At 44.4% G+C, this 144179-nt stretch overlaps 1 protein-coding gene and 1 pseudogene across 2 annotated transcripts; both read right to left on the reverse strand.

The window, feature by feature from the left end:
- Positions 1-7618: 7618 nt before the first annotated feature.
- On the reverse strand, positions 7619-119027 carry Lyn (LYN proto-oncogene, Src family tyrosine kinase). 2 transcript variants are annotated; one of them, XM_032907812.1, is made up of 13 exons: positions 118747-119027; positions 57184-57257; positions 53558-53603; positions 52736-52841; positions 50647-50745; positions 50438-50541; positions 49183-49332; positions 47388-47540; positions 39990-40172; positions 38081-38157; positions 12868-13021; positions 10797-10928; positions 7619-8963 (listed from the first exon to the last, which is right to left on the reverse strand). In XM_032907812.1, exons 2-13 carry the CDS (start codon positions 57250-57252, stop codon positions 8761-8763), a joined length of 1476 nt encoding a protein of 491 aa, XP_032763703.1. In that variant the 5' UTR covers positions 57253-57257; positions 118747-119027; the 3' UTR covers positions 7619-8760. The 2 variants fall into 2 exon arrangements, with proteins under 2 accessions (XP_032763703.1, XP_032763702.1); XM_032907811.1 differs by having other exon boundaries at positions 8315-8963; positions 57121-57257.
- A 24243-nt stretch (positions 119028-143270) lies between these two features.
- Positions 143271-143774, reverse strand: LOC116905734 (annotated as a pseudogene).
- Positions 143775-144179: the final 405 nt, after the last annotated feature.

Here is a 144179-nt window from a genome sequence, read left to right on the forward strand (position 1 = left end):
GAGAGCGAGTCAATGAGATTCTAGTGTCTTTATTCTCATGGTTGACAATAAATTCATTCCTGTTTTTGCTTCCCAAATTCTGGTTTCCTTAAGAGAAAGAAATGGCTTCAAATAACAGCTTCAGCAGCAGCATAAGACAATTTGGACTGCGGGTGTGGTTCAGGGGCCAAGAATTGATACAGCACATCCAAGGCCTGGGTTCAATCTAACACTGCATAAACAAACAACAAAACCAGGAAACTTCAAGGACTATAAGAACAAACATCAGGGAGAGTTTGTCTCTAGGAAGCAGCAATAGCAACAAAAAGAATCCCATCTCCTAACTATTCTATGTTAAACATAGCTTGACCTTGGCATGCCTACACGTCCCTTAGAATCAAAAAATGGAAACCATCTTTTCTTGACAGAATTGTAGCCAGATGTGTGTATGTGCCCACAAATGTAGCTAAGAGCTTGAGTGCAGAATGTATTTTTCTATCATGAGATTCAAGATGTGTTTGGTTGTCCTCTGCCAGGAAACAGTTCTCCTGATGCTGACCCACTGCTGGAGTAGCTGTGGGGTCCAGCAGGGCCTAGCTTGGCGAGACATGTGCTTAGGGTGCCTGAGGAGTCTCTGGAGTTATGCTGCTATGCTGCCCCCTCCCTTATTTTTTTATAATTTCATTTTATTTTGCATGTGTGAGTGCTTTGCCTGTACATGCATCCCTGGTGCCCAGGGAGGCCTGTAGAGGGCATCAGATCTCTAGGAACTGGAGGTACAGTTGTCACTTATGTGAGCACTGAACAAAGGTCCTCTAGCGCTCTTAATGACTGACTTTAGGGTTTTACTGCTGTGAACAGACACTATGACCAAGACAATACTTTTTTTTTTTTTTTAAGATTTATTTATTCCATGTATGGGAGTATACTTCGCTGTGTTCAGACACACCAGAAGAGGGCATCAGATCCCCATTACAGATGGTTGTGAGCCACCATGTAGTTGCTAAGAATTGAACTCAGGACCTCTGGAAGAGCAGTCAGTGCTCTTAACCGCTGAGCCATCTCTCCAGCCCGATCAAGGCAATTCTTATAAGGACAACATTTAATTGGGGCTGGCTTACAGATTCAGAGGTTCAGTCCAGTATCATCAAGGGGGAAACATGGCGGCAGCATCCGGCAGGCATGGTGCAGGAGGAGCTGCGAGTTCTACATCTTCACCTGAAGGCTGCTAGCAGAATACTGACTTCCAGACAGCTAGGATGAGGGTCTTAAAGACCACACCCACAGTGACACACCTACTGAAACAGGGTCACACCTTCTACTAGTGCCACTCCCTGAGCCATCTGTCCTTGTCCCTCATTTTGATGCTTTTTGCTTATGTCGGTTGGTCCGACACTGTCTGTAGGCTCACAAGCAGCAGCTAGTGCAGCCTCTGCATGTGCATTCACTGTTTCCTGCTTACTAAGGCCTCCCACCACACTCGGTCTGTGTGGTTTTGTATATGTGTGTGGGGAGGCATCCTTTTTACCTTCTTTTCTGGTACTTTACAGAGACGACTGGGACTGAGGGGGCTAATTCAGGTGGGGCCGTAGGGTACTAAGGACTAGTCCTAGGGTCTCATGCATGCCTGACAAGTGTGCTTAGCCTTGCACGATGATTTGGATGACAGCCTTTTCTACTTACTATGACCAACTTTTTCCTACTTACTATGTCTTGTTCCCGCTTTTGCGTGTTCTCCCCTCTGCACTTACCCGTGTCCAAATTCCCTCTTGTTACATGGACCTCAGTCTTACTGATTTAGAGTACACGTCTACAACATCATTTATCCTATTTCTGTAAAAACTCTAGATCCAACTACAGTCGCACTGAGGTATTGGGAGTAAAGATTTCGCCATATAAATTTGGAGCTGAAGTTCAGCCCATAATATTCTTGGGAAATAGAGACTATGAGCCAGCATTGGTTTTATTAAAAGGAAAAGAAGCCACATTGACAGTGTAGAGCTCAGTTAGGAACAGACTCTGCCCTTCTAAAGCAGGGGCATAGTCTAAAATTGGGTTGTTTGGCTGCCCTCCCAGTGTTGGACATAGCACATAGAGATGGCCTGATTAAGTTGTACACAGTTTTATTGGCCTCTCTTGGCCTTTGAACCTTTCTAAGCCTGAATTTATTCACAGCCTATCTGTGGTGGTTTTAATGAAAATGGCCCCCATAGCCTCATAGGGAGTGTTGGTGTTTAAAAGGCTTAAGGTGCCAAGCCAGACAAAGGCCTTAGGAGGAAGCCTGTCTGCCCACAACTTGATAATCGCATCTGGCCTCTTAATGGTGAGAAATCTATTTCTTTGAAGTCACCCAACTGAAATAACAGCCTTCGCTAAGGCCGCTTGGCAACCATCCTTAGTGGGAGGCCTGTATCTAATTCACATTCTTTACACCTGAAGCGTTCAGAAAGCTGAGACAGGCTTCGATTCCGAGGCGACCAGAGTCCACTTCGAAAGCTTGATGGTGTATGGCACATTTGGTATTCTCTGAGAGCACCTGTGGAGAAGGCCTAGGAAGGAGGTGCCTGCTGGAGCACCGTGGCTGGCCTTCTGGTGAGCCAGCTGACAGGTCAGTGAGGATTTCAGAGGCTTTGTCTCCGTCACAATGACTTCATCTGCTCTGCCATCATCTTCAGGTTTGAGTCCACAGCTTCTGTGATGTTAGCATTGCTGCCTGCCTGCCTGCCGCACAAACAGAGCTGCCTCTGTCTTCCCTACAGTTTCTAATCAGGATACACCCTCCTTCCCTCCCAAGTGCCTTCCTGGGTGCTGGGGTGTGAATCAGGGCAGTCTTATTCCTATTCCAGAAACTTTGGTTCTTCTTTGGAGTGTGCAAACACTGTCTCACTCTGCCTGTTTGTACCGTACCCTCTCCCCTCAACCTACTGCTGTCTTTGACTCTGTGCTTCAGCATGCATTTTAATTCTCTGTTCCCAAAGCTTTGACCTCTGGGGTCTTTGTGACCTTAGAGGAAGGTCTTTCCAGGGGCCAGTGCTTCAAAAAGAACCCCACACCTCCCCTCAACTCCAGCCCATCTTTAATGTACAGACCAACTTTCCCGGAGTTTATGCCATTTTCTACCTGTCCTACCCACCCAGGGCTGAGTACTAGACAGCCAGGAATCGTCCCCATCAGTCAGAATTGACTGCAAAGATTCAAAGTAGCCAGTGCACAGCCTTTCCCTGCTGCCTGGACTTCCTACAGATGCTCAGATTTGCTCTGCCTGACAATGTTGTTGCAGTGCATGCTGTAGACATGGGAGGCTCCTCAGTCAGGTGGTGCTGCCGCCACGTGGTCTCTGTAAGGCCCACTCCTAACCTGGACTTCTCTGAACCATGGTCTGACCCAGGTTTCTTGGCTTCTAAGGTTTGAGACTTGCAGCAAGTCTCAAAGAGGTACACCATCGCTGCCACTCTAGGGCCTTGTCTGAGTTGGGAGACCCAGTGAGCCACTGTAAGGAGCCTGCCAGGAAGTTAAGAAAGGCAGGGTCTGTCTTTGATGTGTCCCATCCCTCGCTGTGCCTCTTCCCTTGCTGCTTGTTGTCTTGTCCCTGAAGCTCCTCTTCCTTACATTGTATGCCCACGCTGTCCCTTTTCTGGTTCTATCTTGTCCTTGCCGTGCTTTTTCACCACTAAGCAGGCAATATTAAGGCTAAATGTTTCTGTCCCCAATATATCCACTGTGGTTTCCTCCGCAGGGAAGTGTTTGTTGAGACAGTGCAGAATGAATAGCAGGGAGGAAGCTGGCCCAAGGCCATCAGAGTAGGAGAGCTGGCCCTGCCCTCACCTGCTGCAACACTTTGGAGAGCGGGTTCTACACCTTGACTGGGCAGCACAGTGGAGTTGGCCCTGGACATGGGGGTTACGCGTGAGCCAGCCTGAGAGTGTGAGCACAGAGAGCTGGTTCTGCCTCTTGTCTGCTGTATGGTAGTGCAGGAGAGATGCTCTCCTCCCCTTCCTCATCACTCAACACCTATGGAAAGCAGGAGAACTGGCCATATGCCTTGCCAGCTGCAACACTTGAGAGAACAAGCCTGTATCTCACCTGTACAGCAGGGTAGAGCTGGCCCTGGTTGTTGGGGAGGGGGAAGTGAGGAGGGTAGGCTTGAGGGCAGGAGAGCAGGAGAGTCAATGGGGTGATAAGTTCAGATTTCTCTAAGGCCCAGATCCAGAGCTTTGAATTGGCCACTCCAACATCTACCCCATTGAAGAACTGCTGGAATACATGAAGGGACCAGTCCTATAGATCCAAAACTATAGGATCTCCATGACACAGAGCAACAATAGGATATCCAAGAGAAGTCCCAGTGAGGTTCCAGTATTGATAAGAGGAGCAGAAGCCAGAGGCCCCACCCCAGACTAAGGAGTCATTGCAATGAACACGTGTAAGCAAAGAAGTGTGAACAAAAGAGTGTACTGTGGGACACACTATGGCAGACTACAGCTTCCACAATAAGATACTTTTCTCTGTTTTAGGGGAGGCTACAAGGGTGGAGGGCAGGTATGAGTGGAGGGAGAGACGAGTGGGATGGAGGTGCACGATGTGAAATTAACAAAGAACAAATGGAAAGTTAGAGATGAATGCCATGGGGACTGCCACTGTCATTTCCACACTCAGGGAAGGGCAGTGATGCTGTGGCCATCCTAGTAACATGCCTATCTGAAGCACCTAACAGACCCCCGAGAGCACAGGACACAGGCTCACTGGAGTTCCTGAGTGGTTAAAGGCCCCCCAGGCCTGATGACGCCTGCCTGATTACTGGAATGACATCTCTGGAACCAAGAAAAGTTGGAAGAAGACAACACAGAGCTGTCAACGTGCAAGCATGGCCCTTGTTCCCTCACACATCACACATACTCTCGTGTGCAAACACACGCACGTCACACGCGCACACACACATACATACATATGCACACATGCATCACACGTCAAACACATTTATACATGCACATGTATATGTACACACACACACACACACACACAGACACACACACACACACACACACAACCAAAGCACAGGGAACTAAATTGGAAAACTTTCTATATAGTGGTCTAGAGCTTGCTGAAGAAAAAAAAGTGTTATTAGTTTTAATATAGTCTCCCTCATACAATGGACCAAAAATATTATCAAAACATTTAATTTTAAAGGCTATAATCCCTACAAAGTGTGTTTTAAAAGTATATTGGTTAGCCTAATTCTTACATGACATCTTATTAACTTTGAGGCTGGGTCTTGGTGTATGACTGTGGTGGTTTGAAAACAATGGCCCCAAAGGGAATGTCATTATTAGGAAGTGTGGCCATGTTGGAGGAGGTGTGGCCTTGTTGGAAGAAGAGTGTCACCAGGAGTGTGCTTTGAAGTTTTAGAAGCTTGTCCTAGGCCTGGTGGCTCGCTCTTCCTTCCTGCTGCCTGAGATGTAGAATTCTCAGCTACCGTGCAAGCACATCTGCCCGCCATGCTTCCACTGTGATAGTAATCGACTAAACTCTGAACTGTAAAAGCCAGCCCCAATTAAATACTTCCCTTTCTACGAGTTGCCATGGCCATAGTTGTCTCTTCACAGGAATAAGACCCTAATTAAGAGAGTAGCCAAGACTAGCCTCAAAACATGGCTTGTATGACATATTATATACACAAAAAATTACTTAAGGAAACGTCTCATATCTATGTGGACTTTATTGGATCCTTTTGAAATGTAAATCCATGGCAATCAGACCATCCAACTGAATCAGGGCTCATCTGCTTCCAAAATTCTTCAGGATTTGAGTTTATAAGGTAGATGCTCTTAGTGGCCTTGAGGTTGAAATTAAGTGCTCTCATTTTATCTCACAAGGAAACAAGGAAAACAAACAAACAAACAAGCCCCAGTTTAGTCCTTCAGTGTTGAATGCACTGGATCGCTCAGTCATGAAATTTGATCTTTCAAGAATTTCAGGGCTGTTGTGTGAAATGGAGAAAATTTTGATAAAGTGCCAAAGTTAAAAAAAAAAAAAAAAAAAGCCTGGGGTAAATGGCAGGTGTGCTTAGAGTCAACATTTCCCTTAGCAGAAATAGCAAGACTTGCCAGCTCCTAATCTAAAAGGTTTAAGCAGGAAAATGTGGAGTTGCCCTCCCACTGGGAGGAGGAAAAGAAGGAAGAGAGCCTCCAGGAGGTGGGGTTTAGCTGCTCGCGTTGCTGGTGGTAAAACCCGGAGAGCTGGAGCCAGCAGTAGGAAGAGCATTTCATTCCATTCAACATCTTAGCCCTGTGGCTCGGCTAATTAAAAAGGGGGCAAGGATGGAAATGAGTTTAGAACTCTCTCTCTCTCTCTCTCTCTCTCTCTCTCTCTCTCTCTCTCTCTCTTCTTTTTCTGTGTGTGTGTGTGTGTGTGTGTGTGTGTGAGAGGGGGGGAGGGTTGGGGAGGGGGGGAGGAGGGAGAGAGATATGTGTGTATGATGTGTAGGTGATTTGTGTGTATGTGTGTATGATGTGTAGGTGATTTGTGTGTATGCGTAGATGATGTGTAGGTGATGTGTGTATGATGTGTAGGTGATGTGTATATATGTGTGTGTGAGATATGTGTGTGTATGATATGTGTGTGATGTATTATCACACACACACACACACACACACACACACACACACACACACATCACACACATCCTGTGTGTGTGTATTTGAGTGGTCAGAGACTTGGGTTCTGGTCTTTTCACCTTTATCCTTTTGGGGTCTCTTGCTTGTTGCTACATATGCCTGGCTAACTGGACCTCAAGCTTCTGGGGACTGTCCTGTGTCTGACTCCCACTCCCAGTAGGAACACTGAAACTGCACAAAGTACCTTTTGTTTTACACAAGTTCTGGGGGTGCGAATGAAGATCCTTAGACTTAGCAAGCATTTTACCCACTGAGCCGTCTCCCCCCTCGCCCCCCAGCAAACCTGTTATCTCCTGATGAAGCAAGCATGAGGAAGAAAGGATCAAATACTCGACAGGAGGGAAATGGAAATGGAAAAAAGAAGCTGGATCGGGAGAACTAAGAGAATATGAAAATGCATCCTGAGCCATGTTTTAGCGATTTCTTTAACTTTAAGGATTCTTCACTCTTCCTTCCCATGAAGTAGACAATGCTGGCGAGTCTGAAATGAGTGTGTGGAGAGTGCGGGGTGGGAAGGGCCTCAGAAAACCGCTATTGTAAATCACGTAACCAAAGACGCATGCCGTGTTTGTAAACAGGGTACTTGGGAATGAAGGGCTTTGGAATACTTTGAAAGGATACTATTTTAAAAAATCAGGGGAAACACACATTAAAGTTGGACAAACACGAGACGTTCAATCCCTTCCCCTGGGCACCCAGAGCTTCAAATAAACACACAGATTACAACAGTAAAGGTGCCTGCAAAGCCTGTTCCAAACAGACCCTTGGGCACCCAGGCATCAACTCCTCAGCCCTCCAACCGGAAACACCCCAGCCTCCAACCGGAAACACCCCAGCGGTGGAGGCGCAGACTCCACAAGCTCCGGCAATGTGACTGCACAGAATGACTCCCTGCCCTTTCCCCACCAACCGGCTCTTACTTATGCACGGACAGGAGTTGGAATCTGATACACGAGACAAAGACCTCAAGATGTTATTGGGTGTATTAAAATAAAATCAAAAATAGAAATATTAGGTATGTACACAGTAACACAAGTGAAAGGGACAGACACAGCAGTTTCTAATGGGAGTTTACAGGGGAAAACCCAGGTAACGAAACTGCTCTGGTCGCCAGAGGCCTCTCCATGATTGCCTGCTTCCTACCTTCACATGTAAATAGTCTCCCACATGTCTCACACAATCTAGAAAAGATTACTGAGTCACAAAAATAGCCCCCAACATGGCATTTTAACTTCCTTAGAGTACGACTATACTATATGATTTATAAAATGTTCAAGTCATTTGAGGCAATGAGAGAAATGCTTTGTATTTTTGGAAGGTCTCATAAAGTCCTGACAGACTAGAGAGTCGCTTATGTTTCTCCCAAAGGACACCATCAGGAAAGCCTTGAGAGAAACCTGTGACTGAAATACCTGGACCATTACAAACATTCCTCTACAGGGCAGAACTTGAGGTTTTTCTGTCCAAAGGGCTCCAGTTCAGCAAAGGTCCTTCTGCGTGCCCACCCACGCACCGCGCTCCTGCAGGGGGAGTGAGTGCTGCCTTCCGTCCAGTGATCTTACCGCAAAGGAAAATGTTTAATCGTCTCATTTTCTGGGGGGTGGGGTGGGAGGTGAGGAGGAATCAAATTTCCCAAGCCAAAAAAAAAAAAAAACAAACAAACAAACAAAAAAAAACCATTCGAATTTAGAGAAGACGTTTTAAAGCTCGTGGCCTTCGCCTGTAAAATTCAACAGGCTGGATTAGTAGTTTTTAAGAAAGTAAGCCAAAGCACTGAGAAGGTAAGGGAGCATCTGCTGTGCACGGGGTTTACTTTCGCTAAGTGAGTTTAGTTCTTGTTGCATCTGGGAATTTGTTGCAAGTCTCCGAACCTGAATCACTCGGCCCATGTAGAGCCAGTGTGCTTATTGGAGAGAGCGGGTGTTTGTGTTCTGACCGTGGTCCCACTGAGCAGTGGCCACCCATGTATAAAACAGCATCCTCTGTCCAGGATGTTCTTCCTGAGTTAATGCATCCTGTCCACAGGAACCAGGAACACAGAGGGTCCTGGTATTCTCCGCCATGGCTGCTTTTCCTACGAGCTCCAGTGGGCTGGTCTCCATGCCCACTACGGCTGCTGCTGATACTGCCCTTCTGTGGCAGTGTAGAAGTCATCCAGTACACTCTGTAAGTAGTCAAAGGTTGGCCTCTCCTCTGCTGATTCCTTCCAGCACATTTTCATGATGTCATAGAGCTCGTCTGGACAGTTCTCCATGCGTGGCATTCGGTACCCCTGTGACAGTGCGGTCATCACATCTGCGTTGGTTCTCCCTAAGGCCCAAACAAACAAAAGTGATCATGTTGAGTTTAGAAGCCTGGCTCAATGGCACAACACTGCAGGGGTGGGGTACGTTCTCCTCAAATCACAGATTGAAGTCTTAACTGCCAGAGTGGGGCTGTGATTGGAGGTCAGGTCTGTAAAGAGATGGTTAAGTTAAAATGAACCCTGTAGCTGGGTCCTGATCCAATGTGAGTGGGATCGTTCCAAGAAGAGGTGATCGCATTGCAGACACACGGAAGACCGTGAGAATGCCAACTGGATCAGAGAGCCATCTACTACCCATCGAGAGAGACCTCAGATGAAATCCACTTTACCAACTCTGGATCTCTTGGATTTTTTTTTTTTTTTTGAGCATCCACAATAGTGTGGAACTCCTGCTGTTTTAAACCACAGTGTTTTATGTGCCTCTTTCTCAGCAAATTAGGACAAAAGGAACTCGGAGCATCTCAATGCGTATGTTCTAGAACGGGTATGCATGTCAAGAAGGCATCGATTTGCAAAAGCAAAACTAGGCATGCGTCATAGGCACCGTGGCCTGAGTTAGATTCTCAGAGCCTACATTAAAAGCCAAGGAAGCTGGCACACAATTGTAATACGAACTCAGGGGGGCAGTGGGGGTTGGGAGGCGGTGGAGGTAAGACTAGCAGATCTCCGGGGCTTACTAGCCAGTCAGTCTAGCCTACTTGGCAAGTTCCAGGCTGAGGGAACTATCTCAAACTCAATTGACGGCCCTGAAGAATGACACCCAATGCTGTCCTCTGGCCTCTACAAGCACGTGTATGTATACATGTGTATTGGCACTCATACACACGCGTGCGCCAGCATGCTTCTAAATAACTCCTTCACGTTAACATGCACATACTGTCTGAATGTGGCCAAAGAATGACCCACAGTGAAAATACCTTGGGGAACTGTGAGAGAGGCTCCAGGGAAAACGGAAAAGGGCCTTTTACTTCAAGAGCACTTTGTTCCTTGGCTTGTTCTTGGATATGGCTTCGTGCCTACTGTGTTAAACATTTACACTCAATTTATAAGACATGATTATGCTTGCTGGATGCAGAACATAGTTATAGCACCAAGTCTGGTCAGTGTACACTGAATCTGGATGCCGCTTTCTGCCTTGCTTCCCCAGATATACTATAATCTATAGTATGCACCAGACGATGGTGTTTAGATTGGTCTGTCCTAAGAAAGTTCTGGGAAAGGGCTACTCTGTTAATATATAGTATGTGCCTATTGACGCTTGTTTGCACGTTTTTCTGACCTCACACAACCTTCCTTGGATCGTTGCCTTTTTTTTTTTTTTGTTATATTTGTATATAAAAGTACACTGAAACTGAAGTAAGGTTTCTGAAGCATCCAACTGTAGTCTGCTCTATTTCTTCAGGTCCTCAGATCCCATAACTGGCAGAAAGATCTGCACAGGTAGGCTGACAAGTCAACAACATGCACACAAACCAATGTTAGACCCGACTGACTTTTCAAGTTAACCATACCAGCCCAATATTTAACCTCAGTTCTCACCACTAGCAGAAGGCACTGAAGACCCTCGTTCCTTGTACATGTTCTGCCCCATCTGGAGCCCCGCTTTGGCAGAGGGGGGCACACTCGTGTCTAACCTGCCTCACCGAAACACCCAGAGCAGTGCCGAGTGCACAGGGTGAAGAGTGAGGTAGAGACAAAGGAGCATCTAAGCATCTGTCAGCAAGATTTGCATAAAAGGTAACGACCCCAAGCTGTCAGGAGCACAGGTAGACGAGACTGTTGTCTTTGGGGTGCTTGGTTCTTCCCTCGCACTGGAGGGGGGTGTGGGGAAGTGATACCTGGGTAGGGAATCTTCCCGTAGGTGACGATCTCGTACAGGAGAATTCCGAAGGACCACACATCAGACTTGATAGTGAAGCAGCCGAAGTTGATGGCCTCTGGAGCTGTCCACTTGATAGGGAACTTGGCACCTGAAGAGGAAGACATGGGCTCTTACCACAGGTTTAAGCTAACGGGTTAGAGGTGATTTTCTTCTTTGACTTTTTTTTTTTTTTTAGAAATTCAAGTAATTTTCTTGGAATAGAAAAGATACATGCACAATCAAACATGGCGTCAAATGTCATTCGAATACAGTCACCTCCCTTGCACTTCCCTTTAGGGTCCGCCTTTCCTTAGAAGCAGTTTCTTCTGGAACCTCCAGGGGGCACTGTAACCAGCTCAACTTTAAACGGGAAAGGGTGCGGTGTACTATTTTCTTACACTGTTGGCCTTTCAAAAGGGTTGTTGAAATTTTATCTAGAGTTTAGTATGCTGGCATGCACCTGTATTCTCAGGTGAGATAGGGGAATCTCTTGAATCAAGGAGTTTAGCTTTAAACTCCTGGACATCAACACAGGACCCCATCTCAGAAAACGAAACCAAACATACAGTATCAAAACGTCACACCAAGCCTTCTCTACAACACAGTTCAGGCTTTTCTTTAGTAAGTCCATTCTAAGTTTGAGTGGCCATATTTATTATTTCATTTAAATGTACCTACTTAATTTTTAGTGCCGGAATGAATGCTAAGTACACATTTGACTACTGAACTAGATCCACAACCAGAATTATATTTAATTTCCTTCGAGGAAAGCAAGACTTGGCACAGTTTGTAGCTCCAGTATTGTGGAACTGCTAGGGGTTTATACTCATTGCTTGAAAACATTATCTTTACTATGTCTTTGCAGGCGTTTTCTTTTGCAGTGCCTTACTAAAACTAGTAGTCCCTATAAAAACACCACAGACAGTTGTGTACACCTGTTGTGTGCTGGGCCATATCACTGACTCCTGGATTGTTTCTAGACAGCCTGAAGCAGTGGTGCATGATGGGAGGACAGAGATGCAGAGACTCGGAGCATCTCCATGTTACCACTTTCTATTTGGTATCATCCTAACATGTTCTTTATGGTCTTTGTCCTTTCTGGTATTTTTCAAAGACTTGTTGGTGTCAACAAACCAGTGTAATCAATTCTCTCTCATGTACTCAGAAGCTGGATTCCCTGGCTTGGATCCTGGCTCAGACCCTTACAGAGGATCTCTAGAGTTGCAGAACCTCCGAGGCCCATCATCAGTGGTCTGCAGCATAGAATAAATGTTACAAACATCTCTGCAGTCCAGGGAAGCACATGTACTTTATTATTGAGAGGGAAAAAATCTGCCTTACAGGATAAACAAAGAATCTTAATTTTGACAAATTTAGTGTTGACTAAGTGAAATACAAAGCTGGATGTGTGGTGCACATACTTGTAATCCCAGCACTTGGGAGGCTGAGGCAGCAAGATTTAGAGTTTGAGGCCAGCCTGGGTTACACAGCAAGACTGTGCTACAACTCAGTGGTTGAGCTCTTGCCTTGCAAAGATGAGACCCTCGTCCATTAATCCCCACTGCCAAAAAGTAAAACACCCCCTTATCTCAAAAACCAGCAAAGAAGAAGACAGATGCTACTGTTCATGAATCTTGTTACAGTATTGAGTGGCCTTATCCAAGACAGATCTTACACAGCAAACTACCATTGGGGCACATCTTCAATATTGTACCAAATAAAGCCTTTTTTCCCCCCTTCAAAATGATGACTCTTTTTTTGTAGATGCTTTATTAAAAAGCAAACAAAAATGAAATTAGACAAAGAAATAATGAAATATTTCTTGTTATGTCGCTTTTTGAGTTGTTTGTATATTAACTACCTGTCAGATACATAGCAAGGAGATTTCCTCATTATACAGCAATGCCCTGTCTTGAAGGTAGAAACAAGGTCGGTGGGAACCGAGAGAACACAGGACAGAATTGGGGGTGGAAAGTGGGAGGGCATCATCATGGGGGGCAATAGCACACTCCTGCAGCAAGATGGCCTCTGTAACCCAGCACACGTACCTTCCCTCGCTGTGTATTCATTATCTTCGATTACTCTCGCGAGGCCAAAGTCTGCAATCTTGCACATGAGAGACTCAGAGACCAGCACGTTGGCAGCTCGCAGATCGCGGTGGATGTAGTTCTTCCGCTCGATGTACGCCATGCCTTCTGCAATCTGCAAACAGAAGGGGCTCATGTTCATATTCTAGAGAGGCTGTCATGGTTGGCCATCAAGAAAAAAAACTAGTTTTTCAAAATTTTAAGATAGTGCTAGGGCTGGAGAGATGGCTCAGCGGTTAAGAGCACTGAATGCTCTTCCAGAGGTCCTGAGTTCAAATCCCAGCAACCACATGGTGGCTCACAACCATCTCTAATGAGATCTGATGCCCTCTTCTGGTGTGTCTGAAGATAGCTACAGTGTACTTACAAATAAATAAATAAATCTTAAAAAAAAAAGAAGTTTTAAAAAAAAAAAGATAGTGCTAAAGTCACCCTTAGAATTCTTTCTAAAATCTGTCCCTAGCATCTCCAACAATGGTAACTTTTTTAAAAAAAAGTTTTTATTTTATTTTTATATATCTCTTTGTGTGTGTGTGTGTCTGTGTGTGTGTGTGTGTATGTGTGTGTGTGTGTATGTGTGTGTGTGTGTGTGTGTTTTGTGTCTCAGTGAAAACATTGCATGCATGTACTCTTGGAGGCCAGAAGGGGGCATCGGATCCCCTGGAGCTGGAGTTGCAGGCAGTTGAGATAATTCAACATGAGAGAGGGGAACTGAATCTGGGCCCTCTCTAAAAGCAGTTCATGGCCTTAACTGCTCAGCTATCACCTCAGCCCCATTGTAACATTTTGTTTTTTAAATAACAATAGATTTCAACATTTTTAACAGTGTGTAGGCTTTTTTTTTTTTTAAGACCTGTAAAACTTGCCCATGCTGATATACAGAGGTCAAATGTTAGATTCTTAAGTGAGGTCCCCTAAATTTATATATTGATACCCTGACCCTCAATATGATCCTTATGTGTTGGTAGTTGTAAAATAATTAGGTCAGGGGGCAGTGCAGACTTGGTGCCCTTACACAAGAGGCCACAGAGAGCTCCCTGGTCATTTCCACCTTGGGTGGCCATGGCTATTAAGAGGCTGTAAGGAGAATGGGCCTGTACCAGATACTGAATGTGCTGGTGTTTCCTTCTGGATGTCCCTAGAACTCTAAGAAATAAATGCCTGTTGTTGGAAACATCCAGTCCATGGTATTTTGTGGTAGAAACCAGAACTAAGACAACAGAAGAGAAGAAAGTGATTTGATGATACAAGGCACCAGCAACAGGACGTGAGGGACGCACTTGTTAGTAAGACCCTTTCTGTCAGGATCTTGCTAAGGAAGAGATGTGGGGCCAGCTCTCCAGAGCCTCTGAGCATAGTCCCTCAGGATGAACAGAATATACTCTGACAACAGAGCAAAAATATGAGGCAGAATGAAGGATTCATATAGACAACAGCCCAGAGAGGAGAAGGTACTACTTAGTGCTGGTAGAAAATGTGGCAGAGCTCAAAAATCAGTTAAAGGATTGTGCCACCAAATTACACAGTCAAGGATAAGGAAGGAAGAAAGTGTGTGTGTGTGTGTGTGTGTGTGTGTTTGTGTGTACGTGTGCGCATACGCTCATGCTAGTGTGTATTTATGTGTGCATGTATGTGTGCATGCATGTGTGCTTGCATGTGTTTATGTGTGTTTGTTTGAGTGCATGTTTGTGGTGTGTGTGTATTTCTGTGTACTTGTCTGTGTGTTTGTGTGTATGTGTTTAAGAGAAGCCTCCTCAATTAGGATGATTTCTCAATAGAGTGAATTGTCCCCCAGAGGCTGTAAATTGCATCTGGGAAGGCGGACTCCTCCATCACCAGCAGCAGCAGCCTCCTTACCTCATGCTTTGAAGCCCATACAAGCCCCTTCAAGCTCTACTGCTGAGCAAAGGAGCAGCTGGCTAGCACTTCCTTTCCTTCCAGGCCTCATCCTGGGTCCTCTTCCAGAGTCCTCCTAGTCCCATCCTGAACCTCTCTTCACCTGTCCTGCAGCGTTGGTCTGCACAAACACTACTCACAGCTAAGGGTTACAGTTTTACCATTGTTTTCTGTTGGGGGGGGGAGGCTTACTGTTGCCACAGCAACCAGATAATCAACGCCTCTAAGGCAAAGGCTGCACTGTATATCTTTTCTATTCTCATTTGAGTGCAACTTTGCTGCTGTCACTAATCTCCTCCAGAAAAACGAGCCAGGGTTTTGATTTTTGTTTTTAAGATTTATTTATTTATTTTGTACACTGTAGCTGTCTTCAGACACACCAGAAGAGGGCATCAGATCTCATTACAGATGGTTGTGAGCCACCATGTGGTTGCTGGGAATTGAACTCAGGACCTCTGGAAGTGCAGTCAATGCTCTTAACCATCTCTCCAGCCCCCGAACTAGGTAGGGTTTTTACTAGCACCAGGAAGCTATGTTGCTAGCACACAGGATTTCGCAGGTGTCATTCTTCTGGTCACAACAATTTGAGAATACGCAAAGTGCCCCAGATCTACTTTAAAGTCTAGTCAACGAAGAACTTCACTCCCTATGGGCACCAAGGCACACTGTCCAAATACTTTAATAATGCTACCAGGAGGTGGTAGCATTCTACAGGACCTGGCTTTGCTTTATCTTCCTGATTCTTCACCATGACCCCTCCTGCAGCCTCTTGGCAACCACCCTCAAACCTCACTCCCCTGTTATGTGGCCCATTCATCCTGCAGGTCTGGGCTGAGAGGCCATTTTTTTCCCCTGAGCCTTTGTAGCACAGCACTTTCTCCGAGGAGTGCATCTCCACGGCTCGTCACTCTGTCCATGTGCCCATCTCATGAGGCCACTTCCCTGGGCACAGGTGAGCTGCATATGCTGCCTGCATTCAGCTCTCAACTTGCTACAAAGGAAGCACGATGACATGGGGGGCTGACCTTGTAAAACATTGCACACATCTGACGATCAGTAAGCACATACAGCAGAAACCAGAGCGTGGTGGGGGAAAATATGAGGCTGGTCGAGATAGCAATAGCTGGGTGGCCTCTGCTTTCCCTACTCTCAACGGCCCTAGGCGCTCAGAAGATGCTCGCCCTTATCTGGAAATATTCAAAATAGCTTCAACAGGAAGCCCACCGAAGGCGGTGTGTGTGTGGGGTGGGGTGGGGTGGGGGTGTGAATGCCCTGGCAAGGGCATACTGGCATACGTGACTTCCTCTAGAAGACTCTGCACCAGACCAGTGGGGCATGACATAGAGGGCAGAGGGTGATGTAACACAAGGGACTGAGGCAAACATTGGGGCAGGACTCAGGCCTCAGTTTCTCATAGTTTGTTGGCATGCCAACCTCAACCAAACTTACTAAAGGCAAGGCAAGAGTGCAGAGCATGCTGGGACTAAGCAGAAGAATGGGCCAAGAAGCTGTTACACAACTGGATGGAATGTTTGGGTTAAGGAGACAGAGATGTGCCTTGCTGAAATGAGCCAGCGAGGTTCTAGAACCCCAAAGGGATACAAACATTGCATGGTCATTACTGATGCTCTCTGAGCCTCTTTCCAGTCCTCCTTAGTAACAGAGCCTTCTTGAAATGCTAGGCCACGCTTACCTAGATAACAGTCTGGTAAATATATAGACCCTAGGTCAGGAGTGCAAAGAGCTGAAGCTGGCTAAAATCCTGACTCAGGGCTCAGCTCCCTCTCCTGCTTGGCCATGGATTTCCAGGGTCATCTCATTCTAAGATCATTCCAAGAACTTGCTAGGAGGGCTCCAGGCACATCTACTCAAGCTGGGCACCTGCTGAGAGTGTTTGGAGGTGATTCTCTGAAGCAGTCACAGTCTTGAACAAGCCTTGTGTACTTGGGCTCTCTATTCCAGTTACAGTGCTTTTCCGGACAGTGATATTGGTGTTGAGATGAGATCCTAAACTAGCTTGAGCTGAGCTCAATAAATAGCAGACACCCCAGCAAAGCGAAAGGCTCCCAAGTATTACCACCCTAGTCTGTAAAATTCATTCCCTCTCTTCAGCCCCCATCTCTACAGTGTTCTTTATTTGGCTTTTAAAAACCAACCAACCAACCAACCAACCAACCAACCAACCAACCAACCAACATTTAGAATCAAAAGGGTTTTACTGTAGCCAGAGCAAATCTGGCTATATTTGATAGCAGCGGGAAGAAACCAGAGCCAGCTCCTGCTGGTCCAGATTAGGAGGATGCTTTGTTCATAGGATATCCTCTTCCTCTTTCAGCAGTACAGAAAGAACTGTCAGCTAGATACATCGAACCTGTCCCCAGGGATCCCAAGAGAGAGCTCAAGCCTCTCACTTCCTATATCTCAACACCACATAAAAGTCACTGGTATGGCAGCTACTGGAGATACCGTGTCTAGTGAGAAAGGACCCTTTTGACCAGGAAATGGTTTTGTTGTGTTGTGTTCAGGTAGTAGATGATGATGACGACGACGACGATGACGATGATGGTGGTGGTGGTGTGGTGGTGATGATGATGGTGGTGGAGGTAGTGGTGGTAGTGGTGGTATGGTGGTGGTGGTGGTGGTGGTGGTGGAGGTGGTGTGGTGGTGATGGTGATGGTGGTGGTAGGTGGTGGTAGTGGTGCTATGGTGGTGGTGGTGGTGGTGGTGGTGGTGGTGTGGTGGTGATAATGATGGTGGTGGCGGTGTGGTGGTGATGATTATGATGATGACTATTAGAGAGAGATAATAATCACCACTCGTTCAGCATTTACTGTGTTTTACAGCCTTTATGCTTAATTCATGTTTGACCCTAATGACAGCCGCTAGGCAGGTTTTACTCCCACAGAACACATGCAAGTGACGCTTAGGAAAGCTAAAGTCCCCATAAAACACACGAGTGACGGAAGCCATGGAGGTATATGGCAACCATACTTCGTGACCACACTCTGTCCAGCATGGTGCCTGCCACTTGAAAATGTTTCTGATCGAAGCAAATGCTATAAAACACACCCTTGCTGAGTGTGCCGCTCTCCTGGGAGGAGGGGCCGAGCTACCGGGTGAGGCAGAGAACTATGAACCACAGGGTGGACACCAGCTTAGCAACCTAGCCATAGGAAGTAATAGTGACGATGCCTGGGGTGAAGGACTGTCTTGTCTTGTCAGTCGATAAACAGACTTGCAGTGTCAGGAAATGAGTCCTGAGGTGCAGCCACTCTAATGGGACTTGGGGAAGAACAGAGGCTTCAGGGACGCTCTTACTCACTCACCAGTCAGCCGACTTACCTCAGCTTCTGATTATCTTCAATGACCAATCAGCTGAACATCCTGCCCTCCTACAAGCCCAGAGCCATAGGTCTGGCCAAGCACACATGTCAGAGATGGGGAGTATCAGCCTCTAACAGAAGTTATTCCAGGAGCCACAGCATGCAGAAAACACACACTGCTTCTTGTAAGGGTAGGCTCAGGTTTTTTTGGGGGGTGGGGTGAGGGGGTGTAGAGTGAGCTGAATCAGGGCTGGACCTTAGACCATGGTCAGAATCCCAGAGGTCATTATGGACTGCTAGCCTGTCATCATGCCTTAGTTTATGAATATAGCTACACGGTTATGTTGCTTAGCAACAGGGATCCATTCTTAAAAATCTATCATTAAGCGATTTTTCTATTGTTCAAGCATTGTGTGCTATACTTACATGACCTAAGGGGTGACATTGTCACTAGGTGCTATAATCTAGGACTACAGTTGTCTATGCAGCCAATGGCTGGCACAGCATTGGAATTGGGTAACCATGGGTGATTTTTCACACAAAGTGGTTCTTATAGCACAACGGTCTTACATGTACACACACACACACACACACACACACACACACACACACACACACACACACGGTGTACTGGGTGTCGATTGACTCTAAACTCCAGGGTCTTATTACTTTGCAAATAATTTTCTCCCAGGATACAAATTAGAAATGTTAAATCAGACTAAAGATATTAGAAGAATCTTGCTTGGGCATGCTAACATAAAGGTCCCATCCACTAACAACGCTTACATAGAAAGCCCGTCTTCCTATCCCGCACACAAGGGGTGCACAGTGCGATCTGTCCCATCGGGCCCCAGGATCGCTCTGAGGAAGGCAACGCTGGTCCCTCTCTGCTAATGACCTTGAACTTCACATCCCCATTGCACACTTAGCGCCATGCTGGGGTCTTACAGCACAGTTACATCTGTCTGAAGAACATCCAGGGCCCACAGTGATATGCAACGAGCCCTCTTTATGAGGGACTTAACTCTAGCTGGACATAACAATTATGTCTGCAAACCCAGGCAGAACTCAGATAATTCTCCTTGCGGGTGACTGACTTTCTAGTGAGAACTGCTCCCAAGTCAGTCATCTGCCTCCCTGTGTGGAATTGGTCAATCCTAGCACCCCACAGAGTGGTTTCTTTGGGCTAGCTCCCACCACAACAGTGCTTGGAATCCAGGTGGCTCCTCACTGTGCCCTTCGTCAGCTGCCACCACCACACTTCCTGATGTTTTGGACAGATAATGGAGGGTCTCACAGGTGACTTGACTCCAGTATTTATGCCCACTAATTACTGCAGCTTTTGCGAACATCAGCGGGTAGCAGGTGAAGAAGGTTTGTTTCTGTTTTTAATAAGAAACACCCGCACCAGAGTCAGAGTCTCAGGGAGAAAGGAACTCAGGAAAACTGAATGTGATCTCTCAAGCAAAGCTAAACTCCATCCCAGGAAGTTCCAGCCTGAATGAGAAGCCGGAACTGAAACGCAGCCTGCCTTAGAATGGCAGTGGGAATAGTCAGTCATCCAGACAAGCAGGAGAGACTCTAAAGAAGGAGCCACCGAAGGGTAGGAAGAAGGGACCCACTGTTCTGCTGCCTCGTCTGATCTGTGGAGCAAGCTCCTATTCCACTCGCCTCCTGTGGCTGAGCAAAGGGTCCAGATAGTTAAAGCACCAAGAGCCCATGGAGTAAGGATGACTCTAGTAAAGTGGAAGGGGAAAATGAGCGGCAACTGATACACATCACAATCTCTAAACTGTCTCTCCCGATGGGGAGAAGGTGTAGCGATAAGAACAGAAAACAGAGTTTGCAAACCAAGCAAACAAGGACCCGCATTTCTCTGTGTTCCCAGCAGGGCGGCATTTGTCCATTGGCTCTTCATTTCCATAGAAACGAGAGTTAGTAATGGCCACTGATTCTGCACACCGGGTCCCTGCACTGTAATCTATTATGTGGGTAGAGGAAGAATGGATCAAAAAGCCCACTCATTGCTGTTGAATCTCTTGAAACTCTTAGTTTTATTCAGTCATAATATCTACATTTCCCTGAGAAAACCCAGCTAGACAGAACGATCCATGCTTTGATATTGATGGTGCTGGTGATGACAACGGCTGTCACCCAATAGCTTCTCCTCACCCTGACACTGCTACACTTTTATAACAGTCAAAGCTAGGCCACACGACAGGTGCCACTCATCACAAAGGAGAGGAACGGGAGTCCAGAGAAGGCCTGTTCCAAGGAAGACCAAGATTCGAAGCCATGTTTAGTAGGCTCCTCCTTGTGCACGCTGGCTTCTGCCTTTAAAATGAGAGCACTCACCAAATAAAGAAGAGAAAGAGGAAGAAGACGATGAGATAATTGAAAAGCCAGCCAAGGCAAAACTGGAAGTCTGTTGGCCTGCCCTCACAGCTGAGGACGAGGGAGGGGAGCGGAACACGCCCATGCAAAGCCACATCTGTGGCTGGTCAGAATGTAAGCAGCCAACAACAGGCAAGGATTCCTCAGGGACGCAGTTTTCCAAAGGTGGCTCCACCAAGCGACCGACTGCAATTAAATTAGTATGTTCCCATGAAAGGATTCACTTTCTTTAGGAGGTAGAGGGGAATTGTCAGTTAGTTTTCTTGGACTTTCTCTTGCACAATAACCCACACGTGACTACTTCACTCCTCTGAGAATTGTGTGAACTCACTAGAAAAGAGGAAGGTGGGCTAGTGAGGGGCTAGGGACCAGAGTGGAGGCCGGGCAAAACAGCAGGGTGGGCTGTTATTGAATATAGAATTACTACATGGCCCAGAAATTTTTTTCTGAAAGAAAGAAAGGAAGGAAGGAAGGAAGGAAGGAAGGAAGAAAGAAAGAAAGAAAGAAAGAAAGAAAGAAAGAAAGAGAGAAAGAAAGAAAGAAAAGATCTTTGACTCCCAGAACCCACATAGAAAAGCCGGATATGGTAGCATGTGCTTTGAATTCTAGTGCTGGATAGGCAGAGATAGCATGATCCCCTGATATCCTAGTCAGTGAGAGACTCTGCCCCAAAGGAGGTAAACTGCTCCTAAGGAGTGATACATGAGGTTGAGCTTTGGCCCTTCAGACACACATGTACCTATACTTGCACATGTGCATTTGTACTCACATGGACACACACACACACACACACGCACATGCACACACATTATATACACATAGAAGAAACTATTGTAGGGGCTTGAGCAATACTTGTACATCTGTTGTGGTAATTTCTTACCCCAATAAGCCCATATGAAAAACACACAACCGTTATTATATTTGTAAGTCGTATGCTTAGATCTATCACTATACTAATCTGTTTCTCAGCTATGAGACCCCTTGTTATTTGCAGCTTTTCCAGGACATGTGGTTCTGCTCCATCCTCCTTCCACTTCCTCATCCTCTGTCTCTCTCTCTTCCCCGTCTCTGAGACCTCCAGTCCCATCTTTCCCATCCATTGTCCAGTCACCGATCGGCTCTAGCCTTTATTCGACCAGTCAGAATGGGGTGAAGGTTTAGTGAGATCACCTGAGTATGTGATCTACTTCTCATCAGGGGCAAGCCCCTCTCGAGGAAGCAGGATTGATATTAAAGTACAAACAGTGCCTGGACAACCACAACATCCATCTATGCTCAGAGAAGCATTATTCACAACAGTAACCCAAATATCCGCCGATGGGTGAATACTATGGAACATTATACAGTCAGCAAAAGGAAGGGAATCTGATACACATTACAACATACATGAACCTTGTAGATATTAATCTAAATAAAACAAGTTAGGAGCTTTAAATGGTCAAATTCAGAGCTACAGAAAGCAGAAAGCTGGTTAGCAGGTTGGTCATTAAAGGAATATGGGGAGTTAGAAATGGGTGTCAAAGGATAGACTTGGTGACTCACAGTGTGGAAGTGCTTAATACCAGACATAAGTAGAGAGTGACAGGCCATGTGGATGTCCTGAATGGCAGGGAATGGCAGGGTGGGATGTAGAAGAAATTGTCTTCTCTTCCCGTTAATTCAGTCTAATCTCAAAACTGCAAACAGATGGCCCAGGGGATAAAAGCTCTTGCTACAGGACTGATAAACCTGAGCTTAATGGGAAAAGGGAGTCGGGGATAATTGTTACTATAACATTTTCAGATTTATTTATTTTGCACGATGACTGCTTTGCCTGCGTGTATGAGTCTATGTACCGCTTCCAGGACTATTGCAAAGAGAAACCAGGGGATGAGCTCAGTACTCCTGGAACTGGAATTATGGATAGCTGAGCCACCATGCAGATTCAGGGACCCAAAACCATGCAGATTCAGGGACCCAAACCTGCGTCCTCTGCAAAAGCAACAAGTGCTCTTAACCACCGAGCCACTTTTCCAGCCTGAATAATTATTATTGTGATTGTACTGCCATCCCTGAACCCTTTGTGTGCGTGCATGTGCTGCTGACATGCCCTGACACGCTAAGCATCCGCTGTGCCACTTAAACCCTCAGCCAGCCCTGAACTGCATGGATAGGAAAATGACTAACATTACAAAGTGCTTACAGCAGTGAAATAAATTATAAACACTAGAGTTGGTCTTGGAGAGGCCAGATATGAGGCCATGTGGGAGGAGGCCAGGAGGGCATAGCCTGATCTCAGGTACACTGGCTATGCAGGTTGACTACCATGGATTCATGGAGATGACTTCTCGCTTTGACATGCACAGGATAGGGCAGGAAGTGGCTGACGTGCTAGACATCTTTTCACTGCCACAGCAGTGGTAGAAGTGCCCTACCTGGTGGTCTCTACAGAGACCACGGAGAAAGGAGAAAGAAGCGGTTTTCTACTGACCCCAGTGAGGGAGGAGAGGGAACAAGAGAACTGCCACTGGCCACTGTGTACTACTTCAGAGTCAAGACTGAACCTGCTGTGGAATCTGCACTGTGACCAACAGGGACTCCTGATGCCTCCAAGCCCCTAATGCTTCCCTCAGCTCGAGGCTGAAACTGCTCAGTGGGAGTGAGCTGTGACTTTGACAAGAACTAAGACAGCCTCCCTCTGATGCTGCTGTCTGGTCCGTGTGCACAGCTGTGCTCTGGGCTGCTGCTGACCAGTGAAGACCTGGGTGAGACCTAAGTGCGGTCTGTAGGGGAATGCAAAAGAAACAGTCAGGAACAGATGACATTGTGATAGGTACACACATATTTATAGATTTTTAGTAAAACATGGGGCAAAAAAGCACTGTGCCTTCTCTAGGTGCCCCCAGCCTCAGCATACTGCTGTTATTACCATTACTGTTGTTGCTGCTGGACTGAAACCAACTGAGCTATAGTAGCTTTGCCTTAGTGTATCAAAGGACTGAAAGGTCAAGGTCCTTCTGAGGTGGGAGCCTTCCTTGAGAGAACTGCATTTATTCGTCCACCCACCCGTCCATGTATCCCCTGACACAGAGGTCCCTGCCTACAGGCCCCGCCCTGTTCTCAAGGCAGGGGTCTCCCAGAAAGAGTGCTGGTCTATCACGGTTACTTTCTGATAAGGGAGACAGAAGGCAAGGACTCGTGAAGACACCAAGCCAGGAACTAAGGAAATGGATTGTTTCCTCTCTACATTTCACTTGGTTAGACTGTGCCCTGCAAGCAACCACTAATGCACTCACCCTGGGATGAGCTTCAAGGAAGTCTGTAACGCCATCTAATAAACTCCAGAAACATCATCTCTATTTGTATTTCATCCCCTTTGAAGTAAGTTTTCAAAATAGTCTGTGTTTACGGATGGAGCCTAACGGTTTCCCTCTGCCACTCCAGCTTTTCCTTATGAAGCAGGAGGGGGTAGAGGCTGGAGTAACACTGAAAGGAATGTGTCTGCTCACTGGTCAGAATTTGCCTGAACCCGAGGGATTGGGCAGCTGACTCCTTGGCTTCCTTGACTTAATGAGTATGACAAAAGGCCAGTTCCTCCAGCTGATGTGCCTCAGAGAGGAAGAAGCATGGGCTTCTGGCAAGATGGCCTGTGAAAGCATCACCCAGCAACTTCCCATCAGTACTTCCTAGGCTCGTCTAAACCCAAAGGACACCCAAGGCCTGTCCTTGGTTACAGATAACCAGACCAGGAATACATAGGTTTAAACAAGCACGTAAGAGGAGACTCAGGATACGTTATGAAGTGGGACTCTGCAACACAGTTGTCTAAACACGGAGCAGACATGTATGTAGAGAGCTAACACCTGGAACATCATCTAATACAAAGTGCAGATCAATGGCCTCTATCAGGCCTCAGTCTGTCCTGAGTGATGCATAAAGTTCTGGAGGTCTCCAAGCAAGGTATGACTCAACTCTTCTCATCCCACAGTTCTCTGGCCAGTTTCCAGTGGTCTCACCAGCAGGGAAACCAGAAGCAAAGAGCAGCAGGCAGTTACCCTATAAGTCACCAGGGGGTGGCAGAGGTAGCCACGTGAGTCACCTGTGTAGGACTGCATTTAGTAAAGGACTGAGGAGAGTGTCAAGGTTGGCAACTCCAAGGACCATGTCGCCTTCGAATGGGAATGGTTCTGGAGCAGGAAGAAAAGGCAACTCGGCTGGGCATGGCTAGTGTGAAGTGATTAGCAGACATCTGTGTGGAGAAACCAAGAGAGCAGTGGACTGGAGGGAGCCATTAGAGCTGGAGACAGGAGCTACAGTGCTCTCAGAGCTGGACAGTTTTACTAGATCTACAGTGCCCCCAAATGGCTATCCTTCAGAATACAAAAGTTGACCCTGTAAATCAGTGGTTCTCAACCTGTGCCTCATGACTTCCAGGGTGTGCATGGAATGACCCTTTCACAGGGGTCATCTAAGACCACTGGGAAACACACACATTTATAGTACATTTCATAACAGCAAAATTACAGTTATGAAGTAGCAATTTTATGGTTGGGGGTGGCCACAACATGAAGAACTGTATTAAAGGGTTGCAGCAGCATTAGGAAGGCTGAGAACCACTGATGTAAAGGAAATATTTGCAGATTTAATAAATTAAAGATCCTGAGATGAAATGCCATTCTAGGCTCAGGGCGCACCCGGTGTCTAATGTCTGGTTGCTGTTTAAGTAAACAACCAAGGGACGCTTTTCTTCTGCAGAGGAGTCTTGGCAAAGACACGAGGTTGGGGTAGGCACGACTCACAGAACCCTGCCTCAAACCAGGGAGTGCCAAGAGCCACCAGAACCTAGAAGAGCTGAGGGAAGAACCAGGGATCCTAAGGAAACATTGTATTCCTGAGGCAGCTGCTCAACTTTAAATCGTAGGAATTTAACCTGCGCTTACACCAGAGTCAAACGTCTAGAAACAGCTGGAGAGGCGAGGGCTCAATGTGTAACACAGGGTAACATTGTACTGCAGTGTAGCAAGTCAGGCCGGCTGAGGCTGCTTGAGGGCCCTCTCCGGGAAAAGTCCAGCCAGGTAGTCCACTGAGAGCCCCAAGGGGGTCGATAGTTTGCAGATGAAAGAGACACACTAGTGCCCAGGAGCTGAAAAGGCATGGGCTTGGATCATGTAGCAAGATCCACAGATGAGTAGTCTTGATCCAGAAATGCAACAAGCCAGCAATCATAATAGCATATAACTGAAAATTAAGGGTCTAAGAGATGAAGATCTGGCCTGGCATGAGGCCAGGAAAGATTTTACCCGGAAGGTGTGATGGAGGGGAGAGAGAGAGAGAGAGAGAGAGAGAGAGAGAGAGAGAGAGAGAGAGAGAGAGGGAGGGAGGGAGAGAGAGAGAGAGAGAGAGAGAGAGAGAGAGAGAGAGAGAGAGAGAGACAGAGAGAGAGAGAGAGAGAGAGGGAGAGAGAGAAAAGAGGGAATACGATGAGGGAGGAAGTGTGGGCAACAATGACGTGTGAGGGAGCAACACTAAAATGAAATGAGAACAATAGAGACAGAGCAGGATTAAAAGTCCAATGAGCATCTCTCTCTCTTACCACCCAGGGACTCCGTGAGGAGTAAAAGACGGAGTCCTGGAGGGCAGGAAGTAAGAAACAGCCTGAGTTTGAAAATGAGGATTGCTGGGAACAATGGGAGATGTGCTTAGAGCCAGTGTTCTGTGTCAGGGTGGGGGAAGCATCCAGGAACCCCAGGATGACTGCAGCAAGCAGTCTGAGGATGAGGGCTTCAAGGGAGTTAAGGCTCTGGGGATGAAGCAAAGGGTCTACAATCAGCAGGAGGATCACACTGTGTAGGAATGCGCTGAGAAAGAGTGAGGTAAGAAACACATTTGTACCATGTATCTTAAAGGAACAAGGAGTTGGTATGACCCAGGAAATGGTGGAAACTTTTCTACCAGCTTTAAGTCATAATTTTGTAGAGGAGTGTTCCTTCACCATGTGAATTCCAGAATCAAGGTGCAGTGCTGAGGAAAGGCCCAGACTTAGGCCAAGAGAGGAAAACACCTGTTCCACTGTGCACCCCCTGCCCCCATGCTTCAGTTTCAACCAGTTCGTTTATAGTTTTTCATTCTTCCTGGAGCTCTTTATGCCACAAGGAACGTGAAACAAAGCCACTCTTTGTTTTCTCTGACAACCCAGATACTCACATTCTATTTCCTTCTTCTCTTGCTTTTGTTTGACCGATTAGGCAAGTTTTGTGTAGGGGACTAAACACGCGGAAGACGAGGAACGTGAAAACGCTTTGTTCACACCTGAGCCTCAGACGACCTTCAAGGTGACACACATTCTTCCGGTTGCCAGTTCAGAGCTATGTGAAGTAAGACAGGTGTGCTCCAGTTCAAGGGTCAATAAAATGACTTATGGAGTTTTTACCCAGCGCCCACTCTCTCCAAGGTTCTGCTGTTCACGGATGATACGAACACAAACAAGACCTCACTGAAATAGTAATTGTACATGCTATGGAAGAAATGTCTAGCGGTGTCTACTGAGAACCATGGAGCAGGCAGGAGGGGAAGTGGCTCAGGTGGGAGGTCAAATGTTGGCAGCAAGAGTGTGGCGGGAATGAGGCAAAGGACAGTAGCTCCCAGGAAGGAAAATTTGGGAAAGACGCTGAGCCCAGAAAGCATTTGTGAGCTGCAGAGCTGAGGAAGGAGGGTGCTGTGGTCCACTGGAGTTGGTTGGAACCCATGGAGGGGAGTTGCATGAAAGCCATCCAGGTGGTGAGATACAGTGTGCAGACTTAGAAAGATGGGTAACAGAGGGTGACAGAAGGTACTGCCAGGGGTCATGGAGAAGGCAACAGAGGAGCTGGGAACAGAGTGTTTTTGGTTTTACAACAGTGTGAATGGACTTAATGCTGCTGACAGCAGGGAATATGGTTAGACTGGTGCATTTGACAATATGTATTTTTTAACCACAATTGTGTATTTGTGTCTGATGTTGGGGGCGGGGCAGGGCATGGGCAAGCGCCACAGAACACATTTAGAGGTCAAAGGGAAACCTCAGGTGTCCTTACCTTCCACCCCATTTTTACATGGAGCTGGGGGCTTTGAACTCATTCTCCCTGCTTGTGTGGCAAGTGCTTAACATACCAAACCATCTTCGAGCCCCTCTTTAACTGCCATAGAATAAGAGAGGAGAGAGGAGAGAGGAAGTGGGAGAGAGGGGGCAGAGGGAAAAGAGAAACCCAGCAGCTGACCTGCCTACTTAGTGAAACTTGGAAAGAAGGAAGCCGGGGAGAGCGGAGCAAAGAAGAGCTGACAGCCAACTCTCTGTCTGAGATTTATGGGTCCTGGCCAAGTTTTAGGTCAGCTTAACCCAAGCCAGAGTCATTTGGAAAGAGAGAACCTGAATGAAGAAGTGTTCCCATCAGATTGGCCTGTGGGCAAGACACTGTCCGTGGTGAGGACCCAGTTCCCTGTGGGCAGTGCCAGCACTGGTTAGGTAGTTCTGGGGTATAAGAAAGCAGACTGGGCGAGCCAGGAAGAGCAAGCCAATAAATAGCACCCCTCCATGGGCTCTGCATCAGCTCCTGTCTCCAGGTTCCTGGAAGTAGGAGCCCCAGGATTGAAGGGGTCATGGAGAGCAGCGAGGCTTAGCACTATGTGGCAGGGTTAGAGTCCCTGATGAGAGCCCAGGAGAGGCTGTTGGTGTAGGTGCAACCCACTTACAGTGAAGACCCAATATTTTGGAGATGCTGGTACCATGGGACAACCAGCAATGACATCAGCAGCTGTGCAGTGGACCTGGCTTCAGTTTACAAGACAAGCTGTGTGCACTGCCTAAGTCCTGTAGCGTCCAGGAGAGTATGGATTGTTACCAGATATCAAACGCTGAACGTCTTATATCATTGAGTTCTGTTTTAATTTGACTTGATTGTAACTATGCAGATGGTCCTGGGGTGTGTAAGAAAGCAGGGTGAGTCATGGGGAGTAAGCCAGAAAGCAATGTTCCTCCACACCTCTGTTTCCGTGTCTGCCTTGAGTTCCTGTTCTGATTTTCCTCAGTGATGGAGACTAGACGTATATTTGCAAGCATACGATAAAATAAACCCCTTCCTTCCCAGGTTGCTTTTGTTTGTGACGTTTCATCATAGCAGTACAAACCCGAACTAAGCCAATGTGTGTGGGATGTTTAAGGTTTAATGACCTTGCTGCTTAATTTTTATAAAACACACACAATTATATTTATTTGTAGGTATAAAGCGGTAGTTCGTTATATGTCTACCCATCAACATACCTATCACCTCAAATGCTTGAAGACAAAGGCCATAGATTCTCAAATGTGCAAACTGACAATGGCCTCAGGGATGCAGAGAGGAGCATGGCAGTTGCGGAGGCTGGAAAGTGTAGAGGTGGGGAGAGATGGAAATAGGCAGGTTGCTGTGATGTGTCTAGGTTTCCTGAGCAGGCATTCAGGTGCCGTGGGGCAGATTGCTGCCTTAGACATGGCAGTAAAACCCAGAAAGAATGTTCCAGAGGGAAATGCAGAACTCAGGAATGCCCCACACCTCCCATGCACTGCCTACACCTCAAGGAAACCCAAGAGAATGTGTTCCAGAAACAACATGACCTTAGGATAAACATTTAAGTCAAATGGTCATTAACTGGGGTGAAGGCCACTTTCAGTGACTCCACTTTCCTGTACTTTACAAAACCCTGGGGTCCAAGAGGCTACTGCACGAACGTCTTGAAGCACATGATGCTCTGGGGCAGAGAGAGAAAGCTCTTCTCCACAAAAAGCCAGTATGTTTTCTTGTTCTTTCGTTTATTGTAAAGGCCGATAACTAAAATGTAATCTCGTTTCCATTTTTGTCTTCCTAAGACTTAATATGAGCCTACTTAAAGTACGATGCGGAGAATGGCCTGGGGAGGGCTGTGGGGGAGTAGGGGAAGGAAGGGAGACCAGGAAGAGCAGTCAGGCAGAGAATAGGAGGAGAAAGGAAGTCTAGGAATAGGGGAGAGAAACAGCCAAGAGGGACTTTCCCCAAAACCAGTACACTGAGAAAGGCCTTGCAAAATTCTCTGAAGGCTCTTTTGCCCCAAAATGCAATGTAAGTTTCTTTGTTCTCAGTAAAACCCCCCTCCATGGGTAGCTGGCTCTGTGGCCTTACTTACTCCACAAAGGATGTGATGCACTTTATGCCAACTCTTTTGGTTCTGTCCCTGTACATCCCTCTTAGGATCGTCCTCTACCTCCTCACTTGTTCTTTTGAAACCCTAATAGTGTCTATAGCCCAACTTCCCAGAGCTCATCAGTTCCACCCATCTTCAAGTCCCAGACCCCACAGCAAAGCATCTGAAACCCAGGACGCCTGTAGCCTGTGCGCACAGCATTCCAAACCTTATTCCTACTCCAGAGCGGTGGTGCCACTCCTGCCGCTGCTCGGTGTAGACAGCTGAGCATGCTCGGCACCTACTATTGACCCCGCCCCCAGTCTCTAGTTCTTCCTGTATAACACAGTTTTCTAGCACCATAATGAAACACTGGAGGCAAGGTAATTCTAAGGCAATGAAGGCCTATTTAGATCATAGATGGCCAGCTCTGGCAAGGGCTCCTCCTATTTCTTAGATAAGAACTGTCTCCTAATAAAACTCAAGTTTAGCTGACAGTGCCACTGAGAGGTAGATGGACCCTGAGGACCCATTTGTGAATTAATTATTTCTCTTACAGCACTAGGGATGGAACCCAGTACCGTGTGTAGTGGGCAAACGCCCAGCCCTGGATCCACAACGGCCATGGACGCCATTATTGGTGAGGAAAACTTAGCAGGTGGGGGCCTGGCGAGATGTCTCTGGGGGATATCTTTGAAGGGCACACTTGGGACCTTTCCTCGTTCTCTCTCTCTCTCTCTCTGCTTCCTGGCAAGCTCTGACAGGCACTCTTACCAGCATGGTGATTTCCCTCACCCCAGGGTCACAGCAATGAAACAAGCTGACCATGTACCAAAACATCTGGAATTATGAGCCAAAATAAACCAAAATAACCCTTTCCCCCTTTTCCCTTTCTAAGAACTTCTTTCTGATACTCCTCATGGTGGCTAATAGAAACCAGAGGGCAGGAGGGGCAGTCTCGTGTTTTCCTAGGAGTCTGCTTCTTTTTTTTCCCCTTCATTTTTTTTATTGGATATTTTCTTTATCTACATTTCAAATGTTATCCCCCTTCCCCATTTCCCTTCCAGAAATCCCCTATCCCCTCCCCCTCCCCCTGCCTCCATGAGGGGGCTTCCCCCACCCACCCATCCACTCCCTCCCGCCTCCGGCCCAGGCATTCCCCTACACTGGGGCATCGAGCCTTCACAGGACCAAAGGCCTCTCCTCCCACTGATGCCCGACAAGGCATGGCTGGAGCCATGGGTCCCTCCATGGCTCTTTGGTTGGTAGTTTAGTCCCTGGGAGCTCTGGGGTGTCTGGTTGGTTGGTATTGTTGTTCTTCCTATGGGGTTGCAACCCCTGTCTGCTTCGTCAGTCCTTTCTCTAATTCCTCTACCCGCCCCCCCCACCCCCCTTCTCAGTTCAATGGTTTAGGAGCCCATTTCTTAAAGTGCTCACATCCACACTCCCTATACATGGGCTCTTGACAGCCATAGTCAAGTTAGACCCACGCTGCAGACCCTCCTTTCTAGTCATTCCTGTATCCAACATGGCAAGGCCAGAGTTGACAGCACATTCCTGCTGCAGAGTGGTCGGTTCCTGACACTCCCAGAGCCGTCATGCCAAGCAGCCTGCCAGGCCGTCGTGCCTCAGAAGCCTGTGTGCCATGGTATCGCCAGAAATCCACCTGGCTAGAGTTTTCCATGGATGTCATAGTGACTCCAAGAACCATGTATTCATCCAAGCGCCAAAACATTAACTAAGAGAGCAAAACCACTGCAGCCCAGGCAGGACCTCTGACTGAGCACATTCTCTTGTGTTGTTCAAATGCAGCTTTAACCCATGGAGCTATCTAAAAGACAGTTCACTGTGACTGACAGACATATGCAGGGTCCTCAGCACTTATGTCCTGCTCACTGGCTTCTCTCATTCCACCACAAGCTTCACTTGCAACTCTTGTAGTTTCTTTTCTAGGCAGTAACCGCCCGTAGTCAAAGCTCACTTCCACAGTCTGAGCCTTTCCCAAGCTGATGGAGTGATCCTGTCCTCACAGCCAGCTCTCCTTCCCCACTGGGTTCCAGCTTCCCCATCTACAGTGCTCTGAGAGCAACATAAGGTGCTTACTTTGGCCACATTTCTGGTGCCGAACCCTGTCTTCATCCACCATGCATCTGCCTCCCACAATAAGCCATGTTCTTCTGGGAGACTGAGTATGCCTTGCTCATCCCATTCCTAGCAAGGAGCCAGGCTGTGCTCCCTGCTCACTGGGTGAAAGAGAGGAGACAGCCACATGGTGAAGGTAAAAGGAGCACAGAGAAATCCCAAGGAGAGCTGTCCTTCCTCTGCTTTGAATGTAACTGGTGAGGACCCTCACTGGTCCTAATCCACTCACTCCATTACGTCTGGCCCTGTGGGATGCCATGACATGTTCCCAAAGAGAAAGCTGACTTGTGACTCCAGGATAACACAAACTAGCAACTATCACCCTGGACAAAAGAGTATCAAGATTCAAGGCCAATCTGACTCATGGGTTCTTTCTGGGGCTAGCATGGATTTCCAACCAGGTTCAAACAATACAGGCAGCTATGCCATCACACACCCGGAATCCCAGAGGTGGCAATTGGAAGCAGGGGATCGAAAGTTTGAGGCCAGCTTAGGCTAAAGAGCGAGGCTCTTTCTCAAAAAGAAATAAAGAAATAAAACAATCAAACCCTGAAAACAAAACAACAAAACCAAAAAAAAAAAAAAAAAAGCTCCTCTGGGCTCATTTGTGTTTGTGACCACAGTCCCTCTGCCTAATATGCTAACCTCACAACCCACCATACACACACAAATAGAGTTCCTGTTTTGCGTTATTTTTAACTGACAATTAAGTGGGTTTTTTTTTCTTTCTATTTCTCCCCCTAGAAGAAAACTGCCTATTATCCAGTTTTGCAATTCCTACATCGGCTCCCGTTTCACTGGTCCATTTTTATAAGTTTTCATGCCCCAAGGGTTAAGTCACATGCTTAGAAATGAGTTTTGAATGAAACTCATTATTCAAAACGGATAAAGAGAAATGGGGTCAAGTTACAGTAAGACATACGGAATGAATTCTAGAGTTCTGAAGTGTAAAAGGGTGGCAACAGTTACCAGTGACTAATTGTGGATGTCAAAACGGGTAGGGCAGTGACTTTTGAATGTTCACGAGATGGCTCTGCAGGTGATGGCGCTTTGCTGCCAACTCTGATGAGTTGAGTTGTATGCAGGGACCCCACGTGATGGAAGGAGAGATCACACGCCTGTAGATTAACCTTTGAACTTTACAGGTATGCGTGTGCACGGGTGTGTGCACACAATAAAAATGTGTTAATTTTGTTAAAAGTCACACTGAACTGGGACAGTAGCACATGCCTGTAATCCCAATGCTTTCAAGGTGGAGGCAGAATGATGGTGAGTTGAGGGCAGCCTGGGCTACATAGCAAGGTTCTGTCTCAAAAGCAACCGACAAAAGTAATCACACTGTGCATTACAAATGTGCACAGTTACTTTCTTAGCAATTAAAATCTTTTTAGTTTTGAAAAGAGACCACTGCCATGCCTCAATCTGGCTACCAAAATAATATAACGTATTTATGCCCCTTTGTTTAGAACATTAAGGTCATTAATTCTATCAGAGTGGCAACTCATGTAGTCTCAGTAGAGAAGGAGTTTCTGTGTCATGCATTATGAGAGCTGAGACCATGAAACACCTAACCCGATGCTGTGTACACAACTGCAGCAATACATCTCCCGTTTCACAGCGCGAGGCAACCGCCAGTTGTGTAAGTTTGCATGCATTGGGAAGTCATGGTTTCTAGGCACGGATGCACTCTGAGGCATCTTTGTCCTGGTCCCCATGGCCTCTTTCTCTACACAATATTTCTTCGGGAATTAGTGAATGCCCACTTCATTGCTGGTCTATCCCATTCTTGTACCATCAGGTGGACAGGCAAGTGCAAGGGCCGAAACAGAGGTGCACATGAGAGGCTCCAGGAAAGAGGAACGACTAAGAAAGTGGGAATCATCGTGGTTTCCAGGCAGATGGACAAGCCAAGCCAGTTTCTAGAACCTTCCACTTGCTTTCAAGCTGGTTTCTACATGTCAGTGCCTCTTTCTCTGTTGAAATAAACTGAAGATGGTGGCCTTGGCAATAAGGCTACAGATCCTAGTTTTGAAGAGTTGATGTATAACCTGGGGGTACAATGCTTGCCTTGCAGGCAACTGCCTAGAGATCAATCCTTAGTGCTGAGTTTATGTTTTAAATCTGAAACAAGGCTTTAAACATGAAGTAGATCCGTATTACAATGGTTCTCAAACTTCCTAATGCTGGGACCATTCAATACCATTTCTCATGTTGCGGTGACCCTCAACCATCAAATTATCTTCATTGTTACTTCATAACTGTGATTTTGCTATTGTTGGGAATCATAATGTAAACATCTGTGTTTTCCAATGTTCTTAGGTGACCCCCAAAGAGGTAACGGCTCACAGGTCAAAAGCAGCAGCTTTGTGAGGATGTTATGGGAGCAATGGTGGTGAAGGAATGAGGCTGCACAAGAGTCAGGAGCTGAGAAATGAGAGTCTGACTTCTCTTCAGTTCCTCCCAAAGACAGAGTAAAGAGATAACATTAATCTCATATTGCATCTGGTGGCATTGTCAAATACTCTAGGAGCTTCCTAAGGACATTTCTATGCTGTCCCTTCCAGCCGATTTATCACAGATTAGTCTCCTAGCTACTGAAAGAGGTTGAGAAACTCTTGAATTGAGGTTTGCTCTTTTCCTCAGCTTACTGATTTCAATGTTAGACTGTGACTTCAAATTTAATACCAATGGCAAGAGACATCTCGAGGGCAATCACTACATCATGCAATGACTTAGGAGTGGCGGTGCGTATGTGTGACCCTAGCATGAGGTAAGTAGAGGCAAGAGGATCAGGAGTTCAAGGCCACACTCAGAAGAAAGAAAGGCATACATTGACAATAAAGACGAGTGGAAAGAAGAAAGGAGTTAAAGAAATCATTAACTTATCAGCAAGGCAAGGCAAGGGAGGCAAAACACCCGCCATGACAGGCCAGATACGAAATCATCACGGGATGAGTGCTGACCACCAGTGCCAATACAATACAGGTGAACGTGCTGATAGATGGTCTGTAGTCAAGAAACCCTGGGCTAAGTCCTAGCAATTCCACCCGCAAATCGAAGTCAATTCATGCATTTGTAAAACACACTAAGTAGGCCAGTCAATGCATCAGAGTTGTTGGGCTCTCATTGGGTAAGGGAGATTGCTTCATTAGCTAGAAGAAGCTAAAGCAGATGTTAATTGTTGCTATGATTCCGTGATCATAACAGATGGGCTTTTACAGCTTTGCTCAGAGATAACTGTGTTTCTCTGAGTGCAAACTGTGTTTGCTTCTCAGAGGTGCTGATGCCAAGTAGCAAAACAAAAAAAAAAAAATGTTTTGCTTCCCTAGGCCAGAAAGACAAGGGATTTTATCCGATCACTGTACAGTCCTTCAAATTTTGTATGTTATTTTCTCCTCAGTTTTACAAGCTTGTGATTCCACATCTGGTTCTGTCCCAGGATCTTCCCAACTAATTTCCGCCTCTTTTGCCTTTTTTTCCCCTTCATGTATCTCCTGGGATTTTGGTGAAGGTAATATGCTCAGAAATGTCAAATGTCTCCTAAGGCATCACTTTCCCCTCTAAGCAAAGAAAAGCATGAAATGGCGTTTAAGTGCAAGGAGAAAAGCTGTGAGGAAATTTGTTCCAGTCAAAATTCCTTCACCGCTACCCGGTGACCAGGAGCTACATGGGCTGGAGGGGTGTTGCTGAAGAGCGAGGATCACACGGGTGCCCCATAAGCCTTTTCAGAGCTTTCCTGAGACAGGAAGTGATGAAATCAGCTCTCACATGAACTGGGAAGTGGCCATGTGCATCATGGGTTTTCTGACTCAACTGGACACCCGGGGAAGGTGGGAAAGAGAAAGTAGAGAAGTAGGTCATGGGGAAGTCCCAAGTCTTCCCCTCATGCTTTTCCTTGTCCTTCTGATTGTGAGCAGACGCATCTCTAGTCCCGATAACCAATCTCTGCTGTTGACGGTAATGGTACCCATGGCGAACATTTAATTTTTTCCACTCTTGACCGTATATGACAATGCTAACAGGACAGAATGACCATCAACGTATTATACACCTGACTCACTGATTAAATTAGGACTCAAATACCGAGTGGATTCATCCAATTTCTACCCTAAGAGAAATAAGCTGGGGAAAAGATATGGGATGCAGGGATGAATTATCTAAGTATTCGGCCACCAACTATCTATCTAGGTTAATCTCATTAATACCCACTGTTCCTGTGCGATTCTCCACAGAAAACGGACAAAGTTAACTAGAGGCAGGTGAAAAATTAAGAGAGGGCTTGAGAAGTATGGAGACTTAAAAAAACACACACATGAAAGACAAGAGAACCCGTTGCGTAATACCTCCATAAATGGAACCCAGGGCATCAGGGTGGCAAGAGGAACACTGTAGAAGTCATTGTGTAAGACTGTTACCAGGGGTGAGCCCAGCACCCCAGTCACAGGAGGAAGAGTCACAAGCAAGTGGAACAAATGACGAAGGAGCGTAAACAGGTGCTTTCGCCAGCTGCACCCCAAGGGAACGAGCATGGCAGAGTCTGGATGGGGCTTGTGTTTTGAACAGATAGGAACACAGAAGGAACGAGATCTTAGGTATGAAGAAAACAAACTGCCTGGGTGTGTAGCTGAGTAACGGACAGGGTTCACACGCATAGGTCCTGGGTTCAACCTATGAAAAAATGAAGGGAGAGAAGGAAGAAAAAGAGAGAAGGAGGGAGGGAGGGAGGGAGAAAGGGAGAGGAATAAGGAGGAAGAGAAGGAAAGGAGGGAAGGAAGAAGTGAGTGTGTTTGTTCTAAGCCTGCATGCTTAGCTATCCCTGGCTGCGGTGTAACACTCTCAGTAATAACGGTTTTCGCATTCACCTCGATGACTCGGCAGTTTACCCAGGGCCACCTCCCTGGAAAGACGCTCTGGGACATGGAAGTGACAGTTCATCTGGCACAAGCTGGAAAGGACAGTGGCGGTGTCTTGATTGTGTCTAGCCTCTCCAGTCACCAACGGGGTTTAGGCTAGTGGAGTCCTGTAAATGGGTCCGGTATCCAGATGCACTGCCACAGTTAGAGTAGGCTCTGTGGACATTATGTCTGCAAGCTACAAAGGCTCAGAAAGCAACCGTTCCCTAGTCTTATTCATACGTCAATGAAAGCTACCCTTCATATGGTAGCCTCAGACACCCAGACTTAGACCTCAGAATTTCAGCTACAAGATAACGTCTTATCAAATAAGATGTACAAAACCAAATATAGATACCCATTTGTAAAAAGACAAAGACAGCCATTAGATACAGCATATACCCTGCTGTGTGTAAAGTCTGACCCAAACTATGGGCACAATCTGACCCAGGCCACATGTGCCATATTACCTTATCCCTGCCCCATGGGACAAACCTTTACAGTGGTCCTCTAATCTCCAGCCTAGTAGGAAACCCCACTAAAGCAGAGGGCCTCTTTATCTGTGTTCAGTGCAATAGACATTTATCAGACTTCTGCTTTCTCCACTTCCTGTTCTGCTAGCTTTGTGGGACCCACAGCTGCACCTAGCCATGCTGCCTTTCCTGCAGGGCAGTTGTCTTCATACCATCGTCCTAAATGGATGGGGCCCTGCACTGGCACCTGAGAGCCAGGGCCTGTATAGGAGTCAAGGATGACAAAGAAGGCAGGGCTCTGGTTCCTTTCCCTTCCTCCCCGAAATGTATATTTCCTTACTGCACCGGGCATAGTTCAGATTCCAGGGAATTTGCCTTGGCTTATAAACACACTTCAGGAAGTATGTGACTCCAAAAAAAAAAAAAAAATAGTTAACTCTCGAGTTAGTATTGGAGACATTACAAGCGAGTGTATCTCAGACCCTTAGTGAGACACACAATAGGGGTTAAGAGGAAGAGTAGGCAGAATTCCAGGACTCCAGAGAATCAGCGTACTAGAGTCACACTTGATTAAACACATGCATGATTTAAAAGCTGATGTGCTTACACAGTATGGAATTGGCTTTTCAAAAGGCTCAGCGCCATTCCTATGAATGATGGGAAAGTGATCCAGAATAAATAAAGAGGTTGACCTGCTTCATAGAACGTGATATACCAGCAGGCCTGAAGGCTGATGGACAGACATATAGACGTACAGGCATACAGACATACGACAGTCCCACGCACGCACGCACGCACGCACGCACGCACGCACGCACGCACGCAAAGGGAGTTCCTTCTCACAGGAAGAGACGTTGCATCTGCAAGAGTACATGCGCATTCACTGGGCTTCCTAATACTTCACCTGAGCTGAAAAGTCAATGAGCTTCGGGAGCAGAACCTTGCCGCCTTCGTCACTCTTGAGGAAATCCAGCAAGCTACCTGCAGGCAGAGGAATGACGGGTCAACGCCATGCAAGCACACGAGGCAAAAGCCAAAAATTCCATCAAGGGGCTTGTGGTGGAGCTCAGGGGTAGAGTGCTTATCCAGCATGCTTGAGACCCTAGGATTCATCTCTAGTACTGAGAAAGAAAACTGCCATTAGGGAGAAGCTCCCATAAAATGATGGGCTTTGTAGCTCAGAATGCTTATAAAACCTTTTCCTGAGATTGCGCAAGCCCAATCCCTTTCAGTCTGTTACGGTTGACTGGCTACGCTCAGGGCAGATGGGAAGATGGTGGCATTTTTTCTCTATAGCTATGTGAAATCATGTTTCAGAGAACTGGCCAGTGTAGTAACATCCTGCCTAATCACTGGTCAGCTTGTCTGGGACAGAAAGACAGGAAGCACATCTCACGGAAGGCCTTTCCCTTCGAGGCATCAGGTTAGGCTGGCTCTGACTTGTTTCAGAAAAAGTACAGACCTCCGAAGAAGCCTGAGGCTCTGGGAGAGCTGTTGCACTGGAAACAAGTCAGTTCCCTAATTTTGGTGCTGACAGCAGCCCCCACCTACTTCCTCTGGTTTCATATCTATGAGACCTCTTTCTCCCATAGAATCACAAGCACCAATCTTACAGGCAGCCTTGGTCTACTTCTTATCGTCAAGCCTCTGCAAAGTGGGCCCTATAGCGCTAAAGGAGTTCTTGTCAAAATGTAAGCAAGGGGATTTAAGTTGTACAATGTGGGGTTTGGTGGGTGGTAAGCGCTTAGTGTCGCAGAATAGCACTTAGTTCTTGGACACAGAAGCCACTGGCCAAAGTGGTACATGTTAAGTACTCAGCGAACACTAGTGTTTCAAGGAAATGCCACATGTACAAATGACAAAGCACCTGGTCCTGAGTATGGTGTATCTCAGTTATAGCAACCAAGCCATGGGGTTCTTTCTATGTTGTTAACAATATCTCTGAGGCTGGGGACACAGCTCAAGGAGAACGTACTTAGCCAGCCTTGGGAAAAGTGAAACACAAACAGGACAGCACATGTCCCCTTATGGGGAATGCTTTGAGTCAATGATGTTCTGAACGGCACTTGTTAATAGATATTAAGTTAAAATGTGCAACATCTATGCTTCTAACCTGCTGGCTAATAGAACTTCCTGTTAGCTCAGTGCTAGAGTACTTGTCTACCATGAGTGAGGACCCAGGTATGATCTCCAGCACTGAAAACAGTTACTGACATATTGACTATCACAGCACGCTCTAGTCAGACTTGCAGGAACAATTATTAATTTAGGATTATTACTCACATTGCTTTCTTCCCTACACTCATTTTTCCAAAGACTTAAAAAAAATGTGAGGGCTTAGAAGTATCTCTCTACCAGACTGAAGGTGAAGGAAAAAAAATCATGATTGATAGCCATTTCCAAAGAGCTAACCAGGAAAGATGGCTACTTAGGACCTTTTCTTCAGGGATTCCACAACATGGGGATTTAACTTCCATGGGTTAAAAAACATTAACTAAATTTAGGCGCTACCTAAGCTTTCCACCTCAACCACATCCTCAGACCCTATGTTAGCAATTTAAAGTAACATTCAGAAATTTCAATCACGCTGAAGAAGAAAAATAAGCTGTTTTAGAATTATGACTACTCAGGCTTCCAGCATGGAAGAAAACTGCCATGCCCAAGCTGTGATTATGTAATGTCCTCTTTCTCTTACTTTCTGACTTCCCAGTACCGAGTAGGCTTTACACTAAAGCTGAGGGTTCTCTGATCACTGTAACATTCTGCTATGGGACCTGCCTCCTTTAGGGGTCTGGACTGGGGATGCCACTCACCCTTGGCCATGTACTCGGTAATGATGTAGATGGGCTCCTCCTTGGTGACCACGGCATACAGCCGCACAAGCTTGTCATGCTGCAAGGTCTTCATGAGGTTGGCCTCTTCCAGGAATGCTTGAGCAGACATGGTGCCAGGCTTGAGGGTCTTTACAGCCACCTTTGTGCTGTTGTTATAGTAACCTGGGCAGAGGAACGAGAGCAGAGCATGCTGGTCAAATGGAGAACCCAAATGCTATGCTTCCCAAATGTGGCACTAGGAAGCTTATTTACAGACAGGATGCTTAAGATCAAACATACTGTGGTGTTAAATACCAAGGGCACAGTGACTGGAGGGTATGTGGGAATTCTTTGTACTCCTTTACGGAATGCTTAAAATGTATTGCAAAATCTAAAAGGTTTTATACAACAATAGTTGTGAAAACTCTATATGCAATTTACCATGAGGAATAATATTTCCCTCTAGTTAATAAAATGTTATTCAAGGCAAAATAAACAAGAAAATTAAAACTTTATAATGAGAGAGAGAGAGAGAGAGAGAGAGAGAGAGAGAGAGAGAGAGAGAGAGAGAAAACGAACATGCAAGGGACAGTGTAAAAGAAAATACATCAAAATGCATTAAGCATTGGTTATTATTAATAGAACAATGCAGACAATTTTATAAAGTGGCTAAGTAGGTGGTTTTGTTTTGTTTGGACACTATGTAGCCTTGGTTGGCTTGACTCTGGTGTTCCTCCTGCCCCCATCTTTTGGTTTCTGTGGCTTGAGTGTGTGTCTCCATGCCTGGGTTATATCAGCTATGCGGTCAGGAAGACCTCCTGTAGACCTGTAAAAGCTGCTTATATACACACTTGAAAGTATAACACCCCAGGGTCAAAGAAATATTTTCCAAGGTTTTCAGAGGCCTGGGCTCTGGCGAGTGCCCACGCTGAAGGCAGGTATCACACCTGGCTACCTCTCCTGGCACTCTTTGGGCAAGAAACCTGGATTTCTTCAGTGGTCTTTCCCACACCTTCAGGAACGCTGGCTCGTGGAAACCCTTGAGAAATGCCAACTCTTTAATGTAGCTTTTAAAGGTCTCACTATTTTGGAAACTGCTTCAATGAAGTGCCTGTATTTTTTTTAGGAAGCCCTTTTTCTTTTCCAGTAATTTGGCGAAGCAGAAAAAAAAATAATAATCAAAATTCCCCTTTCTCCGTCTGTTTCCATAGGTCTCTTGAAAGTGTGGGAAAAATAAAGTTGAGGAGGGATGTTCGGCTGGTAGCACCCTAAAGATCTGCTGGGGTGTCACCTGCTGTGACAGACCTTTGCAGGTACCTTCAGACAATGGCTTGGGAGTGGACAGGCCCCTTCGCAGGCTAGTGAGTCAGCTGTGGCAGGCAGCAGGCTCACACGACAGTGGCTCTGGGTGACAGCATTTGGGGTGGCTTCTACTTGTTTCTTATCTTTTCTGTTTTTATTAAAATCAACAATGATTATGCCTATTTTTCACAGAAAGAAGTATTATTGTTATTTTTAAAGTATTTTCAAAATAAGCAGACCAAGAAAGCGTTGATTTCTAGGAGTGCCTGTAGCCAGTGGTTTTCTTCTGGCCGTTGAGAACCAGTTCTCTGGGTGGGGGTGTAGCTCAGTGGTAAGTGCCTGATGCCCTCACATGAGGACCTGTGTTCCACCCCAAGCCTTGGAAAGAAAGGAGGAGGAGAGGAAGAGGGGGAGAGAGGAGGCAGAGGCTGATCTCTATCAAAATAATTCCTTTTTTAAATATAATACTCTGTGATGCTTTATAGTGTAGTAAGATTGACAAGTGTAAGTAAGACCACAGAGGAGAAATGCGAAGAACGTGTTAGAAATAAGCTTTAAGCAAACCGAAAACAGCGATAGAAAGGGAAGCAGAAGCTACCTCTTAAACATCAGAGAGTGCTGAATAAATTACATTCACTTGTCTTTCAAAGGTGAACATGGTGTCTCTTTATTTGCCTTGAGAGAGCAATTGTAAAATGGATCCCATCCATTAGTCTTTTAAATCATATTGGAAGTGTGCAGAGGTAATGAACACCTGTTGTTCGTGCACAGGATCCAAGTTTGATTCCCAGCACCCACATAAAGCTCACAAGTAACAATCCACTCAAGTTCCAGGGGGATCCAGTGCCCTCTCGGGATCTCTGGAAGCATAAAGTCTGCATACAGTACTACACATACACACATGGAGGTCAGACATTCACACTTGAAATGAAGTGAATAGACCTATAAAAAATAAATTACATTCAATCACAAATTCCATTATGACATTTTTACTTTATAGACAAGCCCTCAGTTCTACGAGCATACTGGTAGAAAAACATAAGAAAATGCACTCTTGGAATAGGGAGGGAGTCAGGGGTGATTACTCTGCAAGCAGGAAGCCCGGAGTTTGGATGCCCAGCGCCCATTTAAAAGCTAGGCATAGCCCTGTGACTTCAGTGCTGATGGGGCAGAGATAGGATTCCTCGAGCTCACTGGCCAGTGAGTCTGACTAGGTTAAGGAGCAGTAATTTCCCTGGCTCAATAAATGAGGTGAAGAGCAAATGAGGAAGATACTCAGTATCAACATCTGACAACCCCCCCCCCCCGCACACACAGAGACGGAGGGGCAGAGCACGAGATTTTCCATGACTTATTCAGCTGACAAGGGACTAGTATCTCGAATCTGTAATTCCTACAAATCAGTTTTAAGTAGCTTTTATATGCTTTCCAGAGGCAGAGGTAAACGCTCGGATGCACATTCTCAAAAGGAGAGATTACAGTGACTCGGATGAACCAAAGGAATTTGATTGTATTAGTAATCAGAGAAATGCAGAAGAAGCTCTCCAAACCAGCCCGGCTGACGGAAATCAAAAAGTGTGTTGATGACTGTAGGTAAATGCTGGGGTTCGAGGGCTGCTATGGCTGCTCCCTCAGTCCCTGCCTTTGCTATTTTTTTTTGAGCACCCCTGAATGTTAATGACAAAGCGTTGTGATGAAATCCCAAAGGGCCTACAAAAGTTGACGACAGCAACCTTCTGAGTCACCACACAGGCGGTGTTGCTCTGGAGCCATGCCGTAGGCACAGGTCCACTGTTCGGGAGAAGGCATATTGTGTATTGCTATGAACAGGTGAAACAGAGACCTGTTGACAGTATTAATAGGGCAATGATTCATACATGGTCTTTCTTATATAATCCATAGAGATTGGTTTATCTATACAGTCCATAGGTGATTGATCTACGATCCTGGAGCACATAAAAATCCAAGGATATCTTTCACATAAAATGACACAGTACTTGTATCCAACTTGTGCACATTTTCATGGATACTTTAATCACCTCTAGGTAACTTAAGATACTTAGTGAACGCAAATGCTACGACATAGTCGTTAGACTATATTGCTTAGCTATAAAGAAAGAAATGAACAGAAAACCCTGTATCATAAGTGTAACCCTCTCCCCAAATATTTTCCACCTAACACAGGTTGACTCCAGAGACATAGAGGCCTGACTGTACTTTATGACCCAGCAAATCCATTACTCCTAGAAAAAATATTCATGCACCACCAAAACCACAATCAAAGCAATATTCACAGTAGCCACAACTTAGGAGTAACTCTGATTTTACCAGTGAATGTTGAAAAAAAAGAAGAAAATTCTTTATCTGTTGCACACACACACACACACACACACACACACACACACACACTATAGCAACAAATATGCACTAACTGTTATGACATCCCAAAACATGGATGAATTCATTAAAAATGTCTAATAAAAGAGAAGAAATTCAAGAATATATTCAACGTGACCCATTAATATTAAGCCCAGACAAAGCTGGAGTAGTCTGTTTGATACATGCTGTACCATACATAAAAGTAGTCAAACTATATACAAAAGACCTTACACTAAACTATATATAGAAAGACTTGGCCTGCACGCATAAGCGCCACTTCCAGAATCCTTGGGTTTAAGTCAGGAAATTATGACAAAGGTCAGAGTAGCAGCTGTTCCTGGGGGTAGGTGAGGCTGTGATAGAGAAGGGACAAGAGGGACTCTAGGGTCTGACAAGTTGTTTTTTTTTTTCTGTGAACTTTGTAAATACTTGTTACTATTCGTGCTGTAGCTTTTCTGTGGACTTGCTACATCCCCTAGAATCAAAGTTAAAGAAACAAAGTCACTCCCACTCATCCACCCGAGAACAATGGAGCCTGGAAACGTTTACATCCTTTGAAATGATGAAAAATATGCTTTCCAGAGGCAGAGCAAAAGTTGCCAGGAAACAGCGCAGCTGCTAAAGACATTGAAAATGCTGATAAGGAATTTGGATTCAGCCGTGACTTAACAGCTGTGTCCGTAGCTTCAGAACACCAGCAGACCCACCAAAGGGCCAGTCATTTGAGGGTTCCAATAGCCTAGTCAAAGGCATTTGTGATGTTGTTCTAGATTTATTTATTTTTAAAAAAGCAGGATAATAAAGGACTGCTGTGGAGTGACATTTTGTCACAATGAAAAGAAACAACTTGAGAAATTTTCAGTTCTAGGCATTCTTGGCTTACTAAAAGGTTATATATCTCACCACAGGATGGAGAGTTACCTTTAAGAAAAGCATATAATTGATGTGGGAAGTTGGCTGATTATTAGTTTTAACTAAATTGCCTCTAAATAAGAATATATCGGATTGAGAGATGATTCAGAGGGTAAGAGCACTGGCTGTTCTCCTAGAGGCAAAGGGTCGATTCTCAGCTCCCACGTGGCAGTTCACAACTGTCTGTAACTCCAGGGGACAGAAGCCCTTTCCTGGCATGTTCACAGTGAGCGTACATACACACAGGTAAGCACTCAAAAACAAGAAGTAAAAACAAATCAATCTAAAAAGAGGGGGGTGGGGGACAGCCAGGCAGTGGTGGTGAGTGCCTTTAATCCCAGCGCTTTCGAGGCAAAGGCAGGCAGAGTTCGGAGTTCAAGGCCAGTCTGGCCTGCAGAGTAAGTTCCAGGACCTACATAGTGAGATCCTGTCTCAGAGAAACAACCAAGGAAAGACTGAATCAAACGAAAATCAAAAATGTTCATTCCTTAAAATAAAGCCTTCCAGAGAGCAAGCTTTAAGAAGTCACATCCTCCCCGTCCTCCCTGTCCAATCAGATCTCTGGGAATATTAACAATACACAGAGGAAGCAAGGCACCCACAGCAGACGCTAGCATTGCACAAATGAGAGGAAACAGCTTGACGCAGAGACAACTTTCGCTTTCATCCCAAAGGCCTTCTTCCTGCAAAGGGCAGGTCACATCTGAGGACCTCTTCCCTGTGTTTCAGTCCTTATATTGTGAGAGGCAGTCTGTGAATAACACATTGTGATTAACGGATATTATAATTTACTCAACTTACAACGATGATATAATTTTAACTGGCTGGATTTTGTTTTGTATGTGAAAAAGTAGTTCCCGTGTTCCTTGAGGATTAAAAACTAAGTCTCGGGACTGGAGAGATGGCTCAGTAGTTAAGAGCACTTGTTGCTCTCCCAGAGGATGCGGGTTCTATACTCAGCCCTGACATCGTAGTTCACCACCATCCATAACTCCTGCTGGGGTGGGGAATCCAATGCCCTCTTCTGACTTTCCTAGGTACCAGACATTCAAATGTTTCCCAGACATACATGTAAGGAAACATCCATACACCTAAACAATAATAAAAAAAATCTTTAAAAAACAAAGCAAAGCAACGAAACCTGGGCGGTGTTACAGTCTCTCTGTGAGAGGACGCTCGGATGGGTGGATGGAGGTGAACACACACGGGAGTGAGGCACGGGCACCACTGACTCTGGCACGCAGCACCCACAGTCACTCACTGTCCTTTTGGCTTTACTCCCAGTGCTACCTGCTAAAGTTCAGCAGGGTGACATCTTCCAGGCGCTAAGGAGATGCCTAACCAACAGTCAAACTCAGATTCGGCCATGGTTTCTGTTTCTTGTTCTTCCTTCCTGCCCTTTCCTCTCATTCCCTCCCTTCCTTGAAAAGATAACTTATAAACAACTGGGTGAACGATGGCTCCTGGCACCCAGGAGACCTAGGCAGGGGGATTGATATGAGTTCAAGCTCAGTAGTGAGATCTGGATAAGACAGGGGGATATGGAGCAAGACTGTCTCACAGATGAATGAATGAATGAACGAATGAATGAATAAGTGAAACTATTGATGCCACTGTTTTAGTAGTAATATTTTGCTAGAATTTTGAGACACATTACTGTGGGGGACTGGTTAAATGGTGCCTGGAAGCTCACTATATTGTTTATTTCACATCATGCCTGTGTTGTTGAAACAGAACTCACATGTCAGGCTCTTTGTCCATTTCAGGCACACAGCTCGTCATAGTCGTGAGTAGCTTTGCCTGTTCTGGGCTCTTCACATTCTATGGGCACACGGAACGATGCCCCCATGACCAGCTCTTTCCAAGGGGTTGTCCACGGTACGTGTGCACCAGCTCCTTCTACTCTGTGACTATAACAATGTTTGCTTGTACATTACATTTTTGGTAGAGACTCAGGTTGCTTATACTTTTGTTTCTGAGACAGTTTTTGCCATGCAGCCCAGGCTGGCTCCAAACTTAAAATTCTCCTGCTTTATTCTCATAAACGTTGAGGTTCTAGACCACTTCCCTGCTATTATGATATTATGAGCAATGCTGTCACAACTGTTCCTATTCAGGCTTTTATGGCACATATTCATTCACCCTTCCCCCCCTCAGTTGAACTTGTTTCTTAATGTTACCGCTATTTTGCTTTGACTTGGCATTTCTTTCTCTTTAAAATGTTATTTTATGTGTCTGAGTGTTTGTGTATATCAATACACAAGCACATGACTGGTACCCAAGGAGAGCAGAAAAAGCGCATCAGATGCCCTGGAAACTGCAGTCACTGACATCAGAGAGTTGCCCTGTGATGCCAGGAATCGATCCAGGTCTCCTAGAAGAGCAACCAGTTTCACCTCTGAGCCGTCTCTCCAGCTCCTTCTGTGCTTCTTCACACAATCGTGCGGGTGCCAATTATCTCAAACATTATTTAAAGAAACAAAAAAAAAAGGTCCTAAGCCTGAGTGTAGCTGTCACTGAGTTGAGACTTCAAGTGTTTGCCCGGAGTGCGAGAATGAAAATGGCTGCAAGAGGAGAGAGGATTTGGGCAAGCATCCATGTTCCTAACTTGGAAAAGATGAAAGGAGCCATTGAGTCCCACATCTGTCTGCATTGAGCGAGCATCTAAGCAGACAGAATTTGGCCCCAGACAGACAGGAAAGCAAGAAATGAGGCTTCGGAGTGGCCCCGAGCTTGGCTCAGTGGCTGGCAGAGGCTAGAACCCTTCATCGTCCCCTCCAGAGTGGGACGCTGTTCAACACTCACCCATCCAGACTTCTCCGAACTGCCCAGCGCCGAGCTTTTTCACCAGCTTGATGGACTCCCGGGGGATCTCCCACGCATCTTTGTCCCATGGCTTCTGTGGTTTGGGACTGATGCATGCCTTCTCCAGTCTTCTGCATAGACCGTCAGACTGCTCTGAGGTGAGAGGAAGAACAAAGGTTAAGGGATGTGTGCTGGGCTGCAGAGACGCCTCAGTGAGTGAGAAAGCTTGCTGTCAATCAAGTCCTACCAACCTAGGCTCAATCCTGGATTCCCCAACATACACGCACAGCAAGTGTAAAAGGAAGAAGGGGAAGGAGAAAGAAAGAGAAAGAGAAACAGTAATCTAAGCAATAGAGTTTGTAGCCATGGCAGATGGGTGCCAGGGTCCCCTTAAATTCAAATAACCAAGTCCCTTATATAAAATAATACATATCTATCTATCTATCTATCTATCTATCTATCTATCTATCTATCTATCTATCTATCTATCTATCCATCCATCCATCCATCCATCCATCTATCTATCTATCTATCTACCTATCTATCTATATCTTATTTAAATTATTCTTGTATTACTTATATTACCAAATACAATGTGACCATGTTGTAACCCGCATTGTTTAGGGAAATGACGAGAAAATCATGGGTACACATTCAGTACAGATACATTTAAAGATTCTTGGCTGGCCGAATCTCTGATGCAGAACCAATATGGTACGGTCTTTTTGTTTTAGAAGTGTCTATGTAGGAAATCTTGAATACGCTGTTATTTTTATAAATCCAACCTGACACCATCTAAAATGCAAATGGGGATACCTTTTGCCTAATCGCAACTTTAAAAATGATCGGAAGACAATTTGAAACATTTTGTTTCATTCGTTAACACCGCCAGCACAAGTAAACCCTTAGTGAGTTTTGTCATAGAGCCTCTTAAAGCAGGCAGGAGGAACCCACTACAGCGGCTCCCACATCTGATGTCAGCCAAAATGAGTGGACTTAGTAAGGTCACAGAGGTGAGTTTCACAAGGCAGACACTGGTACCGGACATGAGGCATTGACTTTCTACTTTTAAATATGCCATAGTTCCCGAAATGCAAAACTTTACTGTCAGAGGGTTTGCATGATGGCTAGGCAGGTTTTCTGTGTAAGCGACTTGAGTCCAATCCCTAGAACCTATGATGGAAGGATGGGCACACAGTCCTTTTACATACATGCATTACGCTCAGAGACATGAATCTGTATAGCTTGTACTTTGAATATTTACACACGTTAAGAGTATGCCTTGTGTAAAAATAATATATACTTTTCTCCACAGGAAGGGAAACGCACTAAACGTTAAGTAACTGACAATAAGCAAGAAGGCCCCACTACCACTGCAGCAACCTCTCTGTGAATGTGGTGACAGCCCCCACTTACTTGCCCAATGTTCTCTATTTACCACGGTGTGAAAGCGCGTCTATACAGTCAGCCTGCGTTCATCTCCAGCCAATAGCGCATGGAGGTTATGAGGGTGAAAGACTCTGTCCAACTGTAGGGATGCGTAAGGAGCTGAGTACATTCACCGAGTAAGCCGGGGTGATAAGAAGACAAGGCGAGTGAAACGTACTTTCAACTTACGCCAGCTCACAACAGATGCGTGAGAACACATGACCACTGGAAGTCAAGGGGTGTCTACGTTAAGGAAAAACTGCTCGTAGAGTACTACCCACTGCATCAACGGAAAGAAAAACTATAAACTTTATATTAGTCGTTATAAAGACGATCTAACGTCTCCTGGCCTTCGGCTTTCACTTACTTTGGTAATGCTTAATCATGTCACTGATACAGGGGAAAGTGATCCTCGGAGAGATGTAATAACCACCATTGTCCAGGCTTCTGATTTTGTAGTGCTTAATGACGTCGCCATGCATAGGGTCGTAATCTCTGACGGAAAGAGAGAAGCTTCCTGTGGGGAAAAGTTAAGCGAAGGCATGCTTACATGTTACTAATAAAGGCCACGTTATACCGTACTGTGGTACACACTTTATAACGAAACTACAAATATAAACACATCACAGGAAAGTCCTACAGCCGGGTGCAGGGATGATTTTCATCTAAACACTTGGGGGCAGAGGCAGGAGAATCTTGGCCAGTTCCAGGCTAGCGAAGGCCTCAAAAGGGAAAATTAAAGGTACTTTAAAATTTGGACTCGATCAATGACAATAGCATTTTATTTGCTAGACAAGCAGCCAGTATATTACTTTCCTTCTTCACCGTGGTTTTCCAAAGTCATTTGACTGAATAGAAAAATCGTTTTGACACTTAGGACTCACTTACATAATAACACAACAAAACAGTAAGTACGACTTGGCCATAATTATGACTGTTTTCTGTTTATTAATGTTTATCATTTGAGTTTGTCATTTGCTATCAAAATGCAAAACTTTACTGTCAGGGGTTTGCACGATGGCTAGGCAGGTAAAAAGAGCTTTCTGTGTAAGCGACTTGAATCCAATCCCTTGAACCTAGGATGGAAGGAGAGCACTGATTCTCAAGGATGCCTTCCAACCTCCACGTATGCACTTTGCCAGACAGGCACATGGACATGTACACATACATGTGCACACACAAAAATAACAACGATGACAACAACAACAACAACTTCAAAATTAAACCATCTAAGTGTGGTGGCACAAGCTCTTAATCCCAGCACGTAAGAGGCAAAGGCGGGGGACCTCTGAATTTGAGGGCAGTCTGCCTAGTCTACCTAGTGACTGGTCTACCTATTAAGCTACAGGTAAGCCAAGGGCTACAAAGGAGACTCTGTCTCAAAACTGAAGAAAAGCCAAATCCAAACCCAACCCAAACCAAAGTAATCCCTTCATTCCCAGAACCTACTGAATTCTTTATTTTATTCATTCCAGAATCATTTTTTTCAAATGATTTCCTGTGTCTATGGCTGTAGCTTGATGGCAGAATGCTTACCCAGCATGCACGATGCCCTGTGAGCTACATCTAAGGAGACTGCTCAAATCCCTAAGAAGTCTCTATGGTCTCTACCACGTACTCACCCTTTAAAGTTTCGCTTTCTCTGATCAGGAAAGCCCCGGCACTGTTCCCTGGTGCCAGAAGCTGTCGTTCTGCATCTTTCCTTGTTATGTCCTTGAAGAACCACCTGTGAAGACATATTCACATTTCATAGGTGTTTGGGCAGGGATACAAATGTAAGCAAACCAGCGCCGTGTTCGGAAACACCAGCTGGCTGTGCGAGAGGACTCACTCTTCGGTTTCTAAGGTGTTGACCTTGGCCACGTAGTTGCTGGGGATGAAGCCTTCTCTCTTTGATGAAAGGGACTTAGCTTTCCACCACTCCCCGTGCCTGGAATAGAAATCAAAATCAATGATCGCAATGGCAATGGTCCTACGGCATTTCTTTTGCAGAGTGAAGGCAAGAGGGAGCATTCCTGGAATCCCTGAACCCAAGGGAAAAGTGCATTCCTTTTCATAGAAAAATATATTTAGTGATAGAAAAAAAAAATAAAAGCATCCTTACAACTTCAATGTGGCCTGCAATGCAGCATAGAAAAGAACTGGCAAAATGGCCAACCTTATAGACGCCAAACACTTCTCACTTACCCGGGTGCCTAAGAAATGTCTGAAAGGATCCTTATAGCAATGGGTGTGGAAGGAATAGAGACTTAAAATTCATGTGCTATAAACTTGTCTGTACAAACATCCACTTTATCCAGAGATAGGCACCATGAATAAAGAAAAATAAAAAAGTAAATAAATAAACAGACCAAGAGTAATTAAGAGGAAGTAAGCCTCCTCACGTGGTACTGCACAATGCTAACCCAAAGTGCGGCAGGAAGGAGAAGCAGGAAGTGCCATGCCCAGAAGGAGCAAGTGAACCAGATGGGTGGGGGTATGTGATTGGACCTTGAAAGCCTCCATGTTACTCTTCAAATGCCTGCACACAGATCAGACTCTTGTCTGTGAGAAAAGAGGGTCATAACCAACTCTGAGCTGTACCTGGGAACTGTTTATCCACACCACAGGCAGCCTGCGTACGCTACCCCTTCAAACGGAGCAAACTGTAGATTTAAAATATTTAGGTTGGATTTTTTTTTTTTTTTTTTTACATGTAGGGGTATCGAACCTAGGACCTTGCATATGCTAGGCAAGCTCTCTCCCGCTGAGCAACCTTCTCGGGACCTAAAACTTTTATATCTATGGTTCTTATCATTGTCCATTCAAGTGCAGCATAAGGTTATTTCTACAACAATCACAACCACATTGTGTTAGACAGGAGAAGTTGTCCAGAGATGGTTTGAGGTACGGAAGGCGGTTATTTAGCATAGACTGGGCTCCTGGGCCAGGTGGTGCGATTTCTAAGGATGGGGTGCCACGGCCACACTGGAAAGTCCGGCTCAGCTTCCTCACTGATTCCCTGCAGCTGCTTATGTGTTTCATTTCCTTGACCCCTGTGTGTTGACTCACACGCGTGACCCTGGTCAGGCCCCAGGGCAGTGAGGAGGGAGAACAAGGAAGTCTGAGCACTTTAGGTCTAACTTCCTTTCTGTACTGAATTTGCATAAGGCAGCACCCTGACCCTGACCTGCCACAGAGGGAGAGGGAGGATAGCCCCTCACAGAAGATAAAGCACTAAGTGCCTATCCAGGGCATCATCGTGAACTTGCATTTCAACGTGGCCCTTTCTTGTGATAGTTCTGAGACCGTGAAGAGTCACTTAGTCTATTCCTGGGAACCTTAACCTTCAAAATGGAGATGACCGTATCTAAGTCACGGGATTATGGTGGGCATTGTGTGTGTGTGTGATATGTATGCATGTTCATGAATGTGTACTTGCGTTTGCAGGTATGCATTACATATGTACATATGTGTTCATGTCAGAAGATGCCTCATAGGCATTCTTCAGATGCTATAGGTAGATATAGATAGGTATAGGTATTAAAAATAGGTATAGGTATGTATAGAGATAGGAATAGGTATAGATTAGGTAGAGGTATAGTTTTTTTTCACAGGCCCGGAACTTGCCAGACAGATTAGACTGGCTGGCCAGAGAGCCTTCAGGGATCTGCCTGTACCACCTCCCTGACGCTGTGCCACCACAAGCAAGTGCTGAACTAACTCAGGATATGACTGAGCTCTCTCCCAAACTCTACAATGGCCGTCTTAAGTAGCATGTCACAGAGCCAAACTTCTTAGGTAGCATTTTGGCAAATAAAGAAACAGTAACTGTCCCTGTTGGGAGAAGCGATGGAAGGGCTCACCCTACATTCATCAGGGAAGTTCCTTTTGCTCTGTTCCTTCTGGCGCTGAAGCAACTGGGGGCCTGGCATACTTACTCTTCCAGAACTTTCATCTTTTCTCCTTTCTTGAAAGACAAGTCGTCTGGGTGGATGCCATCATAGGGATACAAGGCCACCACGATGTCCCCTTGCTCCTCTGGATCTAAGAACAAAAGATACAAGCAGAGCCCTTCAAAACCTAGCAACATAAACACAAAGGAAGAGGGGAAGCGATGGAGAGAGGGCCGTGGAGTGAAGCTCCGTGCTTCCCACCGGTAAATGGCATGCGGTACATCCTGTGCACACCAAGACCCGCAGGAACCCACTATACCTTTAAAACCATGTTTAGGAAAAAATGTACGCGTGATCGTGGCAACACTGCCATGGTCCCCAAAGGCAGAAGCTACCCTAGTGAGCACTAGTGGAACGCACAAAGTGTGACACATACACAGAATGGAACATCCACATACACGGAGCAGTCGGCCTTAAAAAGCGTTGAAGGTCTCACACACAATGGAGTGTAGTTGAGCCTTGACGACCTATGCTAAGTCAAACGAGCCAGGCAGGAAATGACAAAGACTATATTTCCAGTTGCATGTGCTACATAGAATCAAGTCCATAGGGACAGAGAGTGCAATGGTGGCTGCCCAGAGCAGAAGGGAGTGGAGAACAATGGCTGAGTGCTTAATGACAGTGTTCCACTCGGAATAATGAAAACCTTCTGTGACGGACACTGGTGACACTTGCACAGCAATGCGTACTTCCTGTTCTGAGCTCGACATAAAAAAAAAAACCCACTGAAGCTGTGATAGATTTGAGTTACATATATTTTCCCATAACGACAAACAAAACATGAATCAGGTTGAAAAGAAAACATACCTTTTGCTTGAAATCTCTGTCCTGGTAAAAGTTGAGATTCAGGAACCTACGGAAGAGTATTTGTTAGAGGAAAAAAAGTCATGATAGTTTTTTTTTTTTCATCTCACATGCATACCATTTTCCTAACAGTGACAAGTGAGGTTTAGATTTGCAGCCACTAAACGAGAAAGAAGAGCCAAACAGAAAAATCCTATAGGGAGACGCCAGGGCTCCTAGTTAGACTCTCACGCTTGATGACGTCTTTGGCAGGGTCCTACCTACAAGTCAGTTTCGGGGCTTTTCCTGGACATATAACCCTTGGTTTGTGTCAGCAGACCGAGTGGATAGGGCTTCCTGAGATGGGGACTAGATGACAACCCACCAGGATTGTTTCTCATGCTTTTACCAGGACCCTAATATTTGGGGTGGCAGTTTGCCCAGTGTGATGTCTGCTTCTAGACTCACAACCCTCTATACAGTGGTGGGGAGGAGCATTCCATAAGCTCACTGGTTGGGTATGGCCTTGGTAAAATGTGCCTCTTAATGCCTAGAAAGAACTAAATGTTGGAGGCACAGCAGTTATGGAAGCTACACAGTAAGTAGGGCCAGTACAACCAAACACAGAAGTGACAGGACCCTGCTGACTTAGAGACATCGTCAGTTGCTCATCTCCATGTTTCCTGAACTTACTTAAACATTTGATCAGACCTGTCACTAACAGACAAACACAAGCCCAACTGAGTCAGGTTTTCTTGTCTGGTTCTCTGTCCAGCGTCCAGGGGTATCCCTCAGTTATGGCAGCAGCAGGGTGTTTCACACCAGGTACCTTCTATTCCGATGCCTTTCCACAAAGAGCACTGCTAGGGGTTATGTAAGGCCTGGTGACCTCCTCTAAGGACATCCTGCCTGGGCCCTGATTTTAAACATCTCATCCCTCTGCTTCTCCTCGAGTAGTCATTTCATAAAAGGTGACTGACCAAAGTGGTTTATACTAAAATATAAATTTCTCCTGAAAGTGAGCCCATAAAATCTCAATCAAATTCACTGAGCAAAAGGACTGGAGAAGCGGGCAATCATTGGTCCGTACTGACATTCAAGACTTAAAGCAGTTGTATATTGCTGTTTTAGTCATGTAAGTTGCATAATTAAGAACTGCATTCTGTTTTATATGATTTAGAGAAAACAATTAGGTGAGAGATTAAATAATTTTGAAAGCAGCAAGCTGATCTGCAAATACCAGAGAGGTTAGTTTACAATACAGCAGAGCACATTTTTATATGGCTGGCCAGGCTGGTCCTGAGATGTGTGCACCGCAGGACTCCAGCCCATCTTAAGGCACTTCCGTAAGACACATACACGTGACGCCCCGTGCTATCACTCTAGCTCTTTCTTGAGCAGTTCCACTTCACCTCCTTGCAGAGCCCTTTGGGATCCAGTGGGAGCATGTGTTTTTCACATGTGGCAAAGACCGAGAGTCTTGTTTATGGTCATAGGATGAAGCCAAGCTAAGAAGTCCATGGGGAACATCTATGACCACAGAAGACCTGAACTAATTTTTTTATGGTGAGCAACTGAAAGATTTTAAACATGTTCACTGTTGCTTTTCAATCTACGTGTAATCTTTTTTACATTGAATGTTTGAGGTTTTTTTTTTTTTAACTAGCCTCCTTTGCTTTCCTAAATAAATAACACCTGGACAAACAAACAAAAACAAACAAACAAAAATCCCAAAATGGACAAATGAAAAACCAAACCAAACCAAAAAAACAACAGATCCAAGCAAACGAAGAAAAAACAAAACAAAGAAATCTTCAGGTTTTAAAGCACATAAAAAGCTATAAAATTTGCTACAAGAAACATAACTTTTAATGAGAAATTTGAAGTGCACAAGAAAACTACCTTTTGCCTTTTCTTTACTCTAACATTTCTATTAATCACGTTTGTCTAAGGATATAACTCTATATCCATATTTATAAAGTGATTTTAAATTTTATATTGATATGTATTCATCATCACCAAATTACTAGTACTCTTAACAATCTTCTACATTTGGGTGGATATGCTTTCTAACCTTTTTTTTTTTTAAATGTATTTATTTTTATAAGGATAGGCATTGCGCCTGCACAGATATCTGTGCACCATGTGTGTGCATGGCAGAGTCCAGAAGAGTGTCAAATGCCCTGGAAGTGGAGCTACAGAAGGCTGTGGGCACTAGGAATTGAACTCAGGCCCTCTGCAAGAGCAGCCAGTGCTCAGAATCACAGTGGTCCTCCAGCCCCTCTATATGCAACTTTACCCGATATATTGATAATATATCTATTCAGAAACACCGTATAAAATAACTTAACAGTTCAATGCAGTCAACATTTACCACTGCTTCTTTTTAACTAACTCTGACCTAGCAGTCTAAATGATGATAGCTGATTCTGACAGCACTAGACAATGACAATATAGTTCTAAAACATCAGGCCACTTAACAGCATAGGTCAGGGGCTGGAGAGATGGCTCAGAGGTTAAGAGCACTGACTGCTTCTCCAGAGGTCCTGAGTTCAATTCCCAGCAACCACATGGTGGCTCACAACCATCTGTAATGGGATCTGATGCCCTCTTAATAAATAAATAATTCTTAAAAAAAAAAAAAAGAGCATAGGTCAGACTGGAGAAACTCGGCAATTTCTTCTGTTTTGTTTTTTCAGACAGGGTCTTACTCTGTAACCCTGGCTGTCCTGGAACTTTCGATGTAAACCAGGCTGGCCTCGATCTCCCATGGATCTACCTGCCTCTGCTGCTGACTTGTGATTGCAGGTACCACCATGTCTGTCCAAACAGATAACAAAGGCATTTGGGCTAAATGGGAATAACTTGTTTTCAGCTTACATGCCAAGACAGTCCATGACACCTGGGTGACAGGTTGGCATACAGACACCCAACGAGAAAATGCTTTCCAGGTTATGAGCTCCAAAGTAGAGCGGATTAAAAGTTATAACTATCTGAAGTTCTGAGTTCCCCTGTGTTCCTAAAACTTGGCAGCACTTCTCCAAGTCCAGCAAGTGGCACATCGCAAAAAGTTTCTAATGGGGACACCCGTGTAAAGTGTCAAGGCAGACTCTGATAAGCTTTTCTTAACCTTTTACTCCTCTATAACAAATCGTAACGATCTTAGTCTCTTTACAATGTTAAATCAGTTGAAGAAAAGACAACAAGGAATTAAATGTAATACCCCAAAGACACATTAGCTATCACATGTTTTAGATTCTGGTTTAAATCCAGTAAATCCTTTGTTCCTAGAACCTCTATCCTGAGGCACACATGCCCGGGTACATGCTGAGGTCTTTTCATCAAGAGCATTAAAGATGGTTTTCTCCATACTTGAAAATGAAACCAAAGATCTATTTATCACCTAATAAGTATCCAGACTATCCCTAAAATCTCTACACACTTTTCAAAGGATTAAGTTACAAGGAATATAAAATTATCCGGGGTCCATGTAATCAATGTGATTTTTTTTTTTTGCATGCAAAGATTGAGATTTAGATTGTGCAGCCATGCTCTGATCCTGCTGTCCCTGAGACTAGTCTACTTACTGGCCTTTGCTGTTTATTGGACGTTGGATCTCTCACATAAATAGTTCGGTCAGTATTACGTACTGGTTGAGTCTTCATATCTACTCCATCGTCATTCAGATTGTCTTTCCTTTTTGATTTAATACATCCCATATTTCCTGTTGGAATAGAAAAGCAATGGCGTTGTTTTTTAAACAATCCAGAGTCGGATGAAAGTCACTCAAATCTCTGTATTAAAGAAGAGCAAAAAGAATATATTCATTCATTGTGACACACGGATTAGCATCCTCGAAGGCCGATGCTGCTTGGAAATAGGGTGTCTTGGTTGTTCATTTGTTCCTTGCTTCATTTATTCAAAACTACTTCCTGAGCGTCGCCTTTATATCAACCCAACATAGTTCCTTCTGTAGAGTTGCTCAGGTCTTTGTGGCAAAGAAGGATGAACGGCATTAGAGTACAGTGTGGTTTATCTATGACACAGGACACTTGAGTCCCAATAAAGGAAAGGACTTGTAATTCAGGCAAGAAGAGAAAGAGCTGCTCCGGGAAGCTTCCTGAAGTGAGGCGAAACAGATTTAAATCTGGCGGCGAATTGGCAAAGGGGCTCTGGGAAGGGTCTTCAGATGAAGCCATAGTGACTACTGGTCCACTATTGGCTAATCTGGTCCCAAGAACTAGTGGAAGAAGAGGTAGCCCTTTAGTGAAGGAGCATGCAGTCAGAGGGGGAGAGAAAGGACCACAGTGAATATGACAGTATCAGTTTAGTTTGTGTTCCCTGAAGACAAGAGACACATCCCCTCTGCAGTGTGCAAGGGAGAGACAAAGGACTTGAGGCTTCACAGGCTGGTGTGACTGACAGCTGTCAATCTACTGGGTGGGGCTTGGGAACCTACAAAGATGGCGGTGCCTTTGTCAAGACTGGAAATAAAAGAGAGACAGGTCTGAGGGTAAAAATGCTTGAAGGATCATTCAGATGATCCAGTTACGTAGGCTTCCTGTTAAGATATCCGAGCCTGCAAACCAGGATAGACGGTCGTACTTATAATACAGTGCCATCGCCCACAAGCCATGACTACAGATAGAACTGAGGGGTGAGTTATCCCCCCAACCTGAGTCCTGATGCCCCCAGAGGAGTTACAAGACTGCTATAGGAAACAGAAAAGAGAAGTGCTGTGGGTCCCAAACAGCCACAGAATGAGTGAAGGGTACGGGGATGGGGACAAGGGGGCAGGGGCTTCACAGAAATCTCAGGAACTTGGCTGCCAACTGGACAGGCAGCAGGAGTGGAGACAGACGTAGCCCTCCGGTGGACACTGCCCTGCCCCCTACAGGCTTTGGCTAGCTCTGGGACTTGAGCTTGTTCGTCTCTTCAGCAGTCTGGGGTGAGAAGTCTCTGAAGCGCAGCCCCTCCTCTTCTCAAACTAGCAAAGTCGTAAGCGGTAATTCCCAGAACAAAGGGGAAGTGAGCACTTTGCTTCAAAACAGACTTTTCTTCTTCTTTTCATAGCCTACGTTTCTGAAATGGAGATGCCTTTTTTTTTTTTTTTTTTTGAGTTGCTCTGTAAATACATGTAAGTTCATTCCCCTTATCTGTGCTTCACCCCACCCGTTTCCAAAACTGCTGTCCAACTGGCCATCCCTTAAGATGGTGTTCTCCACATGGTGACAGGAAAGCCCCGGATCCCTGAGCACACAGAAGCTGGCTATGCACACTGAGGAGACAGGGCTCCTCAGATCCCAACAGGATCCCCACCCCTCCCACCCCTCCTACTCCTCCCACCCCTACTGCTAAGTTCACCATACTGCCCTCCTCTCCTCTCCTCTCCTCTCCTCTCCTCTCCTCTCCTCTCCTCTCCTCTCCTCTCCTCTCCCTCCTCTCCTCCTTTTCCTCTCCCCTCCCCTTCCCTCCTCTCTTCTCCCTCCTCTCCTCTCTTTTCCTCTCCCTCCCTTCCCCCTCCTCTCCCCCCCCTCCCCTTCACCTCCTTTTCACTTTCCCTCCTCCTCTCTCTCTCTCTCTCTCTCTCTCTCTCTCTCTCTCTCTCTCCATCTCTCCATCTCTCCCTCTCTCTCTGACAGGGTCTCACTTTGTATCCCAGTGCTGGTCCGGAACTCACTATCCTCCAGGCTAGCCTGAAGCTCACAGTAGCCTGCCATTCTGGCTCCTGAAAGCTGGAATTACAGGTGAGCAGCCAGGCCAGGCTCAAGCCTCCACCAAAGAGAAGGCTTAGGCGGACCCCTGCTTTGTGCTAACAGACCGACCGTGTGGGTCTTTGCTGAGAAGAAGCATCCGGGGGAAGGAAGGGGACAGGGTGAAACCCCTCTTAGGCTCTGCTTTCATGGGAGACAGCATGTGTGGTAAAAGACTCTACACAGCCCTTTCCAAAACTGCAGTTTGGAAGCAGGGATGGTGGCTCAGCTGTAATCTCGAAGCTCAAAAGGCCAAGGTAGGAAGATAGAGTTCAAGGCCAGTCTGAGCCACACTGTGTGAGCCTGTCTCATAAAAATTAATTCACTATTAATTTTGTTTTAAAAAGGAAGTGTCTCTAGAGTAGAAGTAATACAACAGTTTGTAGAAAATATGGGAGTGGAGGAAAACAGATAAAGTTAGACAAGTCTAAAAATGTGGCCTGCTTTAAAATGACTGGCCTAGAACTTCTCTAGGGAAAAGAAGGCAGAACTGTCCCATACTGAAAGAGATTAGGGGGTGGGACACAGCTTAGCATACCCATGAGGGCCAGGGTTCCATCCCTGGCACTGTAGAGAGACTAGAATGGCACGGGAACTCCATGTGGACCTTGACTGAATCCGGGGAGAGGACCGAGGGGATGCAGTGCACATAGCCAGGAAAGTCTAGGGGAAGTGTGTCGGTCCCAGCACAGTCTTAGGAATTGTCTCAGTTCTGTAGACTCAGGAAAGGTACCTTGGAAACGTAGGATGTGAGTGAGGGGTATAGGAGTAAAGGCTACAAAGTCTTTGCAATTCCAGATCCTTCTACCACAGTGAGAGGGAGCTGGAGGAGAGAGGTGGTGTGTAGATGCATGAAAACTTGTGACTCAACAAAAGGGACAGCGTGACTTTCTATCTCTTTCTGTAGATTTGAAATTTTCAAAAAGGTAAATTTGGCTGGTGATATTATAAACAGATATATAAAATTCATTGAGTATTTTTTGCCAGATGGTGCTAGCGCACGCCTGTAATCCCAGGAGGCAGAAACAGGTGGATCTCTTAGTTCGAGACCACCCTGGCCTACAGAGGGAGTTCTAGTAGAGCCATGGTTACACACAAAAAAAACCCCATCTCAAAACAAAACAAAACAAACAAACAAACAAAAAAAACACAACGAAAAAGGAAACAAGATACAGAACAAAGTCTACTGATTTTTCAAATGTTAAAAATAGTAAGTGGCTTGTGGGTGTCTGTGCACATGAATAGATGCTACTAGGAATGCTCTCTGGCAGATGTCATCCCTGTAGCATGCTAAACAGTCTTGCTACAGAGCAGTCTTCATTTCAGCAGGGAGCCACAGAAACTATCTGGACTGACACAGGGATGTGGAGAACTCTTTCTGAGAGATAAATTTATGGGAAACATCAAAGTCGGGCTGGCAACTAGCAGGGGAGCTCTCTTCTTCAGGTGTTTTGACCTGAGGAAGACCTGGAGCAGAGGTGATGACTCTGTCAGTGGAGGACAAACATAAAGTAGCAAGTGAATGGGTGCAGGGTGTCAACCTGGACCAGAGCATCAGATTGTTATTTGCTTGTATTTTGTGATTTCCCCCCACTCACCGTCACCACAATTAACCCAGAAACAAATGCTCGCTTTGCATGGTGGACAGGAAGTGAAAAGAAAGATCAAAGAGAGTAGCACACCACAGGGCCTGGGCTGAGCTCTCAAGCACAGAGTTCAGGTCTGGGCTCCTGCACACAAACCCAACCAGGTCCTGCAGCAGCTCCTTGTGCTGTAGGAAAGAATTAGAAAACCCCAGAATGCAATCGATTCCTGCGGAAACCCGAAGGCATTGCTACACTACTCCCAAGGATCTGACCGGTCTGAGCTGCTTTGCACCTTTGACGTAGTTTAGGGAATGTATAATGTGCTAGAGTTTCTTGTTTACTCCTTGAAGAAACTCATAAGTCTCAGGCCTTATGATTCTCCCTCTACAGAGGTGAGAACTGGCGCTGGGGAGTGGTGCAGCGGGGTTTGCCCTCTGCATGACCTCAGGCTGGCCTCAGGCTAGGCACCAGAGCCAATGTCACAGCCCTTGAGTTGCCATTTCCTCACAACGTAAATGCTTGAAATAGGCATTTTACTAAGTTACACTCCACTATCTTAGTGTAAGTTAGTTACACTAAAATAGATCAGTCTCATAGGCTGCCTCTTAAGGTGTTCAACATTAGAATCAATGAGATTAAATACAATGAAATCAGACAGTCAGGTCCGGGAACAGAGGTAAACACAATGTGCTTCTGCCACGGGTGACTTATCTAGCTCAGCTGAGCTGCATGCTAACTTCAGGAACAATGTGACTCACCAGGAAAGAGAAAAGGGACAAGCCTTATTCAGGAACACTGTGGGTCCCTAGTAAGAATTTTAATTTTGTACTCAATGGACTTAATTAAATAGAGTAGATGATGCTGTGTGTATTACTTCTTGATATTCTCTCTCTCTCTCTCTCTCTCTCTCTCTCTCTCTCTCTTTCTTTCTTTCTTTCATACTATTTACTATATAATCCAGGCTGGCCTTGAACTTCAATCCTCCTGCCTAAGGTAAGGTTCCCCAGTGCTGGGATTTCAGTCATGTACCCAAGTCTACCTCAAATCATTTCTAACAGTAAATAAAGGCACATTTAGTATGCAGATACTTTATTTAAAATCTATTTTAGGGGGGGTTGGAGTATTAACTAAAACTGAGAACGGATAAGAACACTTATGAAAAATCACTACTTTGCATGCCAATTTAAAAAAATACAATAGTTACACAAAGAAGGCAGGAAGGTAAAGGTGCTTGCCCCAAGTCTGACAGCCAAGGTTTCATTCCTGGTACCTACATGGTGAGAGAAGCATGCAGTCACGGGCCATTTTTAAAATGTAATAAAAATAGTATGTTTTTTAAAAGGATTTTGAATGCAGATATTCACTATGGATAGATAGTACTTCTCCAGGAAACATTACTTACTAAATCAAAATTCTACTAAGTGCCAAGCACAAGATACGTCCCTACGAGTTATTGGTCAAGAAGGTCCCAGGAAGCCCCCCAGACAACACAGGCTATAGGCATTGCTCTTGGTTGCCTGCCATAGCTATATGTAAAATCCCATTGAGACATTACCTACTTTGGGTGCAAGACATAGAGAAAGCTCGAACTGACCTGGAAACTTTCTTTATCCTGGCTAGCTCTCATGGTACCAGACATTGTTATGAAGGTCTTTGAGGGAGAAGAAACATCACTGCATTATCCAGCGGCGAACCCTAAATGCTACAATTCCAATTTATCAGGTGTGGCCACTTGTGCAAAGTGGAATGTAGGTTGTGAGGTACTGAACATCCTTCTGATTGGACTTGAGGCCTGCTCCTCAAGAGGGAATTTATATCTAGTGCTATAAACAGGGTCAAAAGCCCACATCTTGGGGGTTCATAGGCCCAAGTCAGGGAATGTACTCCTATTGTTTTGCTAACTGGACAAGTCTTCAAGCTGACTTCAAAATATTTATGCTTGGTGCTATTTTCAATCTTGGCCAGGGAAGTTTCTTTTTGCAGTGTGTCTCAGACAATGTTGAGGCTGGTGACCAATCAAAGCGTTGAGACTGAATGACCATTGCATGACTGACGCCCTAAACGGGGTGTCTATATCATCCCCTCCACAGCTCAGAAAACAGCATGGAGGTAGGTCAGAACCCAAGGAGGCCAAGGATGGAGAAGATCCTGTGAAGTGCTGTGTGGACATGACATGGCCTTCTCCTCACAGACTCCTAGCAGCTTTGGTTACCTGCATAAGATAGAGTTGAGTCAACAAGACCCATCAATATTTCATAAAGCCAAGTAGACTCAGTGGATTGGAAAAAAAAAAAAGGAGAGGGCATGAAGGTGGGAGGAAGAACTGCTGGGGCGGGGAAGGGGGGAAGTCTATGGACAGGAAGAGGAAGGAATTTGGGGGTGGATAGAATCAAGGTACATTGTGTGAAACTGTCAATATATAAAAGATATTATTAAGATAATAAAACTTAAGTACGCGTTTTAAAAATCCTTATCATTCAAGGTTTGACCTGACAAAAAGACAAGTCCGGATTCCCTGTAAAAGCTCAACTCTGTGGTCTAGAGCTGCAAATGGATAGGCAGCCCTTCGCGCACACAGGAACACAACACCAAAGAGTTGGTAGGTTGATGATGTCTCTTGCTAGAAGATTCTTTCATAAGAACAAATATTCATCTGCATAGGTAGTCATCAATCTAAAAACTTAGAACAGTAAAGGAATAATTGTTTTAAACCAAAGACAATATTCTAGACCAACTGCTGTGGTTTGCCCTGGAGTTATCTGTATTGATGCTAATTCCACTGCCCCAAGGACAGCTGCCTAGTCACTACTCAGGACTCAGGTGACTTCACCAGAACCTTCTCCCCATTGAATTTGTAAAGTACAGGGGAGGGCAGGTACAGGATAGAAGGAGGCCTGTCATTGGAGAAGAAGGAAGGATGGGCGGGAGAGAAATTTGAAGGAAGAGGAGGAGAGAACTGGAGAGGAGAGAGAGAGAGAGAGAGAGAGAGAGAGAGAGAGAGAGAGAGAGAGAGAGAGAGAGGAGAGAGAGGAGAGAGAGTAGTTGGTAGACAACATGGCAGGTGAGGTTAAGACTCCACTCTGTGTATTTACAGGTTGTTATTAATGTTCTTAAGGGATGGATGTATACAGGGCTCTCTGTATGTTTAGGTGGGCAACTATATCTTATCAATTGGGTCAAAGGTTCTTGTGTTGTGTGTTCTTTCATGTAGCGATTTAAGTGTAAGGGAGTGTGGGGCGGCTGGTCTTGGGGAACTGCGGTGCCAGATCTAGAGCGGGATAACAGACAGCATTTTTTATTTTTTATATTTTTACAACAACAACCACCAGACTGTAGCTCATGGTTATCAGCCTGCATCCTTAGGCTCTATCTGTAATAATGCCTAAGGATTGCTGTCTATAGAATAAGAAAGCCACCATGCATCCGGACACCTCAGGCTCTGCTTCTGGGATCTCCAGCAATCCCAGAGGACCCCAGGATGTTCACAGTAACTTTATTTATATTCTAAACAGAAACCAACAGACACCACTAGGGAAATTCATTAAATTAGGGCAAAGTGACAAGTTTTTCATTGTTTGCATCAGCAGAACTTAGACCCCAAAAAGGAACTTGGATGTCAGTTCCTCTTTAAGGAATCTGTTAGTCTTTGCATGTTATCTCATGTTCATAAACATAGCACTTGAGATTGCTAGAGCAGAAGGGGTGCTATGAGTTTGAGGCCAGCCTGAGATACAGAATGAAACCCTGTCAGAAGGAGAGGGAGGGAGGGGGGGAGAGAGGGGGGGGGGAGAGAGGGGGGAGGGAGAGAGGAGAGAGGAGAGGAGACAGAGAGAGGAGACAGAGACAGAGATACACACACACAGAGGGGGGAGGACAGACAGAGGACAGAGACAGATACACGCACACACACACATACACACACACAGAGAAAGAGAGAGAGAGAGAGGAAATCTGAATATTCTAGATCTTTCTAGTTCTATTATTGTATTCTTCTATTGTATTCCTGTCTATTCCACTCTATAGTCATGAATATTATAACCAAATACGAGTCTACGAAGGATCCATGCAATCACACATCTTAAAATTTAAAGACAAAACCAGCAGGATTTGACCCTTTATGACCTAAATATTATGCCGCTATAAACTAATAGAAAATAAGCTGTGTTGCTAGCTGCAGTAGCACAGAACCGAAAGCCTAGCACTAGGCAGGAGGGTCAAGAGCTTGAGACAGTTCTCACCTAAAAAACCCTGATGTCTGACTTCGTCTTACATAACCTTGCACTGTAGCAAGCACTTGCCTTAAGGCAAACACAGAGGAAACAGGGCTCTAAGGTGTGGAAAAGAAAGGGATGGTCACTCCAGCCCCAGGAAGGCCCATTCCGGGTCATCCAAGGTCTCAGAACTTGCTTCATCTGGCTTCGAAACTGCACTTGATTACACCCACCACAGCCTCCTTGCCTGCCTGTGGACAGGCCTCATGTCTGAGAGATTCCTGAGTTAGGAGCAGAGACAGGAAAAGAAAACAGAAGCCCAAGAAAAGATCTGAACCTTTAAAAGGTTTTTTTGTTTTTTTGTTTGTTTGCTTTTTTAATTGGATATCTTATTTATTTACATTTCAAATGTTATTCCCTTTCCCAGGGTTTCTCCTCCCCAAAGCCCCATCCCATCCCTCCTCCACCTCCTTTTATAAGGGTGCGTCCCCACCTCCACCCACCCACTCCCGCCTCATTGCCCTGGTATTCCCCTACAATGGGACATCGAGCTGTCACACCACCAAGGGTCTCAAGTCAGGTTTAAGTTTGGTTCAAGCGTCACTGACGGGACTCGATCACTACAACAATGCCCCATCCTCACTCTCCTTCCATTACTTCCCTTTCTACTTTACTTTCAGAAATGAAACTTAAGAGGAAAAAAAAGGCACATGCAACAACCAGTTTAGGAAGAGAGGGCCCCACCAGAACACGCCCTCCGACAGTGTGTTTGGAAACCCCATGCAAAACAGAGCCGTAAAGCATCTTGCTAGACCCTCTTTACATAACTCAGTAATCATTCCAAAAGTCTCTGATCTTTCCATCCATATCCCAGAAAACCAGGGCCACCATAGTGGCTGAGCCGGGAACCTTACCTGTGGTCTCGATGGGTGATTTGGGGCTGTGAAGTAACTGTCGGTCGGTACTGCTCTGCTGACGGGGATGCTACATGGATACTGAGAACATTTGTGTTTCCTGAGAACCGTCCACAGAAGCAGAAAGAGGAGCCCTTGGACAGTCTCAAAACCCCTTTCTTAGCTGCCTTCCAGCTTGACAGGAAGGCAGCTAAGAAAGGGATTCTTAGCTTGACAGGAAGTGAAGAGAGAAAGAGGAGGCTCCTCCTTCAGACCTAGAGTCCATCCAGATAGCTGACTGGACTTCTGTTTGTCCAATCGCAACATCAGACCCTCCCCAGGGCTTAAGTGCCATAGGTGATGGAAGAGTAGGAACCAAGATGGGCTGGGTGGGGGCGGAGGGGTCGGGGTGAGCCATAGTGTTGGTAAGGGGACTGAGGTGAGAAGAGAGGCAGTTGGAACTTTAAAAAAGTGAGAAGGGAAGGAGTAGAAGAAAGAGCGGCTGGTTGGGATACAACCTGGATTCGCATAGCCCACAGCCCTATTACACGGTGTCCTTCGGTTCTTCTAAGACAAGGTTTCACTGTTTAGTCCAGGCTGGCCTCAAATTTTCAATTCTTCTCCCTTAACCCACCCCCCCGCCCCCTCGTCCCCCATCTCGCTCTCTTTCTAGCTCTCACTCTCTCACTCTGTCTCTGCTGAGTGCCTCTTTCTCCCTCGCTCTGTCTTTTTGTCTCTGTCTCTGTGTCTATTTTTTTTTTTTTTTGCTTGCTTCTTTTTTTAAGACAAGGTCTCACTATGTAGCCGTGACTGTCCTGGAACTCACTTTGTAGACCGGGCTGGTTTTGAACTCACAGAGATCTGCCTGCCTCTACCTCCCAGTGCTGGGGTTATAGGCATGTGCCACCACACCAGGCTTTCCTTAATTTCTCAGCACTGGAATCACAGGATTACGCCACACACTGCTTCTGTTAGTGGTTAGTTGGGAAAGGGGTCATGAGAGAGGAATTTGTTTTAAGAATCTCTGATATGTACTGGGGTGTACATCTTACATATAGAAGAGGGGTAACGCAGTTTGAAGTAGTTGCTGTTTCTTTCCTCGTGTCAAGACAAAGGATGTCAAGACAAAAGTCTATTTTTATTTTTCCTCACTGAGTCCGTGGAAGTATTTCAGGGGAATCCAGAGGTCTTCGGTATGTATATGATTTTCCCCAAATCAGCAGTTCTCAGCAAACTCTCAACAGCCTTCCGTGCCCAAGACCAACTCAGTAAGAATCTGAGTGAGACTTCTTCCCCAGACAGTGTGAGAACCACCCTACCCCAGTGTCAGATTGGCAAGCAGTGCGAAGAAGCCTGAAGGACTAGGCTGCTGTCCTAAAGAGACGCAATCAACTGAAAACAGCCGAGTTCCACCGAAAGAGACTCCTGACAAATTGAGAAGCTTACCCAACTGACTGCTACTCAGAGGGCCGAGGAAAGAACATACTCACAAAATGTAGGTTTTTCCTGGTGCTGAACTGCAGTGTATAAATTCCTGTAGAGAGCTACACAGAAAACCCAATGGCTCCAGAATTAGGCAGTGGTGATGTGATGGTGTGCACTGTGAAAAGTATATGAAAACATACTGAACAGGAGACTTTAGTGCGTGTGTGTGTGTGTGTGTGTGTGTGTGTGTGTGTGTGTGTGTGTGTGTGTAGGTCACGTGGATATGAGCGCAGTGCCTTCAGAGGCCAGCAGAGGGGGTCAGATACAATAAAGCTGAGTTATAGGGAGTCAGAAGCAACCCACCATGGATGCTGGGAGCCTCTCTTAACTGCTGTGTCATTTTGTCAGCCTCAAGAATTTGATACTTTAAAATGGTGTGCTTCTTTGGTTAGAACTTTCAGAAGGAGAACTTGACTTTAAAAATGCCCCCTCCTAAGGGATATAGAAAAATGACTCAGCAGTTAATTGTACTTGGTGCTCAGGGAGAGGGTTCTGGTTTAATTCCTAATGCCCACGTCAGACAGCACACAACCTCCTGTAACTGAAGCTCCAGGAATCCACCCTGGCTTCTGGCACCTAAGGGCACCTGTACACATGTATAAAAATCAAACCATATAACAAAAACCGAAAATAAGAAATCAAATATATTTTAAATGTCCCTACCTTAAAATGAGACATTGGTTCAGGGAAGCTTACTTCTAGCTTAATTAGTCTCAGTAGTCCCAGGGGTTTCAAGCTTCAAGTATGCCAAGAACACTGTAACCCTAGCTTCATCTTCAATCCTCCTTTTTTTGGGGAGCGGGAGCAGAAGAGGGGCTGCAAGTGTCACGGCCAACAGGGAAACAATCCACGTGAGGTAAGAATGAAATCTGGGTTCATCTCAACTTAGCTGCTGCCCGGCCAAAACTTCTGGAGTCTGACTCTTAGAGGTTTTTTTTAAACACCTTTAAACGCAGCAAAACTTTAGAAAAAGAAGTTTCCATCTGACAATTATCCCAACAAGGTACCACTCTGTAGCAGAGAGCACCTGTGACCTTTTCCGTGAGGGTGGCTTGGATTGATTGAGAAATTGCTCCAGAGTCTGGGCGTGGGGAGGAAGGGTTTGTATAGTCTAAGAATGGATTCAATTGACCAGGAAACAAAGCTCAGGATTCTGAGGGATTCAGTGAGGGCTGGCCTTACAGAATAGCAAAGATCAGCCGGTATTAACGAATCCATTCCCAGCCTTCTGGATGGATATCACGTGACAGCTTCTTTCATTGAATGAAACTGCCTGCGTGTTTAATAACTCTGGTTTCTCTGGTGCTGTGTGTGAGCACGAGAACCCTATGTCCTTTGACACCCTTTACTTTGTATTTTGAGATAGTGTCTCACTGAATTGTCCTGGGTGGCCTTGAACTCTGGAATGAAAGCTGACTGTGAACTTACAGTCCTCCTGAGTAGCTGGTGTTGGGTGAGAATTCCAGGAAATAAGCTGCTTCTGCCGAGATTGATCGACTGATTAGAGCCGCAGTGCGGTCTGGAGGCTGGAATGCTGCAGATCCAGAACTTGTCTTATCTCCCTCCAGCTTTAGCGCCTGGACCAGTCATTCCTTCACCACCTTTGTATCAGAACTAAGGACCTTTGGGTAATAGGTAAAAACCTTTCATAATTTATTCACTTAGCAGACTACTCATCAACTCCCAAAGCTATGGCCGTCATCAGACAGTGTCTCAGACCTATTGGAAATCTTCCTACATCTTGCTCTAACCCCCCCTCTGATGTACACAGAGAGGTGCAATGAGGTACAATTTCATGAAATTGCTTCCACATTAAAATTTGAATTTGGGTTAACCTGAATCTGTGTTTCTGGGCCATGGTCACCCAAATTTGGCTCTAGAATAATCTTTTATCTTTAGAGTGAGAATTACGGGTGTGTGTGTGTGTGTGTGTGTGTGTGTGTGTGAGAGAGAGAGAGAGAGAGAGAGAGAGAGAGAGAGAGACAGACAGAGACAGAGACAGAGACAGAGACAGAGACAGAGACAGAGAGAGAAAGAGACAGAGAGTATAAGCCTGTATCATTAGAGCTGGCATACTGGGGGAGAAGGAAGGTTGTGACCTTCAGGACTCTGCTCTCCAAATGCTGGAATTACATTTTAGCTGGGCACTGCCATTTTCAGGTTTCTTCCCTCTTTATTTCTGTTTCTTTTTAATCCCAAAATAATGCAACTGACAGAGGTTCTACATGTTTGATGCCTTCGTTAAAATTTAGGTTTTTTTTAGACCCAAGTCAGATCTTTGATCCAGTCTACTGAATTTGAAATCGTGTCTTTATTCTGTGTCCCAGCACTCACCCAGAGCCATAGATCCAGAACTGCCTACTTCGCTATGCCGTGGACAGATTACAGGAGCATGTGAAGCTCGCTGATGCTGAAATGACAGCACACGAATGCCTCAACTTCTTTGCCTATCAGAACCTTTAATGCATCTCTGGGATTCACTGGAGTTGCTAAAGGCGTTCAAGAATGAACGTTCTGGGGTTGGGGATTTGGCTCAGTGGTAGAGCGCTTGCCTAGGAAGCGCAAGGTCCTGGGTTCGGTCCCCAGCCCCAGAAAAAAAAAAAAAGGAAAAAAAAAGTACTTTAAAAAAAAAAAAGAATGAACGTTCTGAAGAAAAAGCTATACATTCTGGAGGCCAGAGGGGACACCAGACAATCATCACAGGAGTGAGCAAAGAAATGAAAGGGTAGTGAGTAAGACTTCTAAATCCAGCTTAAGTCACTTAAAGGAATCCACTTTCTCCAGCCTCTCGTTTCTTCAGCTTAAAGTGAATTTTGGGCAGGGCAGGAGGCAGCCATGGTCAGATTAGCCAACGTAGCAAAGTCTTCTATAGTGTGGGCCTCTCTTAGCCAGACATTAACACTTAATAACAAATAAATTATTTCTAAGAAAATTACTTAGAGGGGTGCATTACACAATGTTCAGTGTAAAAGAACATTTATTATGGGGTCTATTTCCAGTATCACACAGAAATTACTTACCAGACAACTGGCCACTGATTATAGAAATGCCAACCAGTTCTCACACTTCATTTCAATAAAACTCAGTTCTCCTAGGACTTTGGTTTATAAGATGACCCGTCAATGCCTGCTACTTTCAACTGTAAGTTTTAGGCACTTTCATATTAGATGCAAGAGAGTTGTTGTTATTTTAATAGCTTGAGAATGTTATTTTTATCAATTTTAACTGGTTTTCAAAAGCTCTTGTCTATTTTTTTTAAATTCGATATGTATATGAGTGTGTGTGTCTGTGTGTAGGTGTGTACATGTGTGTTTGTATGTGCCTACAGAAGCCAGAGGGAATGGATATTCCTGGGACTTGAGTTAAAAGCAGTTTGTGAGCCCACCCAACATGGCTGCTGTGAATTGAACTCAGGTCCTCTGCAGAAGTGAGTCATGCTCTAACTGCTGAGCCATGTCCTCTTGAATATTTCTATGATGTTTATTATGGGATGTCTCTTGGGTGGAGGTTAATGCAGGGCCCACTATGTAGCCCAGGCACTGCTTCCCAAGTGTGGGGTTGTAGGTGTGCACCACCACATCTGGCTCAGAGCTCCCATGTTTTTTAGAAGTTGAGGATTACTAAACCTTGTTAGTCCTTTATTAATGATTCTTAGCAGCAACTGTAGTTTAAGTATTTGCGTGAGATCTGCATATTTTGATAAATTGCTGGCTTGTTTCTTGCTGTATCCAGTCTCACATCGTGGGACCTGTGATCACTTGCTCTCAGGGTGATAAGGCTCTCACTTTAGGGCTGTATGCTTACTGTATCTCATATACCGCTGTAGGCTTTTACTTCTCCTTCCTCTTCCTCCTCTCACCCTCACTTCCTTCCACATCTCAGGACAGAGCTAACCTTTCACACCAGTGACTACTTACTCTCCCCTCCCCCACCCCAAGACAGCGTTTCTTTGGCTGTCTTGGAACTTGCTCTGTAGATCAGGCTGGCCTTGATCTCAGAAATCTGCCTGCTTCTGCCTCCCGAGTGCTGGGATTAAAGGCATCTCCTCCTACGGACCCAAGTTTCAGCATGTTGTGTGTGTTGGGAATTTTTAGTTCACTTCCTTCTTTGGTCCAGTTTCCTTCTAACATTCCGAAATATAAATTCAAATTTTATTTGAGATTTTATTTTTTCACTGCTAAAATATGTATTCATGTGGACATGCCCATTTGAAGTTTTGGCAAAGTAACTGTAAAATTCACAGTTAGGCTGTGGACTGCTCAACACAAAGAGCACATTTATATCACATTCCTTCCCCAGTGCTCAGCACCCTCTATGGAAGATGAGATGGAAAGGTTCTAAGAGCCAGAGGACAGGAAGCACCAGAACCACACTGTCTTCTGGACATGACAGGACCACACACTCATGGGTGCATAGCCACTATGGGTGTCCGCTCAAGTCCCACACAAGATCAAGCCAGCCAGCCTCACTATACGGAGAGGGGAAGGTTCACAAGCTACCACCTTAACTGAAGAGCTATTGGCAGATGATGGCTTCTGGGGTCAGGAAGGATCTTTTATTAAGGGTGTGGCTCCTGGGTCAACCGAACTTTGTGGGTATATATGGGTAGCACGAACTGAACTCATTGGATTATTCAAAAGAAAAAAACGAAGGTCAGGAAGTTGGGGAGGATATAGAAAAGGAGTTAGGGGAAAGAGCAGACTGTGACCAAGATACACTGGAGACATGTGTGAAATGCTCAAAGAATGAATAAAAATCTTTTATGAAGAAGGAGGAAGAGGAGGAGGAGAAGGAGAAGGAGGAGAAGCAGCAGCAGCAGGGGTGGCAGCAGCGTGGATCCAATACTATGGTCCAGCAAGTACATGTGCTTATTGAAAAGCTTAATGATCTGATTTTGATTACTGAAACCTGTATAATAAGTTTTGAGTTTTGTCTTTCCAAATTCTATATGAACATAAAGTATGTGTATATAAACAATATATACACAGCATCTATGTTATATAATATATTTATTATATATACCACTTACAAGTTACATAACGATCTATATCTCATATTCCATATAGATCACTATATATTTTATGTATAACCTACTAAATGGAAATATATTAAATCTTTAATCAAATAATTTGAATGAGACTGCCCAAAGCTATTATGGATTTTCTGGCCTGCAGCTCTGGTAGTCTATAGGACAGAATAACTTGGGATAGATGAGTACAGCTGGAGCTGTAGGCCTTGCTGAGAACTTAAAAGGAAAGGAAATTCAGTTGTGACGATTTGTTACTAGTTTTCTAGAAAAATCTCTGGCCATGCCGGCAATGAGCCCAAGTGTGCTCTGGAAGCCTGAGGGGCTCCAGTGGGGAATTTCGGAGGGACCAGAGCAAAAATAAGTTGTCAAGCAAAAGCCTCCTGCCTGGAATGAGCTGAGGAGAGAGAAAAACCTGGTGTAGCTGCACAGAAGCAGGTAGAGGATGGCATATGACAGAGCCCAGCTACCAACAGACCTCTCCCAGGTCTGAGTGATGGTCCCAGGTCAGCATACAGGAAGCAGCCCCTCCCACTTGCCTTTCCCACTTGCAGAACTCTCCCCCTGGCAATCTCACTGAGGAAGACAACAGTGGATGACTGAAACCGAGGATTTTTTTTTTTAAATTTTGTTTCTTTTAACAAAAAGGAACAATATGAAGAAAGGATGAGCTCATGAAAACATATATGCACAGGGAAATGAGCCAACTGAAGGTCTTACGGGGGAAATTAAAGGCAGGACCAGAATCACACAACAAACCAAGATGTACCAGTAAGCATCAGCTTTCTTTCTGGACTCGGACTTTATGACCAACAGTCCAGCCATCTATGTTTAGAAACATACACAACGGTTGACTCTGTCTCACGTAAGTAGTTAAACCCCAACACAAAATGGATGTAACAGATGAGAGCATGAAATAGGGAAACTGAAAGATGACTTGGTGTTACTTTGGATGTGCCCGTGTTTGCACAGTTGTTAGGTGTGGACAGCAAATCCATACAACTCCTACTCATCTAGAGGCCAACCCAACGAGGAAGGCAGTGCTTCTCAGCCTCTGTAATCCGAACAGTTCAGGCAGGACAATAGCTGAAGAGGAGGCAGTCCTGTACAGTGTAGGATCTTCTGTAGCAAGCCTGGCTCTCACTCACTGAAGTTCTCCATCCCCCACCACCACCACCATGCCACGACCGCTTGTGATAACCACAAATGTCTCTTCGATGAAACCTGCCTGACTGAATGCTGCCCTCTTACTGATTGACAGAAACCCTCAAGTATTAACATTTATGTTATAGACTGCACAGAACAAATATGTTCTCTTGTTCTTCAGTGAACGATGAGTTTAATATAGAAGAAGCATGATGAGAGGACCCGTCTAAACAGATGTCTGACACTCTGACAGAGAGCTCATCTTCAAGATCAGTAGGCCTAATGAAGGCTGAAACAGATTTTGAAATGTTCAGTAACAATGCTGCCAGCCTGCTTGTGGTCTTAGATATAAAGAGCCTCAGGGGCTAATGATAGAACGGTATGAGTGACCCAATGGGCCTATGAATGACTCAGTGTATCTATTTCCCCTCACAGCACAGCCAAAGGTCCCCACAGCCAAACCAAGATTAGGAACTCAGATTTCATTTTCACTAAAAGAAACTAAAAACTCATTTAAAATGACATAGTACACAGAAATGGAATCACACACACGTAACCAGCCAGTCTCTGGCAGAGGAATAAAGGTGGTTCGGCGGTAAACAGAGGGTATCTTGTCAACAATCAGTATAGAGCAACAGAACATCAAAATGGGGTTGACGAGGATAATGACCCAGACCCAAGCCTTACTCCAGTCTCAATCACAGATCTAAAGTAAAATGCAAAACTAGAAGATAATACAGAAAAAAAAAATACAGGAGGACATGGGCTGGTGCTGAATTTTAAGATCCAATAGAAAAATGGTTGAAGTTTATTAAAATTAAAATCTTCTGCTCTGCAAAAGTCAGCGTTAAAGAAAGCGAAGGATGGAGAAGCAGGGCGGTGCATATCTTTAAGCCTAGCACTCGGAAGGCAGCTCCAGCTGGATCCCTGGGACTTCCAGGCCAGTCTGGTTTACCTAGAGCTCCAGGGCAACTGGGTAAGATCCTATCTCAAAAAAAAGAAACATCAAAGAAACAAGGAAAAGAAAGCTGAGCCACAACAGGAAAAAAAAAACTTTTTAAAAGTTCTTTAGTAAAAGGCTGGCAATCAAATTATAAAAGGAACTCTTAAAAAATCAATACTGAGAAAACAAGTAACCCATTATTAAAAATATATTAAATATATTAAAAATGTATGAAAGTCTTTAGCAAACACCTTACCTAAAAACAACAGCAACAACAACAACAACAAAACCCAAAAAAACCCCAAAAGTGTACAGGGGCCAGGGGCCAGCAAGGCGCTTTAGTGAGCAAAAAAGCACATGTGTCCAGGCCTGAAGACTTGAACTTGGTCCTTTGATACTATATGGTGGAAGGGAGAAAACCGATTTCCACAAGTTGTTCTCTAAGTTTCAGGAGTTCCCCTTGGTAATAAAAAGGGGCTGGGGGTTGGGGATTTAGCTCAGTGGTAGAGCGCTTGCCCTAGCAAATAAGGCCCTGGGTTGGTCCCAGCTCGAAAAAAAAAGAAAGAGAAAAAAAAAAAAAAAAAAAAAAAAAAAAAAAAAAAAAAAAAAAAAAAAAAAAAGGGGCTGGAAAGGTGGCTCAGTGGTTAAGAGCACTGACTCTTCTTCCAGAGGTCCCGAGTTCAAATCCCAGCAACCACATGGTGGCTCACAACCATCTGTAATGGGATCTGATGCCCTCTTCAAAAAGTGAGACTAAAAAATAAAGAGGCATACAGGTGGCCATGAAAAGATACCCCACATTATGTAATGAGGAACTGTAAATTAAAACAATAATGAGACATCCATGAATGTATGAAACTGGCTAGCTCGTAAAATACCAACACCACCCGTTGTCCGGGCGGATGAGGAGCAGCAGGATTGTCTCACTGCTGAGAACAACATAGAGAACAACCCACGGTTTTAAGGGTTTTCTTACTGTGTGGTCCAACAATCCCACTCCTTGATAGTATGCTAGAACGCTGAAGAATCTGGGCAGGGATGTTAATAGTACCTTTATTTATAATCGACAACAACGTAGAAGCAACCAAGATATCCACGGAGGTGCTGTTACTGCTTATTACTAAGGGAAATAAACCCATGAGAGATGGCTCCCCAGTGTGCACTCCAACCACATGACAGTTGGGAAAAGGCAGAGAACAGAGACTGAAAAACAGGGTCAGTGTTTGTCAAGGGGCTGAGAGGAGGAAGGGATGAGCAGTCAAATGGGGTGTTTTACTGGTTCTATTTCATGAAGTTTATGGTGGAAACATTTTATTATGTATTTTTCAAAATCCATAGAATATATAACAGGAACAGTGAGAACGAACATATAACATGAAAAGTGCCAACGTCTTCAATCCCAGCACTCGGGAGGCAGAGGCAGGTGGAGCTTTGTGAATTGGAGGCTTGCTTGGTCTACAGAGTGAGTTCTAGAACAGCCAGGGCTTTTACACAGAGAAATCCTTCTTGGGGAATGGGGAGAACAAAAAGCAAAAAACTAAACCCAACCAACCAAACAAACAAAAGTGACAACTGTGGACCTGCAGTAACAATGTATTGGACGGAACTGTCATCTACTCTAACCAACCCCGCAGGAATGCTAGATGCTCTTACGGGAATTTGGTGAGTGGGAGGAGGATTGGTGAGAGCTGTACAGTGTCTCTGTGCTTTCTGCTCAGTTTTCTACAATTCTAAAACTGGCCCTTACTCCATTAATGCCTTTAATGTGTTGTGACAGAATAGGTCACAATCTGAAAACTTTTAAATCAAGTTTTAAAGAAAGGAATTTTACAAAGACTGTTAGCTAAAAGCATTTCGACAAGGAAAGTTCTATAGCACAGCATGTGCCCCTCAACACCCAATAGCCTTGCAATTACCAAGGTCACAGGGCTACTTGGCCTGCTCTGAAACCCCTGGGCTGAATGTAAGGGGAGGGGAGGGAGAGGAAGAAAGGTGGGGGAACGAAGTAGACTTTCACTGATTCTTCTTGAGACAATTCTCAAGCATCTGCACTTTTAGCTTGAGATAAGAGTGGGGAGCACTATTAATGCTTAATGATAGTCATTATTCCTAATATGCCCATAGTTGTTTATATGAAATAAAACATGCAATTAGATGGGGCTTATAAAAACAATAAAGCAAAGTGCATTTGATAATGTAGCCTTGAGATTGTTCAGATAATTTATCAACTCATGTAGTGAACAGGACTTTACCAGCAGTTTGTAACCTGGAAGAGAAACTACTTTTTTATATATATTTTAAAATTTGGAGACAAGGTTTCTCTGTGTGGCCCTGGCTGTCCTGGAACTCACTTTGTACACCAGGATGTCTTTGAACTCAGATCTGCCTGCCTCTGCCATCCAAGTATAGGAATTAAAGGCCTGTGCCACCACTGCCTGGTTTATTGTTCTGGAACTTTTAAATCTCTTTCTGTTTTTGTCTTTGTTTCTGTCGTGTGTGTGTGTGTGTGTGTGTGTGTGTGTGTGTGTGTGTGTGTGTGTGTGTGTGTCTGTTGACCTTAGGTCTGTTGGAGTCTCATGTTCCTTTTTTTCGGGACCACAAGCTGGCTGGCATGAACTTCTGGCCATTCTCCTGTCTCTGCTCCACTCTTGATGCAGGAATGCCGGGACTCAATTTCTCAATCTAGCCTGGACACGTTATTCACTGAGTCATCTCCTTGATATATAAATTGGGTATTTCCTTTGACAGATCTAAGAACTACTTTCTAATTAATTTTATCAGGGCTGGATGCGCTCAGTGGTGTTCCAAATGCTCAAGGTCCTGGGTTCAATTTCTAAGAGTAAAATAATAATAATTAATAATAATAATTGATAGTACGCAAAGCATAAAAATTGTTCTTATTTGTGGGGTACTATATATTTTGATACATGTTTAAGAATGCTAAAAGAACTATAATTAACTAAAAATATTTAATTAAATTTTGTTCAAAAGTGTTTTAATATAATATATATTATGTTTCCATAAAAAAGTTACAAGGCATGTTAAGAGCCAAGGAAATTGAAACAAAAATCTTAACCCTTACTCTCCCATGATAGGTCAGTTTTTATTTTTCTTTATTTTTTCATTATCACGGTATCCACATGAGCTACAGTCTTTTACACTTAAAAAGACATGGTTATGTCAGGTGTGGTGACACATGCCTTTACTCCAAGCACTCGGGAGGAATAAGCAGGTGGACCTCTGTGAGTTCAAGACCAGCCTAGTCTACACAGAGTCCAAGACACCAGAGCTACACAGAGAAACCCTGTCTCAAAAAAACAAAAACCAAAAAAAAAAAAAAAACAAAACAAAAAAAAAAAAAAAAAAAAAAAAACCAAAAAACCCTGAAACCAAAACTGGTTTTAGAGGTTCTAAATAAAATACAAATTTATCTAATTCACCTGCACCCAAGGTGGCCCCTGAGCTTGTCCTGAAACAGGAACTAGTCCCATACCTGTAGGTGACCTGATGTCTAGTCCTCCCTCCCTCAGATGGGAACAGGGTGGTCTCAGCTCAAAGGCCACTGAATGGTGCTGGGTCCAAAAATATTGAAAGCAGGGAAGGACACAGGAAGGCTTTCTTTCTTGAGGCACATTCGTGAGTATGTGGTAAAGTATGGAGGTTAACCCTAGGCCATGAACCTCTCCCAAGATTCTCAAAGCTTAGCAAGGCCCTTTACTGCTCAGCTAAGCGATGCAGTGCAGGACACCACAGTGTTCTGAAGAGACTTTAACAGACCCTGGGAGTTTTAAATGGAAAAGAAGCAAAGGCCTGGGCAGGTTCAGAGCTGTTCCTCTTAAAAATGAGGCCAAAAAGAGCCACAAGAAGAGATGGTACAAAAGGGTGGCTCTTGGTGCCACCTCAGGGCACCAAGTGACATCACAGAATGCTGTAGGGAACTTGAAGCTTTCAGGGGAAATGCCGCGAAGGCTTGGTTCCAGCACTGGCTCAGCTGTGTGAGCTTCCCTCACCCACCTCTTAGCTATGGGTGACCAAGCTGGCTGTGTCTGATGCGACTCAAAAGCAGCAAGTGTCAACTGCAAAAACATGGAACAGAAACAGGACAGTGACATCGAGTAGCATTCCAGAGGCCTGAGAAGTTTCATGGCAAGGTACACGGGACCCGTTCGTGAGTGACTGTGACTCTGAAAATATAACAGAAATAGGATGTTTCCTTCCAATGTATGACAACGTTTCAAACAGCACTGTGTCCTTATATCCAAAACTTACTCTGCTTTTGGACTTCACTACTCAGAGTTTCTTTCATTCTACGACTACTAGAAAAAAGAAAATTGAAGGCAGAGGACCATGAACCAAGAGTGGCAGAGAAGCTGCCGGGGAGCTTCTCTAAGTACCGGGGAGAGAGAGCAGTTAGCCTGTGTGAACAGAGGCTGTATACCTCGTGTATGGTGTCAGGAACACGGCATGTGTGTGTGACCACCAGCCAGCACTGAGGGCAGGGGCTGGCACTGAGCAATCCTGCCTTCACTTTCCGCATTGTCTACAGTCCAGACAGAGACGCTCCTGGCTTTCCCAGGGACTAATACTTTAGGGAACACTGTCAATCAGTTTTAGACCATGTTTTCTTATAAAATGTTTCTTGCTCAGTGGGATGCACATGCCTGTGGTCCCAGTACCTGGGGTAGAGGCAGGAGGATCAGTTCAGTGTCATCTTCTGCTACTTAAATTTAAGGTCAGCTTATCTCATAAGTAATTAATAAGAGAGAGAGAGAGAGAGAGAGAGAGAGAGAGAGAGAGAGAGAGAGAGAGAGAGAGAGAGAAAGGAAGGCAGACAGACATTTTAAAAACAGTAAGATAAAATTAAAAGGAAAAATTTAATGTTTAAAGAACACAAAAACACAAGCAAACGTCATGTAATATTACCATAAAAACTCCAAGACTAAGATAAATTACAATGCTTTGTACCTCTGTAGCATGTTGAAAATTTGAAAGATTCTTTTTCTGTTTTTCTTTCTTTTTTTGGACAGGGATTCTCTGTGTCACATTAGCCTTGTTGGAACTCACTCTGTAGACCAGGCCGGCCTCTGCGTTCCACGTGCTGGAATTAAAGGCCTGTGACACTTACTTCTGGTAAGAAATCCTTTGACATTATTTACTTTACCTACGTACTTCGACAGCATATCAAAATTCTATTGATTCTCATTGTTTATTAAATTCCTCACTCTTCTGGCCACTCAGCATGGGAAGCCCCAACCATGCAGGGTTGCATTTTTCTAGTCAAATCTAACCTCATGAGGTCCTGTCAATTCTGTGATAGACTGACACTTGGGTTCTGAGCTCTGGGAAGGCATGCATGAGAAAATGGTATATTTTGATTTTCTTCCCTACATTATTTTTTCCCCAGCAGATTTCCTTGATATTAATGATTATAGGATCTATTTAGAGGTGAGGTTGCCCACCAGCTGGTCCCTGTGGCATTGGTCTTCCCTCTGCCCTTGTACTGTGGTTATGACTAGGAACATTAGTTTACATTTAAAATTCTTCAGAGACTTCCTCCCAACTCTCACCTTTCTGGTTTAGTACAAAGGACACACAGAGAAACAAGCTTTAGAAATGTGATGTCCTCTTCCGAGTGCTCTCCCAACTCATAGCTCTCTTTGTTCTTCTGTGACACTAGCCCAAGAATTTACCTATTTTATCCTCAGTTTATCCGTCATGTAAATGTAGGCCCATGACAGCCAGGCTTTCTGTCAGTAGTGTGCATTGCTGACTTGTCAAAGATGGGCATTCTAGACATTCTATAGACATTGTACAATAAAGGTATTTGATAGGATAAATGTGTAATAAGCATTCAATATCGTCCTCACTGTCACCTCTCATTAGATCTAAGAGCACTGTCTTTCTTTGCCTGCAGTACGCGCTCACATGCTCACGGTCTGGCAGTACCTCTCTCCAGCCTACATCTGCGTGGCTCCAGCAGAAAACTTCTGTCAGGGACACAGGTTTCAACTGATGAACGTGGCAGCCATCTTGTCTCCCCATATCTATTTGAGCAAGTCCTTCCCATGTGGGCAAATCTGACCAGCCTGCCAGACCAAATGCAAAGTCTGACCAGCTGGCCTTCCACAACTCATGTACTCCTCTGCCTCTTATCTCCTCTCTCCTCAGTTATGAGTCCTGCCATTAATAACTCACAATGAGACTTTCCGTGTGCATTGAGTCCTCTGCATTGGAAGCAGGTACAACTCTTTCCTCAACTCCACTGCACACACCCTGGGGGGCAGATACAACGTCACCTCTGTCACCTCTGTCACCTGTGTGATATCATCATACTTAAGTGAAGAGAGGCATCTTGACCTCTTACACAAACAAAATCACTAATTTCTAGGCTACTGGGCAAACAATTGCCGGTACCTTAAACAGAGAAAGGAGGACAATGGCTACCTGGTCAACAAGGCAGTGGCCAAGCACCATTTGTTGAATCAAAGAGGACTTAGAAATTCTATAAACTATGTTTTGTGGTTTATAACAAGCCTATAAGTAGAACCCATTCCTTTTGGCCATAATTTTTTTTTATTTATAATAAATGATCAATAAATGTTAGTTCCCAACATTATTTTACTTTCAGACACAACTACACCACAAACTGAGCCAAATCCCACCCTCTTCATTAGGAATTGGGAGTCACTCAAAGGATTTGGGCTAAAAGACTCTCACTTTAAAACAACCATCTCCCTGACATAAAGCAGAAAAAGACAACAGTATGGGGGAAACTGGGTCCAACCTGGACCTTCCATTTATTAGTAGACACATAAGCACTAGAAAGGTTTCTTAATATGTGTTTACTTCATCTGTGAGTTTAGATAATTCCACTCTTCCAAAGGTTACTGTGAGAACTAAATAGAATACCAGATGTTAAATGCTTCTCACAAGTAGGTAAACAATGGGTTGTGTCTCAGCTTCCTTCCTGGTCCCTTAAAGCCAGAGCAGAGTGACTTAATCACACTTGAAGGAAGAGAGGCTCCTGTGACTTTTTTTTTTTTAACAAACAAAATCATTAATTGAAACGTGCTAAGGGCTTTGGGAAGCGGTTGGGGGTGGGGCAGGAAAGAAGATGGAGGGGGCGGCATGGGAAAGGGTGTGTGTGTGTGAAAGTCTCACAGTGAAATCTATGATCTTGTACACTCCCCATATACTGGGGCTGGAGAGACGGCTTGGTGGTTAAGAAACTGGCTGCTTTCCCGAAGGACCAGGGTTCAATTCCCAGCAACCATATGGTAGTTCACAACCATCTGTAACCCAGTTCCAGGTATCTGATGCCCTCTCGTGGCGTCCGAGGGCACACATGCCGTACCCATACATGCATGCAGGGAAAACATGTGCACACATCAAGTAATAAAATGATTTTCAAGAACAGCATAAATATGCTTTAATGTCAATTGCATGCATATCAAAGTGTCTAGAAGAGACATATTTCATGCCTGAAAAGGAAATGCTGCGGACGATGGCAGCGCTCTGACTGTCCCGGCACTTAGTGATTCGGAATATGCGCCTGGTCCAGCCCTCAGTTCCTTTTCGTGAAACTGAGTGGCTGAAATTTCAGATCGTTGGCTCACACTGGCTCTAGGTGACTCCAGGTGGATGGCATCCCTGTGTTTACAGTTCGTGATCAAACGCTTGGCAGGAAATCATTTCATATTTACAGATTGTTCTTTTTTCAACTGGCTTTCACATTTCTTCTTGACTCTGGGCACAGGGGAGCAGAGAGAGAGAGAGAGGGAGAGAGAGAGAGAGAAGGAGGGAGGGGGAGGGAGGGAGGGAGGAGGGAGGGAGGGAGAGAGAGAGAGAGAGAGAGAGAGAGAGAGAGAGAGAGAGAGAGAGAGAGAGAGAGATCTACTTTGTACCCTTAGGTCTTGGTAAGTGTGAGTTCAAGCATCAGAAGACAGGGGGCCCAGCTGCAGGAGCCCTCCCTTTTGTTTCTGTGGATGCGGAATTCACAAGCTGACTCTCAGCCCTCAGTCTTCCAAGGCTGCCACCGCAGCCAGTGTGTTCAGCTTCTCACCCCCAGAAGCACATCTTCCCTCTCTGGGACCCCATGGCCTCTTGGCTGCCTCCCCAGACTGCTTCACGCTGAGTAGGAAAGGAACTTCTTTCAAGCAGCCCTAAGAGGAGGAAGCTACTTGTTCCCAGGGGACCTAGTTTTTCTTTTTTGTGTGTGGGTATGTTTTCTCTTTTTGAAACCAGGAAGCTAAATTTGCCTAATGATTAAACCCAAAGGGATTAATTCTTTAGAGAACTCACAGTTGCCTGCTGTCCACACCATCCCTTCCTGCTGAAATCAGCCTATTTCCAAATCATTCAGGCAGAAGTTGTCTCGATGAGGCCTATCCCTTTTTCTCTCTTCTCTGCGGAGGTTACAAGGGAACCAATCTGGGCTCCAACATGCTATCCATCCATCTGTTCTATTTCCTTCACCAAAAGCATGCTTTCACCAGGTTACTAAATTTATATTTCACCCTAGACTCACCAAACTCTCGAAACGTACAAACTCAGTTGGATCTCCACTTCTAACAAGACAAAGACCAAAATGTCACTGTTTCTTGTTTATTTTGGTCTTTTGTTCTCAGGGATGGAACTCAGGATGTATGCAAGCAATGTAAGCTCTCTCTACCACTGAACTGCAAGCCCAACTTCCTCCTCCCCTTAAAAAGAAAACAACTATGGCTAACCACACTCAAACATTTTTCATATTTCCCCTTAATCAGCCCTGAAGACCCAGCCCGGTCCACCTCTCTTCCTGTACTTGAGATTCTTTTTCTCTCGTGGATTCTGCAAAGATGCGCTCTGCCTTGGTCACACGTCTAAAATCCTTGATGTCAGAAATGTCTGCCATCAAGAAATGTCTGGCTGTGGAAACCTGTACATCTAGTATTAGCCTCCATGCAGGCAGAGAATTCTTGCAAAAGCCCCTGCATAGTCTTTCATGGGCACCAACCAGAAAGAATGAGTCAGAATTCTATTGGGTGTCGCAATGGTTGTGTTTGCTGAGAGTGGTGACCAAAAGCTAAATCGTAAGCCTAAACTTTGGGAAGTCATGTAATCCCCCAGCCTCAGTTAACTCGTTTGGAAAGTATGGATATTGCTACCAACTCTATGAGAAATGAAGAAAAAAATATATTTGTATAATATATGTATATATATATAAATATATTTGTATAATATATATATATACCTATATATATATATACATCTACTAAGCACATAATCTAGGAGAATTCTTGTGAATGTCCTCTATGCACTGGCCTACAAATATTCATCTTTGCTAGATTCATTATCCTTAATCCATTGAAACATCTTTTTTTTATCCAACCTGGTTAAAACAGAACATCCTCTGTCAGTGCAGAAGACCAAGAGCCTTTGTTTTAGCCCTGTATCTGAATAACACCAGATCTTTTAAGATAAATGCACAAGTCCTGGCTCCACCCCAGGCCAAAATAACTTTGGGTAAGAGGATGGTGTTTTGGGGGATGCCCTGGTGGGAGAGGCTTGCTTCAGCACATCCTGCTTATGCTGAGGCCTGTGTGGAAGGAAACAACAGTCTCCTATTTAGATCAGAGAGACAGAGACATCTGCTCCGAGCTCTCTGGTAACACCACACCCCTGCAGGTCCTTTCCCATCACAGACTTGCTTGGTCAGTTCTTCCTTTAGTTTTGTGCAATTGTTTGCAAAACTTCAGCTTCCTTTCAATAAATTCCTCATTTTCTCTAAAGCTAGCCAGGGGAGGTTTCGGTAGAAACCCAAAGGCCTTCTACGAGTACACATGTCATTTCCTTTAAATTAGTCCTAATGCACAGTTACACTTGACAAACTGGTAACCTCAACCTAGGAAGCCTGGGGAATCTCTCACAGCCTTACCTCTGAGCAACCTAAATGCATCCTGAATTCTAGAGTCCAGAAGTTGTAAAACAATGGAGTGACCTCAGTACGCACCCATCCCTTGCAGCTCAGAAATCTCCAGCTCTCTGAATCTGTGGTAATTTTCACTTCTTAGACACAAAAGAAGACATAGGAGTAAAAACCTGCAAGATGGGCTGAGGGTATCACCATCCCCAGTAAGTGGAGGGCAACGGTACACAGACTGAGAAATACCTTTTCTTTCTTCTTACTCGTCTCTGCATATTGGGTTGTCCTATCCACCATCAAAGAAGAACTGTCAGAATAATAATTCTCTCTGATCCTGACCATTACTCTAAATTAACAGCAATCTGATAAGCTGATATTTTGCTTTTCTGTCTAATGTTACACACACACACACACACACACACACACACACACACACACACACACACGCAACCCATATATAGTCCTTCCTCTATTATTACTACACTGAAATATTTGAGGCTGAGTAACCTTTGAAGAAAAGAAGCTAATTTTGTCTTATAATTTTTAAGGTCCAATGTCAAGGGGCCACATATGGTCATGGGCTTTTGGCAGCCAGAGCTCCAAGATAGTGTGAAACAGAAAGTGGGAGAAAAGGACCACATGTAGCTAGTCCTCTCTCTCTCTCCCCCTCTCCCCTCCTCCTTCTCCCTCCCTCTCTCCTTATAAAGCCACCAGAGTCCAGGACTTTCAACCTGATAGCCTAACAAAGTCCTATGTTCCCCCCCACAGCCATACCTCTGAGTATCAGGTAGGTCTATTTCCACTCAATTCTTCTATCAAATCAGAGCATAAAGGTCAACACACTCTGGCCACATCCAAATAACTACATGCTCACAGCCCAAAGCTGCACTTCAGTATGGTTCATCATTTTCATAAATATCCAGTCTGGAGCCAACAGAGGTCTGCCTGTGCTCTGCCCTGGCATGAGCAATGGGTAGATAGATTCTGCCAAAAGCAAACATGAGGAGAGATTTATCTCTTCCTCAACATCTGGCACTCGGGAATTATCATCAAAGGAAGGATACATATCTGGAACAACTGTCCAAGTCACAAACTGTGCTACATGCCCTCTCTGTTGAAGGTCTGTGCTCATACACACGCACCCTTTCAGACCACACCGTGAGGAATCACCCACTGCTGTAGTCTAACAAACTTCAGAAGTAGGACTTATAGCTCTAAAAGTAGTATTTTAAGCACAATTTTAAAGTTAGAAAGCAGGGTAACTCCATATATGTTGAAATTGGAAAGATAAATGTTTCAATCCACATTAAACACATCATCGACACAGAATGCGTGCCTCAAAGCCACATGAAACAACAACAGAACTTCACACATATTTCTTTATGGTGAGGAGTGGAATGCTGTGCAGATACAATGTATACAGTGAGGATACAGACCTGGGAGAGCTAAGAGGCAAAGTCTGGGACTTGGGGATGACTTCGGCAGCCATGGAGCCTACAAAAGTAGAAAGTTCTCAGAGCCTCATAGAAATGTAAGCTCTCTTCCAGGGACTAAGCCACTACCTAAAAGACTATACATGGACTGACCCTGGACTCTGACCCTCATAGGTAGCAATGAATAGCCTAGTAAGAGCACCAGTGGAAGGGGAAGCCCTTGGTCCTGCTAAGACTGAACCCCAGTGAACTAGATTGTTGGGGGAGGGCGGCAAGGGGGAGGATGGGGGAGGAATACCCATAAGGAAGGGAGGGGGAGGGGATGTTTGCCTGGAAACCGGGAAAGGGAATAACACTCGAAATGTATATAAGAAATACTCAAGTTAATAAAAAAAAAAAAAAAAAGAAAAAAAAAAAAATGTAAGCTCAGGCCCCCCACCCCAGAATGTGGGTCTGAGCAAACCCACAGGGGTTTCGGAGGCTAGCTGGACTTCAAGTTCCATGTCCTTGATTTACAGACAAGACAGAAGGCCCAGGGTGCAGGCCTTAAACACATTTAAACAAACTGTAGGTGACATAAACCTGGAGACCCAAGACTCGATAGTCACAACCACATACACGGTGTGCATGCTCACAAGATCTCATATAGAAAATAGAAAGAGCTGCCCAGCAGAAGGCATCAGCCACCATTCTAGACTGGACAGACCGGCTGGACGCACAGGTCACAGATGAGAAAACAGCTTTCCCAAGGGAACAACAGACAACAGACAAGGTTTGATGGAGTACAGTCACTGGTCATCGACCTATGGCTAATTGGATGAGAATTATAAAATGTCACTTTTTCATCTAATTAACAAAGCAATTTGTACTCTCCCAGTCTGATTGGCTATAATTACGTCATCCTAATTGAAAGCAGATGAAACCAGGCTCCCAGATGGCTCAAAGCCAACTTCAAGTTCAGCCATCCCTGACTGGGATTTGCAGTGTTCACCTTTTCTACATTTGTTTAGAACTTGGCTCCATCATTGAAAACAACAGAACAGGGTGACAGGAGCTGAGAGAATGCAACTTCCTCAGCCTTTCTTATTGGGTAACTCCACAAGACTGTCTTCTGAGGTAGTGGGGTCCTCACATCTGGAAAGTCAGAGGCAGGCGGAAATAGAACTGGAATAATACAGTGATTCTGCCTTCAAAATTCCACCCTCGTTCCTGAAGGAGGTCTGGGAGGAAGGCCTTGAGTTCCGTCAGTGCACAACGGTGGTGTCAGGGCTGCGGCCAGGCTGCTGCACACAGAGTCCTGGGCTCTCAAGCACCTGAGATTGCCCGGCAGACAACTCTGCTGCCCCCTCAGCCCTCACACTGAGGGGACGTTAGAAGCTGTGGTCAATAAAGTCTTTTCTTAAAGACTAATGTATTTTATGTATGTGGATGTACAACACGTGTGTCTGGTGCCCTTGGAAGCCAGAAGAGGTCATCAGATCACCTGGAGCTGGAGTTAAAGATGGTTGTTGAGCCATTATGTGGGTGCTGGGAATCTGGGTCCTGTGGAAAAGCAGCCAGTGCTCTTAACCACCAAAGCACCCTCCAGGCCCAGTTTTTTCTTCTTTAAACTGATACATAAAACCATAAAAACTGTACAGATTAGTAGGGTGCTGAACCGAGTTTCATATCAAATACATAAAGTGTCCCTAGGAAACAGCAGGACTGGCCTCCTCAGGACACATTTTTGTAGACCTGCTCTGCCTGTTACAGAGTCTGTCCCAGGGCATCGGTCTTTTCCTCCACCTACTGACGTCACTCAGGACTCTACGCCACTACGCTGAATGAAATGCACTGCCTCAGCCGCCTTTCCTAGTGCTTTCCCACATCATTCCCCAACATACACACCGCTGCTAAGCCTTCTTCCTCAGCACAGCTCCTACTCTCTGCCTCCCGCTTCCTCCCTGCCTGCGGCTCCGGCGAAGTGACTGGATGGCAGTTGCTCCCAGTACAGGCCTTCTGCTTAGTTACAGACCACACATTCCTTCCAACACGTCAAGGGAGCAGACAGGGGAAGCACAGCTCAGCTCCTGCCAGCTTCCTGGAACACCGCATAATGTAAGCAACCTCCGTCATTTCCAATAACCCATTTGGAAGACCACATCCTCCGTGGAACTCGCCCCTAACCCCCAGGCAACAGCACACATCCCCCATACTTCATGCGGAGTATTTACTTTGTGCCTTATTTCCCCGAGTAGTTTTGGCTTCAGTAGCTGGGACACTGCCAAGCTCTACACACCTTGTCCATGCACAAACTAAATAACTAAATAAATGTAATTAAATAAAAAATATTCCTCCCTTGTTACTTACTGCCAGGTGACTAATATAAAATATTCCCTATGTTTTACAGTGTTGGGGGACAGAGCCTAGGACTATACACATGCTGGGCAAAACTAGAACTAAAGTACTTGGCTGCAATCCTGAGCCTTCAAGGCAATTCCCAGGCTGATTTGGCTTAGATGGTATTTTGGATATTTTGCGAGTACTTTGGAGAGAGAAACATGGTAAACCTTATCAACTGTCCACACTTCAACGTGAACTGCTCAAGAATGCCCTTTAGGAAGCACTTATCCACACAGGGACTAGAAGTGCCAGGGTGGGGGGATTCCCAGAGGGGCCCAGAGGAGAATAGAATGGGAATGGGGAGGATTGTAGGTGACTGGGAGGAGGGCAGTGAGCGGGATGTAAAGTGAATAAGTAAAAAAATTAATTTTTTTAAAAAGAATGTTCTTTAAACAAACTCGATGGGAGGGGCTATGGTTAAAGTTCTTGTTTGGATTTTTTGGGTAGAAGACCATTTTCTCTGTAACAAGACCATTCTCCATCTAAACCTTCTGAAATCAGCATGCTTGTGGGTCTGGAGGGATGGCTCAACAGTTAGGAGAACTAGCTGCTCTTCCAGAGGTCCTAAGTTCAAATCCGAGTCCCTACCTGTTAGCTTGCAGCCGTCTATAACTCCAGTTCCTGGGGATCAATGCCATCTCTGACTTCCACGGCCACCAGTCGTATGGTGCACAGACATAAAAGCAGTCAAGCACTCAGACACACAGATTAAAACCAACAACAAGCTTATCTAATGGTGTTTCTCCTTCAGACACATCTCCCACCAACTGTGCCAGAGAATTTCTAACTTGTGCCATAAGACGACATTGGTGGTCTCAGTGGTTAGATCCAAGTAACACCTAGGAGCTACAAACTTTTGTTACTGTAAGAAAATAAAGTCAAAGTGAATAGATGTTTAGTAATAGGGCCATTTTATGGAAAAGAATTATCTGTAGTTAATTTTAAGGAGTACATATGCCCACAGAGACACACGTAAATACTTAAATACTTAAAAATTAAACCAGTCGTGGTGGTGCACACATTTAATTCCAGCATTCGGGGGATAGAGACAAGGTGTATCAGTTCCAGGGCTATATAGTGATTCCAGACCAGCTAAATTACATAGTGAGACCCTGTCTCCAAAAAACAAACAAACAAACAAACAAAAAAGTAAAAATATATTTCAAATTATTTCTTTTTTTTTTAACTTTATGTCCAAGTTTGTTTATTCATACAATATTACTAAGATCTGTTTACATAACCTAAGCAGACATTTTGAAAAACCCCATTCATTTAAATGTATGAAAATTCTAACCTTCAAGACTTTATATTCTATATGTCCTTGTATATGTTATGGGCAGGTGTCTGGTAAGGAAAATCTAAAAGCAAATTATTTCTTTTTATATCAAGTAATGTGATATTATAGTGCTCATGGACACTTTATTTTTCTTCATAACAAAATGACTTCTTAGCCCTTTCTGTTGGCATATGCCCTTGATCTCAGCACTTATGAGGCAGAGGCCACAGATCTCTGGAAGTTCAAGGCCAATCTGACCTACAGAGCAAGGGTAGCCAGTGCTGCATAGTGAGACCCTGTCTCAAAGCAAGAACTAACTAAATAAGTAAAGAGGAAGGTTTCTTAATTTGGGTCAAAATATTTAAGCGCAGGCAAGGAACGGTCCACAAACTTCCACATCTTCAATGAGACACCTAACACATCCTTTAGGTCAGATGTAACTGGACCCACTCCCTTTCCATCTTCCCCAACTCAGTAGAAAGTACCACCCAGTGCTGAGGGTTTCAAAACCTAGAAATAATCCTTAATCTTTGCGTCACTCCCTCCTCAGATTTGTCTGCAACCTTTCCAAAGACTGTAGATGCTAACATCTATCAGATCCCTATCCGGTAACTTATAGGGGGCCACCTCAGCACTGTTAGATAAACACAGGACACTCAAGGAGGAGGGGACATCACATCAACAACAAATTACTCTGCAGTAGAAGCGTTTCCTCAATACAGCATAATCTATACTAAGACATTTTCACTTCTGTCCTGGTTTGCTTCTCTGTTGGTGACCAAAACAACTTGGGGAAGAAAGGGTTTATTTGGCTTACAGGCTATCATTCTTCATTGAGGAAAGCCGAGGCAGGAATCTAGAGGTGGGAACTGAAGTTAAGACTCTGTGTGTGTGTGTGTGTGTGTGTGTGTGTGTGTGTGTGTGTGTGTGTGTGTGTGTGTGTGTGTGTGAGAGAGAGAGAGAGAGAGAGAGAGAGAGAGAGAGAGAGAGAGAGAGATTATGGTTTGCTCAGCTTGCCTGAAGCACAAGATTTCTGCCCACGAATAGGACTTCTCACAGTGGGCTAGGCCCTCCCACATTAACAGTCAATCAAGAAAGTACCTCAGTAAGCATGGTCACAGGTTAAGCTGATGGAGACAATTCCACAGTTCAAATTCTCTCTTTCCAGAAATGCTTAGATTAGTGTCAAATTGACAAAAAATAACCAGCACAATTGCTTACCTGAAAATTTAAGAGCAGCCTAACAGCATGTAGTTGATAATCTGGAGATTCCATTTGCCTCCTGATTTTACCACACAACTAAACCTCAACTAACTAAAGCCTTCTTTAGTTGAAGAGATGGCTCAGTGATTAGGAGCATGTGTTGCTCTTCCAAAAGACCAGAGTTCAATTCCCAGCACCCAAGTCAGGTGGCCCAAAACTCAAAACTGCCTATAACTCTAGGTCTAGGGATTGTCTGGGGGCATACATACATGCACACACACTATTTTGAAAAAGGAAAATAAATATGTTTTACAAACCCTCTCACTAAAGCTATTAGCAAAGGTCAGGAGTAACTTGCTTGTCCGTCACACATGAGCCCAAGGATCCAACCCTCACAACACATTGAAAGAAAACCATTTGGAGGCTTTCTTCATGCTTTTTATTTCTATTTAAGATTTGTAATGAGCCCATCTCACTCTTTGGATGGAGAGGGCAGGAACGATTGACGGAGGACCCTCACGGTATTCCAACTTCTGTCAACAAGGTCTTCTGAGCACTTAAGCTTAGCTCTACCTATGTACTTGCTACACATCCATCTAGAACCTTCTCCTCCTCTGTTAGATAGATCATAGCTCAAAGACACGCAATCCCCACCATCAGAGTAGCTAATACAGTACTCACACATCCCCTTTCCATGACTCAATGTGACTTTCCTCAGAGCCCTTAATCATCCTGAAAACCTATATGTGGAATGTATCTGCCCTGATCTGGCCCTGATCTGCCCGGCATCCTCCCTGACTCAGGAGAACACAAATATGAATCTGGCACTTGCCAGTTCAAGATCTCTTTGATGGTCAATGAAAAATGGTGCCATCTGTCAGCTGAGGTTTCCTTCTGCTCTGGGCAGACTTCCACTTCGTGTGCTCCATTTTTTCATATAGCAGCATTCCTAAGACAATCCTTCCTGCACCAAATCCAGACTTCTTTCCACCAAGCTGTGAGTACACATCCCACTTGTTGCATGATGTTACTAACTCCCATCCTGATCAGAATTGCCATCTGATCTGTGTGTGAATATGATTTAGTTACTTGAACATGTTACTGTATTTTGACCTTTTGACTTTTAGACCCAAGTAGAAAGTCAACATCCTGGGTGTTGATGTGCATGCTGCAGACAGCCTAGGTTCCATAGAACATAAGGGAAAAATCAGAGGCTCACAGCAGAGGCTCCATAGCCTTAAGTGAAACACTTCTGTGACTTAAGCTGATATATTTATTCTGCGGGGGCGAGGCTGGAGCATTAAAGACCAATCAGATGCTATATAGGTTGAAAACCGCTCCCACATGAAAATCTGTCGTAGTAAGCAGCAGAGGACGGACTAAGTTCTAAGACACGGTCCCAAGTTATAGTAGCTTGAGAGCTAAAAATAGATGAAAGGAAAACAAAGGAAGAAGGGACTTCCTGAGCATGATCCAGGCATAGTAGTGTGACCAGCGTCTGAGGCACACAGTGGGCCTCAGGATTTATACCCTCCCAGCACTCTGATATGAACATGCAGGCCTTTTCGTTGTTCAGATGAGTGGCTTTCTTTCTTTCTTTCTTTCCTTCTTTCTTTCTTTCTTTCCTTCTTTCTTTCTTTCTTCCTTCCTTCCTTCCTTTCTTTCTTTCTTTCTTTCTTTCTTTCTTTCATTTTTTATTGGATATTTTCTTTATCTACATTTCGAATGTATTCCCTTTCCCAGTTTTCCCTCCGGAAACCCCCTATTCCATACCCCTCCCCCTGCTTCTATGAGGATGCTCCCCCCTCCCACCTACTCCCTCCCACATTCCCGCCCTGGCATTCCCCTACACTGGGGCATCAAGCCTTCACAGGACCAAGGGCCTCTCCTCCCATTAATGTTCAACAATGCCATCCTCTGCTCCAAATGCGGCTGGAGCCATGGGTTGCTCCATGTGTACTCTTTTGTTGGTGGTTGGTTGATATTGTTGTTCTTCCTATGGGGTTGCAAACACTTCAGCTATCCCAGTCCTTTCTCTAACTCCTCCATTGGAGACCCAGCTCTCAGTTCAATGGTTGGCTGTGGGTATCTGCCTCTGTATTGGGCCGGTGGTCTGGACAGAAGCAGCAGATAAGTTCATGGTGGGTGGTCCGGAGGAACATGGTACTAAATGCAGCTGTCTTCAGGTTTCTAAATTCTCCAGGTCATTAATAGTCAAGTATAACATTCAGGGTATGGGCACGTTTTCTTTAAGAAAACCTTGAAAATAGGTTCTGTTGCTATCACGGCCATTCAGCTCCACATGCTTCCCAACACCCAAGGCCAGGGAAGGCTTGTACAGCAGCCTCGGCTCTAAGCTCAGCCTGGGAGAAGAACACAAACAGGCAGACCCATGTGAGTGCTCTCCTGGCACTGCATAGTAGGTGAGGGCTTAGTGCTTCAAATGCTGGTTAATTGATCTCACTTGGGTGGTGTCTGCTTTCCCACCGAGGTAGGTGTAGTGTTCACACAGACGGTGGTCATGTCTGCAGACCACTGTACTGAATCCCTGCTCAGAACCACACACTTACATATAGGTAAAATTAAAAACTTTTCATTTTTTTCCTAGAGTCCAAAAGGCACATGGCAAAAGGCACAGACGCAGACTGTTGTCTAGAACTCACTGTGCTACGTATACAAGCCCAGGTAACCACCTTTTAAACCCAACCACACATTGCTATCACTCGTGCTCCCATTGCCTAGTCGTCCTCCCTAGAAGCCCAGTCTCGAGCTCCACACTTATGAAGGTGTATTCATTCCCACATGACTTATGCTGCTGAACAAAGGCTTGGAATTCAAGGGCATCACGTGAGCATCTTACATGGGCTGACTCACATGGTCTCATTTCGGGAATATTTCAAACTCTGTCTAACGTTCTTCCACTGATTGAAGTCTGATGTCTGTTATGACTGAAGCTGACATTTGTAGCATTCTACATATTTGAGGGCGTGTGCTTTCATTTCTCAAGGAAGGGAATTGGCGGTGAGGACTGGTCTGCTGAGCTTTATGTGCAAATTACAAAGGTCTTCCAGCAGCAGTCTCTACCTGTTTATATACGGTCTTCCTGTGCCCCTACCAGGATTATGTCTTGTTCGTTTTTTTGTCATGGGTGGGGACAGATCAGTGAACAAATATTGAGGGCTACATCCCTTCCTCAGTTGGAGTCTGGATAGGTTGGTTTCATCTTATTTCTTTTCCTTTTTTTAAACATTCATTCATTCATTCATTCATTCATTCATTCATATAACATGTGTTTTCTGCCAATGAGAGAGAGAGCATTGATCAGAGTGCAATTTATGGGAGTTGGCTCTCTCCTTCCACCATGCGTCCTCCAAGGATTGAACTCTAGTCATCAGATTTGGTGGCAAGTGTCTTTACATACCAAGCCATCTCACTGGCCACCTATTTCTTTGTTAAACAATTTTCACATAATGACCGACCCTAGTTCAACCATGTAAAGAACTCACAAAGATCAAGAAAGATCAGCTCTGAGATGAGGAATCTTGTCAACATTCAAGAGCCACATTCACAGCGTGGCTTAGCTATCTCAGTCCTTGATGAGACAGGTACCCTATCTGACATGTAAAAGAAACAAAACGACAGGAAAAAACTATAGAGTGATGGAGCTACCAGGGAACTACTTCATGGCTGCCTACTGTGTACATTTCCTCACTCGTGGGCTGCTTTGCAGAGTGTAAGCATGCAAGAGCTGCTAGAATCAAGACAAGAGAGCAGGCCTCCTGCTCCGTGACAGTTCAGCCCTGAGTAGGACATCCCCAGAGTGACAGAAGCTTTGTGCTTTCCCATTTTATGCACAAAATGGCCCTAGCAATACTGTCTGCGAGAGTGAGCCTGTCCCACCCAAAACCCAAGGTGTCTTTAGAGGGCAGAGACAACTAGGAAGAACTACAGTGTAGGGGACATTGCCTCACCCTGACCTGAACCTATAAACTAAAATCAAAGCAATAGAGGACCTGGTGGATTTTACTTCAGGTTTCTTGTAGGATGGTGGCTATAATAATGATCCCATATGGCGTTACCATTCTGTGCCCTATTCGGGAGGGGAGGGGGATTAGAATTTATTCACTTCCATTGTGGCTTCATATCTGAACTCAAAGAATAACAGCAAAAGAAATCAGAGCAACACAGAGCTTCTTACAGAAGCATCTTACTAACCATCCCTGGATTCTAATGAAGTCCTCTCCTCCTCCTCCTCCTCCTTCTCCTCTTCCTCCTCTTCTTCCTCTTCCTCCTCTTCCTCCTCCTCCTCTGTCTCCTCTGTCCCCTTCTTTTTCCTCCTCATCTTCTTCATTTTCTTCTTCTTCCCTCTTCCTATTCCTCTCCTCCTCCTCCTTTTCTCCTTCTCCTCCCTTTGCTTCTCCTCTTCCTTCTCTTTCTTTTCTTTTCCTCTTCCTCCTCTTCCTCCTCTTCCTCCTCTTCAGTACTTTTTCTTGGGCAATGGCGTGGGATCCCTTTCTGTATGCCCCTACAAAGCTGGCAGTATAAGGCTTGGCACTGGTGGGGTTACCATGTGGCTCTTGCTGCCTATGGGGTTGGGGATAGAACTGCAGAGTCTCCTATTTGTAGCTTAAATGCTAATTTGGTAGGGGGAGGCCTGCAAGAACTCAGGCTATTGGGGCTGAGGAGATGAGTCAGTGGTTCCCAGCCCCTGAGATACTGGACAGCACACGACTGCAGGTAACTCCAGCTCCAGGGCATCTGATGCCCAGGGACAAGTACTAAGTACACGACCTGACACATCAATCTTTTTCTGTATCCAAGTCAGTGGTAAAAACATTCATACTTATACTGACTTCATTGAGACGAGAAATTAAGCTTTTGGTAAACAAATCATCTGATACCCTGGCAAGGAAAGAAAGTGGGGAAATCTAAATATATTGCTCTTTTCTAATGCGAACTTGTGGCCTTAGTCATTGTTTAACTGTTATCCTTGTCAGAGAGTGACCGCTGATACACGGAGAGATCGGCTACCCAGCATCAGGAGTTCCATACAGGAGCTGTTTGAGTGTATGCAGCAGTCATGAAATTCACTTCCTTTCTTAGGAATAAACTGGTTTTTCTCAGATATCCTATACAGGTTGTACAGATGCCACCAAGAAATCAGGAGGAGGATAAACTATTCAGTTATAAAACCACATAATCTTCCTTTTGCTGATAGCAATCTGTTAAATAGAAATCTAACAACCTCTCAATGTTTAAGATTTTGTAGTACCATTTCCAAATTCCAGTATCAAAGAGCATCTGTCAGGTAGGAAGAAAAAGACAAGCAGAAAACCAGCCAGCCAAGGAGAAAGGTGAAACACAGCAAGAAATATTTGTTCCCAATTAATGGTGACAACTGTAATAGGGTAGGAACTAAGTGTTTGCTGAAGTCAACATGGGTCACATTGACTAATCACGATGTAGACTCAACATTTCAAATTTCTCTTTAATTTCATTGAATTTATTTCTGTGTTTATTTAAATTGTGACCACAATAAGCTGGCACATATTGGCAGAAGCAGAACCATCTTGTGGTGCTGCCCTGCCTGGTTGGAGTGTCTGGGCCTTTGCCTTCCCAAGTCAGCATCTGAACCTCCCATTCTTATAGCTACACTAAGCCTGAGGGCAGATTCCTGGGTTCAGGTTCCAGCCCCACCTCATTGAGCAACACCACAGTGACACTTTAACCTTATCTGTACACTAGACTAACTTCGCCTATTTCATAAAGGCGCCATGGCCAAATGACTCAAAGCTTGGCTAGTGTTTAGAATAAGAAATGCACACAGGGCGTGCTCCAAAAATATTCCCTACCTCCTATTTATTGTGAGTTTTTCAAAAGTCAACTGATAGACCAAAGTCAAGGGCATTGCCTCCTACGTGTGGAAGCACAGCGTTTGAGATTGCTGACCCATGTCCCATTTACTTCGTAAGTATCTGTGCATCCCAGCGCCCTCGTCCGTAACACGCGTGAGTAAAACACCTTCTAAGAAACTAGGCATCTAATAGAGTGTGCTCATCTAATAGCTGACTGCCGCTTCACTAGACTTTTGAGTAAAAGTTAATTATTGCTTTATAAGAAGGTAAAACAAACATTCACAATGTTGCGTCATCATAAAAATTTTCCAGCTAAAGAAGAGACTTGTTTTCCTGTCTGTGCCCAATGGATCAAGCCCTGGCTCCCTTGCTCTCTTGTTCCTTGAAGAGTAACCACTCATGGAAGGAGAGAGCTTCGGCTTGACTTTGCACGTATCTCTCATCAGCTGAGGAGGCGGGAGGCCCCCTCAGTGGGGTTCAGGTCCCCCGGGAAGGATGCGAGGGACTAAGAGCCAGAAAGTTTCTTTCACTTCCTAGAGACTAAACAACGCAGGGAAACAAATCACCCTGGTGTGAGTGTCTCCCTTGTCCGTCTTCGTTTGTCCAAACATTCTCTCCCTTAGCAAACATTTCAAAATACAATGGTGGTTCAAGTCAAAGCGTGCATCTGGGTGCAGATCACTACGGTCCTTGAAAGGGCTTTATTTTGTGCATTTGATGAAGATGTGAGACATAGAGGGTGGGGAAGAGGATCGGGAGGTCAAGGCTAGCCTGGCCTTATAGGGTAAGAGCCTGCATTTAAAGAAAGGAAGGGAGGAAGGAAGGAAGGAAGGAAGGAAGGAAGGAAGGAAGGAAGAAAGAAAGAAAGAAAGGAAGAAAGGAAGAAAGGAAGAAAGAAAGAAAGAGATAAAAGAAAGAAATTTTGTGATGATGGGGGTTAGACCAGTTATATAAATTATAGTGTTTGCCTAGCGTGCATGAGGACCTGGGTTCAAGTCCCAGTATTAAAAAATAAATAACACTCAAGCACAGTGGCACGTGCATGCGGTTCCAGCTACTTCAAGGAATTTGAGAGAGGCCCAGGCAACATAGCAAGACCTTGGCTCAAAAAAAAAAAAAAAAAAAAAAAAAATTAGTGCGAGACTATACAGAAAAAAGCCCAGTCCAAAACTTCTGTGGTCTAAATAATTACTAGTTTCTAGTTTCAACAAAAAACAAAAGTAAATGTTTATCTAGCCTCTCTTACGCTTGGACATATCCACAGAAAAACTTCAAAATGAACTTCTATCATTAATTACCGAATCTCTTGTGGCTACAGGAGATGTGGGACAGTGGCTTGCCTAATGCTATGTCTCCGATAGTGAGGATTTGTGCCTCCGACTGTGGAACCGGGTCCTGAGATGGGTGTGTACCTATCTAGTAGACCTTCCTGGTGCTGCCTGTGGAGAAGAAAAGGGCTTTGAAGACGCATCAGGCAGTCCTCACTGTATCCTGTGAGAACCCCAAGAAACTGTGGACCAGTCTGTTACTTAGGTGGGGAACCCAAAGCTCACCAATACCTTCCCTAAAGGAAAGCTGGGAGGGACATCGGTGCCATCATCTTCACAGCAGGAGTGTACAAGAGAATGTGGCAAAAGAAGGTGATCATAGCATAGCCTTCAGAGTTAGGTTTGCGACAAAGGGCATTGCTCCACAGTAGAGACTGAACCCTGGGTTCCATGTCCAACATCACGTAATAACTGAAAACTTGGTTTCTCCTGCAAGGCTCCCTCCTAGTGGCATTTGTTCTGAGGTAGGCCGCACTGCCATCTTAAAGGATGAGGGCGATCAAGAGACAAGAGACTTAATTGGCTTAATGGAGGACATGGTAAGAGTTTTCCCCATGCTCCCAACAAGGTTTCCAGAAACTGCAATATAAATCGGACCCCCAAAGTCTGCAAAGTTAAGTGAGTTACAATAGAAATAGTTCAATTTGAAAAACACCAGAGCCTGTGAACAAATCACTGAAAGCATTTGCCTGGAGTTTTCCAGGCTCAAGGGATCTTTAAGTCTTGACCTACAGGTAGATGATCCTAGAGACAAGAGCCATCACACCTGGCTTATATAAAACAATGTAAAAGTTGACTGAAGGAACAAAGCCAGGAAAAATATTGCTATTTCTTAGCATCAAGTATATATTCTTCTTTTGTTATTCTTTTCAAAAGTAAAATAACTATTTGCTGATTACGATGGTCAACAAGTTGACAGATTTTAAGAATCACCCAGGTAACACACCCCAGGGAGGGAGTGACCAGAGGCTTGATCGAGGAGAGAAGACCTTCTCTGTCTGTGAGAAGGTCTCTCCATGTGCTGCAATGCTGAACTGAATGAAAAGGGGAAGTGGAGGAAAGCATTCATCCATCACAACCAGAGTCCCCTCACTCCCTCACTCCCTCCCAGCCACACCCTTCCCCTCACAGTGGGCAGGCTAACTGTGGGGCAAGTTAAACCATCTCTTCCTTAAGTTGTGCCCCTGAGTATTTCATCATGGCAATAAGAGCAGTAATGAACACATCGACGGTAAAAAGCTATTTTGGGCAGCTGGAGAGATGGCTCAATGGGTAAAAGCAAGGGACCCCAGCCTTTCCTAACCCGTGTCAGGCAGCTCACTAGCACCCAGAACTCCCTAAACTCAAGACACATACACACATAATTAAAGATAAAAACTTTTTTAAAGGTCGTTTTAAAGGTTTAGAGTACTGTATGCCTTTTCAGTAAACTGAGTATTTTGGAGTGTTAGGAAGCCATGGGTTTTCCATTTAAATCAAGGGATATCAGAGTTGAAGAATAATGGAGAATAAACGAGAAGGAAATACAAGCCAAATGTGTCCAGCTACCAAAATCTTTACAGTCAAGTTCCCAGGAACCACCTCATAGGAAGCCTGATGCCTATTTACATGGAGACAAGAACTTGGGCTTTCTCTGTAGAACATTAGTTTCATGGCATTTAAAGAAGCATGAACATGGTAATGAATGTTTCTAATTAAAACAAAAGAAGTGGAAACCTGAAGTGCTCCAAAATCTGAAATATTCACACACCAATAAAAGCCACAAGAAGAAAAAGCCCTGATCTCATGTGATAGCTTGCAGTCAAAGCACAGACCCACCGAGCCTGCAGGCTATATAAGGCACACATCAAACATAATGGGTTTCATGTGCAGGCTTAGAACCCATAGCTAAGGTATTTCATAGGTATCTCATTTATTTCAAAGACTGAAAAACAAATTCCAGAGCACTCTGGTCCTAAATGGTCACTCAGATGAACACCTAAACTGTTCTTTACTTGTAGCCGAGAGGCTAAGACACAGTAGGGGGGCTAGTCAGATGGCTCAGCTGTTAGACGCACTGGCTGCTTTTCCATAAGACACAATGTTCAATTCCCAGCACACAATGGTGCTAACTCCACAATCAGGGAATATAGTGCGCTATTCTGGTCTCCTTCGGTACCAGGCACATAAGCAGGGCACAGACATGTATGCAGCCAAAATGACAGTACACAGAAAATAAATAGGCTTAATAGAAATAATAGAAAAACATTACTTGCCTGCATATAAAATCTGATTTTTTTCATAACATCAAAAAGAATCAAATGACGCAAAGGGCTTTTTGTTTTTTGTTTTTATTCATTATTTTTTGGTTGGTTGGTTTAATTTTATCTTTTTGAGACAGGGTTTCTCTGTGGAGCCCTGGCTTCTCTGAAACTAGCTCTGTAAACCAGGGTAACCTTAAACTCAGATCTGAGTGTACCACCATGGCTGGCTCAAATACACTTTTAAAAAATACACTTTTTATTTACCTTTCAAATATTATTCCCTTTGCCAGTTTCCTGTCTATAAGCCCCCTATCCCGTCCCCCTTCCCCACTTCTATAAATGTGTTCCCCTGCCCCAACGACCCCCCTTCCTGCCTCCCCACCCTGACATTTCTCTACTGTGAGGGGCCTAGCATTGAAAGGACCAAAGGCTTCTCCTTCTATTGGTGTCCAACAAGGCCATCCTCTGCTACATATGCAGTTGGAGCCATGGGTCTGTCCATGTGTACTCTTTGGGTAGTGGTTTAGTCCCTGGGAGCTTTGATTGGTTGCTGTTCTAATTGGGTTGCAAACCCCTTCAGCTCTTTCAATCTTTTCACTAATTCCTTCAACAGGGATCCCATTCTCAGTTCAAAGCTTTGTTGCTAGCATTTGCCTCTGTATTTGTCAGGCTCTGGCTTAAACTCTCAGGAGACAGCTATATCAGGCTCCTGTCAGCATGCACTTCTTGGAATCAGCAATATTGTTTGGGCTTGGTGGCTGTACATATATGGGCTGGATTCCCAGGTGGGGCAGGCTATGAATGGCCATTCCCTCAGTCTCTGCTCAAAACTTTGTCCCATATCCCCTTCCATGAATATTTTTGATCCCCCTTTTAAGAAGGACAGAAGCATCCACACATTGGTTGGCCTACTTCAAGAGCTTCATTTGGTCTGTGGATTGTATCTTGGGTAACTCAAGCTTTTGCATTAATATCCATGTATCAGAGAGGGCATACCATGTGTGTATTTTGTGTGTGTGTGTGTGTGTGTGTGTGTGTGTGTGTGTGTGATTGGGTTACCTCACAGAAGGATATTTTCTAGTTCCATCCATTTGACTGAATTTCATGAAGTTATTCTTTTTGATAGCTGAGTAGTACTCCACTGTGTAGATGAACCACATTTTCTGTATGTATTCCTCTGTTGAAGGGCATCTGGGTTTGTTCCAGCTTCTGGCTATTATAAATAAGGCTGCTATGAACATAGTGGAGCAGGTGTCTCTGTTGTATGTTGGAGCATCTTTTGGGTATATGCCCAGTAATGGTATAGCTGGGTCCTCAGGTAGTGCAATGTCCAATTTTCTGAGCAATCTCCAGAATGATTTCCAGAGTGGTTGTACCAGCTTGCAATCCCACCAACAATGGAAGAGTGTTCCTCTTTCTCCACATCCTCGCCATCATCTGTTGTCACCTGAGTTTTTGATCTTAGCTATTCTCACTGCTGTGATGTGGAATCTCAGGGTTGTTTTGATTTGCATTTCCCTTATGATTAAGGATGTTGAACATTTCTTTAGGTGATTCTCATCCATTGAGTATTCCCCATTGAGTATTTCTTGTTTTTCTAGGGTGTAGTTTCCTTCCTTGTGTTGGAGTTTTCCTTCTATTATCTTTTGTAGGGCTGGATTTGTACAAAGATATTGTATAAATTTGCTTTTTGTCATGGAATATCATGGAATGTCTTGGAATATCTATGTTAATTGAGAGTTTTGCTGGATATAGTAGCCTGGGCTGACATTTGTGTTCTCTTAGGGTCTTCATGACATCGCCCAGGATATTTTGGCTTTCATAGTCTCTGGTGAGAATCTGGTATAATTCTGATAGATCTGCCTTTATATGTTACTTGATTTTTTTCTCCCTTATTGCTTTTAATATTCTTTCTTTGTTTTGTTCGTTTGGTGTTTTGACTATTATGTGACAGGAGGAATGTTTTTCTGGTCCATTCTATTTGGAGTTCTGTAGGCTTCCTGTATGCTTATGGGCATCTCTTTCTTTAGGTTAGGTAAGTTTTCTTCTATAATTTTGTTGAAGATATTTACTGGTCCTTTAAATTAGGAATCTTAACTCTCTTCTATACCTATTATTCTTAAACTTGATGTTCTCATTGTGTCCTTGATTTCCTGGATGTTTTGTATTAGGAGCTTTTTGCATTTTACATTATCTTTGATGGTTGTGTCAATGTTTTCTATGGTTTCTTCTGCCCCTGAGATTCTGTCTTCTCTTGTATTCTGTTGGTGACACTTTCATCCATGACTTTTGATCACTTCCCTAGGTTTTCTATCTCCAGGGTTTTCTCTTTTTGTGCTTTCTTTATTATTTCTATTTCCATTTTCAAATCTTGGATGGTTTTCTTCAAGTCCTTCCACTGTGTGGTTATGTTTTCTGTAATTTTTTAAAGAGATTTTTGTGTTTCCTCTTTAAGGACTTCTACTTGTTTACCTGTATTGTCCTGTATTTCTTTAAGGGAGTTATTAATATGCTTCTTAAAATCCTCTATCATTATCATGAGATGTGATTTTAAATCCAAATTTGGTCTTTCCAGTGTGTTTGGACATCCAGAATTTGTTTTGGTGGGAGAACTGGACTCTGATGATGCCAAGTAGTCTTGGTTTCTGTTGCTTAGGTTCCTGTGCTTGCCTCTCACCATCAGTTTGTCTCTGGTGTTAGCTCCTCTTGCTGTCTCTGACAGTGGCTTTACCTTCTTTTAAGTCTTTGTGTCAGCACTCCTGTACACCTGTTTTCTTTCTGCTGGATCTGGGAACAGAGAGCTGCTCCTGCGTTTGTGTGTCCTGAAGCCTTCAGGAGGGTTGCTTGGAGCAGAAGAGTTTGTTTTCCCTCTGCTCTCAGGTGTGTCAGCACTCCTGGTGACTGGCTTTCAGCTCTTGGAGCAGGCAGAAACCTGAAGGGTCCTACCCCTGATTGCTCCTAGGTTCCTGTGCCCAGAGGCCAAAGAGGACACTAATTGGATTCCTCTTAGGTTAGGAATGTGGGCAGGAGTAGTTGTGTCTAATGAGCTTTCAGGAGTGTCTGTAAGTCTGAGAATCCAGCTCTCTCCCCCATGGGGTACCTCAAATACACTTTAATGTACTGATGATTGTTCCTTACCACTTTGTGAGGAAAAACTTTGGCTAAGGTCAGTATTCACTCAGAGAATCTATGTGGCCCTTAAACTAACATAAAGACAATTGTCTGATGAAGTATGGGTTCTCCATTTAGCCACTTTAAATAGAGGGGAAGAGCCTAGGAGTGTACCTTTGCTATATTAGGCAAGGTGTGTGTGTGTGTGTGTGTGTGTGTGTGTGTGTGTGTGTGTGTGTGTGTGTGTGTGTGTATGTATGTGTGTGTTTATACAATGTGGGAAACAAATCGAGAAACAGAACAACACCCAGAAAACCTCCTATCCCTTCACACACAATGCTTGAGAGTCATCCAAGAATAAAAAGTTTTCTGTCAGGCTTTGTGACACACCCGAAATCCCAGGACTGTGGAACTAAGGCAGAAGTACCCTGAGTTAATGGCCAGCATGTGAGACTCTTTCAAAAAAGAAAGAAGGGCCTACAAGGTAGCTAAGTAGGGAAAAGGTGATTGCACCACAAGCCTGGCAACCTGAGTTTGAGTCCCAAAAGCCACATAATGTGGAAGGAGAATAAAAAACTCCATTGACTCCCATATACAGCACATATACCCAGACCTCTAATTTTTCCCTAGCCCATCTCCTGTGCCCCCTTCCTCCCTTGTGTGTGTGTGTGGGGGGTGTGCACGGATGGGGGGATTAGGGGTTGTATACAAGGACATGTATACAAGCTCATGTCAGTTTATGTCTGTGGACTGGTGCATGTGCATATGCCCATTGAAACCAGTTTTTGACATTAAGTGTCCTCCTTTCTTCCTCTTCTCACAGGACCTGGAGATCACTGCCTAGCTAGGATGGCTGGCCTGTGAATCCCAGGGTCCTTTTCTCTCTCCATTGAGGATGTACAGTGGCAGGTCAGTTTTTACATGGATTCTGGGGATGTGAATTTAGTTCCTCATGCTTTCTCAGCAAACATTTTATAAACCGAATCATCCCTCCAAACCTGCCCTAACATTTTAAAAGTGAATTTCACTTTGAGTACACAGATCTCAATTTCTCAAACAGGATGGTTATGATGTAAAAATGCAAGGCAGGGCAAGGTGACATGGCTAGGGGGTAGCTGGGGGAAATGTTATAACTGACAAAAGACTGGGGATACTATAGTTCAATCAAACCACAGCCACCTGGCCAAACATGGTGGAATGTACCTGAGAGACTGAAGCAAGAGGATTGCTTAAGCCCAAGAATTCTAAAACACTTTAGGCAGCACACAGCCTATCTTCAGACAGACAGAACAACTACAAACCAACCAATCAATCAAGAGCCAAATGTTTGTAGTAAGTTAAGCGTCCTCAGAAAACTCCCAGGAATTAGTACAGTTCAGATGAGTGTCCCCCAAAGGCCCTCACTCCCAGGGTGGTGATATTGAAATGTGCTGTACAGATCTTTATGTGGCTGAGCCTTCCATGAGGTCAAGCCATCTGGGAATCATAAGACATTGTTTCTTCCTTTCTCTTTGTTGCTTGGCTCATGAGATGTGATTGACTCGGTCTATCATGCATTCCCTTATGCTATACAGCTTCCTCGGAGTCCCAAGCTACGACATCACTAGATCTTGGCCTAAAACCTCCAAATCCAGGAAGTAAAGTCATTTTTTCTGTGTTTAAGTTTGATACTTTGGGTACTTTGTCACAATAAGATGAAGTTCACCTAGTTTGATTTCATTTTTTAAACAACTAGATGGAACAGCAAACCTTAGTACTATTTTATATGACAGAAAATGGAGTCAGGAGAGTTAGAGAAATATCAGCCAATATTTTAACATTGGAATATTGAGCGCCTCACTCCAGTTCCTGCTTCTCAGCTGTGACATCACACACTCTCGTGACAATGGACATTTATCACAATTTATCTTGGTACTGGTCCATGTCCTACAGTCTTTGCCAAGATAAGCAGGAGTCCATTTCAGCTGCTGTTTTCTGCTGTCTTCCTGAAATGCAGCCGAGGCTTCACTTCCTCCCTCGGAAATCACGGAAATCATGCTGTGCTGCTCCGGCTCTTGGGTCCCACACACCCCTCTCTTCCAAGGACTCACTCTTTACTTGGCCCTTGGCAGCACCTGTGGTTGCCAACAGGCACTGGCAGTTGGAATGGAGATGCTGAACATAGGCCTCTCTAGTGAGAAGAAATGAACTGAAGTCAAGGGCTGTGAGCTGTCCACTCAGAGACTCAGCATCCCTGCAGGCTGTCACAGCCAAAATAGCTTCCCCACAACCCCACTGCCTGGAAGGCCCATATTTTATTTGAAATAAAAATCTAGTCTTTTCATTTGATTTTTAGAAACGCTTTAATTTTCCCAGTACAGCTGTCTTTCAATATCAGTGGGACGGCAATGTATAAAGCCTAGAGTTGCTCAAATTTTGTTATATAAAATAGTGTAGCATTTGCATATAATCTACTCCCGTTTACTGCATACTTGAGATCATCTCTGGATTATTTACGATACCTAATACATTATAAGTGCTGTGTAAGTAGCTGTTACACTGTGTTATTCAGGGGATAACAACCAAAAGAGCTGTAATTGCTTTGACCGGTGCAAATTTTAAGAAATATTTTCGATCCAAATTTGGGTACAAATTGAAGATACAGAGGCAAGGGTGTGGAGGCGTGGCTTTATATATGGAACAACTCTGCTTTTGAGAAGCGGTAGCTATAACTGCCAGCCAATCACATGCATATTTATGAGCGCTGAGCATCCAAGAAATGTTTTCTGAATGATGAATAAATAAAGCACGGCTTCTTGGATTCACAAATTTCACAGGTTACATTATGCTCCCTGCCCCCCAATGAAGTCAAATATGCAAAGTAGCCCACACAGAAACCAAACAGCCAGTAACAAAGATGCTGTAGTCCTTGACATCAGAATATGGATCCGATTTGACCTCAGAAGAGAATTTCTGAATCCACAGAGCTTCAAAGGGTGGTGCAGACACGGGCGCTATGTCATTCACAGGATGCCTGATGTCAGTGAGTCTGTAAAACCCAGTCTTACTGGCACATCTGCATTTGGGAATTAGCCTCACTGTGAGAACTAGGTAGGAGAACAACCTATGTATACACAGTCAGTGCTGACTAACATTCCTAGTTAACAGATACATAAACAGTATTTAAATAAGGCTCAGATCAAACTGAGGTGTAAGGAATACAACTGCACAGACAGAGTGTACAACAGAGCAAGACCTGCTCTCTCCTCAAATGGCAGTAAGCCCAACAGGCGGAAATCATGGCATCAGCTAGACACACGGTGTGAAAACCTGTTTATGTGTGAGACCAACTGGCTTGGTCTTGCTTTTCAGTCCTTTACACTGTGTTGTTAAAAATCTCCCTGCCTTGGAAACTGAACTAAAAGGAGAAGCAGGAAGAGGGATGCCTGTGAGATAGCCCTGTGATGGATAGGCAGTCCTGTGTGGGGATGGGCAGCCCCATGCCAACATGACAGCTTCTTGGTCAGGTTGTCATTGCCCCAAAGTTTGCACTGCACCAGACACCTCTTTCTGTACTTTTCTACACAGCGTCACTTAACATGAGATGCTCCACCCTGAACCCCCTGCTCCCCGAAGTCTATGAGGAAGACTTCCAACAGGAATATTCTTTCAAGGGGGTTGGGGACATATCTTTCTGTACATTCTTAAGAATCTGAGCTCATACTCGTAGAACCTATAAGAAAAAAACCAGGTGAGGTGACACCTCCGTGAAATCCTAATTTGAGAAAACAGAGAGAAGAAGACCCTTGACTGGCCATTCTAGAAGAAGCTATAAGCTCCAGGCACAATGAGACTCTGTCTTAAAAGAAGATGGAACGGTTGAGGAAAGCACCTGGCATCTACCTCTGACCTCCGCATGTACACGAATATGCATAGGAGCTCCTCCCAATGCACCCTCTCACGTGAACATCCACATAAACAAATAAGCGAGTATGCATTTACACATTCTTTCAAGCTGTGGATGTAGCTCAGTAGTAGAAGGCTTACCAGAGAGAGGGAAATGGAATCAATGAGAAACAGCAGAATCATTAGATCAGAAAGTACCTTTAGAAGCCATTAACCTGATGAACTCTACAGGGTTCTCTAGGGAAACCCCTGACAAACCTCTAAGGACTGAGACTCTATTTAACAGGTGAACCCCTGAAGGCAAGCTGGATTGTTTTAAAAAGGAAACGGAAAGAACCTTTCTCCTTACCTTCTACAGCGTAAGCTCTATCATAGTAAACCTTCCTCATTATCCTACTTTGTCAGAAATCTGCAGGGACCTACACTGAATGAGGTGATCAAGCGTTCCACTGTGGTGGTTGGTTTGGGTCAACTTGGCACAAGCCAAGACATATCTGAAAAGAAGGACTTTTGAGAAAATTCCTCCAAAACACTGGTCTGTAGACAAGTCTGTGAGAATATTGCCTTGACTAATGCTTGTTATGGGAGGGCTTAGCTCACTGTAGACAGTGACATCCCTGGGCAGATGGTCCTACGTGGCATGAGAGAGCAGGCTGACTAAGCTATGGAGAGCAAGCCAGTAAGCAACAATCTTCCATGACCTCTGCTTCAGTTCCTGCCTTGAGTTCTTGTTCTAACTTCCTTTGATAATGGGCTGCCATACAGAAGTGTACAAAGAAGTAAACCCTTCCCTCTCTAAGTTAATTTTGGTCATTTTTTTTTAATTGTTACACTAATAGAAACCCTAAGACAACAAAGACAGACACACCAGCCAGCTTGCTAGGCAAGCCTGAGTCAGAAGAAAGATCATTTATCAAACTCAGTGATGTATCCTCAAGACCACTCTCAGTCCAGATTCCTGTACATAAACTTTAAAAATCGTTCTTTAGAATTTTCAGCAAAAATATATATATAAAATTTACCCCTGAACTATTTTAAGGCTGTAGCTCAGTGGCACAGATATTGCTATTATCTATCTTCAGAACCGATTTCATCTTGAAAAATTGAAGTTCTGTGCCTATTAAACAGTATCTCCTCATCCCCACCTCCTCAGAGCCCCTAGAAGCTACCATCCTAATTATTGATTTATCCATGGTGGATTGACTAGTCCATGAACATAAGAGCAATCACACATTACTTTTTCCTTTGGTAACTGGCCTGTTTCACTGTGAAAACATCCTCAGGGTTCATTCATGTTATATCAAGGGCCAGAATTTCTTTCCCTTTTAGGCTAAATAGCCTACTGTACATACAGCACACTTCTCCTTGCTGTTTGGTTATTCTAAATTACCCTGCACTGAACATGGGTGGACATACATCACTCAAGAGCTCCACTTTTGGGTGTACACCCAGATGTGGGATTGCTGTGTCATTTCTTGAGGAACTGCCTTCAATGGCTGCCCCATTTGAATTGCCCAATATGAATGCTTAAGGGTTCCAGTTTCTCCACATCCTGGCCATCAGTTTCTTTTCTCCTTGGTTTTATTTTCTTTGGTTTTGGTCTTGGTTTTTTTTTTTTTTTTTTTTTTTTTTGCTTCTGAGTAGCCAGCCATACTGGGAAACCTTTCTCCTGTTCCACTAACACTTATAACCATTAGCTCTATGTTTCAAATCCAGTTTGGAATTTATCACAACGTGGACCTCTTACCACCAATCTTCAAGGTTTAATGTAAGTTCCCAGAGCGTGGCCAGTAAATTTCCAGCAAACCACAGCTAGGAAGGGTCAGCCCCAGAGTCATCAGGGTGACACTCTAAACTCTATTCTAGTTGAAGATGAACAGAATCTCACAGGTAGTAGTTGTTGTGGGCACTCAATACACTGCACCTAATTATGCAAGTGGTTGCTTAGTTTTAACCAAATATCGTACCCAGTTGTGGTGATACTCTTAGCAAGCTATATATTATAGAACTGGTCCCAGATTGTTTCGTCACAATAGTTTCTCCTTTAAACTGAATGGCAAAGATTGGTGACTGCCCCAAAATTTAGAGCTCTTATTCAAATGGCATGTAGACAAACATTTGGACAAGGCCAACATTACTTGGAGTAGTTAGCGTGGCTATCGTATATCCACTTGAGGATCCCAGGTGAAGTCTACAGTTCTCATAACAAGCAACAACGGACATTATTTTCTGGCTTTGAGTCTTTCAGTTACTTAGTCACCTCTGTAGAGCTATGGAAGTGCCAGCTGCCTCCTGATTCTATATCATAAATACCTTTTTATATCCAGTGGTGGCACATGCCTTTAATCCCAGAACTCAGGAGGTAGAGACAGGACAGATGGATCTCTTTGAGTTCAAGGCCAGCCTGGTCTACAAAGTGAATTTCAGGGCAGCCAGAGTTACACAGTGAAGCACTGTCTTAACCTAGATAGATAGATAGATAGATAGATAGATAGATAGATAGATGATAGATAGATAGATAGACAGATGATGATAGATAGATAGATAGATAGATAGATAGATAGATAGATAGATAGATGATAGATGGATGATAGAAGCTTTATAAAAACATGTCAGGATGCTGCTTATGACTTAAAGGGACTGCTCCTTACTAGAAATTCTCTTTCATCTTTAAAAGTCCATCATTTTTTGTCAGGGACTTTCCTGCCAAGCCTTATTAAAGATTCTAGGACAAAGTCTAATGCCAGAGCTAGACCAATGTTCCCTCAGGATCCAATCCTGGTCATTCACAGTGTGTCTTCCTCCTTACACTCTCTCTTCCTTTTGTATTTCCATCCATACCAGCTGGGCTCCCAGGAGGTACTCCAGAAAAGTTAGCTAAATGGATCACCGAACATCACAGAACTTTCTAAAGAAATGCTCTGGCCAGTCATGATGCCACACATATATAAACCCAGAACTCGGGAGGGTGAGGCAGAAAGGTCAGCCTGGGCTACACAGCAAGTGCAGGATTAGCCTAGGGTATATAGCAAGATATGTAACAAAAAATAAAAGTAAGTTAGGACTGTTCCTAAAGCAGGACATAATGGCACAAACCTATCATCCCGGCACATGGGAGAACTGGGGGAAAGGGACAGCAGTCTAACTATCAGCCTAGAGTATCTTGTAAGACTTTGTGTCCAAGAGAAAAAGAAGAAACAAAGGGAAGAAACAAAGAGGGAAGGAGGGAGGAAAAGAGAGAGGGGGTGGGAGGGAGGTGAGTAGAAGGCAGGGAAAGAGGGGAAGGATGGGAAGAGAAGGAAGATGGAGAGGAGAAAATGTCCTCCATGTTTACATTTCTGGGATGCCGCTCACACTTACTCTCCGCCTTGATATCCACGATTCCATGTCTGCAGATTCAACTAACTCCTGACAGAAATAGTCACAAAATATGCCACTGCTGAACAAGTATAGACTTCTTTTGCTAGGAGTCTGGAGAGGTGGCTCAGTGGGTAAGAGCACAGACTGCTCTTCTAGTTGTCAGGAGTTCAATTCCCGGAACCACATGGTGGCTCGCAACCATCTGTAATGGGATCTGATGCCTTCTTCTGGTGTGCCTGAAGACAGCTGTGGTGTACTCACATACATCAAATAATAAATAATTTTAAAAAGGAATATCACGTTACAAGTATTTTCACTCTTTCTATGGTTTTATGTATCATAAGTAATCTAGAGATGGGTTCGTGAACTTCAGAGAGTGTGTGAGGTCACACACAAACACATCCTTGAGTGGTCCTGGTACCAATTATCCACAGGTCACTAAGGACAACAGCCCAGTCCTTATGAACAGCCTGCAGGCCACTCCAGTCCCCTGGCTTCCCTAACTCCTGCAGTCACTGTGTCTGCAGTTCTTTGCACTGCCATGTGTTAATTGTGTGTATTCTGTTCAATTTAAGGCCAGCCCGGGCAACTTAGAGAGTCACTTTCAAAATAACATATTTTTAACCCAAAATGCATTTATTGAGATATAAAAGTATCCCATCATCTTAATTTGGGGTACTTTTAGTCCTGTTTTGTCATGAAAGAGCACCCTTTGTTAGCCTCATTTTTCCAGGCTCACAGGACAGCAGAGCAGACAACACAGCAGGCTACCCTTTGTGTGTGGGATTTAACAGCATCCTGGGCATTTTACATCCATCCTCCAAGCAAGAACTGGAGCTCTGCACCCGGGGTAAACCCCCGTGTTTCCTCTCCTCCTTTTTCTGGGGTGGATGAAGGAGGTCCTCTGAGTACTTTTAAAGGGACAGAGACTAATTAGGCTTGGTGGTAGAATGCTTGTCAGTATCACACAAATAAATACATGTGAAATAAAATAAGGATGAGAATTGGAAGAGATAGGCAGGTGGTAGAATGATTGCTTATTATACACAATGCCCTAGGTTTAACCACAGTAAATAAATAAATAAATCATCACCCATTCATCCTCCCAGAAAAGAAAAACACTATGAAGACTTTAGAATAAAAAAATGATATATAGAGTTATAAATGATATTTCCCACCTATGCTTTTTTTAAAGGAATGCTATCATGTTCAGTTTGTATTTAGCTTATTATTATTATTATTATTATTATTATTATTATTATTAATTAAAGGAAGCATTTTGTTTTGGCATATAATTTGGAGTGGAGTAGCCCATAATCTGTGGCCCCTATGCTTTGGGCCAATGACAAAGAGGCACATTGTTGATGAAGAATGTGGCACAGAAAACACACTCATCTCAACACTATGAAATAAAATGGAGGAAGCTGGAAGTCTGAGAACTGACTATGGCTTCCAAGAGTGCAGCAAAAAGGACCTGGAGACCTCTTGTGATGTCCTCCTCTGGGGATTCCCATTTCCTCCACATAGCACCAAGCTGGGAGTGACACTTTAAACAGATACATTAAAGAACATCCCACATGCAAATTATGGCAGGGACAGAGTCTATAAACATAGAATGTAGACGTACCTGTATTAAAACATCTCAGGGTACCTCACAAATGTATACAACGTTAATGTATCAGTTACAAATGTTTTAAAATTTATTTTTTATCATTTTTTGGAATTATAATTACACCATTTCCTCCTTCCTTTTTCTCCATTTAATGTCTACCATGCATTGCCCCATGCAGTCTCTCAAATTCATGGCCTCTTTCTCTTTAATTGTTACACGTGTGTGTGTGTGTGTTCCTAAACACATTAATGTAACTTGCTCAGTTTGTATAATGTTATCTGTAAGCATCTGATCTCAGGACTTACTGCTCATATTGCATAAGGGGCTCTTCCCTAGGGAAGGCTATTCCTACTCTCAGCATTCCTCAGTTGTATTCGGTTCTTAAAAAGCACCTTTGGGCTGGGGGTGGGGGGAGGGGGCACGGCTCCATGGCTAAAACACTTGCAGCTGATACAAGGGGCCACAGAATACACACACAGGTGATCCCAGTCTCAGAAGGCAGACAGGATTCCTGAAGACACTGGCTAGCTTGACTAGCTGTACTAGAGAGCTCTGGGTTAGCCTGAGAGACCCTGCCCTAAAATAACGATATAAAAGAACTGTGAATAAGGAGTCCCAACCTCAGGCCTCCCTATATAATCACACACACACAAACACATGATAAGGGGGTGGGGAGCATTTTGCTATATAGGGAAGCATAATCAAATGCTATTTGAGGCATTTACATTTGGAGGCATATTCCTTTGTATGAAAATGTAGTGGGTGGTGCTGATGTTAAGGTCCTGTTCCCCAATTAGTTCTTGATTGATCAATAAAGATACCATGAGCCGATTGCTGGGCAGAGGAAAGAGGATCGAGTTCCAGGTCTCCATAGGCAAGCTAGCAGATGCATAAGAAGAGGGAGATTTTCACCATGCTTTGGAGGGAGAAAAGGAGACCAGCCACATTGAGATCTCAGGCTGAGCAGTCACAGGCCATTTCCCCAGGCAGAGGTTAGAAATGCAAGTAAAGCTGAGGGAGGTTTTGGGTTGCTTGAACAAGGAGAAGGTAACTGAGCAATTAAAGTTGAGGGCAGATTCATGGTGCTGAGCTAAGAATATTGGGAAGGGCATAGTAGCAGCAGGAGATTGGAAGCGTCCAGCAACTGAGCCATAAGGCAGGTTGAAAAACAAGTGTGTGTGTGTGTGTGTGTGTGTGTGTGTGTGTGTGTGTGTGTGTATCTGCAGATCCAAGGGAACCTGGGCAGGACTGGAGCACCTTCCGCCTGGAGCATAAAGTGGATGTAGCAAAAACTACACACTACATGGACACATGCCCCTTAATGTGGATTTGGATTGTGTGGTTTTTAAATGGGATCTCATTGTTTTAGTTATGCTGTCCTTAAACTTCAGAGCTCAAATGACCCTCCTGCCTCATCCTCTTGAATAGCAGCTACTATAGGTCTATATCACCCTAGCCAGCTGAATCTGTATTTCTTTACTAAATCTCCAGCCAGACCCAGGTTCATCTCTGCTGGCTTGCAGCCCAGTAGAGCTCTCCAAGCGGGCTCAGAAGGACTCCCAACCACTCTGATACAAAAGAAAAGCTCCTCAGTCATTTTTTTATGTCCTTTTGCTTATCTGTTTGGTTTTTTATGTGCTATAGGCATAAGTTAAATATGTTTTTAAGAGAGATTGTGCTTGTGGAGGTAAGACAGTACCGCTGCACTCGAAGAGTTTAACAAATACTATATATAATTCAGGAGCTTTAAAAAATCCTTAAACTATTTTAGTCAAGATCTTGAATTGTGAGAACATTTAAAGATTTCAAAATCTTACTTTGAATTTCCACGAGGGGAAATTTCAAAACGTACATCTTTCTGGTGCTGGAAAAATCAAGACTGTCTATTTCAAAATATACATCTTCCTGCTGGAGGTCTTGCTTGGGAAGAGTCTGCACCCTTCCTCCCTCTGGTGCACTCTCCCTCTTTTTTCCCTCCCTCCCTCTATCTATCCCCCTTGTCTCCTTCCAAAGAAATCTGGCTATGAACCTGCAGACCAAGCAGGGCTGGTAGAAGGAACCCCAAGGGGAAGGCAACTCTGAGTGGTTTGAAGGGAGGGGCCCGCAAGCAAATGACTGGATGGTGCAGGGTGTGGAGGGTATCACTTCCTTTTGCTTCTCTGGTTGAGTTCTGTTCTCAGCAACACAGCTTTCCCGTGGAAAGCAGAAGTAGTCCTCCCTCTCCAGAGAGCCTCTCAGAGACCCATTTCTTCATTCCCTCAGTCTCACGGGAGTTAACACTTACAGGAAGAGTGGGGCAGCTACTTAACCCAAGCACCAAGTAGCCATGAGGGCTTCAGGAACCAGAGTGAACACCAATCCACCTCTGCAGTCTCCCCTGAGGACTTTCTGCACTCAGAAGTATCACTTTCAAGTTGGTATAGCTTCCCAACAACTGTCTTACTAGTACAGAAAGAGGCGGGAAATAGAGGAGGTGTATTCAAGAGTAGCTTCCAGTCAGGGTTTCCTGGGGTCAGAAAGGTGACCAGGGACATTTTGGATGCTTATGAAAAGGTAGGATTGAGCACAGAGGGAAACAGTGACTTTGAAGTATAAACTGTAGAGGAGAAAATAAAATAAAACATTCCAGGCTACACACATAAGAAGGCTCCCTTGTGGTCAATGAGACATTCAGGAAATTGTCTCTCAAAACTGATGTGTGAGACAGATATGGTGTCACACACCTGGAATCCTGCACTTAAAGGTAGGTAAGCTATATGAGGAGTCCAGGCTCATCCTCTGCTTCATAGTAAGTTTGAGGTATGTCTGTGACCTTTGAGACGAGGTCTTGAAAACAAGACAAATGACTATGATTTTCTCATCCGTGTGATTTTATATGACACTATTCATAACAATACCAATTAGGGACCTCAGCCTTATGAACTGTGATTGTGGGTACCAGCGTCTGTGGACACAACAATGAGAACAAGTTTAATCTCTTCCCATAATTCATCGACCAGCATCATGCCAATGGTGGGGAGAGGAATGCCTTCGTAAGATGGCAGGAGTCACCCTGGAAAGGCATCAACAGTTGATAAAACACAGTAAAGTCAGCAGGACTTCCAGAGAAGTATGTCCTGACTGTGAACACAACTTTCAAGAAGCAGTTTCATGGCAAACAACAAAGTCAATGGCTTATCCAATAAGATAAGGGTGAAAAGGGAGAGCCAGAGCAAAATGTAGAAAAGATCGAATGACTAAGAATGAAGAACTAAGGCTATGGAGGCCATACTTGCCAGAATTTGATATAATAATGTAAGCTTGCTTTTCAACATTGTAGGAAAGTCCTTCTAGCTATCTCAAGACAAAGAGAGAAGGCATAAGTCTTGACACTGACCTGTTACATACCTTCTAATCCCTCAGTTAATATCCCATTTTCTACACTTGAGTGTCTCCCCTCAAATGGGAACTTCAATGTTAGAAATGACGACAGAGTTCAGTTTCACAATTTAAGCATCAGGAAACTAGGCAGTATTTCAGTATTTCTGACTGGAAAAGGAGCTTCCTCTTCCATTTCCTTCTCTTCATTAAAAGATAGGAAGCAATGAGCACACACGTACCCTGAGATGCTGACTTGCCCACAGCAGACACCCAGAAAGTCAGACACATGGTCTTCTACATGGGTCTTATGGGTTTTCTATTTCCGTCGTGAATGGTGTTCTTATTTTAACAACACGGAGAGCTGGTAGAGTTCATGGACAAGATATTTCTAGTGATGGCAGAGAGAATTCTTTTGACAGTCCTTGGAAATTTCTGGTTGACTAGTAAGTGTTGTAACCAAGTCAGTTGCATCTGACATAAAGTTTATCACCATAGCAGTTATTACAGACTGCCCGCACCTCAGGAGAAACATTGCTGAAAATATCGAAGATGGCTTGCTGAAGACCTACTTACATATATAGCTACCAAATGAGTAAAGAAAACTCCTTCATAATTCTCTTTCTCAAATGCGTATTAAATGATATATTTATTTTAAGTAATTGACTACTGGCAAAGCAGGAAAAACATACCTATAATATCCAAAGACCACTTAACCTTTTAACTGAGACAAGTTCCTGAATCTCTTTTTCACGTCTGCCCTGGCTTATTTAGTAGGGAACCACGAGGGCGTCCAAATGAAGTCAACATTGAGAAAGCCTCCGAAGTCATGAACAAGTAAATAAATAAGTAAAATAAAGCATTATCTTCATTGCTAAGAACTGCTCAGAAAGGCTGTGGCTGGTCCCACTGCTAATCCGTCACCGGTTAATGTTCTTCCGTGCTGTGTTAATCTATGCATCTGAGGACACATTGGTCCCAGTGAGCCGTAACAAAGTCTTATGCTGTATACGTGTGCATACTGTATTCCTATTTCTGTCATCAGCACAGGCTTATACATGATCATATGGTTTCAAGTAGGATTTCTATAAGAACGAACTCTAACCTCAGATGTTTCTGTAATTTATTTCTGAACACAAACACCGCAGGAACTAGGTCTTGAAAGTCTCTGATTTGCAAAGCTGTGCAGGACCCTTTTTTTTCTGCTAAAAGGGAACCACTGGCCATGGGAGTATCACAAAGCACCCAAAGACTCTAATATACATTAGGGTGACTGCCTCTATAGAAACTGTCTTACCTTCTCCAAGCCACATAGCGAACAGTCCTAACCAGATTTCCATGGAGGTGCAATTCTACAATGTCCTCCTACCCTTGTTACAGAAACCAAGCCAGAAGGAGGAATCAGAAGGCCCCAGCTCAGTGTATCCAGCAGGCAGCCTTCCTTCCTCCTTCCTCGTAATCTTCACTGAGCACTAATCAAGCACCAGGAACCAGGACTTTGTATGGAACAAGACAGATAATGTTGTTGTCTTGGCATTGACATTGTCAGGATGACAAGCCCAAGAACGTGGACACCAGTGTAACTGCTGCTGCCCTGAGGAATGCTGACTCAATCCATGGCCCAAGAAGCTGGTCCAAAAGTTCAGCTCTGGCAAATAGTCCCTACACCGCAACTCAGTATTCCTGGCTCCTGACCTCTCTTCCTTCACGTCTGCTGTCCTCTTCCGTGGCTCAGAAGGTTACTCCACTTACATACAGCTTATCACCAAGACTCTTGTGAGCCAAATTTTAAAAACAACAACAAAACCCCCAAATCACCCTGCCTTCCTCCAAATGAGGACCTGGAAAGGCAGCAATCTTAGGGGGAGGAGAGTTTCCTCTCACTTAAGAAGGGTTCAGGAAGCTCCTGCACCCCACAGGGTAGAGCCTATTTCCCTAAAACATGTTATGGGTGTTGACTGCACAGAGAGAAAACCCCCTACAGCTAGCTGAGCAAAGGGTCCATCGTCTTCCATGTTGGGTCTTAGGGTCTCTTGAACTGAGGGGATCTGAGGGACCTCTGAGGCAGCACCTGTCAAGTATTTATTAAGTAGATTTTCAAAAGTTAGCTTGCTCACCTCAGTGGTCTCAAGTTTAAAAATCACCAAACTGCCAACCACCAAAGACCTCCGTTTTTATAGAGGATCAGTTGTACACGGAGAATGTCCGAGGACCTTCAGTGTACTAAACCTCTGAAGTAGGTTCATTGTCAAACAGGAGGAAACCCAAACCGGGAACTTTAATAATCCGCGGTCACACACGAACTGAAAGACTTCATGGCCTAGATTCCCACCTGCATTCTGAGCAGCAAGGAAGTTGGGCGGATTAGCATAATAATTATTACAAACACGGGTACTCCAAGAAATGAAGAGACAACCAGAAGCTCCCAGAGTAGCGGGACTATTGGAAAAAACACTACACAAGCAACATAGGGAATCCACTACAGTCAGCCAAGATAAGGCAGGCGAGTGGGAACTGTCGCATGCACCCTTCCCCCATTTTGAAGGAAAGGCATCCCTGAATTCTTAAAATAACTCTAGCTTCCTCTTGGCATCCGACTACTCCTCTGCCGGCTGACAGAAGCCGAGCTCCGCGGGAGGTTGAGCTCCAGCCTCAATGGCAGCAGTTCGACGTCACCACCTTGCCCCAAGTCACCAGGGACTTAAGCCGTCAGCCAGCCTTAGAGAGGGTGTGGGTTCAAACCCCCCTTCTCATCCTTGGGGACCCAGGGTCCGGCCAGGAGACTAGATACTGGATCCCTGGTGACTGTCGTTAGAATCTCCACCGCGCTCCCTTTCCCTACCATGCAAGAGAAGCTAGAGCAGGCATGCGGGAGACTGACGCCAAGGACCCAGGGGCGCTCACCCCGCGCGCACCTCCCTCCACGCCTCCGCGCCGCTCCGCTGCGGACACCTGCGGAGTCGCCGCCCCCGCGTCTCCGCTCGATCGCCCCGGCGAGTCACAGTCTCCCCAGGCTAAAGGAGTCTGGATGCTATCACCACCCGGGGCGAGCGCCAGCGCCACCAAGAAACAGTGCGAGACCTCGGCCGCCGGCACTGTGGCTGCACCGAAACCCTGGGTCCCGAGCCAAGAAAGCGACCTGTGCTCCGGTCTCTGACCCAGCCGCAGTCCCTGCCCGGTCCACCCTACACACCCACCCCGTGCTCAAACCCTTGACTCACTCGCTCGCGGTGGAAGTTTCGGGGCGGCGGAACTCCACGGTGACTTCGGTTCAAAGCTACGCACGCGACGGGATAGCCCTGAGGGGCCCGCCTGGGAAGCAGCTGCGGGCCCGGGTCCTAGGACGCTTAGCCAGTACTTAAGGGCACACTGCTCGGGGGACAGTGCCCGGCCTGCAGCAGGCTACCAGCTGCAGAACGTTGGCCGGGAGGCTCACAGGCCCGGCTCGGTGGGAGAGGAACTGGCTGTCGCTGGGCTCGGCCGACTGGTCCCAGCTACTTCCTGGTGCTCGGATTTGCATACTGTGCTGGGAGGGCGGGGAAGTGACCGTTTGGTTCCTGTCCAAGGTTTGGTATTTGGTGTGGCCGTCGCGCAGGATTTTGCAAGCAAACAGACTTATGGAGACCCAACGTGCAAGTTGGGACAGTGGGGGCAGCCTCGGGAACAGCATTCTCCCGTAGGGTTGCATGGAAGATCTGGGAGTTCTCAAGGGTCGTGAAAAACGTTCTCCTCACTTTGCTGTCCTTCGGATCCAACTCCTCAACACACTAGTCAGCACGCTCTGATCACTGCAGGTGTTTGGAGCTTTCCAGAGAGAAAAGGGTACCAGCGAGTAGATGTTTGGAGGGGAGGGGAGAGCAGATAAGGGAATGGGAACCTTTGCTTTAACAATCAAAACATCAAATTCCTTAAAGGTGTACAAGGAGTGCTCAAGATACTCACTGGAATGAGGAGTGGGCATTAGCTGTGGACTTAAAAGGCGTGTCAATAAGCCTCCAGGAAAAAAGAACTAAGGAAGACTACTTATCAAGAACTGCCCTCTGTAGCGGTCTTGAATTGATTAGCATGTGGTTCTGGTAGCTGTTACTACATTCCTAACAAACGCTGTGTCCTTCCATCCCTGTATGTACACAATGCTTGGCATCCTGTAGGTACATAACCAGTGCCTGTTGCAAGATTGCTTGTTCAAACCAAAGTTTTGACTTGATAAATGCCCCACATTGAACCGAGGTATACAATTAGCCTCAGTCACTAGATTCCCACTTGTGCTAATCTGACTTCTGTTTCCTGGGATCCCCTAATTGCAGTTCAATAGGTCAGAACAAAGTCCAGTAAAGTCCAGGAAGACTAGCGTTTGCAAGTGTAACAATACATCCGGTTTTGTTTTGTTTTGTTTTGTTTCTTTTCTTTTCCAGACAGGGTTTCTCTTTGTAACCCTGGCTATTCTGGAACTCACTCTGTAGACTAGACTGGACTCAAAATCGCAAGTGCTGGAATTAATGGTGTGCACCACTATTGCCTGGCCCATGTGGTTTTCAGTCAACCAGGGACTACGCAGATGAAGATGGTGCCGGAGATTATAATGGAGCTGAAAAATCGGTATCGCCTAGTGATGTCATAGCCGTCATAGCACTCTCAGCGTGACAGTGCAAGACAGCTCTACAGTGTGGTGATGCCAATGCCAACAAGCCCACTCTACCATTGTTTACCATGACTCCTGGTTGCATCAAGAGGGACATAAAGTGAGTGACCTGGAGCACTTGAGTTTAAGTGAGTGTACAACACTTCTTAGAGTGTTCCCATCGCTAAGCTGCAGGAATACCTCCTCAAACGAAAACAGTAGGGGGGTGGTTATTCCCAAAATGAACCGTGTTACTGTCCTGCTGAACAGTAGCTAGTGGGTTACCCTGGGAATCTGTGGTACACACACGTGAGCTGTTATCTGTCAAATATCCGATGGATCAGTGTTTCGAAATCTGTGCATCCCAACCCTTTTGAGGGAAGGGGTTGAATGACCCTTTTACAGTGGGGCGGGGTAATAGAAAAGACATGTGTTTAACTTATGGTTCATAACAGTGACAAAATGACAGTTACGAAGTACATAGGAAAATAACTTTATGGTTGGGGGTTCCTACAACATGGGGTCTTGATGAAAGGGTCACAGCATTAACAAGGGTGAGAACCACGGCTCTAGAGAAATCCACCATCTGAGAGTTCATGTTCTGGGCTTTTCTGAATGACCGCGTCAATACATTGGCTGTAATAACACTCTTACATTGAGTCCTTGAAGTCTTGGCAAATAGCATGTGGCAAACAAGATTAAATTATGTGGCATTGACTATTACAGTTCTCCCTTCTACTCTCCTCCAGAGGTCCAGATTTTTGAGCCCAGCCTGTGTACTTTTAAAAACACCTCTTTGCACAAGCTCCTGTTTGACTTTTGTGAGAAGTGGTAGAATGGACACAGAGACTCCCCTGGATGATTTCAGGTCTGGCTAGAGACCCACGCATTCCAAATTGCAGTACCACAGAGCAGCATTGCCAGACCAATCAAGTGATTCTCTGGAGGGAAACCCAACAGTTCTCAAGCTCCCTAGATTGCTCTAGTAATGAGATGCCCTTGGGAACCACTGGGAGAGACTCAGCCAAATGCAAGTTGCCCATTTTGGTACAACTGGCATAACACCTGTTGGTTTAAGAAAACCATGCTTCAAAGATATGAAAGTTCACTTTCCTGGAAGGGTGTGGGAGAATTTTGCAAGGGAACCAGGAGTAATGGTTCACTAAGATTCTCTGGGAAGGAGGTAATTAGTGGTTTCTTTGTCATAACCACCACCAAGATACCGGGCAGGCTCTTTAATGAGACTCCTACTCAATTCTCCATGACCATGCCGTGCTGTCTACACTTTGTAGGTAAAAAAGGCTCAGTATGAATAGGCAGATTGTCCAAATTCCTCAGTAAAGTGGATGTGTTGGATTTGAACCTTCTACTCTGTGTGTGTGTGTGTGTGTGTGTGTGTGTGTGTGTGTGAGAGAGAGAGAGAGAGAGAGAGAGAGATTGAAGCTTTTTATTCCATCCCTTTCCCTGCCTTAGATGCCACAGACACAGCCTCAGCTAAGAAGCCCCAGCCCCACTCTGTTTCCCAAAGCAAACCGGAAGTCCAGCTCCGACCATGTCAGCTCTCTGACATTACGAAGGAGCAAACAAACTACCTAAACAATACGTGGTTGAAAGCGAGCCACACAGTAATAATCATGACACCAATTACATAATTACAGTTTGAATCTTATTAAAGTTAATCTGCCATTTGATGACACACAGAAGTGTGCTTCACAGTAACTACACCAAAACAGTGAACCACGCATTAAAAATTGCCTCATACACCTCAGATTAGAGGTTTCCAAGGTCTATCAGGTGCTGTCTGGAAGGTAAGAAAAAGAACCAGTGTGACCATGCTTCTGCTCTCCCTGAGGGAGGGAGGCTTCAGCATGGACACCCCGCTCTCCTCTCCTTATCAAGATGGCCTCACGACCTTGGTATCTGCCCTGTCCTCAGTTCAAATTCTACCAATGCCAAACCTGGTCTCTAAGTGGCCTTATGGTCTCTAGAAACACATGTTTTAATTTTTAGGTAAACATAATTTCAGAATCATGGGATTTATAGAAAGTAACACATGGAATATCCTTCACCCAATCCCCCTGCTATTCTCATTTAACCATGCTTTTGTTCTCCAGCACTTTCCCCTTTCTCCCTCTCTCCTACCAACCTCTCTACCTGTAAATGATCTGAACTGTTATCTGACAACTAGAGGAATAATTGTCCTTTGCCCTCTGAATATTCCGCCCTCTATTTCCTAAGGTAAGATGTCTGTGGGTGGAGAATTGGTTCTGCAGTTAAGAGCACTATCTGTTCTTCAAGAGGACCCTGGCTTGGTTCCCAGAACCCACAGGATGGCTCAAAACCAACCACCTGTAGGCACACACGAACATGATTACAATTACCTCTGAGCTCAGTATTCCCTCATGAGATTCACGTGATATCCTTCTGGCAGGAGACCTCTATCATAAAGTGCGTTTTTATTCTTAGCACAGGAAGGCATCCGGAGGCAATGGGGGTCCATCTCTCCATCTCTACCACTACTAGTAAGGTTAACTTAGGTCACCTGGTTAAGTGGATCAATTAGTTTCTTTCAGAGAGGAGCATTGAGAAAATACATTTTCCATTTCTTACCAAATTCTTACCCATGACTATGAGTGTTCACTGATACTCCTTGCCTGGATCAATTATTATTACACAAGGTTGTCAAATGGTACGTGTCCATGGCTTTTGAATAAAAGGAGCTTACAGGAATTTGATTGTCGGTTAAAAAGTGATATAAATCAAGGGGAAAGTCCCCTCCCCCCCAAATCAGCCAGTTTTCAGAGTCGTTTCCCAGTGTCCTTTAGCCAGAGGGCTATCAGCACTGTGAAAATAGCCGGGTGAAGCAGGATGGAGGAAGGTGGCACTGGGAGGAGCCCAGTGCTCGATGGCTACAGAAAGACACTTCCCTTAAGAAAAATCATGGCCACCACCTGAAGTAACCCTGATAACACAGACCTTGTTCTAAAAACATGGAGAGACACTTGATTCCTGCTGGAAGATGTAGTTCCAATAATTATTGCCCTGCAGGTTGAAAGTGGCAGTAAGTGTATTGACACACAGAGGTTGTGGGGTGGGGGTGGGGCAGAGGTTCCGGGGAGAGACTCCATGGGTAAAAGGAAGGTAGCAACTCCATCTTCAGGCAGGACCAGGAATACTGCACAGATATGCAGGGTCACAGCTACGGAAGCGGGTAGTCAGTCACTGAATGCTGCACTGTGGTGCTCTCTCCCCTCCTCTTCCTCTTTATCCTCTTCAACCTCCTTATCATCCCCCTCCTCCTCATCTTCCTCTTCTTCTTTCTACCCTCTCTTCCTTTATTTCTTTCGTTCTTCCTCTTCCCTCCTGTGCCAGAGGTCAATCCCAGGGCCCCATTTAGGTTAGCTAAGGTTAGCCAATCACTCTACAGCTGAGCTCCACACCCAGCCCTAACTGTGTTCTTCCAAGTCCTCCTCCTCCTCCTGGGTTGCTACGTATAGTGGTGGCATGAGCCGAGGATCTGGATGGGGAGCTTGGCAGCAAGCTGGATTGTTCTCTCAGATCTCTAGGGGATGGCCTTGGGTCCAGGGTCCTCCTGCTACTTCCAGGCTGGGATCCGACTTCAGCGCAAACCTCCTGGCTGCTGCTCTTTCTTTCAGTCCTAAAAATAGAGTTGTCTGCATTCTATCCAGATCCCTCTATCCCCATCTTACTTCATATTCCAGAGACTAATTTCGAATATCTAAGAGAGTTTCACCTAACCACCCATAGGACTGCGGCCACCCAGGATGGCTTTCTTAGAAAGAAGGTGTGTGTACTTACCCATGTCCAACATGGTAGTAATTGGAAAACACAAACTTGTATCTGTTTGCAGGAAAAATAGGAATCTTTAGCATAAATTACTTTCTGATGCAGAGAATTATTATTTTTTAAAAGAAACTTACAGACTACAAAAATTCATAATAAGTATTATAAAATATCATTGGTGATGGCTAGTTTTAAGTCAACAAGCTAACGTTATCTAAAAGGAGGGAACCTCACTTGATAAACACCTCTATAATATTCTGATGTAGGGCATTTTCTACTTAGTGATTGATGGAGAAGGGACCAGCCCACTAGGGGTGATGCCATCCCTGGACTGGTCCTGGGTTCTATAAGAAAGGAGACTGAGCAAGCCATGGGGAACAAGGCAGTAAGCAGCACTCCTCCGTGGCCTCTGCGTCAGCTCCTGCCTCCAGATTTCTGCTGTTTGAATTTCTGTCCTGAATTCTCGGTGATTGCTTTGGTCATGATGTTTCATTACAGCCACAGTAACTGACTAAGACACATCTCTGCCTGAGTTTATCAAGTGCTGATTTTTAGCAGGAGAGCGGTGATACTGCTCTGGTCTTGAAAGGGATCTTAACATGTGTTTGACTCAGCTCATGTGTCCAGACCACGGGCATGCTGTGATGAACCTAGGAGCATCTGTCAAGGAGGAAACATTTCTCTGGTGATTTCCCAAGAAAGGAAAGGGATGTCATGTATCATTGGCACTAGCATAGCATCTTATCTCACATGCCAAAAACCGTATTCTCTAATGTGCAGATGCTTGGTCACTGTCATTAATATGGCAGTAAAATAACACCAAGCATGATTTAGAAATGATGCCCATGGATGCTTAAGCCTCCTTCCCAATGTGAAAACAAGTCCAGCCTTTTGCCCTGAGCTTAGGCGACTCAATATTGATGTCAATTTTTTATAGCAATCAATTTTTGTTGTCATTATTTTGTTTTATTTGTTTTTAACTTCACATTTATTAAATAACTGGCAATACACCTGAAACTACTGAATGCAAAGTAGATATTTTTCACTTTTTAAACATTTGAGTTGCTTAGGTTTCAACACCAACAGACCTGATAACTCCCTAAATGACAGCCTGACACTAGTTTGAGAACTTTTCCTCCACTAGGAGTCCACCTGCTTAATAACAGGTCTCTTCTTCTGAGGGACAGCTTACTGCCCTACTTTCTGGATGTTCTGGGCAAACCAAATGGTGGTATCAAGGGTGGCATTCATGTAGCAGTCCACACAGTTCTCGAGGAGGTTTTCAGTACAAGAGTCTAACCAATCTTCTGGCTATTCCACAAAACCATCCCAACATAGCTCCATGAAGCAGTGTACCTGTGTAGTGGATCATGCTTTTGGCTGTGCTGGGGTCAGCAGGCACTGATGCTCCACTCTGTGAGCTTCACCCAGCGTGGGCACTGTTGGTAGGAGGTACTACACTGCCCTGTTGTTTTTTTCAGACAAGGTCTTATGACATAACCAAGATGGCCTCAAACTTGTACTTCTCCTACCTCTGTCTTGAAGGTACTGGATTTACAGGCATAAACCACCATGTCCATTCGTATCAACCTTTCATGTTGAGCCACTGAGAATCTTTTGGAGTCTGCTTAATGCTGCTGCTTCTCATTCATGGGTCCACCTTCTCAGGCAGCCCTATTTCCACTCAAGACTTCCTGTGTGTACAGAACAAGAAGAGGTGTTATATTAAATTCTTTTTTATTTCTCTTACTTTTTCTCTTTCCTTCCTTCCTTTTCCCTTTCTTCTTTCTTTCTTTTTCCTTCCTTCCTTCCTTCCTTTCTTCCTTTCTTTCTTTTTTTCTTTCTTAATTTTTGAGACAGCATCTCACTACATTGCCTGGCTTTGAACTCATTGTATAACCCAGGCTGGCTTTAAACTCATGACAGTTTTCCTAAATCAGCTTGAATTATCATATCCAACTTGTATCAATTCTAAATTGTTGATAGCTATCAGGTGAGCACAGCCAGTCAAGGATGTTGATATAATGTTGATAATTACTTTCCTTATATTAATAGGTTGATCTTCGTTGGCCAGTGTTATAACATATTTACGTGTATGCATATTTGTAATGAGTGTCTGTATTTGCCCATCTTGAATGTTCAGATTCCCAGTCCATATCATCTTTGAATAAACTTAGCATCTTATAGAATTTATGATGTACTGTTAGAAGACATCAAATAAAGGGGGTGGTGGTGGCTGACACCTTTAACACCAGCCCTCAGGAGACAGAAGCAGACTGATCTCTGTAAGCTTGAGGTCAGACTCATCTACAGATTGAGTTCCAGATGGCCAGAGCTACGCAGAGAAGTGCTGTCTCAAGAAACAAAAAACACCCAACCAAAAAAAGATATCAAATAAATCCAGAAAAGATGAAAGCCAGTTGAACATGCTTCATTTAATACTAGTTCTTGCACATGGCCACCATTGATATGAGACAAAAAATGTGTCTCAGAAATTGATGGAGTCCAGTTGTGTGGGAAATGTTGATGTGCTTTAACCTGAGTATCAATGGCTTATGTCCCCAGAATGTGTCAGACTAACAGGTTAGTGATGTCATGTACCCAGGAAAGTGTCATGGAGACCAGTGTGGCTTCATTCTGATCACCTGTCACTCTGTAGCTTCATCTCAGAAAACTACAGAGCTTTGAGCACTTCTCCAGGGCACTCGGGAGAATCTGTGCTGCCTGCTAGAAGGCAAAGTTCTTCCCAGGAAGGGTTTATGGTTTTCTCTGACTCTGGTGTATCTTTTTGTAGATGGAAGTAGTTTGTGTGTATGTGCTCCTCAGAGACCCTGTTGGTTTTAATCATTTATTGTTAGGCTTTGAGAATGTCGCTCCTCCAAAACTATACCCACCCGTGATAATTCACCATTGGCTTTTACATAGGGCTTCTCCGGCTCTGATTAGAGGTAATATTCAAAGGTACAGAAGAAAAAGTCCATCACAAACTTAGAATTTCAGACAGTTCTTATTTACCCTTACCCTTACTCACAACAGGTGAACCTTGACTAAACATGATTTTGAAACGGGATAGCAATTTATAGGACTCAAGGATTATAGAAGAGGTTATTCTATATAAACATACTTTCCTTGTCTTTGTGCACTGTATAGGATCTCATCAAGCCTGTGCAAGTCCTGGGGATGGAACAGTCAAATAACTCGGTTTTCTAACCCATTGGTTAGTGCAGGATCATTAACTTGATTAGATAAAGGGATGCCCAGGGTTTTAGTGAGGCACACTCCTGCATGTGGTTGGGAAGATATTTCTAGAGATAATTCACTGAAAGGGGCAATGTTTGAAAGCTGTCAGCACCATTCCATAGACTGGAGCTCTACGATGAATAAGAAGGAAAAAGGGAGAGAGCAGCTAAGTTCCAGCATTTTCCCTCCCCTTTCCTGGTCTGCTGAGATGTGAACAGACAGCTGTCACATTGTCAAATCACGAGTAAAAAGAAAATCTCCCCCCTTGAAGTTGCTGCTGGTCATATATTTGGTCACAGAAATGAGAAAAGGAACTAGTGTGGAAATAGGTTCCCAGAACTGGGAGTGTTGCTTTGGTGAAACTGATGCTCTGTAGGAGCAATGTGAGAGAATTTGGACACGTGGGCCATGAAATCTTGGAATGATGTAAGAAGGAAGGGCTTCAGCAGGGCACTCTGGTGGCAATGAAGAGGATCACAACACCAACAGAAATGTGAATAATTTAGACAGTCATAAGCTTTCTGGGGAGATCAAGGACGCTGTTAGACACTGACCTAAAAGCCATTCATGTCAAGTCACATTCTGGTGAATGACCAGGCTGCATTCTGCCCACATTCAGCAAACTTGAGTGAGGCTGAATTCAAAAGTAACGAACTTATTTGACGTCAGTGATGGTGGTACAGGGATACTGCTCCAATGATGGTGGTACAGGGATACTGCTCCAATGATGGTGGTACAGGGATACTGCTCCAATGATGGTGGTACAGGGATACTGCTCCAATGATGGTGGTACAGGGATACTGCTCCAAACTCAAAGCCAAAGAAACTCCCTTTGGCGTTTAAGGACCTCTATCTGGGTAAAGCTAGGGTCTTGGCTTTGTTGTAGGAAAGAATTTCAGTTCAAGGCAATATGAAACATATCTGGGGGTTATTAAAGAGATTTTAATATAGATTTTAAGCATGAAGATCAAGAGAAAGAGGCACCCTGGAAGAAAGACATACCCAATACCAAGGGTATGGACTTCTCAGTGTCTCAAAGAAATGTGCTTACAGTAGCTATATATAGTTTTTCCTTGGCTTTTGATGTTACATCTCTAAGGGTTGCTAAGAAACCTAAAAGACACAGTATGGCAGTTCCTGTGAATTGGATAGGATTAAGGCTAACCACATCATTGAGCCTTAGGTTGCAAGGATTGTAAAGGAAGTTTAGATTTAAGTTCTTTTTAGAAAAATTGTTATGTGATTATTTTGTATGTGTGGGTATTTTGACTGCATGCATGTCTGTGCACCATGTGTATACAGTGCACCTAAAGGCCAGAAGAGGGCGTCACAGTTCCTGAGGTGAGTTACACAGGACTGTGAACCTCTTTGTGGGGATTGAACCTATGTCCTTTGGAAAAGCAGCCAGTACTCTTAACCATTGGACCATCTCTCCAACTCCCAAAAGATTTTTATTGTAAATGAAAAGTTCAGTCTTGTTTGTGGGATTCCTAGAAAATATGTCAGAAAGGAGTTAGGCCATACCTGAAGACCATATAGGCTTAGGCCTTATCCGTGGCTCATTACTAACATTCTCTATAAAAGGGAGTATACTTTCAACGTCAATAACTGTCTTAAGTTATGGTGTCAATTGATGTGATGGGACACCATGACCAAAAGGAAGTTGGGGAGGAAAGGATTTATTTGACTTATACTTCCTTAATGTAGTCTATCACTGAAGAAAGTCAAGACAGGAACTCAAACTGGGCAGGAACCTGGAGGCAGGAGCTGATGCAGAGACCATAGAGGGGTACTGCTTACTGGCTTGCTCACCATGGCTTGCTCAGCCTGCTTTCTTATAGAACATGAGACCACCAGGCCAGCAATGGCTCCACCTACAATGGGATGAACCTTCCCTATCAATTGTTAATTAAGAAAATGCTGGGGCTGGAGAGATGGCTCAGTGGTTAAGAGTGCTGACTGCTCTTCCAGAGGTCCTGAGTTCAATTCCTAGCAACCAACCACATAGTGGCTCACAACCATCTGTAGCGGGACCAATGCCCTCTACTGGTGTGTCTGAAAAGAGTGACACTGTATTCAGTACGTTAAATAAGTAAATCTTAAAAAAATAAAATAAAATGCTCCACAGGCTTATTCACAGCCTGATCTTATGGAGGCATTTTCTCAATTGTGATGACTACAGTTTGTGTCAAGCTGTCATATATGTAGCCAACACAACAACCTCCACAGTAAAGGTTAATTGTTTTGAATTTACTCTTTACATTTACTTATTTATTTGTGTGTAAGTGCAAGTGTGTGTGTGTGTCTGTGTGTGTGTGAATGTGTGTGTCTGTGTGTGTGTGAGTGTGTGTGTGTGTCTGAGTGTGTGTGTGTGTGTGTGTGTGTGAGTGTATGTGTGTATGTGTGTGTGTCTGTGTGTCTGTGTGTGTGTATGTGTGTGTGTGTGTGTGTGTGTGTGTGTATGTGTGTGTGAATGTGTGTGTGTGTGTGTGTGTGTGTGTGTGTGTGTGTGTGTGTGTGTGTGCATTCGCATTCTGTTGGGGAATGGTTTTGTGCACTGCGTATTCAGACATTGATTGCTGTACCCAGAGATCTGGTTGTAGTACAGACATTGGCGTTGTCATGATCTTTGGAACATCTCCTGTCTCAAGGATATGTAAAAATTCTTTTCATCACCTCTGATTGGTTAATAAAGAGCTGATGCAGCCTATGAAAGGGCAGAAGAAAATAGGGTGGGACTTCTGATCCCAGTCAGGGGTTCCAAGAACGATGAAGAGACAGATTCATCTCAAGCAGATGGTCAGGGGTTTCCCCATGAGGTCACCATGAGGAGAAGGTAATGGAGCAGGAGTGGCCAGGGCAAGATGGAAATGGCAGGTAACACCAAGTGGCTGGGAAGTGACTAGGAAGTAGACAGCCTTAAAGTGTCAGAAAAGATGAGTATCTGCCTAGTTTAGTGCCTGAAGCTAATAAATTTTTTAGGTCTTTGAGTTTTATATCTAGGAGCTAAAACAGGCCAGAGTGGGTATACAAGTACCCTGTCATTACTTGGGAGCAAAAGGGGTGAAGAGCCCCACTTGGAATTACATTACATGTCTGTGTGGGTCTTCGGAAATGAAAGGGCCACCTGCAGGAATTTGTTCTCTCTCTCTACCATGCTGTCACAGGGTTGAAATCAAGTCATCAGGCTTTGTGACAGATGCTTTTACCTGCTGAACCATCTCGCTGCCCAATGCATTTGCCCAGATTTATCATGACATAGGGCAGAATGATATGAAAAAATATGGAATTTTGTGAAGAAAGGAATTTTAACCAAGTTAAATTTAGGAACAGTACTGAGGACAAGAAAGTTTCTGTAATTGTTAAAGAGAGCAGAATCAATCATTGCAGAAAAATGCTGGACCTTAGTGAAGGTGCATCGAGAACGAGACCCTACCGACTGTAGGCTCCGAGATTATATATAGCAATGCAAGTTCACTTGCACAGAGTGTCTGAAAGCATCCAGCCTTCCATGCACTCTGCTGGAAAACAGCTGCTTAGGACAGATACAGACTCCACTCTGGAGGTATGCAGAGGTCACTGTAGCTGTGGCCCAAGAAAGCCAGTCCGCAGATGACACCCTTTCTGCTGCTGACAGCGAAGCATACGGCTACAAGTGTAAAGGTGTCAGGAAGCCTTGAACCCAGGTTCCTGAAACCAAAAATGTGTACCAGGGCCGTGGGGTGTCTGCATAGGCTGCCCATGGAGCACTGATGGTAAAAACCAAGGTATGGTGGAGATCTGGGAATATCTACTGAAGGAAGGAAGGAAGCTGCAGGCTTGAAACAGAGCTAGCCTAAGACAGCTGTATTAGTCAGGGTTCGCTAAGGGAACAAAATTGATTGAATGGGTATATGTATATATTAAAGGCAGATTTACTAAATTGCCTTGCTGTGTCTAGTGAAGCCCAACCACGGCTGTTTTATGGCAGAAGGGTTAAGAGCCTGGTAGTTGTTCAGACCACGAGCCCGCAAGTCTCAGCCGTCTACGTCTGCCACCGGAGTCTGAGAAGATTCCTGGAGAGCTGATGGTCTTAAGTCTATGTTGGAATTTCAGAGAAGTTAGTTCTAAAATACAGGCAATGGGATGCTGCAATGACAGGATGGGTGAATTTGCCAGCGAGAGGCAGAGGTAGAAGGCAAAAGCCAAAATCTTCTTTCTTCCTTTTATGTGTGCCTCATGATTAAGTTGGATCTTTTTGCCTCAATTAATCTGATCAAACACAGCTTTCATATGTATGCTCAGTAGCTTGGGCATTCGCTGATTTCTGGTCTGGGAAGTAGATGACCAAGATCACGAGAGGTCACCTATGATCCGGGCTCTAATGCTGGAGGATGAGTCTTCCCTCGATGATTAGAAGCTAGATGATCTCATCACAAGCCAAGATGACAAACATGGAGTTGCAGGGCTTTGCATTTGCCCTGCCAGGTTTTGGTTTTGCTTTGGTCCAATCTTTCCTTGTTATCTTATGACTCCTCTCTTCTAATATGTTTCGAAGATGTACATCTGTTTTTAAGAACTGGTACTCACAGCATTGAGTTTGTCTTAAGTCACAGAGTGACTCTGGACTTTTAAACAGCAGTGGAAATCTAAGGCTTCTGAATTTGAGGTCAATGCATTTTGCATTATGAGATGACCATGAGCATGGGGGTGGGGGCTAGAAGCAGATTATGGTTTGCATGTAAAATGTCCCAGTGGGTTGGTGCATTTAAATACCTAGTCTCTAGTGGGAAGTACTATTTGGGGAGGTTATGGAACTTTAAGAGGTGGTAAGGAGGAAGTGAGGTAGCTGGAGGAAGGGAGCTATTGGGGGCAGTCCTTGAGGTCTAGAACCCAGCTCTGTTTCTTGGTCCCCTGAGGTGTGAGCTAGCAACCCCCATGTGTTTGCACTGCACGAAGCATCCTATACCAAGCTTTTCAGACCATGGTAAATTGAATACTTTCAAGCCAAATTCTACGAGCCCAAAGAAGTCTTCCTTCAGTGGAACAGCAGGAATGGTAAGCAATAGAGAGATGGACTGAGACAGAGGGAAGGGAAGTTAGTATTCAGAGGACCTAAGATCAGAAGGGCTGTGTGTGTGTGTGTGTGTGTGTGTGTGTGTGTGTGTGTGTGTGTGTGTGTGTGTGTGACTTGCCATATCCACACACATGTTTACATTTGCTCCCATTCATGTCTTCTATGCCGTCTGTCTTTGTGTGTTCAACTCCTACACACTTTTCAAGGACCAGTTTATATGCCACGTTATAAACGAAAACTTTTCCAGATGCATCGCATTTTTAAAAATTCCTGAGGTAAGCTGCCTTTACTTCTCGTCGATAATAGTCACTTTATACCCTTATTCTAATCTTGATGTTTACCTGCAATACCAAACAATGAAGAGGTATTCAGATCTCTTTTATTTGCTGACCTAAGTATTAAACTCAGTGCACATTAGCAGAATGTACTTTAAATGACTGGGCTCAGGCACAACATGTAAGAGAACATTATTACTATGTTGAGATTCAAAGAAATGACTTTCTGCTTTGGTTCAGAGAGAGAACCTATGTTGTTTTGAGACAGGTTCTCTCTATGTCATCCTTTGGCCTCCAATTCATAGAGATTCCCCTGCTTCTGACCCCCAAGTTCTGAGAGTAAAGGTATGTGCCACCGTGCCCTGTTATAGTAAATTATTTAAATCCTAGACTGGGGTTTCCACCTCACCTTTGCTTATTGAAGTTCCTGGGTAAAAGACACACTCTCTGCCTTTATGTTTACAACCAGCCTTAAACCGCACAAGAGTTGGGAAGATACCTAGCCTCTATGCTATTAGAATCTACTTTCCCACTGATAACAGCGAACACTACTTACTATGTCTCATCCGAGCTGCCCTTCACTCCAATTGGCCAGCCCTCGGGGATATGTTTTTATGGCTCAGCTAATCCATCGTCTCCTCCCACCTGCAGGTTCTTCTCCTCTTCCTCCAACTCCAAGCCCCAGGAAACCTAAACCCTACCTATGTCTCGTCTGCCCAGCTATTGGCTGTTGGCATTTTAACTCACCAATCAGAAAAACCTTGGGACAGGGTCCCAGGGGCTACACACAGACTCCAGGTCTTAGGGGTCCACACAGTAAGCAGACAGTAAAAGACAAAACCTCTACAGCGCCTGGCTCATGGGGGAAAACCTAGTGGTAATTTAGTCTCTGATCTGCTTCAGGATCTGGGAAAGTCACCAGTGTATATCAAATCTTTACATTTCACAGTAGGTTAAAAAAAAAAACACTTTCTTTTTTAAAAATTTTATTGGATATATTTTTTAGTTACGTTTCAAATGTTATTCCCTTTCCCGGTTTCCTATCCATAAGCCCTGTGTCCCCCCTCCTCATCCACTCCCCCTTTACTGACCCCCACCCTGACAGTCCCTTACTCTGGGGGTCCAACCTTGGCAGGACCAAGGGCTTCTCCTCCCATTGGTGCCCAGCTACACCCTCTGCTACATACGCAGCTGGAGTCATGGGTCAGTCCATGTGTAGTCTTTGGGTAGTGGTTTAGTCCCTGGGAGCTCTGGTTGGTTGGCATTGTTGTTCTTATGGGGTTGCAAGCTCCTTCAGCTCTTTCAGTCCTTTCTCTAATTCCTCCAATAGGGATCCTGTTCTCAGTTCAGTGGTTTGCTGCTGGCATTCACCTCTGTATTTGACATGCTCTGGCTGTGTCTCTCAGGAGAGATCTACATCCGGTTCCTGTCAGCATGCACTTCTTAGCTTCATCAATCTTATCTAGTTTGGTGTCCACATGTGGGGCAGGCTCTGAATGGCTGCTCCTTCAGTCCCTGCTCTCAACTTTGCCTCCATATCCCCTCCTATGGATACTTTTGTTCCCCCTTTTAAAAAGGAGTGAAGCATCCGCATTTTGGTCATCCTTCTTCTTGAGCGTCATGTGGTCTGTGGATGAGCTGGAGAGATTGCTCAGTGGTGAAGAGCACTAACTGCTCTTCCAGCAACCACGTGGTGGCTCATAATCATCTGTAATGGGATCTGATCCCCTCTTCTGGTGTGTCTGAAGACAGCTACAGTGTACTCATGTACATAAAATAAAAAACACTTTCTTATAACATCATCTTACATTCTCTAAAATTGAGTCTAAGGAAAAAGTTTCATGGTAGCGAGTGATAGAACCAAAACTTGGCTGGAGATTTAACTAACTACACCTGAATCCCTACCTCCCCACCACACACACACACACTGCACCCTCCTATTCCTCATCTTCTGCACCCTCCCATTCCTCATCTTCTGCACCCTCCCATTCCTCATCTTCTGCACCCTCCCATTCCTCATCTTCTGCACCCCTGCTGAAGGCTCTCTACCTAGGTTCCCCATCCGATCACAAGGAGCACCTCCAGTAGTGACTGCCCCAACCAAGAACACGCTGGCCTTCTGACTCCAAAAGAATGCTCTCTGCGGAAATTACATGGTTGACCCTAACAGCTCTGGAACCATTTTCTGAGAGAACAGGTGGAGTTTAGTATATGCAAATTAGCGATGAAAGATGAAGAAAATGCAGCCTGGTCCCTGACCTAGAAAATTATGCCTTGTACCATTCAAATGTCCAGAGAAGCAGAATCAAGAGAGTACGTGTGTGTTCATGTCTGTGTGAGTGCATATATCCATCTATTCTCTCTCTGTCTCTATCTCCCTGTGTGTCTCTGACTCCCTGTCTCTGTGTCTCTGTGTCTCTGTGTCTCTGTGTCTCTGTGTCTCTGTGTCTCTGTCTCTCTCTCTGTCTCTCTCTGTCTCTCTCTGTCTCTCTCTGTCTCTGTCTCTCTCTGTCTCTCTGTCTCTGTCTCTCTCTCTCTCTGTCTCTCTCTCTCTCTCTCTGAGAGAAGGAAACACTTACTACAAGGAGCTAACACGTGAGATGACAGAGGCTGAAACACATGCTGTCTGCAAAGCACCCTGGAAAGCTAGGGATGTGCCACCATTAAGCTCAAGTCCAAGGGCATCCTGCTGACAGAATTTACTTTTTCTTCAATGAACCTTGGGTTTTTCTCCAAAAATATTGAACTGGCTAAATAAGGCCCACCTACAATGTGAAAGATAATGTACATTTTATAAAATCTATTGAACAGAATATTAATTAACCTACAAAATACCCAAATCTGAATGGAGGCTTCAGGGTTTTTGGTACTTGAATTGCAAGCTGGAAGCATTCATGGACTCAGTCCCCTTTATAGAGGGAGAAGGAATGGCCACAGGGCCTTCCTTTTCTACATAGAGAATGTGTCTAGCATTATTTTAACTTACTAATCTTTGAGAATTTTATGATATCCACTCCCTCCTCCAGCTTCCCCTAGAGCTCCCTAATGCTTCCTCCCTCAAATTTCACGTTCTTTTCTTTTTAATTTTTATTTTTGATAATTCAGTGAGTCCAATTCAAACCCATATGTGTACAAGTGTTGGGCCAGCCATTAGGATATGGGCAGCCTACCAGTGGCCCCATTCCCAAAGAAAAGTGTCTCCCCACCCCCCACCCGTCTCCCAGCAATGATCAAAGTTAACTGCCAATAGCTTCCCAGTTAGGGGGTGGAGCTCAGGAACCACTCCCATGTTCATGTGTCCTGTCAATTATGCTGAAGCGATGGTCATGTTACACACAAAATTGAGCCATGCTCAACATCACATCACTGGTAAGTGGGGCAGCGGGAGTCAATGCACAGCCCGTGCTTCTTCATGACTTCAGCCTCCATTCCGTGATGGTACATTTATCTGTCCATCTAGACTTCAGATGCAGACTCAGGCGGCCACATCCCAGGCTGATGCTACAGGGCCACATCCAGGAGGATTGTGCCTCTCGGAGTTGACGGTCCTGCTTCTCTTTACCTGCCTATGCCTAGGACAGTGAGTGGCTCCTAAGGTATCTGGTAAATATGTGATAGATAATCTGATAGATAAATCAACCATTTCTATACTGACAATTATATTTATATTATTTTGTTCCTAGGAACAAATACAACCTAAATTCTAGAGATATCTTCTGGCCACACAAATCATCTTTTTGGAAGAGAAAAAAACAAAACAAAAAAAAAAACCCAAGAAAAATCCAAGGTCTCTGCCCATTGTAATTTCATGGTTTCTCAGCTGTGAAATGCTGGCGTGTTCATTTTGTAAAGCGGGGCTTGGTCCAGTGGCTTCTGTAATAACATCCAGTTCTCAGATTCAGTGATTCTTAGAGTAACATCATGTAAAGCCTTTTATTGTCAGTTCAAAGCATGTCGCCTAAGAAAATAATTCATTGTGACCTAGAGCCAACTTTAAGGAGCACAGTTCTAACCCCAGCACTCAGCAGGCGAAGGCAGAAACATCACAAGGTTAAGGCTGTCTTAGTCAACCTAGTGTGGTCTTGTCTTAGTAATACCTAGGGTTGTTTAAGAAAAAACAACCTAGGGTTGTTTTAAATAAAGATTGAAAATTAACCAAATAAACTGGCAATCAAATTCTTTCACTTTAGTGAAGGGAGAAAACTTCAAATATTTAGGCAATTCTTTACAATGAAGAGGCCATGAACATACATTTAAATACACATATGTAGATATATCAGGCCTGTGTATCATATATAGAGAGGTTAGAGTACTCAGTGTGTCCCATAGCCCATCTGCTAAATGCTTAGTTACTAGTTTGTGGTGACACTGTATAGTCATGGAACTTTTGGAAGGTGTGATGGTTTAAGCCATCTTTAGAGTCTCTATATCTCTGGGCAGATTGTGAAAAATGATTTGGATTAGGTTTCTGGTGATGGGAAGGCCCACCTGAAATGAGGGCGGCACTCTTCCATGGGCTGAACCTGGGACTGACTAAACAGGAAAAAATGACCTGAGCATAGGTACTCATTGCTGTTTCCTGACAGTGATGGTCATGTGACCAGCTGCTTCCTGTTCCTGCCACTGTACCTGCCATGATGAACTCTATCTCTTGGAACTACAAGCCAAATAAACCCTTCTTTCCTTGGGGTCTTGTCAGGTATTTTGTTGTAACAACGAAACAACTGATCTAGAAGGTGGCACCTTGTGGAAGAAGACAGCTCCTTAGTAACACGTCCTTGAAGCACATTTGGGACCCCGCCTTCCTCCTAGTTGCTTCCTGGACATAACAAGGTGAGCAGCTTTGCCTCCTATGCTTGCTGCCACTGACCACTGCCTAATCATCAGCCCAAAGCAGTGCAGACAACTGTGGACTGAGGCCTCAGAAACCACAAGCCAAATTCAACCTTTTTTCGTTTTGAATTAACTTTTATAAGGAGTTTGTCTGGATGAGAAGATGTTGACTAATGCAATATGTGTGTAATATAAATCTGGAAACAGGAAATAGAAATGGAAGCCCCTGAATCAAGTCCCCCAGAATCTGCTAAAATATTCTACTTGTCCCTCTGAGATGGTAGCATTTATACCCTACACAAGTTTGGCAAAGCTTCCTAAGAAGTGGAAATTCACAGCACAAGCTTTATGATTCTAGATTCTCTTTCTTCCTTCATTAATTTACAAGCAAACTATAAATAATAATTGACTGATCTGTAACTATTCATTCTTTCTATTCTTATTAGCATACTCTTCTCAGTCTTTGCACATGGAGCTGTCATTTCTGGTGCCTGGTATGTGGCTGTCTAGCGGCTGCTAATTATTTCCCCATTCTGCCGGGAGGAAGACAAAACCATTTGACAGAAGATGTCGGAGCTGAGAATGAACAGTTCTGTCATAAAACAAAGTATCTACCATTTCTCTCTGTCTCTCTTTTCAGAGAAGCTTGGATTTCTATGGAAAGCAGAAGCTAGAGCAGAGGATGGTGGTATTCCTCTAACATGGGAGAGAGAGGAAAGAGGTTCACCACAAGTTCTAGGCCAGCTAGGGCTGCAGAGCCAGACTGACATCTTGATGGCAAATTAACAAAACCAAACTATAAAATTAAGAACCAGAACCCAAACACGAGTCAAGAGTGAGGGTTCGAGGAAATATTGAAAATATCAATAGGGGAAGGGTGTGGGGAGAGAATGAATGGAAGTCAGTAGGAGATGGTGCACTGTAAAACAAAGACAGGACCTGCTGGCGAGCCTCAGACCCTGCATGCAGCTCAGTCCTGGAACAAGCAACAAGAAGAATTTTAGAAATCCGAAAGGGGGCATATTATCAGAGAGAACAGTGATGCAAAAACATTTTAAAATACTTTTTATGTGAAATTAAAGCTCTAAATACAATGTGCATTTGGCTAAAGTTTCATTTCCCTTGTGTCTTCTGCAAAGCCAGAAAAGTAACAAAACTGAAGTACTGGAAAAGTGCACAGCGACTACAGGATGTCCTGTTACATTATCTGGTCAGGCAGACCCATGACTCACTGTATAGTTTGACACATCGGAAATGGGTTTATTGTGCATCAGTCCTCTCCCTCATAAATATTAAACACAGAGATGTGCTGATAACAACCTGTCTTTGTCCTAATGTATAGGTTTCTGGTGTACTTTCTTTTTGAAAAGGAAGAAACTTCAGACATAGTGACGATGATAAGGAAAAGTACAAGAGCCTCACATTAAACAGCCTTTGAAGCATCCCAAGTTCCTTCAGCTCCCCTTCTGAAGGCAAGAGTAGTAAATGCTGTAAAAAAAAAAAGTTGTCCTATACATGTCGCCATTGTCTTCCAAAGCTGGGGTGGCATTTGCCCAACTACAAAGCCTCCAACCTTTCACCCACAGCAGAAGGACGTGCTGTGGGTGGGTGTGTACTTCAGTGGAAGAGTGCTTGCCTAGCAGGCTCAAGGCTCTGGGTTCCATCCCAAGCACAGCAGGGATATATTTTAATAATAATAATAATCACAAATATAAGTTGAAGAATAACAATCATTCACATAATCATAAAAAATCATATTTTCTCATTGTGAAGATGTCAGAACAAATTTAATGTGGTCGGTCAATTCTGCAGTACTTTGAGAAATGAAACTAAATGAAGAGCCCACGGAGGAGGAATCGTCTTCCTCTTTTGAAAATGGCAGTGCTTTTTTTAGGAGCCTAAAATGTCTGCTGTACACAGACACTCCTTGATTACGCTGCGTCAGAGAATCTCAGTGTTTACTTTCAGTATACGACGGTCACTGAGCCCCCTTGCTGTTGTGTTGTTTTTCAGACAGGGTCACACTCTGTAGTTCAAACTTGCCTGGGATTCACAACAATGCTCAAACCGGTCTCAAACTTGCAATCATCCACCAGCTTCCCAAATGCTGGAATTATGGGTGGAAGCAAACAATGTCACCAAGCCACATTATTTGTGAAAAGAAATATTTTTGCAAAGAAAGAAAATGCCCTTCAGTCCTATCACTGAAATTTCTAAATGATAAAATTTAGCCTCAGTTTTAGACCTTTCATATGTTTGCAGATTTTTGACCTTGTGTGTGTGCAGGATGGTATGTGTACAAATACATGTGTGTGCATGTGAGCATGTGTGTAGAGGTATGTGTATGTAGGGCGCAGTGTGTGTAGGACAGCCCATGCACACAGACATGTGAGTGTATTGTATTTGTATAGGTAAGATGTGTTTGAGGGTAGTTTTAAAGGTAAGAGTGTATATGTAGAAGTGCATTATAAGTAAACGTTGTAAGCTTTTGTATGTTTATGAAGGAATATAGGCGTACAGGGATGTATTATACTGGGCTTTTCAGACACGTGTTAACTTCATGTAAATGAAGACACTTGTGTGCATAGGTTATTACTAGGGAATATATTCTAGTGTGATATTCTGGAAGTGAATTGGCTATGTATGTGTGTGTATGTATGATATTAGAAGCTAAAGGCACCAATCACAGAAGCTGGACTAAGCAGAGCCTTCAGATTAAGGACAAGCATTGAGACATCTCTGAGAACAGTGGAGAGCTGCTGATCCCCCATCTAGTAGGGCTGAGAGGGAGGAGGATCTATATAAGATACTTTAATCACAGCAGCCAAATACTTCTGCTGAACTGAAGGGGTTGCAGTCAATGGTTGGGTAGGTGGCCTTAGGGATAAAGCGAGAACAAAGAAACTGATAATCAGTCTGTGTCATCCAGTTTCATGAAGGACAGGAATTTGGTTCCTTTAAGCAAGGGGGTTGCTGCTAAGAAAAACATGAACTCAAATTTCTACTCTGTCTCTTGTTAAATTTTAAAGTGGGATCTCCCCATGCAGCCTTTGATGGTCTGAAACTTTCTGTGTAGACCGAGCTAGTCTTGAACTCAGAGTCTACCAACCTCTGCCTCTCTAGTGCTGGGGTTAATTGTCTGTGCCACCGTGTCTACTCTAGCTCTTAAAAGCTTGGAAAATGATGTACTTCAGCGAAACTTGAGGAAATTAAAAAAAAATTGTTTCTATCACTTATCTATGGAACCCAAAGCCTTACTCATATTTAGTACATGAGCCCTAAATGTCTATTTTTAAATGAAGATAAGATTTTCTTGAACCAACTTGGTGATTTAATCAAACAACACAAATGACAGTATAATCTGGTTCGTGGAAAATTCTCGTGGAGAAAGTAGAAGAGGAGGAAGAGAAAAAAATAGGGATTTATGAGGACCGCCTTGTTTGGCAGATACATAGAGTTTATTATGACTCTGATCCTTCAATCCATTTCTAGGGTATCTAACTCAGAGTCTAAGTTTGAACATTTTCAGACTGCAGGGAATAAATGGGGATATGATGCAGAATATTGTCCACATGCTACATCCAACAGTGTGAAGGTGTTCAGTAAACAAATAACCATGCACCGAGGTGATGAGCTCGCGGTCCTGTGGGCTCTACTCCGTCAGTGTAGGGGTCAATGAAATATGTCTTTTTCAGGAAATCGGTACAGTTTGCCTTTTTTCTACGTTTGTATGTTGATAGTATCTGAACAATGGGCATTTACTTAGTTGATACTTAAGGTTGGTTGAAGTCGTGAGAACAGGGCATCTGTAATAGGATTAATGGCTTTATAAGAAGCTAAGGCATAGTTGAATTGAATAGGGTGTGTGTGTGTGTGTGTGTGTGTGTGTGTGTGTGTGTGTGTGTGTGTGTGTGTGTGTAGACAACCTCAAGTGTCGATCCTCACGTGCTGTTCACGTTTGGTGTGGTAGGGTGGGAACAGGTCTCCTGTTGCCCTGGAGTTCACTTGGGTAGGTTAAGTCGCAGAGCCAGTAAGCCCCAGGGATTCACCTTACTCTGCCTTCCCAGCACTGGGATTACAAGTACGTACCCCCCATAGCATGGTTTTCTTTAGGCTTGAGATCACGCCTGTAATTAAAACTGTCTAAAGATTGAGCTACTCCCTTGGCCACTACATTGCAAGTTCCTCTCTCCCTGATACTGACCTGGAATTTATTACTTGTAGTCCTATGGCTAAACTCCCATTTCCCATTCTGCCTCAGCCTCCTGAGTGGTAGGACTACAGGCAACCTTCATGACTTAATCCACACATTCAGTCAACGGAGAGCACTTGCTGTGTGCTTCTAATAATTAGCTTCTCTAATGGGTGGGAGTAATCCATACTCTTAGCTGTGGAAATAGAATCTCATGAAGATTGAACTTGTTGGGGTGTCTCTGGGGGTGGGAGGAGAAGACCAGCCTTCAGGTTTCAGCCCAGTCCCACCCACAGTTTAGGGGTTGACCCAGGAAAACTTTAGAAATCTCTCCTGACAAACAGAAACTAGACTTGAGAGAGGAAGAACAAATAGCACATTTGCTTTGTGAAGTACGGGATTCAAATGAGTGCGCGACGTCCTTCCCCAAATTCAGTTCGCCTTATATAATTTTCTTCACTCCGAATGCTGACATTTTAGAATACTGAAACCCAACTAATAGAGAGAACTCCCCGGAGTTCTTAAAGCATTGTGCCACAGAAAAAAGAATGAGAATTAGAGAGAAAATACCTGAAATGCCTGGCTGAGCAGTAACCAACTTTTAAGTTCGCAGTAAGAATAACGGTCTTTGTCTGGCATGGTTGTATGCAAGTGTAGTTAGTCGCAGCTTGCTAGGTAGGTGAGAGGGCAGAACCAGTCTAGCCCAGGAGTTTGAAGCTAGCCTAGGCAACAGAGTGAGACCTGGTCCAAAAATAAACCAATCATCAAAAACAAAACAGACGAAAGCCAAAACAAATCTAAAAACAGCCCAAGCTAAAAACAAACAAAACTTGTTGCATGGATTTTTTTTTCCCCCCTTCTAAATAGAACTTTCTAGTTGAGTTTGAGGCTGGTAGCCAGTTTCACTCTAATGAACATCTTTTTTTTTTTTTTTTTTTTTTTCGTTTTTAAAATGAGACAGAAATTAATCGAAAGTGAGAATCAATTGAAAATAAATTTGTGTCTGATAGAGCTCGGTGTAAATAATAAAAAGTAAAGTGGAACTTTTAGTCCAACATTGAAACTGGCATTGCTGTGAAAAAAAAGGAATTTCTGAGTGAAGAAACCTTGCAACCTGTTTACTTAGCTTACCCTGGAAATCAATGCAGTGTGAAGGAATTAACATGTTCCAGATGAGTTATTCATTGCTCAAGATAGTAAAAATAAATCGAATACAAGCATGTGGTAAACATAAAAAAGAAAGAATCCCATGCACGGAGCACAGACATAGCAACTTCACAAATGTAAGAGGCCTTGGGCTCATGGGGTAGGAGATATGACAGTGTTTTAAAGTATATTTTCTTGTTCATTTACTCGTTTAAATCTAACATCTCTTGATTACACTGAGCAATTGTAATTGATCAAAATGTAATTGTATTTGATCAATTACACTGAGCATTGTCTACTACATCTTCACACTGATGGACTTATTTTTTTTTTAATTTTTAATTTTTTTTTGATTTTACTATTCTGAATTTTATTCTGAAACTCAAGTTTACCCCAAACCATCATTAACCTAGTAGCTTCAAGAAGCACAGTAGAATGCAAGTCCTCAAAGCAGCAGTATAGCCTGGGAGGCCCTGTGCATCCCTGGCTTGGGGGAAATACACAGCCACCTAGCAAGAAATCTATCTCATGCTATTCGGGAAGTGTCAGTCTAAGTCCTGATAGGGAGACAGACGTGGATTTCTACGTATCCACACATCTCATCTTGATGTCCTGAGGTTGCCAAAGGGACTTGTCACAGCTTAGCTTTGTCCGGCTGAAGCTGCAGGCTTTGCAGTTTAACGGCCAGGCCCATGTTACAGGCAGTTTTCAGTTTACCTTGAAAGAAGGCCAACTGAGGGTTCATTTTACCAGTCATCAAAGCCAGCAAGTCTGAGTCGGCCATGGTGATTGTGCAGACAGCCTTCTTATCTGAATCGGGAAGCACTGATCCTTTGCCGTTCTTCACGTCCACCACCCAGGTAGCTTCTTTGCCCCCGGGGCCGTCCTTCACTTTGAAGGCAAAAATGCCACCGATTTTCTTCACGAACTCTTCCCCCTTCCTCTTCAAGCTTCTTCTCGATCTCCTTAACAATGAGATTTGCCTTGAATCCATCCCCTGCAGAGCTGGTGGGAGCAGCTGAAATCTGGTGTGTTCCCAAAGAGCTGGCAGCCTCGGGAAAACCCATCCTGTAGAGGGTGACAACCACAGCTCCTCCAAGGCCTGAATTGTGCTGCAGAACCACCTTTGTCCCGGGAACCTGCCTCTTTCCCACTCATGAACTTATTGACTGAACGTCCTCCCAAATTCATGTGTTGATGTTTCTGAAATTTCAATATTTTATATTGCGGTTTTATTTGGAAGAAAAATTTTTAAAGACGTAAAATGAAGCTAAAGAAGCCACAAGAGAACTAATAGAAGAAAAACTAGGGAAGTATTTGGAACACATGGGCACTGGAAAAAATTTCCTGAACAAAACACCAATGGCTTATGCTCTAAGATCAAGAATCGACAAATGGGATCTCATAAAACTGCAAAGCTTCTGTAAGTCAAAGGACACTGTGGTTAGGACAAAACGGCAGCCAACAGATTGGGAAAAGATCTTTAC

Source organism: Rattus rattus, chromosome 7, assembly GCF_011064425.1.
Source record: "Rattus rattus isolate New Zealand chromosome 7, Rrattus_CSIRO_v1, whole genome shotgun sequence".
NCBI lineage: Eukaryota > Metazoa > Chordata > Mammalia > Rodentia > Muridae > Rattus > Rattus rattus.

What these genes read in the sequence shown, in the direction of transcription:
- Lyn (XM_032907811.1), bottom strand. Translation starts at nt 57,252, where the DNA reads ATGGGATGTATTAAATCAAAAAGGAAAGACAATCTGAATGACGATGGA. An exon ending in ACAGAGATTTCAAGCAAAAG is followed by an intron (nt 52,842 to 53,557) that starts GTATGTTTTCTT and finishes TTTTGTTCTTAG; the next exon opens with ATCCAGAGGAGCAAGGGGAC. An exon ending in AGAAAGCGAAACTTTAAAGG is followed by an intron (nt 49,333 to 50,437) that starts GTGAGTACGTGG and finishes TTTTCCCCACAG; the next exon opens with GAAGCTTCTCTCTTTCCGTC.